Source organism: Homarus americanus, unplaced genomic scaffold (genome assembly GCF_018991925.1).
Source record: "Homarus americanus isolate GMGI-L3 unplaced genomic scaffold, GMGI_Hamer_2.0 scaffold4060, whole genome shotgun sequence".
In the NCBI taxonomy this organism is placed as follows: Eukaryota; Metazoa; Arthropoda; class Malacostraca; order Decapoda; family Nephropidae; genus Homarus; species Homarus americanus.
The window spans coordinates 8399104-8543282 of NW_024746161.1; the positions used below are offsets into that span (position 1 = coordinate 8399104).

Consider the following 144179-nt stretch of genomic DNA (forward strand, 5'->3'; position numbering starts at 1 on the left):
ATTTTAGAACAATTAGCTTAATAAGTCCTGCCTGCAAAGTTTTATTTAACAAGTTTTAAGTTAAATGGGATTTAATATATACAGTGAGTTATCTGCAGATCACAGTGGATTCAGAAAGAGAAAATGATCTAGACAAGCTATATTGGTTTGAGGATTTTGAATGAAAAGACTTTAGAGGTCCAGAGAAATTTGTATATTTGCTTTGTTGATTTTGAAAAAAGCTTTTGATGAGGTAAAACACAATAAACTTATAGAGGTTGTATGGGTCAGATGCGTTAAGGCACTTCAGCGGACACCAAAAGGAAGTTGGAGGCCTTTTTAAATATGGTGGTAAAAACAAATGTTAAGAATAAGTTACAGTGAAACTTATTCTTAACATTTTGTACCTCTCTGGGGACTCAGTTTCTAATTTCATTCATCCATCCCGGTCTCTGCCTTCCCTTGGCCCTCCTACTCCAATTATATATATATATATATATATATATATATATATATATATATATATATATATATATATATATATATATATATATATATATATATATATATATAATAATAATAATAATAATATTGACGGTTTATTGACAAGTTCTGCAGCCGAAGGCGGAAAATACATTGGACATAAAACTTATTACATACATTGGTGGTTTAACAAAAGCCTTCATTAGAAAGGTAAGGAACATACAGTGAACATATAGATTATTGTAGGTGTTGAACAGCAAAAACGTAGTTAGGTAGCTCTCCCCAGATGGTGTTAGGACCTCACGTGGTGTAGTAGTTCCCTCACAGATGGTGTTATGAGGCCTCACGTGTGTAGTAATTCCTCACAGATGGTGTTATGAGGGCCTCACGTGTGTAGTAATTCCCTCACAGATGGTGTTATGAGGGGCCTCACGTGGTGTAGTAATTCCTCACAGATGGTGTTATGAGGGGCCTTCAGTGGTGTAGTAATTCCCTCACAGATGGTGTTATGAGGGCCTCGTGTGTAGTAATTTCCCTCACAGATGGTGTTGAGAGGCCTCACGTGGTGTAGTAATTCTCACAGATGGTGTTATGAGGGGTCTCACGTGGTGTGTTTCCTAGAGATGGTGTTATGAGGCCTCACGTGGTGTAGTACTCCTTCACATATGGTGTTATGAGGGGCCTCACGTGGTGTAGTAATTCCCTCACAGATGGTGTTATATGAGTGAGGTGTGGTTCCAGGCCTTCTATCGTAGACGGATTAACACATTGCTGGTTGTTGGGTCTCACGGGCCGTTATCACTGGTACCTGGGACCTCACTGTGTGAAGGTCAACTTGGTACCACTGTTACTGTGAGTTGTTCTCACTGACTTAAGCACTGTTCTACTGTTCACTTTAACACTGGTTCCATTCCTTTCTAAATGAAATAGTAACTTCTGACGAGAACTTGTTGATATTCCGGTGGGGAGGAGGGTTCAGGGGAGGGAGTTGGTATGGGCCAACTTAACAGTTGACCTGGCTGCTCCGAGAGGAGCGCCAGGTACGTCTTGACCCTTCGGTGGTCAAGGATGTGTGTTTTGTGTGTGTGTGTGTGAAATTAGAAACTGGGTCCCCAGAGAGATACAAAATGTTAGAGTTGGTTAAAAACATCCTGAGAACGTTTAAAGTAAAGGACTGTGGTCGCCAACCCTCCAAATCTCTGATTGATTAATAGGTCATACTTAGTTACATTGTGTTGATTGTAAGGATTTACTGTGTGTTTATTTGAATAAATTGTTTATATCAATCACACAGCAATTAATTTTATAAATAAATATAACCACAGTTCGTTTTTGTCTATCAATGACCATTTGTAAGTTCATATCAGGAACATGCTAGCTGATGCTTGGGTAGCAGTGGCCAGCAGTGACTGTTTTACCAATACCAAGATGGCGGCGAGTGGGTTGCCTGGAGTCATTCTGGCATGCTTGGTCCACACTGGGGACACTGATGTCGTGGTCATTGTGATAGCCAAATTCCGTCAGCTGCAGAACTTTACAGCAATCATCTGGGTGCCATTTGGCATGGGGAAGAGCTTCTCCTTCATACACATCAATGCCATCGGCCAGGCTATTGGAAAAGTCTACAGCCTTGCCAATCATCCACAGTTTCACCAGCTGTGATACTTTACTTTTTACTTTTGTACTTTTATCCTCTTCATCACTGATTGGCTCGTTAGCACCCGGGCGGTTAGTCATGTCTGTGTTACACACTGTTGTCAAGTACTGGGCATGCAGTGGCTCTTGAATGTTTCTGAAACCGTTCACGTGTTAGTGTAGTTTGGTCTTAAAACAGCTCACAATCGGTGCCATTGTAGTGGATTTCTCCCCTAAACCTGTTTGTCGCTGAGTAGCCGACCCCGCGAATTCCACAGTGTATGCCTCGTGGTCTGGGTCAACCAGCGCCGCCTATCACGGAGGTCAACTACTAAGCCACGCCTACCCCCGCTATTTAAGACCTGACCTCGTGGTGATCTCTCTCTTGAACTACCCTCCCAGTTACACAAGGACCTGAGCGGGCTCACTAACTCCAACAATAACAAATAATAATAATAAGCAGCATTATATAAATAAACCAATATTAATACAAAGGTCTGACGACCCAGGGGAGCAGAACAAAGAAAAAACACCAATAAGAAAGATGAAGCGATCTGGTTGAGCCCAGATTCTTCTACTCCTACTGTATTTCAGTTTCACCACTTTCCTTCAACTCCTAATAATCTTCTTTCACCTCTTAACTAAAGACTTCGTATCGTATCGATCTCTCTCTTTCTACCTACACCAACCAGCCAGCAGCACCTCCTCCTCCTCCGCCTGCCTGGCGGTCCTCGCTCCCGCCGGCGAGCATGGCGACCAGGCTGTTCCTCCTCTGAGCACCCTCACCAACCAGCTCTCTCTCTACATCACGCTTGTAACCATGCTGCCTTCCCAGCACCAAGCTGCATTGTACATCCAATACAACATGTATACAGAGAGCACATTGTGAGTTTCCTTCCTCCATCCCATCCTGTCGAGAACCAAACAACCTGTTCCCCCACACCCATCGGCAAGGTTGTTCCAAGAGTTCATAATTCTCACTCCGAAAGAGTTCACCTTCACAGCCAGAGCAGGGACTCTTATGACCCTTTAGCTTTGACATTTTATTTCTTATTGTACTGACCATGGTCGTACATGTTGTAATGACCACGGTCGTACACGTCAGTTAACGTAAAATTAGACGATTCATATTACGCCCAATAGCCCACAAAACATGTAGCTATGCTTTCTTTATTTGAATCCCCTGTCTGAGGATTCCGTTTTCTCATCGCTTCAGGACGCCTGAGTCATAAGAACATAAGAACATAAGAATGGAGGAAACTGCAGCGGGCCTATTGGCCCATACTGGGCAGTCCCGTTTACACCCAACCCCTATTGCTCATATGAGCATCCAACCTATGTTTGAAGCAATTCAGCGTATTCGAGTTAATGATGATATTTGGTAACTTGTTCCATTCACCCACTACTCTGTTTCCAAACCAGTGTTTACCTATTTTACGCCTAAATCTAAATTTGTCTAATTTAAAACCATTGTTACGAGTTCGCTCCTGGTTGGATAATTTGAGTACCTTTGTAATGTCCCCTTTGTTTAGCCCTGTCTTCCACTTATACACCTCTATCAGGTCGCCCCTCGCTCTACGTCTCTCGAGGGAGTGCAAATTAAGATGCTTTAACCTGTCTCTATACTCAAGGTTCCTAATGCCCGGGATTAGTCTTGTCATTCTCCTCTGAATTCTTTCCAAGGATTCTATATCCATTCTGTCATACGGTGACCAGAACTGAACTGGCGTAATCCAAGGTGTGGTCTCACAAGGAGCAAGATACAGTTTTAGGATGACCTCGCTAGTCTTGTAACTAACACTCCTTTGTATGAACCCAAGTACTTTATTAGCCTTGTTACGAGCAAAACACATTGTTTACTTGGCTTAAGGTTCCTACTTATCATTACTCCTAAATCTCTCTCGCAGTCGGATTTTTCTATGGCATCGTTGTTCATCTGGTATCTGGTTTCCCTGTTTACATCTCCTATACTGAGTACTTTACATTTGTCCACGTTGAATTTCATCTGCCATTTTTCAGACCATTCGAAAATTTTTTTAGATCTTCCTGTAGTTTTTGCCGGAGTCCTCGTCAGATTTGATAACACGTCCTATTTTTGAGTGTCATCAGCAAATTACTTATGTTGCTGTCTATGCCGATATCTATGTCGTTTATGTATATAAATAACCAATAATGGTCCAAGTACTGAGCCTTGAGGGAACTCCTTGTGACGTTGCTCCAATGGGACTTAGTGCCGTTAATGCTCACTCGCTGTTTCCTGTCCTGTAACCACGCCCTAATCCATTTAAGGATGTCACCTTTGATGCCATGTGCTTCTACCTTTCTAATTATTCTTTCGTGGGGACTCTGTCGAAGGCTTTGCTAAAGTCGAGATATACCACATCATAATTGTGCCCCTCGTCCACCGATTCGAAAACTGATGAAAAGAATGTTAATAGATTAGTTAGGCAAGAGCGTCCGCTTGTGAAGCCATGCTGGGAATCATTGATCAATCTGTGCTTCTCCAGGTGATTTCGAATAGAGTTTGAGATGATTGCTTCCAGTAATTTGCCTACTATTGATGTTAGACTGATTGGGCGGTAGTTAGAGGATAGTGATCTATCCCCTTTCTTGAAAATCGGTATTACATTCGCTATCCTCCAGGATTCTGGTACTACACCTGTTTTTAAGGACATATTAAAACAACTTTGCTAGAGGGCATACTAAAACCTTCGCACATTCCTTTAATACTCTGGCAAATATCTCATCGGGACCAGGTGACTTATTAGGCTTTAGTTTGTCTATTTGCTTACTAACATCGTTACTAGTCACTACTATCTCACTTAATTTGTTTTCTTCACTATCTCTGAATAGAGTCGGTGCCTCGGGTATCATGTTTAGATTTTCGGTGGTGAAAACTGTTGAAAAATATTTATTCAAATTATTGCTCATTTCTCCGTCGTTATCAGTGAGCTCGCCGGAAGTCTGACCGTATTGGTCCAATCTTTTCTCGTGTTTTAGTTTGATACATTTGGTAGAATCCTTTGGGGTTTGTCTTCGCCTCCCTTGCTATCCTTACCTCATTATTCCTCTTTGCTTTCCTTATCTCGGTTTTAACTCTACTCGCCAATACCCTATAATAGTCCCGGAGGTGAATTTCGCCACGATTTATCCTTCTACCTATAGCCTTCCTTTGGCCAATGATGTTCTTTAAATAATTATTTATCCATTTAGGGTCATTGTTGTCTGATCTGAGTTTTTTGTATGGTATGTTCTGCCTTTGTGCATTAAGTAACTCACTATTTAAATTATCGTGGAACTCGGCAATCTCAGATCTCGTTATCAGGTCGGTGTCATCTGTCAGGTTCACGGCCAAGCGCGACACCCCCTCTCTCAGCTGCCTCTTTAAACTGTCAAAGTTTGCCCTTCTGAAATCTGGTACTTTAGTGGAATTTTCCTTACGTCTGCCCTGAAAATCTAACTGGAATCGAATTTCTTTGTGATCGCTGTTTGCAAGTTCGTTCCCTACCTCGACATTGCTAATGAGGTTTTCTCTGTTCGTCAGAACTAAATCCAGTATATTATTACCCCGTGTGGGTTCGGTTATATGTTGACTTAGGAAACAGTCCTGGATCGTCTCGAGAAAATCCTCTGATTCTGAGTTACCCGTAAGGACAGTCCAATCTATTTGGCCAAGGTTAAAGTCGCCTACTATACAGACTTTGTTGTGTATGGAAGCCCTGCGCATTTCATCCCAGATAAGTCGCTCATTGACGCTATCAAGATTGGGGGGTCTATATATTACCCCTGTGATTAATTTTTCCCGACCGTCGCTTAATTCTATCCAAATTGTTTCTGTATTCCTCTCAGTTTTTATTTCCTTATTTATTTCACACTTCAGATTATCCCTAACATAGATTGCTACTCCGCCTCCTTTCCTGGTCTGCCTATCGGTATGGAACAGTTTGTAACCCGCAATTTGGTATTCGACTGGTAATTCACGTGTGTCTAGGTTGATCCATGTTTCAGTGAATGCAATTATATCGATTTCTTCGGTACATACCAAGGCCTTAATATCATCCATTTTGTTTCTCATACTTCTACTGTTCGCGTAGTATACATTTAAGTTAGTCGTGTTCTGAGTCCTTCCCTTACCGCGTTTAGTTTTAAACTCCCTGTCTAATTTAGTTTTGTCATCATTCCTAACACTATTTCCCTGTAATCTTTCGCCTTGTTTACCCGCTCCCACTGCAGTCTCCTCCACCCCCGTGCTCCATGTTCTCTTAGCAGTTTAAAGACTTCGATATCTTTTGAACTGCCCCCTCTAGAGCCCCAGCCAGGGTTGCTACTCCATCCCTAGACAGGTGCACCCCATCCCTAGCATAAAGGTCCCTTCTGCCATAGAAGTTGTCCCAGTTGTCAATGAATGGGACTGATATTGACTTGCAATATCTGTCAAGACGGTCGTTAACACCAACTGCCCTTGACAACCATTCACTGCCAACTCTCCTTCTAGGCAGGACACCGCATATGATAGGGATCCCTCCCTTAGTCCTAATACGATCTATGGCTGCCTTGAACTTATCAAGAAGTTCCTCGCTCCTACACCGGCCAATATCATTGCCTCCTGCACTGAGGCAGATAATGGGTTTGTTCCCATTACCAGACAAGATATTGTCCATCCTGTCAACTATATCCCCCACCCCAGCTCCTGGCAAACACACCCTCATCCTATTTTTGTTTTTACCACAAAAGGCCCTGTCCATGTACCTTACCTGTGAGTCACCAACAATTAAAGTTTTTATACCTTCCTTGTCATCCCTGCCCCTGACTGTACTAACGTCCAATTCGTCTATCAAGGGACTGAACGGGTTGGTACACTTAGCTGTTGTTGTCGTTGTTGTCGTATCCTTTGAGTGCTTCTTGACCACCAGCTTGGTCCTCCCACTACTCACGACTTTCCACTCGTTTGATTTTTCGTCAGACACTGGCTTTACTCGTCCAGCCTCTCCTTTTAACTTCGCCAGTTCTTTCCTTAATTTCAGGTTCTCCAACGTGGCCCTCTCAATTTCTAACTTGGCCCTCGCCAATTCTTCAGTGGACCACTCCAGTTTGGTCAACAAACTCTCATACCCAAGACCGCACATATCACTCATATCTCTCAATCTTAGAGTGCACCCGAGACTTCGTTATTCCTTGGTAATGACACAGAATTTGAAATTACAACTGTGGTATACTGCCAGACTGGGGGTCACTAATTATAAGGGTAAATACTTAACTCTAATCTTAATTTCTAAGGGTCGCTGCCACCAGACCCCCTCTGGACAGCATGTAGCTCGTTAGGTAGCGGGCAGAGTGGACTAGGCATTGGGTTAGGTTTTTCATTGACCAGATCGATAAGGGGAAAGAAGAGTGAAACCACAACATGTCTTAGTTCTTTAAAATATTCCTTCTACTTACTTCAGTTCATTTTTGGTACTACCTAACCTCAGTTCTTGTTGGTAGCATGTCGATGGTCTAGGCACATGGGTAGTGTAATTCTGATATCAGGGTCACTTGGACGGAAATAAAGGTAACTATTGTGGGAGAAATGAATACTCCTAAAATACTCAAAGAACAAGTTTATTAATATAAAATCAAATGGGAAAAGAGATATTATTACATATAACTCCCAGGCTCAACTCCTGGGCTTATTGCAGACTCCGTATTTCCTATTTACTTATTTTTCTTATTTACTCAACAACAAGTATTCAGATATTACACTCTTACCGTGCACAATCTTACTGGTGTCACATTACATTACATAGCAGGACCAGTTCCTTGTCCTTACTCACAATACACAGTTACATGGCAGCTCCTTGCAGTTTACTTTACTTCTCCCACATTACTAGGTATTTTTCATTACATCCAGTTATAAGACCAACTGGCATATGATGCTTCATAGACTGTTGGTAGTGTATAGGAGATGCCTCACAACAACACGTTAATACTGATACTGTCATGGTCACGTTGACTGCTAGTCTATTTAACTAATGATTCTTATTAAACTCCACGACCGCAAAACATGAGTGGGTTAGCAACCCCTGAGAAGAAGACGTGTTTTTCCCCATAGATGTTACACTTGTTCCCTCCCAGAGTCCTGCCTTTGTGAAGACAGTTATCGATCAGTTGTTATTCCACTTTCTCCTGGGAAGCTCAATCTTGAATTAGTCTGTGTATATCAACTCAAGTTATTCGCCAGACCTTTGTCAACTGAGGGTCATCTTTGAATGAGTAACAGTCAGAGTTGTTTGTAATCTCTGTCATTGCGTGAGTAGCGATCACTGGCAACTCAGGGATATATATACCCCCGCATCAGGTGAGACGAGCGTCCCCTGACCCCGCTCCAACGTTTGTTCCAGGTATGTTTATGTGTAGCCATTCAGTTAATTCAGTCAATTGTAGTGAATATCAGTGTTCATCAGTGTTCATGCTTTAACAGTTGAATTGTCATTCACCCAGTGTGAGAGAAGTAATATAACGTAAATATGTCTGTCGTCTAGACAAGAGAGTTGTTTGTGTTGTCATGCTTCCCAGTCCGTCCCCTGACGCCGCCTCAAAGTTTGTTCCAGATCCCATTGTGACTCTTGCATCGCTCAACAACTGCCCCAGATGTAGTAGATACCCAGCAAGGATCATATATGAAACGATGGCACCGATGCGGCCTGATTAATGTGCTCCACTGCCTCGTTGGGCCAGACCCCAGACTCGCTATGTGTCCGGCTACAACCGACCATAACAACGGTCGTGAACCCCAGTGTTCCACCTTGGGACCCTCCCTGGAAGTAAATGTCCACAGAGAGTGTTGTAACATGTATGTTAGGGATAATTAGATGGAAATAATTATCCCATGTTGGGTAGTGGACCCAGGTATCTGCTGATGTCATTATTAACGTGTATGTTGAGTAAGGTCCTGAAACTGTACTGAGAAGTACTACTTGGATGTTGAGTAAAGTAATCTACAATGAGTGCCATGTACTATGTATTGTGAGTAGGGCCAAGGAACTGGTCCTGCTATGCCATGTAATGTAACACCAGTAAGGTTGTGTGCAGTAAGAATGTAAGATCTGAGTAATTACTGCTGAGTAAAGTAACTTAGAAAATAAGTAAAGAAGAAAGTACTGAGCCTGCAATAAGCCCAGGAATTGAGCCTGGTAGTTATATGATTAATAATATATCTTTTTCCCTTTGATTTCATATTAATAAATTTGTTTTTAGAGTACTTTAGGTGTATTCATTTCTTCCACAGTATTCTACCTTTATTTCCGTCCAAGTGACTTGATACCAGAATTACAATACCCATGTGCCTAGACCCTCGACCATGCTACCAAAAGAATGTCCATGCTACCAAAAGAATAGGTGACAGAACCGAGTAAGAGTAAGAACTAAGATAAGAGAAGTAAGTAAGATGAGGGTGGTGTAGAAGAGGTGGTGGAACACACGTGCCCTCACAATACAAACACCGACATGGGTCCACTACGCAACATGGGGCAATTATTAACAAACACATACAACCACACTGTGGACCATAACTCCAAGGCATAGCACTGGCGCCTCTAACAACTGATGACTGCTGCTGTGGTCGGTTACACTCCAACACGAGGCGGGTCTGGGGCCCTCGGCCCACGAGGTAGAGTGGAGCCGATTAATCATGTCGAATCAGCCTCACTCCTATATTGACCACTGCTGGGTATCCACAGGCTCTGAGCGACCGGTGGGTTTCAATTAAGCCCACCCTCGATCTGAGAACGAAGGTGAAAGGTGATACGGGAGGTTTTTTTAAAGGAAACATGGTGGGTCACAAACAAATCTTTAGTCTCGCCACGTCAGATATGTACATTATATTACTTCTTACACTGGGTGAATGACAATTCCACTGTTAAAGCATGAACACTGATGAACACTGATATTCACTACAATAGACTGAATCAAACTAAATGGTTATAAACACAGAACATACCTGAGAACGAAGGTGAAAGGTGATACTGGAGGTTTATTCCTCCCGCCTCTCACTGGTTTATATACCTCTGAGTTGCCAGCGATCGCTACTCACGCAATGACAGAAATTACAAACAATCGAACTGTTCCTCATTCAAGTATGACCCTCAGTTGACAAAGGTCTGGCGAATTACTAAAGTTGATTTACACAGACTAATTCAAGATTGCGTTTGCCAGTAGAGAGTGGAATAAACATAGTGACAACTGTGGTCGAAGGCGGGACTTACTGGGAGTGATCCTGAGTGTAAAACGAATGGGAAAAACATGTCTCTCCTGAGATTCTTCAAGCTCGGTGGATTTGAATGTTATGTAGCGTAATATGAATTAAATTGGGTTTTTAGGAATGACAATGATGTGCGCAGTACAGTGGTTACATATGTTGAGGCAACTTAGATATGTCTGATTACAGTTGGAACATTCAAGATCCATTGTGAGTGATGTTGAAATCTTCAACTGTCTTTATTGTTAGTAAAACGTGTCAAGTAAGTGAGTGTTGAGTCTGTCAGTATGAGTGGCATATCCTTATATCGTCCTTGGGGATAGCCATGAGTTTCCAAGTGCGACTGGAGTTAGATTATTTTGATGCCCAAACATCATAGAATTGGATGTTTGTAGTTAAGTTAGTGTCAGTTGTCTATTTAAGAAAATCATTAATCTCCTGAAAAGATTCTGTCAAACTCAAAATCTCCAAGACCTAACCGCTCTTCTCAGGAAAAATTCCTTGACTGTGGTTTGTGGTTTCCTGTAAGTAGAGTTGTTGTGCGTGTTTAACGTCCATTTCACTTTTTTCTGACAAACTCAATCTCTGATTAGATTATAAAAATAGAAATAAGAAATTAGCCTGACCCCTGACACTGACGCTCATAGCTGAGTGTACAGCAACCGAGTTGAATAGAATTTCTGTTCTTGGTGAAATTAGCCTTTCTGGTATGTATGCATGGGCCAGGGCAGCCCCAGGCTCACATATATACGGATGCACAAAGAAGAATCACACGTTCGTGACTCTTCCTCAACACATCTCCAGGTAAGTGAACGATTGCTTCCCACCGCCGTGTTAAGTCAGTTTAACTTAGTCGATTTTGAGAATATCAGTGTTCATATCTTAACATAGTGAAATAATCATGTGTCAAGTAATTCGAGTAAAGTAAGTGTCGTCTGTATCGTTGCCAGTATAAGGGCCTGCGCTGCCTCCATTTTATAAGGGCCTGTGTGTTAGTAACAATTCCTTTTACTCTCATACTTATTACCATTGGTAGTGTGTCGAGAGGAGGCTCGTGGGTATATGTAATGATAGTATCAAGTAATAGGGACGAAATAACGGTAGATACTGTAGGTAAATAAATTACATATACCCACGAGCCTCCTCTCGTCACGCTACCAATGGTAATAAGTATGAGAGTAAAAGGAATTGTTACTGACACACAGGCCCTTATAAAATGGAGGCAGCGCAGGCCCTTATAAAATGGTGGCAGCGGTGGGATGTAATTTATATGGTATCAAGTCACTTCGATGGAAATAAAGGTAAAATACTGTGGGAGAAATGAATACACCTAAAGTACTCTAAAAACAAGTTTATTAATATGCAATCAATGGGGAAAGATATTGTATTAATCATTCAACTACCAGGCTCAACTCCTGGGCTTATTGCAAACTCAGTACTTACTCAACATACTCGTAAATAATTAAACTAGCATATTCAGGGGTCCACTACCCAACATGGGATAATTATTTCCATCTAATTATCCCTAACGTACATGTTACAACACTCTCTGTGGACATACACTTCCAAGGAGCAACCCAGGGTAGGGCACTGGGGCTCACGACCTTTGTTATTGTGGGGTAGCCAGACACATGGCGGGTCTGGGGTCTGACCCAACGAAGCCGTGGGGCACATTAATCAGGCCGCATCGGTGCCATCGTTTCATATATGATCCCTGCTGGTTATTTACTACATCCGAGGCCGTTGTTGAATGGTTGCAAGAATCACAATGGGATCTGGAGAAACATGGAAGCAGCGTCAGGGAGCATGACAACACAAACAACTCTCTTGTCTAGACGACAGACGTATTTACGTTATATTACTTCTACACTGGGTGAATGACAATTCAACTGTTAAATCATGAACACTGGTGAACACTGATATTCACTACAATTGACTGAATTAACTGAATGGCTACGCAAAACATACCTGGAGAAACATGGAAGCAGCGTCAGGGAAGGCTCCCTGGCTCGTCTTAGGGTATATATACCCCTTAGTTGCCAGTGATCTCTACTCACACAATGACAATAATTACAAACAAACTAACTGTTACTCATTCAAAGATGACCCTCAGTTGACAAAGGTCTGGCGAATTACTTGAGTTGATTTATACAGACTAATTCAAGATTGAGCTTCCCAGGAGAAAGTGGAATAACAACGCATTGATAACTGTCTTCACAAAGGCGGGACTCTGGGAGGGAACACAAGTGTAACATCTATGGGGAAAAAACACGTCTTCTCAGGGGTTGCTAACTCACTCATGTTTTGCGGGCGTGGAGTTTAATAAGAATTATTAGTTAAATAGATCCGCAGTCAACGTGACCATGACACCAGACGTATGTTATGTATAGTTGAAGCTAGACCATTTTAACACGTTCGTGACTCTTCCTCAACGCATCTCCAGGCACGGTTTGTGTTGTCACCACTACCGAGGTGCGGTAGCTGCCTATGGGCAAGATGGTCCTTGAAAGTTGAAGGATGTCTTTTATATGGCGAGATAAGAATCCGAGGACAAGAATGCCATGAGGAGACAGTCTACCCCCCTGGGTTCTCCTTGCGAGCGAGCTTCAGCTGTCTGTGGTGTAAACAACTCCCGCGAACAGTGGACTCAGTCTTGTGACTGTTGTCCTGTCCATTGATCTTGGTTATATGTATTGAACAGTATTGGTATCTATGATTGGGGATTAACTAGCAGAAATATAGTTATCCTAGGTTAAGTATTGAACCCATGAATGTTGGTGTTACTAGTGGTACTGTTGTTTTAGGAGTTGAGTCCACCAACCAGGTGTACTACCACTGAATGCTAGTTAAAGTGCCATGTTGTTAATTTTGAACTAACAGGATGTTTCTGATAATATCTTAATTTTGGATCTTGCCGAGTGTGTTATATAATCACCTGTATTGACAATGAAGTAATATAATGAGTGTGTAATGTTATAATCAAGAAATTAATATATATTTTGTTACTTGTAAAGAAAGACATGAGAGTCCTCTGTTAATAAATATTAAATTAGTAAACTGCGAGCATCACCACTCTATTCCTTCCACACATCGGTTCTCAGAAAATAACTATTGTAACTCACGTGCCTAGAAGCTCGCAAGGAGGCTACCTATCGTGTTCTAATAAAAGACTGGGTGGTGGCAGGCTACCGTTGTAAGTATAATAAGTGCTGTAATAAGAATGATATGGTTTCCCAGACTAAGCCATGGTTTAGAATAATGTATAATTTAAACAGGATATACTTGAGTTAAGGTAAGGACATAGAAATTCAGAAAATACAATAATATATATGAAAAGAAATGAAATAAAGAAAAGAATATTGACTTGGAAAATATACGCAAAGAAATATAAGATAGACACTTATATAAGAATTTCAGCAAGAATATAAGTATATAAATATATTGAAGAATAAAAAGAATAAGTAGTCTCCGCAAGGTGGATAGCCCACCTGCTGTTAACCTCCTCCTCTATTTCCCACTTCTGAACTTTACCTTGTACTGTACCCTTCTTGCACTCTGAGAGCTAGTGCTCTCTTCTCTCTGTATAACCAACCAACCAACCAAAAATAAGTATGTGAAATAGTATGAAGTGAGGAAAAGTCCGCACCTTACAATGTTAGTTAACGTAAAATCAGACGATCAGACGCTCAATGGGCCTTAAAACGTGCAGCTATAACTTCTTTATTGAGTCCCCCAGTTGAAACGTCTGTTTTCTCGCCGCTTCAGTACGCCTGAATCCACCGTTTTCTCTCATGTACCTTGGAGAGACTGATATTTCTAAATACGTCATAATTATCGTGTTCAGAGATTTGAAATTGAGAGAGAACACACCTATGTTCCATTGAATTGATAAGTCTGATTATAGATTAAACATTTAAGATCCTTCTGAGTGATGCTGAAAGCTTCAACTGTATTGACTGTTAGTAAAATGTTCAAATAAGTCAGTGTAGAGTCTGCTGTAAGAAGTGGCGTATCATGACATCGTCCTTGGGGACACCCTGGGCTTCCAAATTGTAACTGAAATTAGATCATTTTGATTACCAATCATCAAATAATCTGATGTTTGTATTGAAATTGTGGTTAGTTTTATATTCCATAAAGTAATTAATATCCTGAAGTTATATGTCAGTCTTCTTATCTCCAAGATCTAACGGCGAGATCTCAGTACCTCTCTGTTATAAGCTCCGCCCACAATGTAATGCCAATCTAATTACTTGACATCAGTTTAATTCTTGCCTTTTAGAGCTCGGGCATTGATTAGCTTAAAAAGTTAATCTTAGAAAATTTATATGAATTCATAACTTGATTTTCATAAGCCAATGTGTACAGCAACTGATTTAAATGGCGTGAAGGTGCCACCTTTTACGTGCCTCAGTGCCAGTTAGCCTAGTATGTATCTGCATGCGCTAAGGAGAGCGACACTTTTTGAACCACTCCCTCATCGTATCTCAGGTATGTAGCGAGTGCCTCACGCCCGCCATATTAAGTGAATTTGACTCAGACGAACTTGTTAAATATCAGTGTTCATGTTTTAACATAGTGAAATTCTCATGCGCCAAGTAAGAATTAACGTAACTTAAATATCATCTGTGTCGATGACCATTACCAGACATATGATCATTTGTAAATAAGTTTAGACTTTTAAACAAACTTTTTGACGCTCCCTCATCGTATCTCAGGCACAGTGTGTTGTAGCTGAATCCCCGCAGCTACCGAAGATCGGTAGCTGCCTACCAGCGAGATGTCCAAAGTAGGATGTTTCTAATTCAGCGAGACTAATTTCAAAGAGAGTAACTCGCCCTGGGAACTACACCCGGGAGGATGGGCTCTCTAGCTGGGTGCGGAGACCAGGTGTCCAACCGATGCTAATAGCGCGCTTCATTTGTTGTGGTAAACACCAGCGATGTAAGCCTGGTGTACTAATCTCGGTGATATGAGCAAAGTAGTGTTGTTGTACATGATGGGGATAATTAGCAGAAATAAAATTGTCCCAAGTTGAGTATTGAAACCATAAATATTTATTTTACCAGTATTGAAGTTTGTTATAGGCGTGGTGAGTAAACCATCAATGTGTACTCCCAACTGAGATCTGGTACATGTTCCATGTTTTCCATTCATAAATAACATGATGTTATGATTAATGTATTAATATCTGTGCTATTGACAAATGTGTAAAATAACCATCTTTATTGTTGGTTTTGTCTTTATTTACCAAAATATATAAGTACACTATAATGTTATTAATGACGAATTAACCGATATTAGGCAATTGTCCCTTTATGAGAGAGTGTAACAGGTAGTTTACAGAGCTCCTTTAACACGGCTGTCGCGTAGAATTTCTAGACACAATACAGAATAACTTTACCCTACAATATAGACATCGCATACCAATCATAAGAAGTTTGAGGAGTTAGGGAGAAAGTGTATATGTTTCGTGGTGCCTGAAAGTGAAGCCCTCGGTTGCCAAGCTTTGCTTGAAGGTGGCGTTGTACCAGTTGGTGTTTAGGTAGAGGAGCTCCCCGGCCGTCACGTGCTTGATTCCACCCTCATCGTACAGGGGAAACCGTGACAGGTCGTTGTCCCAATACAACACCCGACGGAAACCCCGAGCCTGCAACAAACACTTTGTATGTCATATGAAGAGATACACACACACACGCCCATTATACGTTTAAATAGCTACATACACACACACACACATTATACACCTTCGCATACACCAGTCATTTTAAAAAGCTTCTGTACTCACGCATACCATTATAATAATAATTTTGCCATCGTTCTCAGATATCCCAGAGGGAGGGTATGGGGGGAAGAGGGGAGGGACTGACCTCTATCATCCTGAGAACGTCGTACCGCTCCTGCAGGACCTCGAGTTTTTTCTTAAGGGACATCTTCTGGTCACTCAAGTCGAATGTGTGTACCTCCATCGTCACCTGTAGCACCAACCAAATTTATTAACTCGCCGCGCGTGTGTGTGTGTGTGTGTGTGTGTGTGTGTGTGTGTGTGTGTGTGTGTGTGTGTGTTAGGTAACTACGAATACAGTTGAACATTAATATATTTTTCAGAACTTTCTGACAACTCAAGATAAAAAATACATTATAAGATCATCAAAGACAGAGAAACTCGTCAGTGTTTCATCATAAGAACATAAGAATGGAGGAAAATGCAGCGGGCCTATTGGTCCATATTAGGCAGCCCCATTTATACCCAACCCATATCGCTCATATATCAGTCCAGATACGTAAACACTGTCCAGGGTTTGCCGAAATCCAAATTTGTCTAATTTAAAACCATTGCTACATATTCGCTCCTGGGTGGATAGTTTAAGTACATATGTTTTATCACTTTTGTTGAACCCTGACTTCCATTCATACACCTCGTTCATATCGCCCCTCACTCTACGTCTCTAGGGGAGTACAAATTCAGATGCTTTAACCTGTCTCTGTACTCAAGGTTCCTAATGCACGGGATTATTCTTGTCATTCTCCTCTGAATGCTTTCTAGGGATTCGATATCCATTCTGTATTACGGTGACTAAAACTGAACCGCATAATCCAAGTGAGGTCTCACAAACGCGAACTATAGTTTTTAGGATAAGCTCACTAGTCTTGTAACTAACACTCCTTTGAATGAACCCAAATACTTTGTTAGCCTTGCTTCGAAGAAATAGTCACTGTTGTCTTGGTTTAAGATTCCTACTTATCATTACCCCTAAATCTTTCTCAGTCGGATTTCCCTATATTAACGTTGTCCATCTGATATCTATTTCATTATTTACTTCTCCTAGACTAAAAACTTTACATTTTTCCACATTAAATTTCATCTGCTATTTTTCAGACCACGAGAAAAGATTGTTTCGATCTTCCTGTAATTTTTTGCAGTCCTCGTCAGAGTTAATTACACGCCCTATTTTTTGTGTCGTCAGCAAATTTACTTTTGTTGTTGTCTACGCCTATATCTATGTCGTTTATGTATATAATAAGTAGTAATGATCCAAGTACTGAGCCTTGGGATACTGCACTAGTGACGTTACTCCAATCGGATTCAGTGCCGTTAATACTTATTCTCTGTTTCCTGCCCTGTAGCAACGCCCTAATCCATTTTAGAATATCCCATCCATTTCCACGAGCCTCCCCCTCCCCCCCTACGTATTAGTCTTTCATGGAGGACCCTGTCGAAGACTTTAGTCAAGTCGAGGTAAACTACATAATAATCGTGTCCGTCTTCAACTGATTCGAAAACAGTTTAAAAGAATGATGATAAATTTGCCAGGCATGAAGGCCCCCTTATGAAGCTATGCTGGGAATCATTGATTAATTGAGCCATTTTCCTACAGTATATATAAGGTGCCTTCAAGAACTCAGGCTCTCAATTGGCTCAGTCATATTAATATTGTTATTATTATCGACTCTGTGTCTGTGTTTTTCTAGCTAAATAAACTGTTTCAATAACAATAAAATTGATGTTAAGCTGATTGGACGGTAGTTAGATAATTGTGATCTATCTCCCTTCTTGAAAATCGGTATCACAATCGTATCCTTCAGGATTTTGGTACTACACCCGTTTTAAATGACATGTTAAACAAGTTTGCTAAGGGCATACTAAGTTCTTCCTTACATTCCTTTAATACTGGCAAATATCTCATCGGGACCTGGCGACTTATTAGGTTTCAGTTTATTTGTGTTTAGTAACATCGTTACTAGTCACTACTTACGCGTTTAATCTATTTTCTTCACTATCTTTGTAGATAATAGCAGGTAGAGATGATCAATCAACGGTCCTCTGAATGACGGCAAGAAATATCACTTATTAAGAGCTGAAAGGAGATTACACCCTTCGTGCAACAAAGACAAGAAGAGAGATAAAAAACACACCGGAGAGACAACAGGAGAGATAGTGGGTGTAGCACCATCGACAGGAGGAGGGGTAATGAGGATGACTCACCTGACCGACGGCGTCAAAAAGTGGGTCTTGGACGATGTCTCGGAACGCATCCCACTCGCCCAGCTCTATGTCAACCTATGGGAAGGAAACTTTACCCTCGCCTGTAAGTATGTTTTCAGTGTGTAGAGGTTACTAAGGCAAAACAAACAAGAACATTGGTTCACCTGAGATGTAGTTCTGTTTCTCTTAATAACAAGTGTGTGTGTGTTTCAGGATATATGACACTGGAAGAAGAGGATAGTTATATACTGTAAATAATTATCATGCCACTATCTCCTCATTGTAGTTATCACCAAGATGTAAATACCTTTCATCGCTTCAAACATCAAGTGAAATAACACGCCAGTAAGACAACCTACATAGTGTTCAAATATAATTATCAGGTCTCCTTATCTCAGGTAACGACAGGTGAGATACGTAAGGCAGAAGACGTTTATATATTTCTCATCCCTCCTAAGATCATGTTAGGTGGGTGTGACATGATACTGTATGATAAGGGGGACTGTTATGTGTATATTCTTCAGTCAGTGAGACACAATGGTAAGGAGCGTGGCCACCACTCCCTATGTGTGTGGTCCTGTCAGGGGGATGAAGCGCACTCATTGTCCATCTCAGTGATGTGTTATAGGTCATGGGTCTCCTTGAGGACCAGTATGGGTTACCTTGAGGACGAGTATGGATTACCTTAGGGGCGGGTATGGATTACCTTGAGGACGAGTATGGATTACCTTGAGGACGAGTATGGATTACCTTGAGGACGAGTATGGATTACCTTGAGGACGAGTATGGATTACCTTGAGGACGAGTATGGATTACCTTCAGGACGTGGATGAATTACCTTCAGCACGTGGATGGGTCGAGGGAAAAGGTTGTTCCTCATAACGTGGCCTCTGAGGGTGTCCATCTCAACGGTAGTGTTAATGTTGATATAGTTCTTCACTATCCTCTTGTTCGAGAGACCCACCTGCCGGGGTGATGAAGATACCAAGTCAGGAATATGACTAATAGAGAAAAGGGGAGAAAGAAGACGAACGAGGACCAAAAGAAAAGAACGAGAGAGTTAGAAAGTCGTAAATGGCAGTTATTCCTTCTTTCCTCGTAGTTAAAAGTTTCTTGCTGTAAAAATTATGACCCGCTAAGTGAGAATTAAAACTGTAAAGATAATGCTAAAAAGAAAATGTGATAAATAAGAGAGAGGCATTCTTAAAGTTATTCACAAATTCTTAAGAACAGAAGATTCACAAGAATAAAGAACGCTGCGGTAAGCTTATTGGTCCAGGCAAGGTTGTTTGTATTTACACTTTACCATTATGACTCATACACCTGTTTAGCCTGTGTCTAAAACCTTACAGTGTATTTGTGTTAAAGTTATTATTATTTGGTAACTTTTTCAACTCATTTCCAACTCTATTCCAAACCAGAATTTACCTATTTCCTTTCTAAGCCAAAAATTCTCGACTTTAAACCCATTGTTGAGAATTCTGTCTTGATTTGAGTTTTAGTTAACTGTAGTTGACATGAATGTCACCTTTATTTGATCCCATCTTCCATTTCAGTGTTTTGTTTCATTTGTTCCTATATGGCAAGCACTTAATGTCCGAGGTTAACTAAGTTACCCTTCTGTGAATGCTCTTCAAGAGAATCTTTATTCAAAAGTGAACAGCATAATCCAAGTGAGGTTTCACTAAAAGTAGATAAGTAGAAAAAATATATGTACTCCTGTTACTAACGTTTCTAGGTTTAAGACGCAGTACTCTCTCAACCATATCATACACTACACATAAATACATTATTGACTTGGTTTTAGCTCCCTACATTATTCTTACCCTAAAATCTTTCTCATATTCAGATTTCTTTGTATAGTACAGTACCTTCGTTCTTGAGCTGAAAATTAGTTCCCCAATTTTCTCTTTTATCTAACCCTAGAAATTTACATTTCCTTACACTAAATTACATAAGCCAAATGTGGGGTCCTTACCAACAACTTGTTGAGGTCTTCCTGTCATATTCTCGTATCTTCATCTAGATAATTATATACAGTACGTTCTATTCTGTGTCGTCAACAAATCTGCGTACGTCACTGTCTACGCCTATATCTATGTTATTTGTGTAAACAATGAGGAGTAACGGTCTTGCTGTAGAAGAGCCTACAACGTTTTCGCATTCATATTTTGTACCTTTAACGCTGGCCATCTACTTCCTGTCCTTTCCCCTTCAATGCCGTGTGCCTCTGCTTCTCTTATTAATCATTCGTGTGCAGCCATATTAAAGGCTTTGCTAAGACCGAGATAAATCACACCAAAGTCGTGTTTATCGTCCATAGTTTCGAAAACACTTGAAAATAATTATATTAATTTTAAAAATACGAACACCGTCATCTAATGCTACTTTGAGAATAAAAAATTCACTTTTCGAGATATGAACTGAATTTGATAACTACTGCTTCCAGTAATTTTCCTGTAAAGGATGTTGAACTGACTGGACGACAGTTTGAGGTTTTTGATATTTATGCAATGAATTGTATATAGAAAGTAAAGTGAAAACTCGAAATTAGAAAAATCTAAAACACACACACACACACACACACACACACACACACACACACGCACACACATATAATATACAGACTAATACATACAGGATAAATGCAACAAAAATACACAAATACAGTACCAGCAAATAAAAATAAACAGATCACACACACACACACACACCTGAGTAGGTCAGGTTATCCCCAGGGGTCGTCCCGGCAGAAAATATTGCCTCAAGAAAACTTCCCCGGACATATGTAGGTCAACAGCTGACCTCCGCGCTGCCCCGCCCACACGCCAGCATTGGTTTGTTTAAACTGGGAACAATGCTGTATAATTGACTTACGTGTCAGCACACCGGAGGTCAGAAAAGACTGTGCAACCTCACGTCATCCAAAACTAGGTAGTTTCTTCAAGAGTAATTTTGAAATGCATAACCAAGTTAAGTCGTAAACCTAACGTATATTCCCTTCCATAAATTACCTGTTATGTGCATAAAGTCTTTATTTTCTGAATCACTGATGTGACAGATGTCCTTCCTTCGAATGAAACACAATGCCAGATTTAATCATAAATTCTGACCACACAGTCAACCAGTGCTTGAGTCAAAGATGTAATGTATAATGCAGGAAAGTGTTCAGGGAGCTAAAACTTCTTTACCCCTGAGTGTAGTTTACTGAACCTGACAATTACAGTATCTTGAGGCTTGATGCTGGCAGTCTTAAGGTTCCATTTAATGTAGTATTTTATGTGTTTTTTTAATCTAACACTTGTTTCTTCATCCTTTGAGAAAGATGAAAACATTTGATTATTATTTTTTTTGATATTGATTACTCTTGATATCTTTTGTAACTGATAGAAATTGTGGAATACTAACAACAAAGAAGTTTTAAATATTTCAACTTTTGCATTTAGTTTTCCTTAAATTTTACACTATAATTCTACATAAAAAATACCTACATACTTATATATATATATATATATATATATATATATATATATATATATATATATATATATATATATATATATATATATATATATATATATATATATATATATATATATATATATATATATATATATATATATATATACACCAGCATGCACCTCCACACTCAGGCACACACAAATTACCTCTTCTGTTTTTGTACGTTTCTGTCACACGTACAGAAAAACACTATTCCACACCACCATTCCAGTTCCTCCCGGTATCAGTAAAGTTATCACCGGGTGTATAGGCGGGTCCCGGAATCTCTTAATTTCGTGTTTGGGTCTCGCTCTTGTAACTGGATATCTAAGAACACATATAACTGGATGACTTAATATCAATAATGGTGGTGGCCGAAATTTCAGATATATTGTATAAAGACTAGTGACGTTCTGAAATCCCCAGGCTCGAGGACAAAAATTAACATACTATCTTTACTAACTGAACCCTATAGTCTACCCAACAAGATGCCAAAGACTCACAACATGAAAGTAAGTATGGTTATTCTCCCTCGTCAGCTGCGGGTTGTAGTTGAATATGTCGAACATGTGCACCTCACAGGGGAGATCGGAGGCAGCATCATCGAAAGTGGTGTCTCTCTGAGTGCCGAAGGAGAGCGTGAGGCACTGATGGGTGTCCCTGGCTCCCACCATCTCCAGCTCCGGATCCATACACACACACTGTGACGGCCAGAGCCCAGATGATAAAAAAAAATACGACGGTTTAATTTAAAACTAATTGTACCTATGATTATAAACTTTGTCAAAGTGTGATCTCCAGCAGATGTCGTCTGTCAGAAAACTTATTATATAATTAGGCATTTACTGCGAGGATATACCGGTACACGATGAGAAATATATTATAAACAGCTCCTGGTACGACCCTCACAACCCCCTGTGTCTTCCTGGTGTCTGGGATTTCTGCGTTCTGGCCGTAAATATAACTTAATTACTGATGATGACTACAGGTTCATATGTCTGATTCGTATTACTGGGGTTCCTAGTCAACCAGATTATAGGAAACACTGTCATTATCCTACTATGATTATATACTCCAATGACCAAACTGCGACGCCTAACCACATAGACTTGTGCATAATTAAGAAGAAAGATAAACGTTTAATTTGGGGAGGTCCACCCCAGAATCTAAGTTAAATATGAGCGTGTGGTTATTGTGTAGGTGAAGCCGAAGTAAATAGGAATTATAACAATTTAGACTGAAAATAACTTGAGTTTCCCGATACCATGATTCCTTAGTCCATGTGAGACCTGCTAGGACGATACACTGTATCATCCATACGTGAGGGAGTGGTGCAGTTTATAACACCTGGAGGAGGGAGGCACACAGGGTAGAACCAAGTGAGATTCATCCTTTGTCACTGATCATAGTTGTCCGTCGACTTGAGAGAGACAGCACCTTGAACGAATGCTGGTCATCACACTAGAAGTAGTTTCATAACCGTTGTTTCATACAAGGTCGTCTCGCGCACGGGAATGGCACCATTTTCAAGCACAACATGTTGATCGTTTCAGGTATTATTGCTTTTATAATTAAGGTGGTTAGGTGAGGTTAGATTACTTATGTTAGGTTGGCTTGATCGATATGCTAACTTACGGAAGTTTTGTTAGGTTAGGATAGGATAGATAATTTTGATTAGGTCAGCCTATTTGTGCATAAAATTCTATTTTGTTCTTTATTTTACTTCAAGTTCTAAGGCCAGTTTATTTTGTATTCTACTTTATTTTGCACATTATTATCATGTAAATTTTAATTACACTGGATGTGTGTACAGTCCGATACGGCCATGTGTTTATGATACGTCGGTATACGAAACGACTTGTGTAAGTGGAAATAATAGAACTACGAAATTCATATTTAACATAAACCAACATTTGTAACGTAAGACATGCCTGTGAACAAAACCAAGTGTAAAACTGTAAAATACACGAAACAATAACATCAATATTCAATGTACAGTACAAGAAGAATGCCTTAAACTTCTTGGTGGAGGCTAACACAGGACACGGTGAAGGAAAGACTCACCTTGTGGCCGTCAAAGTGGTATTTGTCATCCACTTTGTTCATGCAGTAAGCCCCGCCCAGTTTCACCAGCTTGTGGCAGGAGACCTGAGGTGTCTGCAGGTACCTATAGTAGTCGTTGATGGTCTCTAGTCTGTCCTTGCTCTGTGTCATGTTAGCTCCCTCTTGCAACAGCTGTATCTCCATTGGTGGCAGTGACCTGTGGCCCCATCACCATTGTATATGGAATTTATATAGAAATATTACATCAACTGGGCTAGGCGATGAGAATCACTACGGTCTAAGGTTACTCTAAAGGTTAGGGTGACTGATTACTTCGTCTACTAACACGCAGCTCGGCTCAGGTGATTTTTCTCTCTAAATTTTATTAGATTACCGAAAGCACTGAAAATATAATCGAAACTTACATAAAAACACTAATACATCTGGGTTCGGCGATGAGGGGCCTGTGTTTGTTTGCGCTACATGGTTGATCGTGAACCAGCTACAGAGCATAAATAGTACAGTAGTTTTTTTCACCTCCCAGCCATGTTTTTAATGTCGAGGAAATGTCGAGGAAATAAATTTTCGTAAACGGAACATAAAAGCAATATCTATTAGCAAGAATTTTTTTCTTCAAATTATTTTATTAATCAGACCTCACTATATACCGCACAGCATTATTTATCAGTGAAGGGTGATGCAGTTTGGACAAACCTTTGAAGATAGTTGAGGAGGTCGTGGAGAGGGCGAGTTGGACGGGGCACCACTGGCACCAACAAGATTTTCCCTGGTAAAGCTTCCTCCAGGATGTTGCCGCCCATCATTTTCTCCTCCAGTACAGGAAATACCAAGAAAGGGAGATATTCATCCACGTACTTTCCTTCTACCAAGTGTGCGGACGAGGTCCAGAAGCGTCGGTATTGGCCGGAAGAGTGTGTGAGGTGGAGAGTATCCAGTAGTCTCACCACCACCAACACACATGCCATCGCCATGCATACCACAGCTCTTCTGATAAATAATTTCGGCATAATGATCTTTATCAGATTCATGTCCTGGGGGAGATGAATGAAGTGATAAACGTTAAAACATGGCCAACGGACAAAGTACCAGACGTAATTAGAATAAATTTCTAATATTTTTAGTTTACTAAGGACAGCTGCTAATTTAGTGTGTACCCTATGCTGACTCTCTTCTCTAGTTTTCTACCATTAGGATTAGGTCGAGTTAGTGACAGCATATCCAGCCTTTCCAAAGACAGTAAAAGTAGTCTATGTGATGGTGTTTACAGTCTGGAGTGTGTGTGTGTGTGTGTGTGTGTGTGTGTGTGTGTGTGTTTGTTTGTGTGTGGTCAAGAGCACTTGTTTTGGTATTGCTTTGAGGGTAAATACAGTCAGTGGGTGCAGAATGTTGAAGACACTCTGTCAGGATGATAGAGAGCTGTTGTGGTCCAAACACCTTCATATGAGTAGGTGTACAGCGCAGTGTCCGCTTCATTCACTTGTTATGACTGAATAAAATTGTAGAATTTTTTTATATTCACTTGTTAATAATTGTAAGACATCAATAATTATAATCATACAAATATGTGTTTGCCCTGTCGTCCTCTTTCCCATCCATGTCACATTTTGTATCTAACATTTATGTGTAGTGATAATAATAAACTTAGTTCAAGCATAAGTCTTACTTTAAGGGTCACTACTGCTTACTGACTTCTTAACTGTACTAAGTCTTTTCTGTTTTCCCCAATTATTAAATCATGACGTAATTTCATTGTTTCCTTCTTTTCTTCTATGGTTTTTGATACAACTATCCAAATTTTTGGGCTTCAGTTCTAGCTTTAAAGTACCGTACACTTCCCATAATTTTTCACGTCATTGATATTAATACCGTACTTATTGCATGTCTTCTCTACAGTACTTCTTCGATCCAACACTCATATGGATTTATCCTTTGGTCTTCCATTATATATCTGATTAATCTCTTGTTCGATGAAGTCATTATATTATGTAACAGCATGATTATCTTTTATTCAATTATATTTCTTACTAGCCATACCCCTAATGTTTGTCCTGTTCCAGTGATGCTGCTCTGCTGGTGCCACGTCGTCCGAATCTATTTTAGTAACATAAGCGACTGACGAACTGCGCTATGTACAGTATACACTATATATATATATACAGAATCACTTCAAAGACACTATACAGTAATTTTATCACCACGAATAATTAACAGATATGCGTCGTTCAATTGCATAACTTTACACGTCAAACGCAAATGAGAACTTCAGCGACGTACTGTGCACGTTGGTACAAAATCACAGAGAGGACAGAGATGTGAACGGCGGACAAGGGTGACCGGTCCCCCAGGTCCCCAAGACTGGCTGACGCATGCTGAGAAACGTTGAGATCCCCACCCAAGTCCAAATTCTGCTTTTCGACTGCACTGTATATAAACACAGTATACAAATATTTTTATATTTATAGAAATAAATACAGATAATTTCCTCGTACATCATCAACACACACACACACACACACATGCACCCACAAACGCATGTTGTCGTTGTACCCAGTATTCTCTTGGTTACATATTATGATATTCAGGTGAATTATGATACACAACGGTGCTGCTGGTGTATGATGCACGCCAATAGTTCAGTAAGTGAGCTGCTGATGAACCGACACGTCTACAAGGAAATTCTACCGATTATTTGACGAAGCCAAGAGGTAAGCGAAGGCACATCTAAAAATAGAAATACTTCAAACTCTTCCTAAGAACATAAATGAACACAAATAATAATATCAAGCAGAAGAGAAGTACAAAGGGTGTTTTCCGTCAATTTGACCAAGAACAGCGGACAAAGCCACGAGAGGCTTATTTCCATATTTCCATTAGTGTCCTTATGCCAGCAACTTATGGGGGCCAGGTGCGACACCTGGATAAGGACTCAGCACTCTACAGACTCAGAAATAAGCTCTCTGTAATCAACAGTGTGAAACCAAATTATCTAAAATCCACACTTTGTTATGTGATGGTGGATCATATGTGAAAAATTGCAAGCTCTTAGTGTAGATCTGTTTACTAGTTTAAGTCCAAATAACAGAAAACAAATTGTTAATGCTGATAAATGCTGAATGAGCATCCTTGTGAATGACTTGCGGAGTCCCACAAAGTAATTTCTTGGGGGTCATTGTTTTTATTATGTTATGTAAATAGCATTCCCATTATCATTAAAAGTAAACTGTTGTATAATGATGACAATGCCCTCTCAGTGGTAGATATCCAAAGGATATAGCTAACGTGTTATTATCTGGAGTCATGTAAGCAACGACTGATAAACAACAAGTTGCTCCTACATCTTGGGAAGACTGAAGGAATATTTTTTAGATTAAGAAAACAAAAGAATAAATGATTTTAATGTAAGGTGTGATAACAAACTTATGTCGACTGTAAACTCGGTGAACTAGCTAGGGTTGCCTCTTGCCACTTGTTTATCAGAAGAATCTATGGTAAGTAATATTTTCAAAAGACAATACCAATAAAAATATAGGAAGACACAATTAGTGTGTGTGTATGTGTAAAGTTGGATGATCGTCATACTCGATTCCGAGTGACAGTAAAGAACATAAGAACATAAGAAAGTGGGATACTGCAGGAGGCCGACTGGCCCATACAGGGCAGATCCCTTTCACACCCATCCCAGCACTTCCATGTGCCTATCCAACTTCGTCTTGAAGCTCCCTAGCGTCCCCGATCCTACTATAGCACTCGGTAGCCTATTCCACATATCCACAACTCTATTACCAAACCAGTGCTTGCCTATATCCTTTCTGAATCGGAATTTATCTAATTTAAAGCCATTTGTTCTAGTTATTTCGTTATTACTGAGCTTCAGAACATCTTCCATTTTACCCTTGTTAATCCCACTTACCCACTTGAACACCTCTATCATATCTCCCCTAACTCTACGCCTCTCTAATGAATGCAAGCCTAAGCTTTTCAGTCTTTCTTCATATGGAAGTTTTCTAATATTATGGATCATTTTTGTCATTCTTCTTTGTACTCTCTCCAAAGAATCTATGTCCATTCTATAATAAGGACACCAGAATTGAACCGCATAATCCATGTGTGGCCTCACTAATGCTAGGTAAAGTTTCAAGATAACGTCAGCAGTTATGTGTTTAAATAAACAAATAGCTCGGTATGGTAACTATACAGTATAGCATTATCGGATTAATATACTTCGCAAAAGTTGTTCGCGTGAAGTATAATACGTTTCATTTAAAAAATATACTTATTCATACATGCCCATTCTTATATTTGTCTAATAAGTGCAACATTTAAGCATACGACGATATGTGGCGCCACAAAATATTATAAATAGCTAGACATCGGTCACCAACTAAATTTTGCAGTTGCGGGATGGCGTGAAAATGTTTAAACCGACCGCGAATCAGCTGGGTTTAAGGAAAGCTTCTGTGGAGGCAGCTGTAAAGGTTATTGGTTTCATATACATTTCTTTGTTTTTTTGTATGTTGTATTATACATTTTTTCATTAATTACAAGGACATTGTAGTAAATTCTATTATTGGTATATCTGACTACGCAACTATAGAATAATGTACTCGGTGTGCAAGCTTTAGGGGTGTGTCTTAAAGGTGTGTAACTCATAGGCGGAGTCAACGTTGCGCTCCACCAATGGCAGAGCTCCACGCTAGCACACTGCTACTCTCGCACACGGTCTCCTTGTGTATACATTATTTGATATCAATAATACTTTGTAAAATGCCTTCTTTCAATTTATTAATTAGCAGTTTTATTAACATTAAACCAACTTATGGCCCATGCAGGTTCCGTAAGTATAGGTGTCCTTATAGGAGAAAGCATCGACAGATTATCCCAAATATTTTCAGGGAACTATCTGGTGACGTCATTTTGACGTAGTTATGTACGTTACCATAGCAACTCAATGTTGAATGTAGAAATTTGGTATGACTCATCCATTAACGTTCTAAAGGATGTAATGCATATAAAAATGGTATTGCTGATCAGTATGTGGTTGGTTTAATAAATACGCTGTATTCAAATTTAATATAAAACATTTTACGCCTGAAACAAATATATTAAGTGTAGGAGTGTGATATGGCGAAGTGGATCCCGAGTATTACATCATCCAAGGGGAATTCCCCGTGTAAGGCGGGAGAGAAGGGACAAGCTGAGTTTGTTGACGTTTACAGTGTCAACAAACTTGTCATAAATGCTTGAAACACCGAAAACCATGTGTGCTGTGCTATGGTTGCTGAAACAAATTGGTGGTGATGGGGACGAACTAACAATAGCCACACCTTTTTTACTAAACATTTAACTATTTACTGAAGCAAGAATAGTAGGAGAGATTTGAATTGCCCTAGGCGTCCGCTGTCACTGATTAAGACTTACTTTTAAACATACAAAAATAATAATACATACATACTGTATAATAATAATCTACACACCAGCTTATTTCACCTAAAGATTAATCACCCTAATATTATTTGAGTGGAAGTTAGGTCAGGTTAGGTCAATAATAGGGGCTTTGAGAATTGTATAGAAGAAAAAACTGCTCCTGAATCCAGACATAGTGTAGCATAGAGGGAAAGGGCAGCCATTATTATTATTATTATTATTATTATTATTATTATTATTATTATTATTATTATTATTATTATTATTACTGGATCAACTAAAGAATCTCCACTTTCAGTTGCCTTATTATTTATTGGGCACAAATTATTCCATTCACTGATACTTCTGCCTCCAGATATAAACACAACTCGCATTCTCCTTGTCACTCTATTGATCTATCCAAACGAATATTAATTTTCCTGTCTCCTTTTTCTCTCTTATTTTAATTATCTAATTTCTTTCCATTCACTGTTTACTTTTTCTAACTTCACACTCTTCCGAATGGTAAAGTAACTGTTGGCAATTGAGTTTTAATTACTGGTTAAGACGATGTACTGTACCATCTATTATTGAAAATAAGTCTTTGGTGTGACGTGTAAGTGACGTCATATATACCTACGCTTCCTGAAGTATACAATAATGAAGTAAAGCGATTTTTCACATATTCTTCATTTTTTTACATGTTGGATATACAGGGGTATTTGAATAAAATAGCCTGTAAACATACAAAATATAGTATTGTATACTTCAACGTGATGAATCAAAACGAATCCAAAATTTATGCCCCCTAAATTTTCTTTTTAGATAAGTTATTAATTTTTATTTTTATTTATTTATTTATTTTTTAATTTGCCGGTTCTCTTTTAGCGTTAATGATAACCTAATTCTTGGTGTTGTAAGTCACCCTCTGCTCTAGCTCCCACTAACACTGATTACCACGTAAGCGTTATCACCATCACCACTCATCCTCACTATAGGCTTCTCCCATATTACATCTCAAATTTAATATCCAGGGTGAATCACCACAGTTATGATGCTGCCACTGTGTGGAACTTAATGGCGGACTGGGCACACTGTCTGGGGATCGTGCCATTTCATTATGAGTTGGGGCCCATTCCATCCCACTAGCACTGACAGTATGTATGTATGTATTATATGTATGTATGTATGTATGTATGTATGTATGTATGTATGTATGTATGTATGCTGGTTAGACATGCAAATCGCAAAAATATTTTTTTAAATAGCTAACTCACCCCGCCCGGCGATCTAGCCCGGGCCCATTCGCTTAATACGTCATAGGAAAGAAGTCACGCTGGGCTTGTTACAATAATTTCAACATGTTAACATTTTGTGATTATTGCGTCATCCTGCTCTCTACGTAATCTTATGAGTCATTCCAATGATCTTGCGTATGTTAAAAATCCTAAAATATAATTTGATTTAGTGAACTGCGAATATGGAGCGTTATACCAGTTTCCTATGTTTGACGTATTTTCTGGGATAAGAGTATACAGTACAGTATTAAGGTGAAGGTGCCTGCCCAGACTGGAAATATACTATATAGATGTTAATGTCATCATTATTATCATCATCGGCATATTATTAAAGTTGTAGTATTAGTTGTTGTTTTTGATGAAGTATAATTTCATTGGTGTTAATGATTGTTATAATTATTTTGTTAATATTATTATTAGAAACAGCGATTGATCGTGGCAGGTTTTTACCCTTTAAGTGGTAAGGATTTTTCTTAGCTCATTAAAATCGCCTGGCGTTAGCTGGAATAAGATACCCAAGTGCGACACTACCCCTTAAATTCTTAAAGGATTATTAGGTAATGAAATAACTAACAATAACTGTCACAGGCAGTTCCTTCAGCCCTTATACAAACATCTTTATACACCATATACGCAATATCTGCTGATATTTCACCAGTACGTCCATACACACTGTGTATCTGAGTCACAGTGGTGCAACACGTCTACGTGGAGGCAAATGTGGGCAAGGGTTTCTGAACGCAGGCGCTGGAGAACTCACCAAATAATCCCACGGATTTTTCGACACTTAAATATGCCATCCGACTTTAATACTGAAATGTCTTCGTAACTATCTACAAATAAATGATATAAACCTGAAAATATGTAACGATATAGATCAAATTTATAACAAATTATTGTCTGTATACATTATATGAGGTTATTGTTTACAACCATATTCTCGTGGGATAACAAAAAGGCAAACCTCCGCGTTGGCAATTTTCTGACGCAAGGCAGCAGGTTAGTATTATTACAGTGGGAGGTGGGTTGATCAGTGTCCAGCCTCAGTCTTCGTGTCGTTGTGCTCTTGCAGGTGTGTTTCTGCTCTACGTTCTGTGTTATTAAGTTTCTATTAAATATAAAAATGTAACAATGGAAACCACTGTAATTAAGGATCATGAATAAACGACGAAATTATTTGCTGTGCTGGGTTTTGAAACAAGGCCCAATAAAAAGGATCTCACTGAAAATCTTGTGCAAATTGAAATTAATCATAACCAATCAATGAATTAAAATTGCATATCAAGAAAATTAAATATCTTGATCTGTTTTGTGTAACGTACATTCATTTGTTTTGTGGGTAAATAAACAGAACATAAGAAATTACAGTATTTTCAAAGAAGAGAAATATAAATATGAAAGAGTGCGACATTTAATTAATCTGTACAAAGAAACTTATAAGTGCTCATGGTTATTATATGTGTTGTTATCTTTAGAAATACTTAGATATACATATATTAACTTTCCTAATTTAATCTTCAAACTCAGATGCATAATACCAGTGAAGTGAAAATTGATACAATTGATAAGACTTTATTTATATTTATGATTAAATTCTTGTTCGGAAATATCACAAGTGCAAAGACATAATTTCCATATATTGACATCTAATCCTAGTTACGAATAGAAAATGTGCTAAAATATGAAAATTGCCCGTGAAGACATCATTCTTATTAAAGTGCATAGCAGATTCCAGTTCCACTCCAATTGATCATAAGCTGAGATGGGAGGAACGCGTGACAGTGAGATGTATAGACAGGAAAGGAAATTTTTTTTCTTTGTCAGAATGTTAGGATTTGACCTGACAATCGGACTAAAAAGATTTTCTATTGCCTAGGGTAGAATTTTGACTATACAGAAGCTTTGATTGCATATTGATTATCCTGGTTATTAGGGCGTTGATTATCCATGATCTGAGGTCGAACTTTTATTATCCAGGATATAAAAGAACGCCAATTATGCAAGAATTGACTGCTGGTTATTCAGGATCTTCAATTGAACGTTATCCTCGACATTAGAACGCTGATTATCTATGATATTTAATAAAACGTTGATTATCCAGAATTGGTAGGAGAACGATGATTACCCTCGATCTTGGGTTGAACGTTATCTTGGATAGAAGAACGCTGATTATAGGTCGTTGATTATACAAAATAATAAGTTAAACGATAATCACCCAGGATATAGGCACGTTGATTATATATCGAAGATCTTGGGTAGAACTTTTTTATCAAAGACTTTGGGTTAAAGGTGGATTCTCATGGCTAAAATGTTTGTTATACCAGAAAATTTGATAGTGGGTCTTTGGAGGTTGTTTATCAGAACCATAGAAGTTAATTATCCAGGATCATAGAACGTTAATAATCCAGGATCGTAGAACGTTAATTATCCTGGATCATGGAGCCTTGATTATCAAGGTTCATATAACGTTAATTATTCAGAATGATAGAACGTTGATTATACATCCATGATCTTTGATAGAACCTTAATTATCCTGGATCTAATCACTTAAATGCTAATTATTTAGGATCTGAAAATATTGATTATGCAAGATGTTATAGAATGAACTTTGATTATTCAATATTATATAATGAACAGTGATTATCCAGGATGCTATAGAATGACTGATTATCCTGTACGTTATAGAATTACCGTAACTTTGATTAATCTTTATTATAGCTATAATGAAAGTATACTGTGTTGTCCAGTGTGTTATAGAATGAACTTTGATTATCCAGGACTTTATAATTAACATTGATTATCCAGTATTAATTAAATTGGAAGTTGATTACGATCTTTGATAAAACGTTTAATATCCAGGAAATTGAGATAAAACGTCGATTACTCATGATACGCTTCTCCATCCCTCATGTCTGGCTGTGCCTTGAGCCCCAGCATGCCTTCCATCCTTTCCCCACCTCAACCTAAAAAAAGAAAAAAAAATGCGCTTAGAGGTTGAATCAGAATCACAGAACGCTGCGTATCTATATAATCTAACATGTATTACTATTTTAGGTTTGATAGTCTATATTGGCGGCCTTTGAATGTTGCCAAAACATCTGTAAATTGTATATGCCCGCCTAAAGATAGGGAAAGACAAGTCCAACCATATTCCTACCCGTTTTTCGATAAGATTACAACTAGTTTTTAAGTCGTTAATAGAAAGATGGCCAAATATCTCAAGTCGCAATCTCACTCTTAACTATAATTCAAATTTGAGTATTATTTTATTTTCGGTCATCCTGTTTACGTTAGGTTGGTTATGTTACGTTAGATAATCCAAACTATATTTTTTTCGATGGTTTTCGATGTGTTTTGAACGATTTGGACCTTCATATGTGTCGGAAATCACTAGTTTTTGTGATTTTCCCCCACCCAAAACCCCGGGTTCTCACTGATGACCGAAATTAAATAATTTACCCGAACTAGTAGGGGAAATATATTGTTATGATAATTTTAACTATTAGTTAATATTAGATGCTCACTATAATAATTCCTTGACATTTTTTACTTCATAATTTCCAATTTTCCTCAATGCCTTATAATTCTGAGTAAACAGCCGATCGTGGTTTATTTTATATCAGGTAACGGTACAGTATCGGAGCACTAATGACTTGTATTGGAGCAAGGGTAAAAATTCCCTTTTAATTTCAGCCCTATCGCCATAACTATCTGATAGCATAACATTTAACTAATGTATGACAGATAAGAGTGTTACGATAGCATAATTTTACAACTTGGATACCTAACTTTAACATTAAGATCAATAACATGATATCGGAGTGTCACTCACTTTCTTTATTTTTATATACTGTCCCCACCTATTCTAATATATTTACGTTTTTGTATATCACTACGGTTCTTTTCTGTCCGTAGATAAAGGACTAATAAAACAGAAACAAATTTCATACTGACTGGCAATGTTCATAACGTCGATTATATTTATAACTATTTGATTAAAGTAAATTCTGTAATCAGCCTTATATCTCTCGTATAATATATCGACAACCTTGCAGTTCAATTACCAAAGCTGACATTCAACACTGGTTTTCTCGATGTTAAGCAAAACTGTCTGAAGCATACAATTCGTCACTGTTAATCATCCAGCTCCAGCTGGACGCTGGTGCTGGCTTTTTAACCTGCCACGCCCCATTCACGAACGTCAAACTTGAAGTTCGCGCCATAGGTTTTGTCTATTATCATATTAAGATGTAAGGTGTACTGTAATGTGTGTGTGTTCTTAACAATTTCAGAAAACATTCTTTTATCTGTCAAGCTTTATTCCAATTGCCCGTTTATTTTAAATTCGAAAATATTATCAAATATTAAATTGAAATGCACTGCCTGACAACTTGCCACTTCACAGATTTTTGTTATCCGTATTTTTACGATGTCTTGGTGTTCATGAGGTCAAAAGGGTGATTAAATACATTATCAAAATTATTTCATGTTGTGAGAGTCACTGAATTACTCACTGCACCGATAGGTTGAGGTATATGTATTTAAAATAAATAATAAATTAGAAACTACTCCACGAGCCATGCGCGAGGGACCCGGCGTGAGGCTAGCAGTAGGCGGAGCTTAAAAACAGATCATTCTAGCAGAGCTTCTCTTTTTCACATTTACTCGGTGTGTTTCTGTATATTTTGTTCTCAGATTCCACGCAATATTGCATAGTTGTTGGACGTCTGTAGCTTCTATTATTAGTTATAAAGCATTTCACATGATAGTTTGGATGTCTTTATCCCCATATTGCAGGTTAATTCATGTCATACGAAAGAAACTATAATAAGAGATAAAAATGATGAACTCGCCTCCAATGAACGATAACCTTATTTTGTCTGAACAGTATATTTGGTGTTAGTGTAAACCAGTTTCTCGAGAAGGGTGGACGTACGCGATAGTTCCTCCGCCTGTGAAGCGTCCTGGAACGTTACCATGATGAAGGCAAGATCCAGGTACCGGTGAACAGGTGAACTGGCCTAATGACGATCAGTTGCCGGTTGACGCTCACCCTGATCGGATGTGTGAAGACGCTAATGGACAGTGACTTGAGAGAAACACGAGGTGTAGCCTGAGACATTTTGAGTAAACAAAGTTGTGATGTGGCAGTGAAAGTAAGATATTTAAAGAACTTATGCATATTTACTACGAATAGAAGGCCTTTCAACTGCAAAAAAATGTGTTCAACGGACTTCGGAATGCTGGACCTCCTGTTTGATAAGGAGGATCCTACATGCAAGGGCCTTGACGGGTTTAGGAATACCCTGTTCAGCACTTCAGGAAGATTTGACTCTGAGGAAGTGAAGGAGGAGGACCTGGACGGGTTTAGAAATACCCTGTTCAGCACTTCAGAGAGACTTTACTCCCAAGATGTGAAGGAGGAAGTCCTTGATTCTGGTACTATTGACTGGAAGATGGTGAGTGTGAAAGACTTTATCTTAATTTGTCTTTCAGTGAATGTTAATTGTTGTTATTAATGTGAATTCATTGTACGTGCTTCTTTAAAACAGCTGGATGGGATTAACGAGTGAGCATCTGTTGTGCGTGTCAAAATCAGCTGAGATGAGAGCCGGCAGGTTACCTCCCACTTCCCATATTTTGCTCTTTTTTATCCAATTCGTAGTCGATACTTTTATTTTTTTTAAGTGTAAATGTTATATTGATATGCATACTTGGTGTTTACTATATTGACATTAACATTGTGTTTATTATATGGAGTCTGTGGGGGACCATATGTGTTGTGGCTGGCTGGGCCGCGTGCCTCATATGGGTGGCAGCGTGCTCCTGTCATGACGCTGCCACGTCGCCTCTGCTACAGGTGTTCACAGCGGACACAAAAACCTATTGTTTTCATCTCAGTTGCTATTATGAGGTTCAAAGTTCTGATTCTTTTTTGTTTGTTGGTTTATATATACATACACAGTATACCTGTTTTCATCTTCCTGTGTATTATGTTTTATCTACAGTAGTGTAGGATTTACAAGAATTTTACAACTGGAAATCCTGTTGAATTCGTCTATGAGGTTGATTGTAATTATTGCCACCTGCCTTGTGAAATGTACTTGGCAAATTGTATACCTATTCTAATTTGAAAGTTTTCAGTTTATCAATTATATGAGAAAAAATATGCAGCACTGGAAATATTTTTAGTGTTGTATTCGTAGTGTCGTAATAGCTTATTGTAATTTTCTATAAAACCACATTTCGCAGAAACTTTTTATGTGGACTATCAAGAACTATCCCCTATTTTTGTTAGGAATAGAGGGTATTTAACGAAGTAAATGTTTACTTATAAACAAATGAAATTCGCTTTCATTAAAGGTCCTCGCCCCATACTAACTCGCTTGGTGTCAGTCCCCACCTTCCCACCAATACAACCACGGTTTACATTTTCCAGTTCCATGTTGAGTGATGGGGTGAAAGGGATGGAGGGGGCGGGGATTTTCCTGTTAGACCAAGCATTTGGTGTACTTTGTTGAGAAACTAAAATTTCAGCTGAAATCCTGCCTTATAAACCAATATCTGTAATCGGTGAACCAGTATTATCTCTTCATATCAATTTCATGAGTCATTTTCATCATTACGTCATCAGTCATCCTTATTGTTACTCCTGTTGTGGGTGGTGTACAGTAGAACATTTCTTCAGGTATTTGAGTATTTCACAGTAAAATATTAATACTGTACAATAGTTGCACTACACTTAACATCAAAAATCTTATTCAGTGTTTGGAAACATTAACTAATTTATTCACTTATCAAAGCTGACGTGTTGCTTGCACATTACACAGTGGCCTTATTTGGCCACCTTGGACTAAATTAACAAAACGTATATAAGTAAATATCACGCACTAACAGTATCTCTCATTGTCACTGACCAAATTAATTTTTTACTTTAGAATGAATGACCCAGAAGGTATGACATATGACTCTTACCTTGCCTAAACATAGTGGTTTTAAACATTATGACGCACGTGGCACGGGTCCGACTAATTACCCAAATGTAGCCGCAATGAAGTCAAATAATGGTCCTACATGAATAAATCGGACTGCCAATCACTTCTCGACTGGTATTTGGTGTCACGAAGTCACAAAAAATTGGTAAACTTAATTTAATCTAGAGTTAATAGATCGAGTGCATGTACTTAACCTAACACAACACAACTCAGATTAAATTAAGTTTACCAATTTTTTGTGACTTTATGACACCAAATAATAATCGAGAAGTGATTCACAGCCCGATTTACGCTTGTACGACCATCATTTGACTTCATTGCGGCTACATTTGGGTAATTACTCGCTCCCTCGGTACATGCACGCGATCTTTTAACTCAGATTAAAGTAAGTTTTCCAATTTTTTGTGACTGTCACACCAAATACTTTTCGAGAAGTGATTAGCAGTCCGATTTATTCACGTAGGACCATTATTTGACTTCATTGCGGCTACATTTTGCTACATTTGGGTACATTTTGGTAATTAGTCGGACCGCGTGGCACTGTTATGACTACTTTGTACGTCAGATCAGTGTTATCTACGTTGGTTTTTACTGGTACAATTCTCTCCTTTGCGTTTGACTTAGTTACTAGTGATTTTTAATTCGGAACGTTATATCAATCGTCGATATTTGTGTTTTGTGAAGCCAACGATACTTTACTCAGTTCTTACGAAAGATTCAGCTGGAAGTATATTACGAGGTGTGACCTGTCACTGGTGAGTATGAACATGTCCTAGTGAATTAATGTTTTTAATATTTGTTGTACTAGCCAGAATTTACGAGTTGGAAAACGTGTGTATGTTAGCTTCGCAGGGGTGGTTTGATAGAGCGGTTTTCATTTTTCCTTAGAAGGAAAAAATGCCTCGTCATATATTAATGGTCTAGTTTCGCATATTCTAACTTTTGAGTTGATTAATTACTCGATGAAAGGTAACTGGTAGTACTGGGTATCTTCCTATAATTTTTCTGTCTAGTACTAATTATGTTTGATGTTTTCGAAGTCACACACACACACACACACACACACACACACACACACATATATATATATATATATATATATATATATATATATATATATATATATATATATATATATATATATATATATATATATATATATATAAATTTAGATATGATAGTGTGCTGTAGGTAAGCAAAATTTCTTTCAAAATCACAACCACAGGCCATTCAAGCACATATCAGAATTAGTGTAGTGTATACTGTACATTATACTCATATCTTGTGTATAAATTGAAGGTATCATCTTATGTACTCACATTGAAATTGCATCATAACTCCATCACCCAGTTATTGTTTTTGGTTTTTACTAATACTTAATTTTGTCTTAATTTTAGGATTGGGTTAAAGTTGTTGAATACTGTGGGGCGGAAGGCTAGTATTCCTCGTGTTAAGCTGGTGCAGACGCCGGCACAGGTCGACTGATAACGTGGGAAAGAACCGGCTTGGACCCCACAGTCTGGCCTCGTTCTAGAGAGGGTGTGGGTGAAAGTGTTGCGGGGGGGTGTCTCACGCAGCGCCGGCTGTAAAGGGGGGTGGGGTTGCTGTTGCAGGACGTAGGTGTGTAATCACAGGTGGATGCATCATATTTTGATCCTGGTACTTATAGGAATTAATATATCTGTACTGATTTACTTCAATTATGTATGCAGGTATGTTTATAGTATAAATTGTATTGGTGAATTGAGGTGTGAAGTCTAGGAGAAAGCAGTAGGAAGGGAAAAACTTGAGGGGCAACGTAAGATTTGGAAAGAGCAAACGTGAGGATGTATCTGGTGCCGGTAGATATTGAAATTTTAATAAATTACGTCAATTAACTTACCGAGAAGTGAATTTTTCGAAGTTAATAAGGCTTGACATGTGTGTTACCTGGCAGGTATTTAGGTCGGAAGCTGTAGGGTTGGAGGACGAGGCTCCAGGAAATGTTTTATTGTCAAACTTTGTACCTAGTCATCAACCTGGCGACTTTTAGAAAGGGATAAAATATAAATAGTGGTGGTGTTGGTCACCCAGTCAGTCGTAAGTTTTCCTAGTTGTCTGGCTGTTCGTATCAGGAAAAATGCCTCGCCTGAAGATTCTCCCCACCAGCTTATTCCACCTGGAGATTAATCACCCTGTCGCTAATCTAATTTAACCCCCAAGTAGTGTCACACACACTTGTCGGTAAAAAGGAGTGATAGGCATGTATTTGTGATGGTTTGCATATACAGTATATATATATATATATATATATATATATATATATATATATATATATATATGTATATATATATATATATATATATATATATATATATATATATATATATATATATATATATATATATATATATATATATATATAATAAATCACTGTAGGTGCGCGTGATACAAGTATATGCTGATAACAACAAGAAGACACGAAGTTCCCAGGCGCTTTCGTGTAATTCACAGCTTCAGGGGTGAGTACAAAGAATATACAATGCAAACAATAGGCTTTTTAAACGAAAGCATCTTACACCATTGAACAAAGGTCAGGCGATATCCAGTAGCCCCATAGCCTAACTTTGATTGCTTTCCCTCAAAGAAAACGTCATAATTTTGTTTGTAACGGAGCTTTTATTTGTTGGTGTAAATAAAAGAAAAAACACCACAAAGGACTGTACAAGGAGACAACTTGTACAGTAGGTTATGATGATTTAGGTGGTGGCGGAAGTTGAGGAGCCGGGAGCCTCTTCCTAGGCTCCAGTCCCTTTAGGGGGTGACTATTTTTGAGCTTTCACGCCACCATCACATCCTATTGTTCGGTGCAAAATCCGGACAGTTTTTCTTTTTTGTCCAACAGTCGATGAAGAATGTTTGGGGTCGTGTGGCTTGGTTATTTTATATCTTTACTCAGATCCGTGCAATGGATGTGGGGACACCATTTTCGCATAATGGCGTTGAGAATTGATATTTTGTTTGGTTATTATTTGTTGTACAGTCGGTTGTTTTATAGTAGATTCCACAGTTGAACATACTGAAAACCTGAGTTTGATTCTATATTTGAACTGAACCTAAATATATAGTTTTCTTTTTCTTATTCAGACCTTGGGATTGCAATGTTTCACCAGCTTCATTTCTCATCTTCAGACCTGGGTTTGTAAAGTCACATCCAAGTGGGTTTATTCTTGAACTTGGGTTTACTGTGGCTGGCTTATCTAAATTATCTCTGAGGTTCTTCTGTTGAATTCTCCCAAGCAGTACATTCAGGTGAACTGGTAACATAAAAGAGTCCTTTAAAGGGAGGTAATGAATAATGGTTTTAGGTTGATATAAGTACAATAAGTTACAAGGTAATGGGGAAGCAACAATGGGTGATGTTGGTGCAGCAGCGTGAGGTGGTCAGATTTTGTAAAACAGGAGAGAGCTGGTTTAGTGAGCGACCAGTGTTGGCGCTGAGTCAGGCCTGGAGCCATGGTGGAGGTCCTTCCTGGAGCACCATCACCATCCACCCCCACACCAACCCCCTCTCCGCCGGCAAGGCTTCCTGCTGCTCCTATGATTCACCTTGCTTGTATCTGGATGTCTTTGAAAGTTATCACCCAGCTCACACACACACAAAAAAAGCTGGTCTTATTACAGTACTCGTGAAGGTGGAGAATGTTGCATGGCTCCCAAAACATGAACTAGCCGGGGTGATGGGTTTCTCCATTAGTGGCAAGTCACGGCAAATGTCTGGTTGGTGCATTTGAGAATTTCTTCCTGGAGTTTAGCCTGTTATGTTATTACTGCGCTTCAATAACGGTGGTTTTGAAGCGCGTAACAATATTAGTACAGTAATTACCCTATTCTAACAACATTTAAAAATTGAGATAAAACTCCCCGAGTTTAGCATTCTGGCGTTACGTTTAGTGTTCCGTGAGTGGACGAGCTTGGGCGACCTAGTTTTTCGTTATTTTATAACAAACCTTTCGGAACTTGAACTCGCCGACCTCGTTCATCTGCCAGACTACTAACAGTTTTCCACGGGCTTTAGTTTTTGTTCAGCAGACATCTCCGCAACTCGTTCTTGGTGTAGATAGTAATTGTTGGGTAAGGACTTGAGATATAGGCAGGCGAAACTCTTCTCTAAATGAAGTAAGCATTCGGATTTTAATTGCGGAACGCGTTTAGGTGAGTGTTGTATGTGTGGTGTGATCATACGAACGGTATACTCTGTGGCTATTAGTGAAGGCAGCATGATCGTTTCAGAGGTGCAGGTCATGCGTGGTGTGAGGGCCTGTAAAGTTGTAAACCGTGCGCAGGTAAGATCAGGACCACCTGTAACTGTTCTTGCTAAAACAAGTAGTAATTTCGACATTAATCGAAAGATCTTAGTTATTTTATATACTGTCTTAGAATTTACGAATGGTTCCTGTTCCATCTTTAGGTGAAAGAGTTGACTACCCCACCACAGCCTAATCTAGGTGAGCGATGGGAGAGGAAGCTCAGATTGAAGGATCGGGCTCACCATGCCGGGCCGCTTCAAATTTTGATCGTGCTGGACCAGGCAGGGGTAGCAAATTGTTTGACATAATTTTAACTTGATGTACGATTAATCTAGCCTTATGCTCTTTTTTAAGTTCCCGGTATAGGAAATTATATTGACCTCGGCCCGCCAGGGACAAATATTGGGTTTCTTTAGTTCCTTTAACATTTTGGGCTGTTCTTGTGTCGGTGTCTTACGAATCATTAAATATACTGTGCAAATAATAAGTGTAGGTATATGTAAATATTTTCATGACTTGTATTCTTATAGGTCATGTCGCCACTGCAGACAACAACACTTGGTCAAATGGTAGTGGATGACCGCATGGTAAGAAACTCTTACCCCCCCCCCCCCCACACACACACACACACACCATAGCCCATATTTTTAACGAAAAGCTAAAAACAGACATCGATTTCCAGGTTCACAAATGTTCAGTTCCTGTATATTTTTTTCAGGTCTTCGTCTCTCTTGTCAAGAGTGTGAGAACCTCACAGGAACGTGCTGCTCTTATGGGATTAAAAGTGGCTTAAATGAATGCAGGCGTGTGTGTATCCCTTGACAGTTTGGAGTGTGGCCATACCTTATTAGATTGAGGCTGATTAAGCAGGCTTTTACTGCCAGGGCTGTTGCTGGTTCGACTCACAAAGAAGGGTATATACCGATAGCTGTTTATGTTGGCTTTCAATATTTGAAAAGGTTTTCTCGATACTATAGGCTTCGCTGCAGTCATTTTTATCACGTGAGTATTGTTCAGGTCCTTCGACATCTTTGCCTTTCAGTGGAACACATGTAGAATTAATTATTAATGAAACTTGCCCTTTATTTGTGTACGGGGTCCCCTCTCGCTGGATAAAGTCGTCTGTCGTTAGCCAAATAAAATAGTAAAAGTGGCGTCTCCGTAATAATGGAGTTAGGAAGCTGATCCTCGGCAAGTGCCGAGTAAATTTTCGTCTCCATCATGAATGACAAAGTGGGGGCAGTACTATGAATGTTTATACTGATCGGAAACTCCCCTTTCCAGGCATTGTTGTACCATAGTGAATCACATCTCCATTTGATAAAACGTTTTTTATTACACTCGACAGAGTCCAAATCCCGTCTAACATATATTTATAGTAAATAGGTTGTATAACATTATTCAAATCACGGCAGTGTTGGTGTTTGATAAGTTAGGTTATGGGAGTGTGGTCGACCAGATAGGTCTAGGGGAGATAATGGTTAGGTCTTGAGAGTTCGTAGATAAATTGTGAGCTAAACTAAGAGAGATACCATACGACAGTCACAAGATCAGATAAAGTAAAATTCGGGCGAAATTCAGGTACCATACAACAGTCACATGATCAAAGGTAAAGATTGGGAGCTACGAGTTCAGATCTTTGCAAGTATTTGGTGTTTATAGTGAACACGAGAATAGTTTCTGCATGACAACAAGAGCAGCAAGAATGGACTGAACTAGTGGTTGTCTGTTCCGTTGAAGAAATCTCGAATAGAAAGTGTGGAGATGCTAGGTCATGGTAGCGAAATTGCTACCACCTCACACCCATTGTTGGCGAGTAGAAGAGAAGCCAACCTAGGACTGACGAATTAGAATAACTTAATTCCTTGAAGTCTTCATCATTTTCATCACCTTTGTATTTCGATCCGTATGTAATATGAATGTACGATGATAAATGTGTTGAAGAATGTGTTTTGTTTACACTACATTCCCCAGTGGTTGCGTGTGTCGCTGATATCACTGGAAGTTTTTATTGCAAGGGCATTTGTTTTTCCATTTGTAACATGGTTTTATTGCATCAAGGCTGCTGTAGAGGGGTTACACTAACGTTACTTACGATGCAACGGATGGTCCTCCCCAAAGGTGCTTGTGTACCGGTACATTACATAAGAACATAAAAAAATGAGTCTGCAATAGGCCGGTTGACCTGTGCATGGCAGCTCCTGTCGAGAGTTACTACCACTCTCTATCATCCATGACTCTATCTAGCCTCCTTTTGAAACTTTCCAGAGTTCCAGCACTTACTACAAAGTTGCTAAGCTTGTTCCACTCGTCCACCACCCTATTTGTGAACCAGTTTCTTCCTATCTCCCTCCTAAACCTAAACTTATCCAACTTAAATCCGTTGCTCCGAGTCCTATCCTGCTCGGATATTATAAGAACTTTATCTATATCCCCTTTATTGATTCCTTTTACCCACTTAAATACTTCTATCATATCTCCCCGCACTCTTCGTCTTTCTAGGGAATGCAAGTTAAGTTTCTTTAACCTATCCTGATATGGAAGGTTTCGAAGTCCCAGAATCATTTTTGTCATTCTTCGCTGCACCGACTCTAGTGAATTGATATCCATTCTATAATAAGGGCACCAGAACTGAACCGCATAATCGAGGTGCGGCCTGACTAGCGCAAGATAAAGTTGCAATAAGACCTCTGCACTCTTGTTACTTACACTTCTAGATATAAAACCCAATACTCTGTTTGCCTTATTTCGAACATTAACGCGCTGTTTTCTAGGCCGTAGATCCGGGCTTACAAGTACCCCTAGGTCTCTTTCACAAGTCGACTTCTCTAGGTTGATGTTGTTAAGGCTGTATACATTATCAGTATTTGTTCTTCCAATATTAAGTACGCTGCACTTGCTGGTGTTGAATTTCATTTGTCATTTTTCAGACCACCCCTGCAGTTTATTTAGATCCTCCTGTAATGCATTTGCATCCTGCCCTGAATTAATCTGCCGCCCTATTTTGGTGTCATCCGCAAACTTGCTTATGTCACTGCTGATCCCAGTATCTAGATCGTTTATGTAGATTATGAACAAGAGTGGGCCTAGGACTGACCCCTGGGGAACCCCACTGGTTACACAGCCCCACTCAGATTTAACACCATCTACGCTGACCCTCTGCGTTCTATCGGTGAGCCATGATTTTATCCAATTTAAAACTTTTCCCTCGATACCATGAACCTTCATTTTTCTCAGAAGCCTCTGATGCGGTACTCTGTCAAATGCTTTGCTAAAGTCTAAGTAAATAACATCGTAATTTTCGTCATTATCTACTACCTCGAAGACTTTCCTAAAAAACGTCAGCAGATTTGTTAGACAAGATTTTCCCTTTGTAAACCCATGTTGAGAGTCGTAGATTAATTTGCTTTTCTCTAGATGCGATCGGATGCTATCTGCTATAATTGATTCAAGAAATTATTTAGTTTTACTTTTAAGCTACAGTAGTTCTAACCAAGTACAACATTAATACAGTTGTTCTGTGTTCAGCACTACGCTGTAGTTTACTTGTGTACGGGGTCCCCTCTATGCTAAATAGGCAAATAAAATATTAAAGTGGCGTCCCCTTAGTGAGCGAGTGATTAGTACCGTTAACCTTTTCGTTTAAAATACTGTGAACGTATACAGATGGGATGTGTAGCTCTTAGGCTTACCCCGGTATATAATATTTTTAACAGCACTTAACCGCCCACAGGTGTACCAGGTAGTCTCTAAAGAGAGTTAGGCTTATGGTATGTTCTTTAAATTTTGTCTACTAATTTAATAACTGGACTCTTTTAAGGGATGTGTGAGGATTTTAAATGTGTTTTGTCTGCTACGTGGATTTCTCATAAAAGTTAAATTTTCTCTTTAAGTACCCGGCATAGTGACTCTCCGTTTTCAAACAATTAAACCACAATTTGGTGATCGTGTTAGTCCTGTACTATTGAGAAGATGGCAGTACTATCAGGGTCGCAAGTGTGAAAATAGCAGGTGGCAGAGGGGCGCACCTGTGTCTAGGTCGGCGGTGGGCCAAGAATATCGTGCCGCCACTTGCTCTACGCACATGGTCAGCCAGCTCCCGAAGCACCACTGTATCGTCGACCTTACTGCCAAACTGGTACTGTTTGTAGTAGTGCTGCGCTGGTCGTGACTCGACAACCCCCCGGTGAAGCTAGGTCAGCTGCGTGATAGCCACCTTAATGATGTAATTGTGATGGCGAACTTTCTTTTCATTCAGTATTGTACATTATTATATATTTAAATGATGACGAACAGTATATACAAACGGGCGTGCGTGCTTGTTATTTGTAAGGACATAACAGGCCACACTGTACTAGTACGGATAGAAATACGGCATGTACTATATTTGTTAGCTCCTGCCGAGTCGTTTTTCTGAATGTTGGTTCTTTCCTAAGTTATTCGAGCAATTTCGCGAAAATTTAAGAATACAGTACGTCAGTCCAGCGCCGGGGTTCCCCCATTTCTTCCAGGTGTGAATAAACACTTAATTTTACAGTTTCCGAGGTGGAGACGGCCACACTGGCTCTTTCTGTACTAGAGGCTTAACATTTAGTCGTTTAGTATGCTGCATCCACTTTGTCCCATCAGTCCTTTGGGAACCCCGTTCAATGGTCACACTGTAGAGCAGTACTATTTAAAGTGGTATAGTCAGGGGAAGGTGTTTCTATATCCCCTGTGATGTCCCCAATCAAGGTACAGTCGCCCACAAAAGTCCTGCTGCTCCACGAACCCAGAGATTCAGACTCTCGAACGTGAAGCAATAGACGCATATATTATTCTATAATGTCCATAAGTGTCTCGAATTTACTCGAAGTGCGATCCATGAGGCGTTAGTCGAATCCCCACTGATCTCTACTACTGTGACACTGCCACATCTTGGATAACACGGGATGGGTATAGAGACACCTTTCCCTGACTGTACCACAAACCCTCAGTGTGGTACTACCAACACAACTGATTCCTTTATACTACTGGTAGTCCTATTTGATTATACGTATACTGTTTATGCCACAAGTATTGACCTGCCTCACAATTCATTTAACATTCATGTGCTAAAAAATGAGAATTTCTCATTTTTCGATATGTATCATGATTAATGTACCACTTTTTAAATATAGTAAATTGTTCAGTGTGTATGTGTGTGCATTTTTTTTACAAAGCAAATCAGTACAGTATTAAGACAAAAACTTGGTGCCAGGTAGCTAGTTAATACAATAAATTGTCTGCTACCAAGTCTCACTCATGGAAGAGGTTGGGGATTTATCACTACTATAGTTACCCAGAGGGGGGGGGGGTCACAAGAATAAGGAGAGGGAGATATATATAACTTGTTGTGACAGCACCTACAGTATATTTAGCCTAGCGTAGAAAACGTCGAAACGATTAACGCCATACTGTATATTATGTTTGTACATCGTATCCCACATGGTGACATAACTTTGATAAGAATGAAGTGTTGTGCTGTTGAGACTAACCATTAATCTGAAGCTAGTAGATGTTTTTATCAGCCTCCGGGTCAAGGTGGAGGTTCTTGATTTTTACGCTCCAACTGCCCCCAGCACCGTTGCCCGCCCACACTACAACTGAGTCCTGTCATCTGTCTGCACACACAACTACTCAAACGTTTCACTTTTCCCTAAACTAAACTCGCCTTGGATCCACTCTTCTCAAGGTGTTCCGTTGGGGAGGTGTAAGGATGGGCCAGGGTTGATCAGATTTAGTTGGATTGACCTTGGATAAAGAAAATCTCTTGTGGATTGTGGGTTACCTTTTAATCTTATCCGCCTCTGCATTCCTACCTTACCCGCCTCCATGCCTGGTGCACGTAACACTGCACTTGAAGCTACTGTTGGCTCGAGAATATAAAGGTTAGGAGACGAGGGTTTTGCCAACTCAGTCAGAATGCTATTTTGTTGACTCGAGGATTGTTTTCTCATGTATGTTTGTTTGTGGTCATGTAAACAGTTATTTGAGAGTTCTATGAAAAAAAATAGTACCGGGTATTGATTTCGGGGGGTTCTTAAAACTAGGTGAAGATGCTGTGTAGTAGAGGTGAGAGGTGCAATGCTCTTAAGGAAACAGGTTCTATGAGGTTTGTATGTTTAAAGTTAAAGTAATTTAAGACATCTAATTCGTTTACGTGGTCCAAGAAGCTATGATGGCGGCCGTAACGAAATTGCAATGTGTGTGACCCAATGTAGTGTTTTCTTTTTCTTTTCTATTTTTCCTGGTTACGTGGGAGATTTAAATAGTGAATCTTTTGAATCCAGACACAAATTTAGGAATGTGCGTAAGTGCTCATGGGCCAAGTTAGGAGCCCAGATGGCGCCAAGGAACGTCAGTAATATGCAGCATTTGCTCTACTCTCACACACACACACACACAGAAGCAGCGTTATACCAGTGTGTTACTTTATTTTACACTTCAGATGTTTTAGTGCATATTTGTGAGTGGTGGGGCCCATGTAACGGCTGTAATACTGTCTTGTTTTTACATTTGAAAATTTTCCTGAAATGCAGGTGTCAGAGTTAATTTACTTCTGATTCGTATCATTTGTAACGAACAGCCCCTAACCCGAGACGGTCAAGAACTGCGTTGCGGAACCTGGTATGTGCAGTTCGTCACATTCCTCGCATTTCATTATCAATAAAATACGTCATCTTAAAGCTCTATATTTTTTCATGTGTAAGCCAGTTGTACTTCCTGATGATCTTACCTGTTAAAGCAATCCAGCAATCAGGTAGCTATCGTATAACATATTAGTAGATAACAATAAGAACATCATTGTGCCCCAGTAATACTTTCTTGTGTGCATGACTGTGGTTGTATGGGTATGTACTGTATAATGATTGCAACAAGTAAACCATAACGTAATGTGGATCAAGGAGCGGGTGTAGTGTCTGGAATCTGCTCTTATAGAACAAGCGGTCTCCCACCTACAGCAGATGGGGCGTCCACTTGGTAGCCGGCGCCCTAGTTCTGGTGGCGGCAATGAGCGACCGATAGTGTGTCTTGCTGGCTGAATCGCCCTCCACTGAGAGAGAGAGAGAGACGCTGTTCTTCACTCAGGACGTGTTCATTCTTATATAAATGAACAACCAATAAGGTACTCTGCAAAACTACTCGTGTTATTGTGAAAAAATACATTGCCCCTGTACGATTTCGCTTCAGCAGTTAAAGTGCATTTAAAAGAAGATGCTATAATTGCATGCCACCCGGATATGGGAAATCTTTTCAGGAATTATTTTGTAAGCACCTGAGGCGCGGCTTATGTGTGACGTGTTGTGGGCTGTCCCTCCTCCCCCTGATCACCCTGTAAGATTTTAAGTTCAAGGCTGTATGTAGTTTATAAGTTTCGCTGTTATTTACAAATCAAACAAGAATTTCATCTGACGTCATAGCTCTTCCTCCCTGACGTCACGCTTGTTGCTGTTACACTCCTTACTCGACTAAACTGGGGAGCAAAGGAATTAGTTCAAAAGCGACCAATTGCTACACATATTATTGTGAGTCATGTATGGATAACCAGAGAAGGGGATTGATCTGCGTTGTAGAGGCCCCAAGGCCACCCGTGAGACTATGTCAATAAAGTAAGGCATTAAGAATTTGTAGTGGTTATGATGGGAGAGAAGCAGGGACAGTGTTATGAGGCTTGGTCAGCTGGAAATGCAGGGGGCATGAAACTGCTAAACTATAGGAAAACCCCGTGTTCTGGTTGGACGAGTCTCTGAAGGTGAAGGTCATACTCTGTGACGTGTTGTGGGCTGTCCCTCCTTCCCCTGATCACCCTGTAAGATTTTAAGTTCAAGGCTGTATGTAGTTTATAAGTTTCGCTGTTATTTACAAATCAAACAAGAATTTCATCTGACGTCATAGCTCTTCCTCCCTGACGTCACGCTTGTTGCTGTTACACTCCTTACTCGACTAAACTGGGGAGCAAAGGAATTAGTTCAAAAGCGACCAATTGCTACACATATTATTGTGAGTCATGTATGGATAACCAGAGAAGGGGATTGATCTGCGTTGTAGAGGCCCCAAGGCCACCCGTGAGACTATGTCAATAAAGTAAGGCATTAAGAATTTGTAGTGGTTATGATGGGAGAGAAGCAGGGACAGTGTTGAGCCACTGAGGCTTGGTCAGCTGGAAATGCAGGGGGCATGAAACTGCTAAACTATAGGAAAACCCCGTGTTCTGGTTGGACGAGTCTCTGAAGGTGAAGGTCATACTCTAGGCTAGAGCCTGGTTGGGAGATGGTCAGGCACGGGCTAAGGGAGGCAAGTCTAGCACTGCAGCCCTACCCTTGTCAACCACCCGCACAGCAGTAGCTAAAGTCTGATGTGCTTAAGACAGGAAAAGTATATGGATAATGATTTGATATTTACAAGAAAGTATGTAAACAATTATAGATATACCAATACGTACTAATGTAAATGTTACGATATATATATATATATATATATATATATATATATATATATATATATATATATATATATATATATATATATATATATATATATATATATATATATATATATATATATATATATATATATATATATATATATATATATATATATATATATATATAGTGCACGCCTGAAATATTTAGGAAAAAATACTATTTTCATGACATACAAAAGCATAGCCTGCTGGATGAGTAGTTAGGATACTGTCTCTGTAGTAAAAGTTTGAAATTAGTATAACATGTATGAGCAGGGGAGTGGGAGCAGCGCAGGGCGTGGCAAGCCGAGTGTGTTCAGTGTACAACTTGGGGCCAGACAGCCAAATGTCTAGGAAACTGTCACTACGCCTACAAGTACTGTTTAGCTTTATGTTATAGGTAGTTGTGGTTACGACTTGCGAGTAGTCTATACTCTTGTAAATTAAATTCTAGAGTGCATGTTATGAGGTATTAGGTTTTGATTGTACAGTATAGCAAGGGGACGGGTCTAGCCTGCAGTGCGACGCGCCATCGTCTCACGCTATCCCTTATGCTGGTGCACTGGCGGGCTGAGGAAAACACCGGCACCACCATGCACCAGTTGGTACAGCATCACTACATCCTGTGAATGCGAAAGATGTTATCGGTAAAATGAAAATTACAAGTTATAATGGAGATAAGTGAGAAAAAGTGGCGCCACCAGATACAGTGAAATTTAAAGGTTAACACGGAGAGAGAACCATTTAAACCAATGCATGTTCACATTAATTATTATTTTATAATTAATTGAGGGACATAAGTTGCATCTGACGAGAATTTTGATTACTCTGCCTTTATTTAACGAAGACCTCCATCAATCTCGGCTTCTCTTTAATGATTCAATAGGAATTCGTAATGCTTCAAGTGGCCATAATTTTGTTCGTCAGTGGAGGGGATTGATGGCGTGGGGTTAGGGTCAATGTCCACAATGTAAACAGGTTCTACTCGGCGTAATTCGAGAAGACAAAAGAATTTCCAGACGTAGTATGTAAGTGTTGTTCAATAGCCTAAAGGTACATACATACATACAATGCGACTTTCCTTTCCAGTAGGAGTAATTTGCTGTTACTTGAGCTTGTGATGAGAGTCCTTGCAAAATGAGGTGTCACAACTTAACTATGGTACACAGTATTAAGCGTCGTAACCAGGCTTCATATAGGCGCTATACAGTCCAAGGTATAAAATCGGTTACCAGGTGAAATCCAGTATTTCCAGTCTTCGCTACTATTTACACATCTCTGGAGCGAATGCATTTTTTTTCTGTAAAATCGTCGATACATTTCCGTAGTTTGTCGGGTTACCGGTACTAAAATGTAGAGAAGGTCGTGTGTGGAATGTTCTTGGTAGATAAATTGTGTAGGATGTTAGGAAGGGAGATGAGTAACTGCAATGTAGTAGCCTCACTGTATGGCGTCTTGGAGTTGTGATTTTTTTTTTGTACAGTATGTTTTGGACAGTACGGGTTCTGTAGGTTGGTTATTAGGTTGACTGAATGATCGTATATCCAACTTTAATTGAGTTTGGTTGAGATGTGAAGGTAATACTCGTAGATAGAGACTGAACAAGTTCCCAGGGTGTAGTGTACGTCACTCTTATCATTCGTGACCTTATCAGTTTTTTTTTTGAGGGGGTAAACAGCTGATATTGTTTAGATGATGACTTTAGCTTCTACCTTTACTAATATTTTCCACCTTCTTTATTGCTGTACTCTACCTCTGACTGCAATGGTGACCTCTAGCTTTGACTACACTGGTGACCTCTACCTCTGACTACACTGGTGACCTCTACCTCTGACTACACTGGTGACCTCTACCTCTGACTACACTGGTGACCTCTACCTCTTACATATAAAAAAAAAAATCTTCTGTTTAGTGTTGGATATTTATGTACTTGGCTCATAACAAAGATGGTCACTATCGACTTAAACACATTCCCATTCTTCAGGTACTGTTGGTATTGTCTTACTGTCGTTTGACCTGATCTTTGCTGGACTCCCAATGTTACACACCCAACCAATATTAATTATATTTTGTTTTATTTTGTTAGTTAAAGGATATGTTGTCTGTGGGCGTAGAGTAATACTGTACTGAGAATGTTGAAAAAGATGTGAGATGTGGTCCATGAATGGTGGTTTATGGCGTTATTTACAGTTATGTTCCTGTGGCTTGGTTTTGTGTGTCCTATAGTGGCTTTTGGCGTCTACTTCACTGTGGGCGTATAGATCTAGACTGTGGTGCAAGAGTCTCGAAATATATGTTTAAAATCTGACGTGCTTATCGTATATATATGTCTTTAAATACCTCGCGTAGCTATCACTGATCAGGCTTGGGTGATTAGTGAGCCCAGCCACTTTACTTGGAGAAAGTGTGGTGTTGGGCGGGCGTCTCCTTGTCGATTGTCACGGTGGACCTTGGCCCAGGGGTGAAATTTATAGCCGGCTTCACACATTTCTTACGCTAGTTGAAGTTAGTAATGTGTGAAAATGAAAAAGAATGCGATGGAGTTTATAACGTGCTTGTGAGGTTCATAGCTCACACACTTTTCAGTCAAGCTTGCGTTTAATGTAACGTTATGAATGCTTTCCTGGAATACCACTTACAGAAATTCGTAACAAGAAGAACAGTGAAGGGATCAGCAACATTGTGTGTGTGTGTGTGTGGAAACAGCAGGTTGTTTGTGTGGTGGGCGTTAGTGTCACGGGACTTTCTGCAGCTGTGTGTGTGGAAACAGCAGGTTGTTTGTGTGGTGGGCGTTAGTGTCACGGGACTTTCTGCAGCTGTGCTTACTCTAGTCCATTCCCCCTACCCCACCCCCCTCCGTCATCCTCCACCTCCATGATAATACCCAAGGTCACTTCAATACCCCCCTCCCCCTCCCCACCATACACACGTACTCATTTACGCAGACGGGGCATATTGCAGGAAGAGTAGGAGAAAGGGGGCACAATTTTTATGTTGGGTTGGAGAGATAGGATGAGAAATAGCTGTGGAGGGAAGAGAGTTGGAGCTTGGTGTAGAGGGAGCAGTCACGGTGGGGGTCAGGGATGAGAGCGCTATGATACAATTGTAAGAGTCTCAACACAAATCTAGATAATGACGGGGGGGGGAGGGTTATCAGTCTGGCTGACGAAAGCTGATGAAGGCGAGGCAGGAGCTGAGTGAAGGTTGTGGCAGGTACTCTACCAGTATCGTTGGGGGAAATGTTATTGTGTATAACATCAAGAAGCAGATATGTCTGCTGTAAAAGAGGCTACAAAGAATTACATTTTCATATCAGATTTTAAAAACCTGTTTAGTAATATATTCAGAGTCCAGTTAGATAATTTTTTTGGAGCTGCTAGCGTACGGTACGTGGCCGAGCTCTCAATCCATTTTTTTTATCAAACAGTTGGTGATCTTCCTAGAGATTGATTTTTTGAGGGAAAATGGTGTTATAAATGTTATATTGAATACAAGTGAAGTCATGAAGCCTTACGCCACGAAGCCTTACGCCACGAAGCACCGGTGTTTGAACAATGTAGTGAAGACCTTTGTGGACGTAGCATTGCATGTTGACAACTTTCGCAAGTTACGCCAGCGTTATGATACAACCGTCCTCCCCGAGGTTGTTGATCCACGTCATTACAACTTTACTGTACTTAGTTTTACTCTTGTCAAAAGCGTTTACAGGCTATTTAAGGAGCTGTCTGCTGGTGAGCTGCTATCACAGACGGGATAGTGAGGCCAATCTTAAGTCTTCTGATAAGTCTTATCTACAAACTGTATTTAAAGCATTACCGGGTAATTTGCGTTTTCTCGAAGTATTTTTAATAAGATAGTACAGTATCTGGAAAAATTGTATCATAAACCAATATGTGTAAGATATGATTGTGTATCCATGTGACCGAAGAACACTGTTGTAAGTATGCATATGACCAAACACTAATTAGTATACATGTGACCGAACACCGATTCAAAATATAGAGGGTTATATATTCGACTTGAGACCCCGTAAAACCCTAAAATTAGAGGTCGTGAGAAACGTGTTTAGGCGCAACTATTAGATCTAGATACAAACTTACCAGTGAATAATAATTGATCCAAAAGAAATGACGATGGTGATGAAGAGTTTGTGAGCAACATGTGTACAAGAATCTGACACTGGTAAAAGCTATGTCTTGCCATAATGAGGAAAGAAAATTAGAGTTCTTGCCTTCGTTTGTCAGTTTTTTAATCTTTTTTATTTTTTTGGTGGTTGGAAATACTTGATAAACTCTAACCTGAGCGGTGGGATTAATATGTGATATAATATGCCGTGTGTGTGACCTAGTAACCTTAACGTCCCATCAATATTTGAGTGGTATATCGACTAACCTTGTCCGCTTACTCTGTGTTCCCGACTTGGTTGTGCTGTACGGTCTCCTTCTGCTGCCTCCACGTCCTGTTTTATTGGTGAATTAAGCTGGGGGGGGGGGGGACTAATCCTCAAAGTGATCCATATTAATCTAGCGTGCTTAATCTGTATTAGTGTAGTGATTGAGGTAAAAAAAAGTGGCGTGACTCAACGTTGGGTGGTTTCACAGTAAATATATTTTTTTGTGGGTGTTTTTAAGTCTGTGAGTTATTGTACCTGAGGGTGTGGTGTAGTGTGCGGTTTGTTTATCACGCTGGTCACCCTACTCGCTCCCTCCTCCCTCCCTCAGGCTTCCCATGTTCCCCCGAAGTTGCGTTGTCGAGTATCAAGAAGAGTCCTGTGTCATTCCTCTTCACTGTGGTGCTTCTCCCAGTCTCCTACACACTGCCGTTCAAACAAGACAGACAGGTTCCATTTGTTAGTGGCGAGGTATTTCCGTGGTACCTGAGAGACCGCGTTGAGGGACATAGTTGTAAAAAAAAAAGCACGTTGGGTAGAGTAAGACCAAGGTTATAAAGGGTGAGGAGGAGGGCCAGGCAACAGTAGACCCCGACGCTGCTGTTTAGTTCTGTTAGCTACAATTATCTATCCTGTTCATCCTTCTTGGTCACCTGTCGGAGTAATAAACGTAAAGGGGAACTCATTAATGTTATTTCAAGCTCCTGACTAACACACAACGTAATCCAACGACAAAAGAGAGCTAAAATTTGAAGTGAAATTATCCAAATATATTTAGGGATAAAATCTTATATACAGCATTTTTTAACCTTTGACATGGGAATTCTTTATAAAAGTTATGAGATTTTGGTTAAAAAAATGTCACTGTTCATGCATCGGGTAGTCAACCATGGTGTTACTGCCTGTGTGTGTGTTCTCCCCCAGCTAGTGTCTGTAACAGCGGATGCGTTGTAGTAACAATCTGGTGAAGATGACCGACGTGAAGGGAGGAACTGGTGTAAAGCTTTGGCCTGTGGGGCTTCCTCTCTACGGAGCTGGGTTATGGCTACTGAGTTGTTCCAATTATGAAGGCCACGGTGACGACTGCTGCTCCCTCACCCCCGCAGGCAGTATATTATCCATGACAGTTCTTTGACTCACGTATTACAGGTGGACGTTTTACATTGTCTGGTTTACAAGGGGCCGATTTGTTGTTATTTTTCTAGTCGTTGTAAGAAACTCGTAGCGATATAGGTTATATGCTTTTAAAGGGACGAAGGGCATGTGATAGGTCAGGCGGAGGGTGTTGGGATGATGTATAATGAGACGAGTAAGGGATAAGATGACTAACACTGGTGGCGAATTGGCGAGGGGATGTGGGTGACCGGCGTGTACGTGTGTGTGTTGGGTGAGGAGAAGTGGGTAGGGTGTTACCGTGACAAGATGTATTGATCATCACTGCCCCACATCTTTTCACAAGTCAATATTTGTTGTTAGAGTCACGCTTCTACGCAGCGACTCGCCGGCGCCCCGTCCCTCACTGAACCCCGCATGGTACACCAATAAATAATTTAGTGTGTGTGCGTGCGCGCACAAGAGAGAAAAGGCGTTGATAAACTGTGTATCAAAGGTGAAGTAGGTATGACATTGAAAGGACAGGTCGCAGTCATTACACTTATACGTTAACTGAAAAAAAAGACACTGTTGATGTATGACAAAGGGCAGGGATGTAGGCAGACAAAATACTATTGACTCTTCAGCTTGGTGTAGAGAAAACGCCACAAAGTGTAACCACTCTTAGGGTCCAATCCCGTCCCTGTTACTTCACCATCCTCCCTCTCCCCCACCTCCCATCTTGGTTACCCATTACTGTACAGGAGATGACCCAAACCTGTAAGTCACACACAAATTTCCCTGTTATCAGTGTACCGATACCGTAAAAATTGTGTAACAAAATATAATATTTTGATAAGTAGCGATGAGGTTGCGAAATGTTTTATTGCCTGGAAGGTGATTTTGTAAACTGACAGTCTCTCGAGAACTAGACAGAGGCAAATCTTTATTTTGTGTCTTGAAATTTCGATTAAGGGGAGTTGTTTATACCTGGTGCCCCTGCTGCAGCTTTCACGCTGGAGTAAATCCCTCTAGTACTGTGCCGGTACTTAGGACATATTAGTCGTTTTAGTCTACTACTGCTTTCATGTATCGTAACATCTGTCACTATTTTTATGTCTGCCGCTATTTAATGGAGAAGTACTGTTAGTATAAACATAAGTGAGTGTCGAGGAAGCCCACACAAGACACTCTGACCCACCTTCCTCCAACCACTGGTCACCTGTTGGCTTCTCTTGACTGGTAATTACTCTTGGCCTCTTTGCTGAATTTAGATAATATGTATATTTTTGTATAATATAAAACCTTATCCACGCGTGTCTGAATCGCTGGAATAAGAGTTGGGGGAGATAGTGAGGCAGCGTGGTGGGAATCTATTGGAGAGTGTGCGTATAGTTAGGTCTGGAGATAAGGGTGGGCTCAGGTGTGCCATCAGTCTTGTGGTTGTGTCACTCAGCGTCCAGCTGTCACCGTCGCCTCACACGTCTGCTGTTCTGTTCTGCTCGCGTACTTCACATCTGTTTCCATTGCCTCATCATAGAGTACTTTATCACCTGTCTCACCGCTACCGCCACACATCTGGCGTTGCTACACGCCCATGTTGGCCGCTTGTAATAACAGTGTTCTGCCGATTTTGGTAAAGGTTAAATGAACTTCAACTTGGCCTAATTTCATCTTGCTTGTGTTAGATAACTTGAGCCTAGTGACTTTTCGAGTGTAAAATTTCTTGCAATAGTTGTTGGCCACTTGTATGTATGGTAGTAGACACGGAGGCATTTACATTTTGAAAACTGTTCATCATCCATATGGTCACTTGTGTTTACCCTTGTTGGAACCAAGGCGTATCTTAATTACATGAAAAACCTGTCAAGAGTTGATGCTAGAAGGTTCAGAAAACCGAGAGGACCAGGTGAAGTACAGTGCTTGTAATAAAATATATTTTAGTGTGATAACTTGGTGGTGGGGCGGGCATCTTGATAGCCATGTGGGCCCGCGACTACTACGACCTGCTCATCCAAGCTACGGTACGTCCTAAATGTTAGACGCAAGTATTTAGAACTTGGTAATAGGAGTACTGTACCGTATTTTTTTTTTTACAGTTGAATACTATATACAACACAACTAGCATTATTAGTAATTGCGTTTATTGTCTCTTAAAACAGTCGAGTGACTGGGACGCGGATGAGCTGCTTCGCTCCGTCCTCAATGGCAATGACATGTCAACGCCGAACCTCAACAACCCAACCCTGGGGTCTCTTGGTTCTTTGGACTCCACGGCCTCCACCCTGAGCACATCTCCGCTCACCACGCCCACGCTGGAGGCTCCCGACGACATGGACTCCTTGGAGAACCTGGTGGGTCTACCCTTCCACGCCGTCCTCGACTCAGGGGCGTCAGACTCCGGCATGTCCAGCGACTCTTCCCTCGACCAACAGGTAGGACCTCGTTGCGTCACCCCTCAACCCACCCAGTGGCATGGTTTTGAGTTTCCAGTTGTTGTGTGTAGTGACACATGTCATATTAATATGTTTAAGTGGCTGCATTGTGATGTAAATGATTGTTTTATACAAATTTTACCCGTGTGCATCTTTACGATAGATATGTTGTTTAGTAAACAACAGTGTCATTTACAGGTACTTACATTTCACATACACCAAATATAATAAACTTAACATTTTGCTTAATATAGAAGAAAAAAAGTGAATATAGTATGTTAAGCGTTAAGCCATTTACATAATTGAGTGGTGTTCTCCCCATGGTCAGTTGTCGCCGCTGTCCGGGTACTCTGTGTCTTCACCAAGTTCTCTTGGCGAGATGCGTTTGGGTGTAAGGTTGTCCTCACCTGACCCTGCACAGGATGCCACTTCTGATGTTTCATCCACCAGTGACCTGGGATCACTGGGCTCCCTGGGCTCCACTTCCCCCCACGGCAGCACAGTCGTGGCATCCCCATACAGCCCGGAGACCATCTTAGGCATCGACGACTTTATCCACACCGATTCAGGTTAGCTGTTACTCTCACACTGTTTGTGATCTTCCTTCATTACGTAGGAGAAATATTATTTTCCCAAGTCGGTCCCAAGTTCAGTTTCAGGCATTTTTACCCGAACTTTTGTTGGTATATAAAATACTTGGTGTCTGCTCGGAGATAATTTTTGTGTCTGGTTTAATATATACCGATTAAGTTCCTTTTCCCAGAATTTATTTATTTGTTCTCCCCTAATTCGATATCCAAATCACCTCAGTACATTACAATAAGATAATTTCGTTTTAAGGGAGTGATAGTGAACCCATTCTTTGGGCTTTATTCTTCCTTTATTATGAAGATATTTTCTGTACAATTAATAACTAAAATTTCTGGGTACACAAGACCATGATTGAACGCGATAAGTGGGAGAAGGAATGATGTAGGTAGAGAGCTTGTTTTAATGAGATTTAGGGCCCCCATCCTGATCCTGGGCCACCTCTTGGTATGACTGGGAACATCCTGACGCCTGCCCCTCCCACCGTATTCCACACCCCTCCCCTACTCTCCTCCTCTGTCCCTGTGATGTGGTCTACCATCTTACTCTTGCGTGTATATAAGTCGCCCAAGAATTAATATTTATTGACGTGTACAGTATATATATTTTATAAGACAATGGAAGTGTTTTTATACCCGTGGCATAATTGTAAGTTGGTGGTGTGTGGCAGTCGTGGAGGTGCGGGGAGTATGATGACGCCACCAGATCCCAGGGAAACCCACACGCCCCCTCTAACATGCCTCAAGTACACAACAAAGACGCCACGCTCCTGCATCAACTCGTGGTTAATCTGGCAGTTGTGTCTATTATTAGTCTTTGAAGATCACTTGGTATTCTTGTCTTTCCTTCCATGACGAAAGATACACGAAAGAACAGGGGACAGGGGTGTTGTCGTATGCATCCCAGGCTAAGAGGAATAATTTTCCCTGGCGTGGGAGGTTGAGTCCGCGGCCCCCATTCCTCACACAGTACACCATGAACCTAGATCTCTCCATACTGGTCCTGGGAGATGAATTTAGGTTGATAAATAATGGCTATTGGGTATATAGTATGTTCTTAGTTGGCATTAGTTAACATAGGCTACATATTATTGCCTGTTTTAAGGGATGCTGACGTGTGTGTGTGTGATATAAGAGCTTTCTTTGGTTTGTTTGAGAGTGATGCAGGATGTTGGTGATTTGTGTATTTGTGGCGAGTTATACTTGTAGGTAGGTGTGTGTGTGGTTGCTTTGGGGGATGCTGGTGATATTGTATCCGTGTTGAGGAATGGATTATTATTAGGCATTTCGAAACATTATTGTGACGTGTGTGTAAAAGGAAATGGTAATTTGAGGGATACTAATGAAGTGTTAAGTTAGCGTGTGTTTGGTGGAGGATGTTCCTACTATGGTACAGTAGTTTGTTGTGGCTATGGGAGTGTTGCCAACTGTTCAATGTTAAAAGATAAGCAGGCGGCGCCGAATTGTGTGTAAGTGTGCGGTATACAAGAGGTGGCGGCGTGTGGATCCCCTCTTACCAGCTGACAATGGGATGGTCTTGATTATCCCCATCAGTGACTGTTCGATGGGGGGGGGGTCGCCAGTGGTTTTCTGAATAATATTGATATTCTCTAATTTGGTGGCAGGTCTTCGATAACTTTGTACTAAAAGTTTCAAGTTTTCAGAAATATATATTGTTCTACTCTTAAGATTTCATTTTAAATTTGGCTTTTAATTTCGTAATAAAAAAAAATCAATTTCAGAGCAAGTTCACTGAAACAGCATAATATGTAGTTGTAGAAGTTGTCACAGGCATCTAGGTCTTAGTTATTGAAAAAGCTGTTGGGGGTACCAGTGTTTCCGGGAAAATGTCAGAACAGGTTTATGGGCAATGTGCTCCACGTGTTCAATGAATCTCCGTTTTGTGTCAAGATTAGTTTTAAATACTCGTTTGCTTAAGTGATATTTAATCTAAACCTCATTTATTTTAACTTTTTTAAAATGTATGAATGTCAATAGTATAAGCTACATGTTTATTAGGTTAACTTTCAACGATAACATTTTTTTCTTCATCAAACTGGAAAATACATAAAGTAAGATGCGAGAGTATAAAAACTTACGAGTGTAAATAACGCACACAAAACACATCCACCCTTGAACACACTAGTTATATATATACTGTACACAATAACTGAAAATGATGTACTGATAACTAATATTCTTTACGGTGAACCTATGGGGTGACAAAATTCATAATCTAATACTAATACTGCGGTTGAGACCAAATACGTTATATTGCAATAAAACAGTAAAGCCGTAGAAGTTGTGGGTGCTGACTCCACTGACTGGCTAGACTTGTAAGAGTTGCCTCACACTCAAGGACTCCGGCCAACACAGTTACCACCATGTGCAAAATAGGAATTTAAAATCGAGGTACTTGCCTAATTACTAGCGTTTCCATTTTATTAAGAAATTTCAAGAAGAAAGGATGGGAAAAAATTTAAGTATTATAATAACAACGATAATATTGCTGGTAATTGGAGATAACCATGATTTTTATCGATTTACACTGTTTAACGCTGACGAAAAAGTTCACAAGCGTTTGAAGGTCCAACATTGAAACTTTTCGACCAGATGTCATCCTCGCTCCTTCATTCTCTGGATAGATCACTTTTAGTAACTAATTTCTCATAGAAGAATCAAAACAATTCGACTATATACTTCGTGATTATATGAGGGTTTATATAACTTAAAATACTGCATCGCTTTGTTTCGTTGGGCGGGAATGTCCGGGGCTTTGTAAGATTAATGTTAAAACAAACCGAGAACAGTATTTTTATTAATGGGTACTCGAGCTTATAAAGGTATTGTGTGATGTAAGAAGTTTTAAATCACCTTAAACAAGAGCGTTGGTCATCTTGGCACTGGCATCAGACAAACATTCCAAGTGGCTTTTACCTAATTTCATGTCTAAGGTTCATGGTCTCACAGAAACAGCGCTCACACACTCATGCAGGCTATTTTAGGTATTATTATCGTTTTGGTCATCCGGGAATCATAGGAAATTAGGTTAGGTTAGATATAGTTCCTGGGTTCTGCGGTTATGTTAGGTCAGATCCAAATAATTCAAAACACAAAAAACCGTCGGAAAAACAATTTGGATATCTAAATACAGGGCTGACCGAAACTAAAATTTTACTCTTTTATTGTTATGATATATAATATGACTTGTGAGTAAATAGTAACTGACGGTTACATTATGTCTTTACAGGGTTCTCGTCGCCGGTGCCACAAACTGTGCCTGACTCGAAGTCTCCGGCGACGGTCACTGTGACGGCACCTGCGGTCACCACCACACCCACTTTTATTACCAGACCCACCCTCAATGCTAAGGTGACCTCGGTGTCCGTGCCCGTCACCGTACCTGTGTCCGTGACTGCCGCCTTGCCTTTGTCAACTCCTGTGACACAGGTGGGAAGCGTGAGTCCCCCGGTGCTGAAGACGGTGACGGTGGCTGCACCGGCCAGCACGGTGAGCACAGTAGGAGGCCAAACCATTGTGGTGACCCAGGCTAGCAAGGGTACTCACAATGCCCACCTGGTGCGAGGTGGCACACTACTTAAGTCAAATCAGGCGTCCCGCTCCATCCTTCTTCCCGTCACAGTCAAGGACCTCAACCAGGTAGGTTGAGGTGCTAACGTATTTGTTTTGTAGTTATCAGATAAGGGACAGAGTGTACTGGAGCTCCTATAACAGTCGTAGAAGTAAGTTTAGTTCTATATTATTCAGGTGCGGACCATCAAAATCATCAGCACGGGCGGTAACGGAAGCATGGGCAGTCGTGGCGTGCGAACAGTTGTATCCACAGTGCGGACTCCCAGCACCACCACCACCCTAAGCAACCAGTCCATCCGCACTGCTCTCCTGGGCGCCGTTAGGGGACAGGAGTCCAAGTCTCTGCTCAAGGGTGGAGCTACCACTGTCTTGAGCACTGCACGCCCCACTACCACTATCTCCTCCACTCATACCTCCCCCACAAGGGTCAAGGTGGAACCGCATGATGACGACGACGATGACGACGATGACGACGATGATCAACCACACACGGCATTTCAACAGCTGACACTCTCTGGTAAGTACCCACCTACTCGCCTAGTACCTTAACATGCTAACAGGTATTTACAACGAAACTTGTGTTATCCAACACGATGGTAAAAGTCTCTGGTGTGAGAGGATGTAGGGGAGGGATTGGGCTAGGCCAGGTGAGTGGTGGGACTGGTCGAGTGAGGTCCAGGCGACACCCTCAAGCGGGTTGGCTTGATCGAGGTCACTCCCATCCATACAACCTACTCCCCATCACTATACTTCTGTATCCGTTTAATTAGCCACTTCATTTACATAAACAGGGAAGTTCAGTGTTTACTTTCATTATTAAAGCTAATATGAGGGAATCTTTTTAAACAACTTAACGTTATGATTCAAACTTTGCATGGATTAATAGTCATACATTTAAATGTTTAGTTTCAGAACTTTGACGTAAAGAACCTGTTTTCTGTAGGTAACCAAATATGATCCTGTTGAAAAGGTTGAAAGAAAAACAAAGAGGGGGAAGGGGAAATTGTTTGTCACCTGTGGGTTGCATATCACTGACCACAGGTTTGTTGTATTCATGTCTAGTCATAAAAAAGTATTGCAGGAGTTTTCTTAATCAAATGGCTTCCTGATCTGGGTTTATTTTGCCCTCACGGTGTTTTGGCACCTTTGTTCTGATAATTATCTTCTTCAAAATACCTGGTGTGTCGGCTCATGTTTTGTGGTTGTATTTCCTTGGTAAGTTTTTGCAAGGTTTTGGCAGTTCTTTAATGTGTAAAAATGATAATGTTGGAGGTTTGTTTATTATCTAGAATGAAGCACTGCCTGTATTGTTGCCACGTCGAAATTAATAAATCTGTGAAATACTGAATAAAATTTCCTTGGGGAGGTAACTGCGTGGGGGTGTCAGTGGTGGTGGAAGGCAGAGTGGCGGGAAGGCAAACACGAGTCGACCAGTGCTGAAGGTCTTTGTACTTTGGAGAAGCTGCTGCCTTCTCTTCCGGGGTAGGACAGACACACAAACATCATCCTCCTCCTCCTACTGCTGTGTGTGTGTGTGTGTGTGTGTGTGTGTGTATATATGTATGTATGTGTGTGTGTGTATATGTATGTATGTGTGTGTGTGTGTGTTATCTGTTTCCTCTTCTTGTAATAGCTCCAGTTTTCTGTGGTTCTAACTTATTTCCACCATCTCTCTCTCTCTCTCTGTGTTTTACGAGATTTTTTTGTTTTCGAACGTATATTTCCCTCATTTTTTAATCTGAAATGACATCCAGTGTCTTGCCTACATTCTCCTTGTATTACTTACCTGTGTATTGGCGCATGTTCCTCTCTTCCTTTGATTTTACCCTCCCTCGTATCCCGGTTCGTCCTCAGAAAGGTAAAGTAACTTGAGAGCATTTCATAACAGGCAAATATTCTCGTATGTCTACCGAGTGAGTGAGTGAGCGAGTAACAAGAGAAAGTAAGTGAATGTGTAAATTAGAAAGTGAGTGTGAGTAAGGGAGATCGAGAGTGACCTATTAGTACTATATAATGTGAGTATTGCTCTCCCCCCCTTACCCGTTATCATATTATCTTATCTACCCCCAGTGGCTCAATCTTCCCCCTCCCTCCCTCCTCCCTCCCTCAGCCTGGGCGAGATACTCCTGCCCATTAAATACAAAATGATGTGTAATTATCGTTGAAGGTAATTAATAGCTGACGGGATCCCGAATTTCCTGTTATTAATTGCAATGGTTCATGTGAATATTAGGCACTCCAGCTTATTTCATCTGATGTTTGTTGTAGTTGGGCGTGGTTGCTTGGTTGACTATTTAGGTGTGGTGTATCAGGAAGAAGTAGGTTAAGTGTTGACGGTGGTACGTGGTAAGTGTGAATTATATTTTCGTGGCCATACACTCGATAGCTGTGGTGTTAGTTCTGAAGAAGCTTTGGTAAACTCGCCCTATATGTGACTAATTATATATCAACAAGTAAGCCAGATGTTGCTGCTTCGGATCCGTAGACTAGTGATTGGTGGGGGTAGAACCACCCGGAAATAAGTAGTTTTCCTCATTTTCAAAAGTTGTGTTGAACAGAAACTTTCAACTTATTAAACGGTGCCTAAAGACCTTGGCTATTGAACTATCTTAGTACAACACATACGTTTAACAGTACTAACACATACAACGTCTGATATAGAAATTCACGGGAGAGATTAATTAATAACATTGCATAGAAATAGTGTTCCAATAATAGGCTAAGGTTCTCCGTATTTATTTCTAATGCAGGACGACAATGTAATTTAGAAAGTACTTTTACATAAGTTGAAAATGGTGTTAGAATTCGGGGGGAGAGTTAGAAGCTGTTGAAACTGGAGGAGGTAGGTAAGGCTTTAGATATTCCATTGCGTCATGGAGGATGTGTCGAAGGAGACAGCAGGAGTAGGTATGTCGGTGAGGGTTTCAACTGGTTGGTTAACGTGGTGGTGGTGAGGCCCCGTCTGGGCGGACAACGGTACCTAGTAGTGGGCCTCGCTGCTACACCAGGCATCCATCCTCACACCGCTTTACCGTTATTGGTGATCAGTAAAGGATGTTAAGTCTCGTGTGAGCGAATATTGAGTCTCGCGGAACAAGTGGTGAGGCTTTTGGACGTCAAGGAGTTGCAGGATGATGGCTGGTATAAGTGAGAGGGTGGGCTGGGAACGAAGGTAATGCCTGTAGCTAGACGCCGGAAGGGCTAGACTTACCTGCGCCAGTAGGAGGTCAGTGTCCGCTGAGAGAGAACAAACGGTCGTATTGCAATGACATGCCACTTCATTTTTTTGTATTCATGAACTTACTATTTTTCTAATTTATTTCATATATCCGCATATGTATGCTGAGTGTGTCATGACCTCTGTAAAGCTTGGTGGCAGGGGTGGTTGTAGGACTGTAGTGTAGGTATTAGTGAATGACCTATGCACCTTTTATTTTTTATCATACTTGACGTGATATTATTATCAGGGTGCAGGAAGTGGCCCAGGGTCGTGGGTGTTTTGCGTGGTTTATCTGTTTGTACTGCACGCTTCTCCTCAATGACCACTTATTTTTTGTCATATACTGCATGAGCTAGCAAGTCGATCTTGTTCGTATGATTATGCTGTAGTTGACCACTCAGCAGAAGAATCATCCGTCGATATTGTCGAGCTGACTACAACCATTTTAGTTCATTAGATTGTAGCTGTACAGTATAACTCAGCTCAGCCATGGCAGTGTGTGTGTTGTTAACTGTAGTGCAGTGTTCCAGCTAGCGTAGTAGTCATGTGGCGCTTCGGCCTCAACAGGTGTTTCGTCAACACCGTTAGGACACTCCCCTCTCCCCCGTGTTTGGGATTCATATCCATAATTATCGTACATATATATAAAGAACAACGACGTTCCTCGCCACCAATTTAAAGGGAGTTGTGAGTCTACTGAATATATTTCTCCGTCACGAGTAGCCAACGCTATGAATATTCTATAAACAAATTAATTCCTGGTATCGTTTGGCCGCTGAGTGTAGGTGATGGCCGGCAAACGTACGCAGTGGCCAGTGGGCATAGAAGATGCCACTTGATCGTGCTTAGGTTACATTGGACACGTGTGTGCCTTTTGGCTCTGATTGTGCGTTAGTGTGTGTAGTAATCAATCAGTGTGAGAAATGCCCAATGACATCGAGGACTGGAGAAAGTGAATATGGTCGCTCGCAGCACCTTGCTCACCTGGTCATTTGTTGTGTCATTCCTGTGGTAGGAGAGTAATAGGATGGGGTGGTGGACGCGCGGGGTTAACGGCCTCATGTGACGCTAACCAAAGGGTGGGCGGGAGGGTCCCTGAACGTGGAGATGAGTGAATGTCTTGCCGTACGCGACCTAGAGTGGGTTGGTACTTTTAAATATCGGTAGGTTTTGAATTCCTTATTATTTCGGACCCTTGTGTCTCAGATTGCATTGTAATATAACTTAACCCCGTACAGTGCTAATGGACTTTGCAGAGAAAACAATGAGGGGAAGGAACATGTGTTTATGGAATTAGTTTGAATGTAATCGCTAGATTAGTGTTATGCGAGTCATGTGGGGTATAGCAGCAGCACGTTCTTCCCGTTATACCAAACGTGTCGGACTTGCTATTGTTACACCGGTGTTTACTCGGCATACTAATGAACATAGACTCTAACTAGCTAATAATAATAAAATTTCACATGGCATGTCGGTTTGATCGGTCATGCAGTATTAAGATAGGTGGAGAGGGAGCGGCATGGTGAACAAGGGTGAGTGTCTGTTGGATAAGGGAATTGATGTATCAAGGGTAGTGCTTCTGTACTGGCCCTGTGCCGGTGATGCTAGGCTTTGGATACCCTCCCCTGAGCTCGCCACGCCTGACTCACAACGTACGTAACAAAAGGTTACCTTTGTTGGCCGACTTTCTCTGGGAGGTGACATTTACAAGGTCGCCGCTCCTCATCTGGAGTATATCTCACTTTGTTTTACCTGAACACTTCTTGTCCATTTTAAATGTTAGTATATAATAATTGACAGTACTACATCATGGAGAAGATGTGCAGATTAATTTGAGTAACTAGTCTCAAAGAAGCTTTCTATCTTTTTCTTTTCTTTTTGCGTAATTATTGTTAGACGCTCATTGACAACTGTCGTATTGTGGTCTGGGCTTGTCGACAATGTTTATGCGGGTAAATCCAATTTAAAGTTTTCCTTGTTCAGAGTACAACATTTGGTGGCAAGTTACTTGTTTAGAGGAAATCAATAAGTTTGTTTTTATTGTCGCAAAAGTCAACGAGTGATGTCCATATAACTAAGCTCAACCAATTGTGTAATATATCTATGCGATGAATGTTTCTTAGGCAGCGTCAGGGTGGTATGGGATGTGGCTTGCGTAGTGGGGCCCTGGGAGGGTGAGGAGGGCAGGTGTGGGGCGACCGACCTTGACCGGGGACCCACAGGCAGTCAGCCAGGGGACGTGCGTCACCGAGAAACCCTGCGTGTCACCACTATCCGTCCTTCCTGGGATTTACCACGATAACACGAGTTAGTAGTTAGTACACAGGGGGCACTCGCTTGTTTATAGAGGTATTGCCCTGCTGCCTCCATATTACACTCTTTTGGGATGGAGGAGAATGGAAAGTAATGTTGTCAGCCCCTTCGTCATCCTTAGGTTTAGGGTCTTCTTTGGGCTTAACTTTATTTTATGGATAGGAAACTGTCTGGTTCTTCTTACTGTCTAAAGTTTCTCTCTGGTAATGTGTGATGAATCAAATTATTTTTTACGCGTCCTCACTGACGCTTGTCTCCGTCAGCTTCTCGTGACGCAGGTCCTGTACCAGTCTCACCAACACTGTGTGTGGTTGGAAGATAAGTTAGTTTAAGACGGTAGTGGTGTGGTAACTCCTGGAACGGACGTCCGGTGGCTTGCCGACCCATTACTTGACACTCCACTCAGTTCTTTTTAGCGATAGTAGTATATTTCCAATTAACTCGCCATAAAAGTAAAATGTAAGATTAGACTAAAATCGCTGCCAACCGGGAGGTGGGGTACACGAAACAACAACAAAAAAACGTAGAGTTTGTAAAGGATGATTTCGGGGAAGAGAACTTGAACATTTCCCCAGATGACAACTCTTTACCCGCTTACCGACAAGTCATCACCGACTGTTTCTCAAAGTATGGTGGCGGTAATAATTACTACAGTGTTATTCATCCTTAAGGTTAGTAAGGGTAGGCGTGGTTTTGTTACATCACTGAGTTACACAGGTATGAAGATGAACCACCACTGTAGTAGGTTGCCCGTTAAATATCGGTTATATTATGTAGCTGCTGTGGTGTAAGTCTTTACAGTGAGTTGTTGAAATAATCTATCATTTTGTTATGAATCACCACCTAGTTATATTAAATGTTGTTGACAAGACAATACGTTCATTAGTGGATTGCATGTTCTGGTGAGGCCATACTGACCTGGAAAAAACATTGCGTTTTGGTGAGTACTCAAGGGACAGGTGGCAATAAGGGCGTCGTAAATACTTTCTTTAATTCTCATTATAATTTATACTATTTCCGATGTTTGTTTTCATACCATATATGGTAATACTGTAATCATAATAATAATAATTATTATTATTATTATTATTATTAGATAATACTGTATATGGATTTCATGATTTTGTACCAAAATATAATAAATAACGGCACTTTCTAATATTTCCTCGCAGTTTTTATTTTTAGGTCATGAAGTAGTTTTATTCAACTAACCTCACCAAGCTGAAGAAACTAAATTACGACCTTAAACAAATGTTGCGGTGGTATATCGCAAAAGTACCAGACAGGTAAATAAAATAGATCTAATAAAAGAAAAAAAACATGTAATGACTTGTGGATGTTGGCGTACCCTGAGGGAGGTGATGGTCTGGGGGGTTGGGGGGGTGACGCAAGTGAAAGTCCTCATTGTTTCCATTAAGCAACGCGTCGTACTTTCTAAGGATACATTAGGTGTATACTCACTCCATTTGCAAAGATTCGCCCGGAACAGTGTACAGTATATGCACACACACACACACACACACAACACGGGCACAAAGGATCACTGGTTTGTGTACACATGATCACAAAAGTATATAAATGACAAGTACACCATAACGTAACCAGCATCATGAACCACTCTACATATTATTCACAAGATAGATAATTTTTTCTTTTAAATGTGCATATAACAACAATACTGTGGATAAAACAGAAAATGTGGCTAGTAAGCGATATGGCATTTTGCAATATCCATCGTCTGTGGCGTCAGATTGTTGCACAGATAGTCTTTGATCGTGTGTACACGTAGCAGAGCAAGTCGGGTATTATAAAAGTCTTTACTTGCCTCTCACCCGACAACTTTACGGGTTTAATAATACTTTCTGGATTTTTATTTTCGAGAAAAGGGTAAAGTTACAGAAGTAATTAATGATACTGAATTTTAAGGTCAAATAATATTGTCACATTAGTTTGTACACGGAGAATGTAAAAAAAAAAAAGTACATCGTTTCAGTCACACTGGTCAGACTCCTTCGTTTACTGGGGCGATGCGGGAAGTGATAGTCAATGGTGTCTAGTCTAGAGGGAGGTAAATGTAGTTATTGTGTTTATGGATATTCAAAGTCACTTCAACAGCACTAAACCCAACCGACAATTTAACAAAGAAATTGCTCCCTCCTTCATTAATTCCAGTGATCATTACGAAAGACCTGGACGCAAGCAGTTTATATCCTCAGAAGAGGGAAGTCCTCAGTCCCTGGAGAGGATGGCCTCTTCTACAGTATCTTCTATATGTCTGGTGAAATCCATGGCTACCATCTTTGTCATTTCTATAGGATAATGAGCTTAATACAAGGCGTCTTTCATAAGGAATACTTAGTCTTAGTCATTCCCTTACCGAAGTCCAACTCCAAAAAGTCCGAATCCATTTCTTATCATGTATCGTCCAGTGTATTACACGAGAAAGTTGTTCTCGGCAGATTCATCCCCAATTTCGGAACACAGCATTGTTGTACAGAATATTGTATACACACAGTCCCCACACTGAGTGAATATAGGCTGCCTTTTTAGACTGCTAGTCTGCTTTTGCTGTAGCAAATGAGGGGTGATACTTGAACAGCTGCCAGAACTTGGGACAAGAGAACTTCTTAGGAGAAATAGAAATATTTTTATACTGACTGCAACCATTGTCCTCTTAAATGGTGTAAGTAGAGAAAGGAAGACCTTGAGCTCGGAACTCAACAGGATGTTTTGAGCTTTGTATTTTTAAATGGTATCACGTACAGTATACACACTTGCCAGCACACGTCGTGCTGTACAGTTCTTCTGTATTATCAAAACTACTTCCAAGCTTAAATTGCAAAGATTGTTCACAATATACGCTGACAAATTGGTTGGGTGATCTGATCAGTGATATTGAAAAAATAAAATAAATAAACTGCCAAATCCTCATTTTAATCAACTCACTGATTTTTAAAACCAACAGCCTGTACTCCGGCAAAGCGATTCTTGTCTAATGGTGGTTTTGAAACAAATAATCTCGGCTACATCTCTTCACCCAGGAAGATACTCGGAGAAACAAACATAACCAGTTCAGCAATTACAGTACTCTGAATGGGACTATAAGAATTTTAGACAAACTGGAATGTTGTGTCGTGATTTATGTGGTACACCTTACAGAATCTGAATTGTTGATTATATACAGTATTTGAATTGTATCCCAAATATAGGTTCGATTTCCGGGCGCTCCTAGTTCACCCACCTGTAAATGGGTACCTAATGTTTACAACTTGGGGAAGTGAAGGCGGTCGAGTACAGTACCGGCCATGCTGTCTCCTTGTGTACAAAAGGCTGAGTATACTGTGTGTTGTATCCACACTGTCCCCTCAGGCCACAAAACGGGTTCACCAGGCATAACTTTTAGCATCTCGACTTTACCTTGATCCATCTTGGTATCTTAATTACATTAAATCTATCATAAACTTCTTCATACAGGTTGTCAGACTCCACTTATTTCACCTCCTCTGGCGTTTTCTTTGGGGGGGTGGGGTGGGTATGAGCTGATGTAAGTAATTAAGAAATTGCACTGTACTGGTAACAAGAAAAATCTGCCTGAGGGTGGGAGATCCTTACGTACATTTGTTCGTTTGTATCGCGGGAATTGTATCATAGTCTAAGTATATTACATTGTCCAGTGTCAGAGGTAGCAATGAAAATTTATTTCTGTAAGTAAAATTTAAGATGGCAACGAACATTGTGCCTAGCCATGGTAGTGGTCGTACGATATGTGGGCATGGTAGGCTGATGGTGTATTTAACTATAACTTATCGATGATATAATGAAGTAACGCTAGTGTTCAGAGCATGAACACTGTATGCTATTATATACAAAAGTTTGTAAGATAATATTTACATAATCATACCTTGAGTAAAAAATATATTACTAATTAAGTCCAAGCACTTGAGAACATGTTAAGGTGTTTTCTCTGGCATCATTACTGGGCGTGGCAGTGAAAGGCCTGATGACACGTATCATGTATACGTACATGTGCGTAGTGGTAGTACGGGCTGGGCGCGCTTACAACCACACCCTCCCATGACACAGTTACCGGTGTTGGGCGCGGTTGTTTTGTTACCTTCGGGATGTCTCTGTATCAGGAGTAGCCGACTGATACTTTCTTGCTTTTATCGGGAGATGGCGAGGGGAGACTTGGAAGATATCATGACACAAAGTTTTGGAGTCATTGGTGAGGGGCGAAGGTCCTGTAGTGTGGCGTTAGTGCTAAGTAACGGGATTGGGTACACTAGTTATCCTCCGTTAGAACCAGTAGTCGCTCTTGTCCCTTGCCAGAGCGCTGTTGCCTCTTCCCCGGCCATATTTGACTTCCTCGATCAAGCTGGCTTCCCTTTCACTTGAGCAGCCGCCAGTCGTCTTACACATACTGGTTCAGTTTCCTTCATCTTGGCATCTTTGTAAAGATTGGACTTTAACATTGTACTTGCGGTACAGAATGATGCTCACAGGAGGCAGATGTTAGATAATGACCTGACCTCACAAGCTCCACCTAGTCTGCCGCTACACTTAGATTTTATCTGTGGCGAGCAGCGAGGGACATGGAAGTCCGTCCCTGGCATATTGTAAAATTAAGAACTAGATCAAAGACCTACTGAAAAAGATCTTTAGTGAATTCGGCAAATAACTATATTCAGTGTTAATCCTCTTTGTGTATAGGAGTTTATGACCCATTTTATTGTTGTAATAAGTGGCAACACGGAAATGTGCAAGTTTGCGGTCAAATTGTTTCTATATATATGCTTCTTGTCCACATTTTGATGACTGAAGCTGGCCGCATATCGAGTCCCTTGAGGTGAAAGCTGACCTCATCTCCCACGCTTGTGGTATTGCCCGCCTGAGGCGCCGGTGCTCGTCTATGGGCGGGTAGGTCGGTTCCTCCTACCCCACCATCCTCGATTTGTTTAAAAAAATTCCCCTGGTTTTGAAATTTGGGTAGTATATTGCCCATCGACTTACATTCAAGGTATAAGTAACTTAATAATTGTACTTCAATCATCGTCATACTATTTGGTGGTAATGCTAATTTGTTATGCTATGTACAGCAAAAAATAAATAAAAAATAAAAATCTGTACCTTTACGGTGTTATACAGTACAAAATGACAGGTCGGATCAAGAATTCTGACAAAGGTGCGGGTTTTATAATTATGCATTCCTGTTCATTCCTCTGTATTAACTATAGTACGTGATATGCAGAACACATCACACAATCAGGAGTACCAACCTTACCATGTCAGAGATAGTTGCGAAGGTTGTCACTCGGGCGCAGAAATTTTTGTTGTTGACCGTACAGATTTCTAGATATTTAGAGATCATCTCGGTTCATTTAATTATTTAACTATGGGAATCAACAACGGAGTGCTAGACGGCGAAGAGAAGCTGCATTTCACCTCTTGGAAAGCTGTGGGTGTTGTAGGATGTAGAGGGATGATCGATTGTGCCTAGCTAGTTCTCTCAAAGGATGTTGTCAAAACGCTTTCCGCAACAGGTAGTTTTAGCTTGCTACAATGATTAACATAATAAATGAATCATTCTTGTCATGGTCTATTTTCGAGAATGTCATAAATTTAATAGCAGTGTTGTGAGTCGTATGTGCTTGGTGTAGTTCTTAATTAGTGACCTGAGTTGTGTCGGCGGCCGCTGGTCATGCACAAAGCGAAAGTGTAGTGGTCAGTGTAGCCAATGAAACGCTGAGGTAGGAAGGGGAGGAAAAGTGTACAAGTGTTGGGGGAGGAAGAGGCTACGGCGGAACTAGGTGAGAAACGTTTAGGTTCATCAGTACTGAAGGGCTTTATGTTAGGAGGGGAGTACGCCTGTAGTATGGTGAATAGAAGGTAAGATTCCTCTTATTTTGTTTCTTAAAGTCACTGTGAACATAACGGGTTCATACCGTGTGTCAGTAGTGTTCCTTTCACTCTACCTCCTAAATGTTGCCTTTATATGTATGTAAAATAGCATTTTTCATACCTCATTTTCACGTTGTGTTGAACAAGACTTATTCTTTCCGTGAATTTCCACACACAGCCTTCAGTTAAAACTAGAGCAACTTTTTTAATTCTGAATAATATTTATCTTATGCATTGATCATATTACAAATATAGATCTGATGGTTGGCTCAGAATGACCATCATAATTATGTAGTTAATTTTAAAATGTCGGTAGAAGTTAGACACGAACTTGGTCACTGAAACCACGTGCCTGTATGGTTGTGGATTAATAGAAGTTTATGTAAGTTTATGGCTGGCGATCAACATTGAGAACGTGGAGAGACAAGTTGTTGCAACCCTGGCCTGGTGCTTAAACTTTACGAGTAGCGCATCACTTGTGTTGTAATGGTGTGGCTGACGGCCCCATGCCGCTATCTTTTGCTGCCTCGCTTGTTAGGTGAGTTAGTGTTTGAATTATAAATGTTATTCCCCTTTACTTTATCACGTATATATGGCGTAGGATAAGAAAGAGCGAAGTGAGTACAATTATATAGGCCAGCCCTGATACGCCTTGTGCTGATAGCGTGGGGGTTGGTCACCAAGGAGGTATCCTAGAGTAGTGTCAGGTGCGGCAGGCATAAGAAAATATTACATTGAAAATTTATTCTCCACGTTTCTCTTTAATATCAATCAGTGTTGGCGGGAGGCCTCGCATCTGATCAGTAATCACTCGCAATCCGACAGTTCCTTATTATATAAGGTTGAAGTCGTAGCGGCTGGCTATGTTGGTACAGTACAGTATTTCTTGTGCCGCTGCAACATCTAACTACACACCGGACGTTTCCCTAATGTCTGTAGTTGCAATATATAATTCAACTTGTTTAAGGAAATTTAGCATTAGTCACAATGCCACTTCAATGAAGTTCACCGCTTGTGGTACATCTAGCTGAAAGTGGCGGCTTTACGAAATTATATGTAAACTTCGTTAACATGACAATAATTTTTATGACCCTTATTTGTGTCGATATTATAATCTTGTAATGAATTTAGTTGGAGTGTTTGGATTGGCAGTTTAATTAATATTTCTTTAAAATAATCCGCTTATATGAAGAAAAAATGAAGTATTTTCGGAAATGTTGACACTTGGTAATAGATGTGTTGAAGGTAGCCACACCCACCCTAGTAGCCACACCCTTAGCTTCTCGGGCACAACCGCACCCAGCGGCGCGTGTGGGTGACCAAATAATCAGTGTTGTTAGTTAAGAAGTTTGTCAGCTACTTTTAGAAGTTATGAAACGTCTGTGATATTTATGTGAATGTAGTCTTTATTACAAAGAAATAAATATTTTTAATTACTTCTGACAATATAGATTCTGTTACTTCAAAAAAGAGCTGGACCACCACTCCACGACCCCCTGACGGAGACATGATGATCCTCCCCATACTGGCCAGATATTATGTAAATAACATTGATTATGTGTTTAAGGAATATCCTTCCTTCCTTAGGCTTTAGTAAGCTCGCTTAGAATATTTATACTGTATATACTTGTCACACTTGCCAGATGCTTCTGGTGTTATTGTACAGGGGTACCTAGTGACAGCACTAGGATCCCGCTTCCTCTATCAAGGAATAAACAATTGAAATTGAATTGACAAAGACCCGTACGTGAAAGTCCCTTACCGCTTCTCACGCAGCTGGAGAGTAAATTAGCGTACATAAAGTAATAATAATAATAATGAACTTGGCATCGAATCGTCCCGTTAAATTTTATTTTTTCTCAATCTTTTTGTTGCCAGTAGTAATTAATTTTGGACAGTCCTGACTAATTTCCTACCTTAAAATCGTAATTTGTAACTGTTCTTATCGCTGGACCCAGAAGTAAGTAATTTAGAAAATGGAGTTTTTGCTTACAACAAATGTTTTAGCTCCGGGCGCCATGTTGAACATATAATGAACGTGAACGCAAAGAAAATGTTACCACCAACAGTTATTGTTAGTTCTTTAGTGGGCAAGTGAAGTTACAGGGTACTGTATTAATTTCTGTATTTTTATTTTTTTAAACGAAGAATGAGCAGTGGTCGTTTGGAAAACAAATTACTACCTGAATAAAACTTGTATTTTGTGAAAAAAAAACGGTTCGTGGCAGTATTTACAACATAGGAACAAAATTCAAATACATATACAAAAACAATTATGAATACTGTATTGAGTTTTATCACATTGAAAGCACAAGACGTTAGTGAGTTTGACTAAGGCATACTTTAATTTTGAAATCCACCGTTGATGCAAAAGACGGTCCAGAGACGTAACCTGTTAAGAAAGTTGTTTGGGCTGGCGCCTAAACCCGACCGTGGCAAGCCTTGCCACTCAAGAATTTTCCACTTTATAATGTATACTGGTTTTAGAAACTTGTAACTGCAACATTTGTTTCTAACTACATAATTCCTATTAAAATGAGGAGAGGGACAAAGTTCGATCCCCGTGATGAAACTGAGTCACGAGAATGAGTCTCAGAACTTATTCAGCCTTTTTCATCTCATTTGGGGACAATGCTGTTTCATTTTGGGCAGGAGCGAACTGTACACAGGCCATATAACCCGATACAGTGGTTGCAAGAATGTGGCATGCACCAATTATCTGGCTGTATAACACACACACACACACACATATATATATATATATATATATATATATATATATATATATATATATATATATATATATATATATATATATATATATAAACACACCATTGTTAAAGCAGAATGTTTTCAGTACACATGGTTGGCACTGCAGTCAACCAACTTCACTTTCATCTACAGTAATTGTATTAATGTACTGTATGCAGTGAAGTATAGTCCTAGTTTGTATGATTAAATTTTTATGCCAAAAATAAGGGGATTAAAATTCATGGATTTCCGTTAGTCATTTATGGTGACCGATAGCTACCCGACATACATATTCATGGTAGGCTAGCCTTACCAATAAGCTCCTTTAACCTGGGTTTGCATACCATACCCCTAGATACTTTCTTTGTTACTACATGAAGAGCAGATCCTCATTTACTATACTCTATACAGTATGCTGCTTTAAATCTACAAATGCCTGATGTAAATGAAAATTTACAGTTAATTTTGCATCTATTAACGTCATTGGTGGCATTTTTACCAACTTTGACTCATCACTATAACCAATTGAGACTCGTTACTGTAGCCACAACCCCTAGGGTTATTTTTCAACCTATAATTATGGGTAGTTATAGCTACATAATTTTCTTTAACTTTGTTTATTTTTACTCGATCTTGCATACAAAACGTGCAAAAGTAAGAAATAATTATCATAAGGTCAAAAGCATAATGGGAATAAACATTTCTTAGTGTGTTAAGAGTTAGCACACTGAGCAGAGGAGGGTTCTGACTCCTGAGTTGTAGTGAAACAATTGACAAATGTTTCATTGTTCAGCATAAGATAAAATAATATATATTATTTTATCTTATGCCTCATAGGAGTTGGTAACTCCGGCAGAAATTCAGTTTCAGAGTTTCATAGCATCAGCTGTTGTAGTGGTGGTCACGATGTGAATCTAATGTCTTCATACAAAATATGTCTAGGATTATACCTGGTATTTCTCAAAAGCTAGGGTCTAATTATCCATGAGGTACAGGTATATGAAAAATTTGGGCTGTTTTTACTAAAGAATCAGGTATCAGACTAGACAGTACATAAGATAGGCATATACTATGCAGTACTACGTGTGTAGAGTAATTTATTTTTTTCCCCTCAGATGAGGAGAAGCGGCTTCTGAAGAAAGAAGGAATCTTGCTGCCCTCCCACTACCCACTGACAAAACAAGAGGAAAGGGAACTCAAGCGTATCAGACGCAAGATTCGCAACAAGATCTCTGCACAGGACTCTCGTAAGCGCAAGAAAGAATACATTGATGGCCTGGAAGACAGGTAGGGATGTGCCTAAACAGTCACAAAACATGTTGTTTCTTTAGTGTAAGTCAGATTTTTTAATTACTGTACATGACTGTTACTATCAATACAGTACTCCTAACACCAAGCTCCTAATAGGGTTTTCTATCTTACAGTGAATTGCACGTCTACCTCACCATTCTCATTTCAGCTCACTCAAGCCTTTTTGTCATCCTCTTTAACTGACCATGTTTCATTGCTATACTACATCTCACTTCTGAAGCCAGTTGTATCTTTCTTACATTTCCTCCAGCCACTACTTCACATTACTAATTATTGTGATTCCTACAGGGTAAAAGCTTGTACAGAAGAGAATCAACAACTTCAGAAAAGGATCCGTACCTTAGAAGCACAGAATGAATCATTACTGGTACAGATGAAAAGATTCCAGAATGCTGTTACTGGGGGAAGTAGTGGACGCCCACAGGCACATGCATCTACTGCCCTCATGATGTTGATACTTTCAGCAGCCTTGTTCATTGTGCCATCACTACGCCAAGATGGAACTGGATCAGACAGTGAACTGTCCTTGCCTGCATCCAAAATGCCCTCTGCAGGTAAGAAACATTCTCAGCATAAACATCTAATGCCCTTTTACAGTCCTCACAATTTGTGTGTTGAGACTTTCCTGGAGAGAAGGATTAGTTTAGTGTAAAGCATTGGAATGGCTAGCTCAGCAGACATCACAGAAATGCCCTACCCTTGCATGGTATAGGATTAAATGTTTTAGTCGATTGGATATGAGTGGAGCTTGCTGAGCTATGGAGCTTAGACCATGAACATTTATAGTAATGTTCTATATCTTGAGCTTTATATCCTGTGTTAATAATATTTCTGTATTTAGTACAGTAAAGCCTCGAATAATGACGGTAATGTGTCCTCCAATATTGCAGTGTAAGGTGAATCATCGTATCGTGAATCGTTAATTACCATTAAAATAAAGCAATAATAATGTGATGCGTTTCAAAGTCTGACCTTTTTATGTGTTTTGTGTGGCTTTCTACCCTCTTTTCCCAAAAAACAATAACAGTAATGAAAAATGCATACCGGTACTATATTCTTTAAATAGTGTTTGTGAATGCACCTTATACAATATAAATCAATAATAATAATATGGTCACACAAGAGGAGATTGGACACCATTGTTGTTAGTGTTTACACCCGTAATGTCAGTTATCCATCAGAAAAGAAGAAAATAAGACCCTGGTTGTTGCTGTAGTAAAATTAATGTAAAAAAAAAATATGTATGTTTTAATTAATGTTATTTAATATACAGTAGAAATAACCACTGATGGTAAAGAAAAAAGAGAGACTGATAGTGGAATGCCAATGTATACGTGTGTACCCAAGGAAACGGCTCCATTTATCTTATTTAGAATATGTACAAAAGATTCATTTTTGTTTATTACTGATAATGTATTTGATTGAATTAATGTTTATACAGGGGAGTATATGCAAAATGAACAATAAAATTCATTAATAATGCATAGAATATTAAAAGACACAATAGGAGACGAGACGGCATTGTTTTTGGTAGTGTTTACACCCATGACGATGGTTTTACATATGAAACTGAAGGAAATAAGACCCTGGTTGTAACTGTAGTAAAATTAATGTAAAAAAATGGATATGTTTGTTTTAAGTAATGTTAATAAATGGAACAATGTAAGTACGTAGCTGACCACTAATGGTAAAGAAAAAAAGCGAGACGGATTGCGCAATGCCAGCGTATGAACCGTAAGTGCGTATATGTGAAAACATGTTGTCATTTTACTTCAAAAGAATATGAAAGCAACACTTCTTACTGTTCATAAATGTTTTAAAAATTCTACTCACCAATGGTGGTAATGTCGAAAACTCTGGCTGAAGCTGTAGCTTTTCATAAAGTTGTCATAGCTGTTGCAAAAACTGTTTCTGAACCTGTAGTTGCTGAAGCTGCTGCTGATGCTAAATTTGATGGTGTAGCTGAACTGGAAGTTGATGGTGTAGCTGTACCTGAAATTGATGGTGTAGCTGTACCTGAAATTGATGGTGTAGCCGTATCTGAAGTTGATGGTTTAGGCCTTCGAATAATAAAGCTGTCGAAAGAACCTTGCACAGCTGCTTTCTTTTCTCGTTATACCTCTTTATGTAGAGGTCATATGTGTTTTTCTCCTCCATTAATTATAATGCTTCGTTCTGTTAATGGATCCACTTCAAAAAATATGTTCATTGCTTGCTCCATATAATATCCACAGACCTCTCACCTTTTTCATGTCGTTTCAACACATCTAGTTTCTCGGCTAAGCTTCTATAGACACTTTCTTTTAGCTTTTGAACCAGCACTACCATCACTTGCTCTCTTGCTCATGTTGAATAGGGATGCAAAAATGCCTTAAGAAACCTGAGAAAGTTTTTCTCCTTTTCCTGTTCAGATGCATGTAAACAAAAGGCCCGCCAAGCTGCGACTGTTATATTAGTGATGCTGGCGTCGCCACTCACAAGCCCGGCAGCATCCGCGCGCAAGGCGTTTTTTTTCTTTTATACATATCAAGATTTAGTTATTTATATGAATATTAATTTTATATTATATTTTATTCTATTTTCATCGTAAATATGAAGAAAATAACGGTATAAATTGAATTGAGACCTAAATTAACCAGGGACTTAAATATGATTCATCGTTAGTAGAACCATCATTATCGGAGGCTTTCCTGTACGATATTTAATGTCTTTATTATTTGTATATTATACTCAATATATTAGCCCGGCGACCTGTGGTTTAATGGTCAGCATGCTCGCTTCGCAAGCAAGCGGAACCGTGTTTGATCCCCGGGCAGGGTGAAACTATGGAAGGTTTCTTTACGCCCTTTACCTCTGGCTATCCAGCAGTAATTGGGAACCTGGATGTTAATCAATTTGGGGATCATGTTCTGGGGTAATGGTTAGCCAGTGCAGTTGTCCAGTCTTCTCGGATTATTCCTTGATACTGGGTCATGCAACTCGTTAACGTAGAGTGTGGTTGTTGTTGGCGACAGCTTATACACCTTAAACAAATTTACGCCTAGGTGGCCCTAAGGCCGGCCATCCTCGTTACACAAAGGGCAACCATTATATTATTTATTATATATTGGCATCCATCTCGGTTGCTTGGTGTCAAAGTTGTCCACGATTTTTCTTATGTCTAATTCCTTTGTGTGGTGAATCTGCATCACAGCCAGCATCTGTAATCACCTAACCCTAACTTCATCATCCCCTTGTCATGTGATGTTTTTAATTTCTTAAATATCTTTCGGGGGTTAGGGAGTTGATGTTTGAGATTAATATTTAATATAATGTAATTTATATAATTTATATCACTAGTTTGAAGAATTAGGTTTTTCATACAGTAAATTTTAATAAAGACATTTTTTGCAGGTCATTCACGTAGTCTGCTAGAGGCTGGAAATGGTGCTATTGTACCAAGTACCTTGGAGGTATTGGAGGGTGTTGATGATGAACTGGCCTCTGACCTGGAGAAGCCATTAGTGCAAGCACTGACTGACCATGACTACACTCCTACAGCAAAGCGGCAGCGCACACTCTCCAAAACCCCTGCCTACTATGTACCACCATTGGATGATTTCCCACCACAGCATGGAAAACCAGATTCTGGCGGAGGGTTTCCTCCGGACGACGGCTCTGGAACAAAATTATCGGCCAGAATAATGGATACTATGGTAGACCATATATCCAATAATTACTCTGACCCAGGGGGGAAACACAACGGTAACTCCCAAGCTGTTGTAGTGAACCTCGGCCAAAGTAGGAAGAGACTGAGGGATGATCTTGAATTAGAGTGATAACTTAAAAAGCTGGGGTGCATTCTTAATTATTTAATTTGAGGTGCATGTAACCTCAGGTGGATGTAGCTTATTTGGGTGATTCATCCATTTAAGTTGACCTGTGTGCTGGGTGGGGGGACCTGCCACAGCCGTAGATGCCGCCACTACCCTAGAACCCCGTCCTTTATCTTGGACTGGACAAAGTCATCTTCCCAATCTGTACTGGAGACCTTACCAGCAGTGCAATACATTTCTTTGCTAAAATGATGTAAGTTTGATAAGTTTAGGCAGGAGGGAGAGGGCAGGCTTCTGCAGACTCGTGGTATAGTGTATAAGGTGCACTGTGTGAGAGTGATGCATCCCTGTAGTATAGTGAGGGAACAGCAGGAACCAGTCACTGCAGGGCCTCGAGCTGATGCCCTGCCAAGTTAGAATGGGATCATGGGATTTGATCATTATGCCTGATGGGTTTGCTTTGCTGTTAAGTTATTAAACTTTTATAACTTAAAATAGTTTCTCTATGTATGAGGATTATTTCTTGTTATTTAAAAGGTAATTAAGATGTTCAATTATTTGGACTATTTGGATCATTGGAAGTTTTTCTTTAGTTTGATTTTCCTCTTTGGTAGATGTTGAACCATTTACCAAGCATCTTAATTTCCTTATAAATCTATTTTATTTTTATTTTCAGTCCTTAAAAATATTAGGACAAATATTTTCCTTTAATAATTAATGAAAATTACATTTTTGTCTGTTAAAACTTAAAGGAAAATTTGAAACTTCATATTTATTGATATATGATGTGTAATAGAACTTAATATATTGTTAAACTTTAGCATATACATTAATTGATTTTATTTTTCATGTGATTTTCATGTTTTCAGTTCGTATTCAGGTGTAAGATGACACAGAATACAGTTCATCAATTTGTTATGGACCAATGCAAGTTATTTCATCAACCATTTCATTTCATGCAAGTTTGTTATTAAAGTAAAAGAAATAAAAGACTTCATATCACTGTCATGTGCTATGTGATCATGTTTTGTAGATAAAATTATAACTGAATAAATATATTTTAAGGCACAATGCATTTTGTTCATACTGTTAATTCACGTGGCATTATCCCTCCCACTTATATCACATTTTTGGGGCTATTAAGTTATACAGAAATACCTCGCTATTCACAACCCCACTTATCTGCAATTGATATTTTAACACCCTCGTTAATTTGACAAAAAGGGGCTCTGGGTCACTCAAATAACCGAAAATCCAAATTAACCAAGTTTGGAATACAGTATTTTGACATGACAACATGCCCTTACAATTTGTAGGTTTTTAATTTGTGGCCTTCAGATTATTTGCGGATGACACCCTGGATGTACCCAAGAATGTCTGCGGGTAGTTTTAAAGTTGGCGTCATTTTTGCGGCCGGGACAGGGAGCGAGCGAGTTTTGTGGTGTCCCGCAAGGTGTCACTGTTGTCCCGGGAGGCTGGCCCATGTGTTTACTCTGCCTCGGTCCAGGATAAACACTTGTCCATCTCATGTATGCTACTCTGCTCTCTTTAACAACTGTGCTTCCCCTGCTTGTGATGGCTCCCAAACACCCTCAACCACCTCCGTCCATCTGCAGGAAGGTGTCCAAACAAGTGAAGAGAGAAAATACAATTGCTGGACAAACTGAGTGGCCAAAGCGTGAGGCATCAAGAAAGAGAGGGAGATTCGTAATGCCGTTGCCCTAAGTGTCCCCTCTTCTGCCAAGGTAGCCACTAATGTAAGGGATACAGCTATGGTGAAGATGGAGAAAGCCCTTAACGTCTGGATTGAGGACTTTAATCGCTGCCAAATCCCTCTCGGCCAGAAGTTTATTCATGATAAAGCCAAGGTCCTGTATGACCGATTCCTTGCTGAGGAAGGTGGTGAAGGTGGAAGTGAATGGTGGAGGTGGTGCTAGTGCTGGTGGTTCTGGTGACACCTCAAAGAAAGGTTTTCATGCCAGTAAGGGCTGGTTTGAGAACTTCAAGAAGCACTACAACCAGCACAACTTGAGGATTACTGGTGAGTCAGCCTCGGCGGATGATGCAGCAGCAATGGAGAATCCTGCAATCTTTGCCGAGATTATCTGGGAGAAGGGCTACAAGCTGTAGCAGGTTTTCAATGCTGATAAAACTGGCTTGTGGTGGAAGAAGATGCCAACCTGGACATTCATTTCCAAGGAGGAAAGGAGTGCACTGGGCTTCAAGGTGGCCAAAGATCGTGTGTGTGTCCCTTGCTATGTGGCAATGCTGCAGGACACATGATCAAGCCCATGCTGCTGTACTGTGCCAAGCAACCGCGTGCACTCAAGAATAAAGATGTGCACCTCCTCCCAATCTGCTACCGCCACAACAAGAAAGCCTGGATGACAGCAGAGTTGTTCACCAACTGGTTTCACAATTATTTTGTGAGGAAGGTCAAGGATTACCTGCAGGAGAAAGACCTGGAGTCTAAGGTCCTTCTCGTGATTGACAACTGTCTTGGCCACCCTGAGGCCCTCAAGGTTGCAAACAAAAATGTTAAGGTGATCCTTCTGCCCAAGACCACAACATCATTGCTCCAACCACTCGACCAGGGAATCATCGCTGTCTTCAAGGCCAAGTACTTAACCCACACCTTCAGCGGGATACGGCAGGCCTTGGACGATGGCACGTGGGATAATGCCGAGTCAGTGTGGGAAATGTGGAAGACGTTCTCCATTGCAGACTACATCCCCTTCATCAAGCAGTGCCATGATGACCTGTTAACCCTCTTGTGTTAACTCCTGCTGGAGGGCCTTGTGGCCAGAGGTGGTGAACAACTTTGCTGCCTTCCCCACAGTCGACCAGGATGTGCAGCACATCGTCTAGCTTGCCCAATCAACACCACTAACCTGTCAACAACCTATCCTCTTTCAACATCATTTCTCTGTTACATGTTGTTGACAAGTACTGGGCATGCACTTGATCCAGATTGTACATGAACCTGCGCAAGCATGTCAGTGACCAATCACCACCACTTTGCTCACATGCAAAGAATGCTTGCATGGAAACCCATCGCCAGCGTGTAGTATCATTACCAATTTCAGGAAAAGCAAATGGTCTTGATATTTTGGATTACTACACGACAGGTTACAAGATACTTCTACCTTTGGACTCTCAATCTATCGGGGTCTCACAGCAGTAATGAATAGATGACTAAAATACAGTACATTACAATGAACTTGGGAAGCAACCTCAACAGTTGACTTGCCAGTCTGTCCACTTAATGCAAGACAATAGTAAGGTCTACTATGGAGGACTAATACAAAAGCCCTTCAAATGGATCCCTTATTTATTCCTTTTATGAATCACTGGTGATTCGAATACCTAATTATACTCTATCCTCTTCTGCTCATTTTTAAAGCCTGGGAGGTAGTCCATGTTAAGTAAGTAAAAATTCACAGGGTATTATTTTTTTTCCCCAGTGAGCGCCCACAGTGAATTTGTCTTTGTTTTCTAACGAGCTGAAACGTCACGTGACCCCACGAAATTTATAGCCTTGTCTAGCGAGGTCTTGCTTGAAGGTGGTGTTGTACCAGTTTGTATTGATGTACAGAACCTCGCCTGCTGTCTCGTGCCGGGTACCATTCTCGTCGTAGAGGGAGAATTTTTCCTGAGTGTTGTCCCAGTACAACACCCGCTGGAACCCCCGTGCCTGTAAAGTAAAAACATGCTTGAAATATCAAAAGGTACTTTATGTACTGTACACTAGATGCCGAAACGAAGAATATTTTTTCTCCAAAATTCTTTTGTAAAATTTATTGTAGAATCTGAAAGTGCATTCCATGCTTTATGTCTGTAGCCATTGAAGCACATTAAGTACATTATAAAAGCTATATGATATACAGTCCAGAACACTATCATCACCAAGCATTGCTCTCCAAAACACGATCACCACCAAGCATCACTTTCTAACCCAACACCGAGCCACAGGTCAGCCCCACCTACAGCATAAACTACCTGCTCAATACTCATGACTGCTCCTGTTATTCTACAGAATTTCGGTGTTATCCAAAATGTAAATAAAATAGATTTGCAGTAGCAGGTTTAGCATGTTGTCCTGTTCCCTGGGTCCTTATTTCTATTAGCTGACTGAGATATTCATGAAATTTTCAGTTGTAGATCCAGACAGTATAGGTATATTGAAGACTAAAGCCTTTGTAAAGATGAATGTTGGATCACGGATGAGAGTGCATCATACCATAGTACGAAGAGATTCTTACTAACCTCAATCATCCTAAGAATGTCGTATCGCTTCTGCAGTGCCTCCAGCCACTTCTCTCTGGGTATGTCAGGAGGAGAGTTCTTGTTGGGTCCGTGCACCAAGTCTACTACGTGCACCTCCAGTGCCACCTGCGTAAGGGAGAGACCTGGGGTTAGTTAGGCATGTGCTCTAGGAGTCAGAATGATGATGGCATTACTCCCACAAGAATAATATGAAAAAGAAACTTCCTTTAGTATCTCATGAGTATCAAATGACAAAGAAGCTCCCACTTGTAACTCATGAGTACCAAGGAACAGAGAGGATGCTACTATTAACAACTGGTATTAGATTCGATGGAGACAGCAGGTGATATATGTGCCGAGTCCATAAAAGTGAGAGGAGATGAAATATTGATGTACTAAACACCAATGGAGAGATTCCTCAGCTATATATTAAAAACAGACAGGAGAGATGATGGTCCCAGAGAAGGGTGAGGAGAAAGAGAGACCAGAAGAGATGAGAGGAAGAGAGAGAATGGTTCCAGGAGGAAAGATAATGAATAAAGTAGCAGAGCTGGTATAGGAATAACCCACCTGACCGACAGCATCAAACAGTGGGTCTTTGGCGATGTTGATGAAGCTCTCCCACTCGTCCTGCTCTATATCCACCTGCAGGAAGGTAGCCTTATTGAGTGTTCCTGCCACTAAATCAAGAGCCTTATATATGCATCTTTCAACCTTTTTATTTATCAATTTTGAATCTTATACCCTACCAAGAGTATAGAAGGAGTTTACTGTACAATGTTACCCTTGGTAGTAAGCCTATCTGTTCTTTCAGGTGTCGGTACACAACAAGTTGACCATACTGTCATAAAACCTCACAGACATAAGCGTCTTGATGAGAAGAAAAAGTAGATCACTAACTATATGTTTAACTTTATACTACTTTTTAAATTGGCATTCATTATTTAATCTAATATGTTTTTATTGTAGTCTGAACTTTAAATTTCTGCATGAAAACTTATACATATCCTTTTAATTTTTATATTCCTAGTTTCTTTACCTTTTGTTCCATGAAATAAATGTCGACTATATATATACATCCGACTAAGGCAGGTCGTAAGTACGGGTAGTTGTAAGTCGAGTAGGTCGTAAGTCGGGGAGGAGCTGTATATATATATTTGTGTGTGTGTGTGTGTGTGTATAGTGGTAGATGATTACCTTGAGGACATGTATGGGTCGCGGGAAGAAACCGTTCTTATCGTAGTGGCCTCTGAGGGTGTCCATTTTCACCGACTGGTTGATATTGCTGTAGAAGACGCTGATCTTCTGACCCGAGAGCCCTTCCTGCCAAGGGATCACACTTGGTTATTACTGCATACAGTACTGTATATAAATGTCTCTTGTCTTCCATGTTTTTTCTTCTTTCTTTCTATTTGGAATTCTCAACGTCAATTCCTGGCAGTAGCTGCTCTGATCAGTTGATGGGATAACATATCATTCTGCCTAACTTTTTAAACACACACATACACACACACTATCAAGCATATACAGTACACGCACAGTCCCCCAGAAAAGTCTGGTAATCTGCTTCAATATTCCGGATACGAAGCTGAGCATTCGAACTACTACCGATTGTCCGCCCTCTGACAGTATAATAATGACAGGGACCCTAAATTTTACTTCAAAATAGTAATAGGCCTTGTAAATCAATAGTAATGCAATGTTTATAATTTTCGAGTTAGCAAGTGTCTAAACTACTGAGATTCGGATTTGTTGTCATACCTGAGATTCTAAGCAACAATATTTGATAAGTAAAACAAATGTAAGTAAAATAAAAGCTATACAGTCGACAACTTATTTCAATATATTTTTATATGGTTTAGAATAAAAAAAACATTACAAATTAAAATTTCAAACAATCTTGACAAGTGCCTGTAAATATATCTAATCATTAGTGCAAATACTGGGTAACAACTAAGTAACAATGATGACTTACAACGTGGAAGAACACATGGTCGCTCTCCTTCGGCAACAAAGGATCGAAGTTGAGTACGTCGAACATGTGCACCTCACAGGGGAGTTCGGAGGCGGCGTCGTCAAAGGATGTGTCTCGTTGAGTGCCGAACGAGAGTGTGAGGCACTGGCGCGCATCCCTGGCTCCAACAACCTCCAGTGACGGGTCCATACACACGTACTGTGGCAGTCAGCACAGACACAAATGGCAGAGCAAGTGAGAGATTCATCGAATAAGTGTTAAAAATATGAAATTATCTGTTATTTTACAGCCTTACAAATTACATGATACACATTTTTTTTACTCTGACAACTAATAACACACAAACTCCCTGAACTTATAAACTTAACACAGTAAGGAAAGTACAGGGAACTTTTTGTACTACTGCCTAAGATCATTTACCTTGTGGCCATCCATGTTGTTCTCGTCTCCAGTCCCTTTCTTACACGATATTGTCCCGCCCAGTCTCACCAGCTTGCGACATAAGTTCTGAGGTGTCTTCAGGTACCTGAAGTAGTCGCTGACAGTTTCCAGCTTTGGTCCCCACAGTTTCTTGTTATCAACCTTCTGTTTTAATTGTAGCTTCGACTGTGGCGGGGATCTGTGGGATGTTATGCATTTAAATGTTAAAATTCACGAATTATATGGGCTGACTGTTACATGGTAATGCAAATTTAGCTGTGTTTGATAAAATTCACAAAGTGAAAAGGGTCAAAGATTTACTGCTATGGAAGGGTTTAAATATAATGTCTAAAAAGAGGATAAAAAATATAAGTAATTTTTTTGGCTAGGACGAGTTAGACGTCATATAATCTTTACTGCAATGAAAGTAAAAAAAAATTAACAGCTATTAAACGTTCCTTTAAGGAGCAAGTAATATACAGTATTATGAACCACGAATTTGTTTATCCGCCCACGTCAGTGACAAATTCGATAATACGAGCGGCGGGGATTTAGAAGAGTTAACAGGCGTTGGGCTGTACCACAGTTCCTAGGATACGTCGGTCATTTCTTTTTATGCAGCTTAAGCTCTAAATAGGGATCAGTAGATCTTTCCTCATAATTGAAAACAAACGCTGCGAAATTTCTTTTGAGTTAATGCTTACCTATTTATTCTTACTCAAAAGGGAAATCTGCCCATAAATGCAGGTGAAACGAATCGAGTAAGAATTTTCCATTGTCAAATGTCATTCACATCAGTTAATTGTACAGTAACAGCCATCTGGACCCAGTCTTATATACCTTCAGACTCGTCTTTCTTTATTATTGATGCCAGGATCGTAAAGGTTGTGATTGTACAGTGTACACGTCATCCTGTGTCGGAATGCATATCCATGTCGAGATTGTTAATTTTCCCAGCACATTGTTTTGTGAATAATGAAGAATTATAGGACACACCTGTGAAGGTAAGTGATGAGTTCTTGGGAAGTGTTGAACGAGTGATGAGGCGTCACCGACATCAACAGTACCTTCACAGACAGGGCCTCGGCTAGGATGTTGCCACCCATCAACTTCTCCTCCAACGCCGGGAACACCAGAAAGGGAAGGTACCTGCCAGGGTACCTGCCGTTCACCAGATGTATGGACGAGGTCCAGAAACTGCTGTACTGAGTGGCTGGGTAAGGGGGACGATGAGTACCTAAGAAACTCACCAACACCAGTGTTAAACATGCCCCCGTCACCCACAACTTCGCCGTTCGCTTTGTGCTCCGCCCCAGTATGTACTCCGCCATGGTATCGAACTTCCTGGAAGGAAAGTGGGAGTCTTCATTGTCTAAAACTTAGCAACAAGAAACAGAGAATTTTTTTTAGAAAGATATCAATATGCATTAAGTTATGGCGATGAACTGGATAGTCACAACATGACGTGACCGACCACCCAAGTAAAAAAGTTAAATAAAAATTTTTATTTTATCAATTTATAAAGATATTTATAATTTCAGACAATTAAAGGTTTATAGGTATAAGAAATTCTAACAATAAATACAGTATCGCACATCACCTTGTACACAGGGAAAGTATACTGTAAGCTCACCAACACATGAAGACCCGAGTTGCCGATAACCTCAGGGTCTTGTTGTTTATCGGTCCGTTGCGGAATAATTAAAGTGGCGTCATCATCCTCATTATCTTTACCAGCTTTAACATAATTTTACTGAGAGGTAAACCCCATTGCTGTTGATATATTGTAAAAAATTAATAATTACTTGTCTATAATATGTCAACACTAATTATTAGTAATTCGGTCAAATAAATTCCTTAACCTGCCATTTAACAGATTTCAGTTTCATGAAGCAATAAAAAAAAACACCAAGATAAAGGGTAAATTCCAATAGTCTATAAGAAAAAATTATTAAAGTCAAAATATAAATTACCTGTACATTTATATTTAATGGGAAATATGGCAGCATGGATCCAGTGCAGTGTGCTAAGCTGAATGAATTGATATCCGTGCACAAGTTAGCAACCCTTTGGGCAGAAGAGCACTGTATGTATAGTATTCGGCAATCATACTTTTTTTAATTGGTATAATATCACACAAGTTTAGCTTTTGTCATAATACTGAATCTGGAATTTGATTCAAAATTAAAAATCTTTGTACAAATCAACGTTCATACAAATGGTATCGGCTATATAAGTGGATATATCAACAAGACTATACCAAGAACCATTTCGCTCTCTTCCCGCATCTTGGCCTCCTAGCCTCCTAGAGGTGGGGCATAATAGTTTCGAGACAGCCTTATACAGGTTTGAGAACAAAATGTTCATCATTCATTCCTCTAAATTCCAAACGAAATCTAGTACGGACTCTTACTGACAGAGCCTTTAATACCTGTATATATGTTCAAGCTATTTCCACCTGGACATTGAACTGAAATACATAAGGAACTACTCTTTAACAGTGGTTTCCCTAAGAGATTTACAGATACTTATATAGGCAGAACCCTTAATAGGATTTTTGGTCCCACACAGCCTCACATCCACACCATTCCTAAATATTTTATTTCACCATCCCGTACACAGGCCCACTCAGTTTCACTCTTAGAAACAAACTTATGGAGCTTGCCAATGAATTTTATCCACAAATTTCTCTTAGACTAGTTTTCAAAGCCCCGAGTTCAATTAAAAAATTCTTTAAAACTGAAGACGCCATAACCACACACTTGCAATCCTCAGTTGTTTATCAATTTACGTGTGCTAGCTGTAGGGCAGCATATATAGGTAAAACAAAAAGACACTTGATAACTCACATCCATGAGCACTTGGGTCCATTCCGTCCGAAAAGGCCAGTTAATCACACAACCACCACATTCAACTGTCCGTAACCACGCCCACCAACATGACCACCTTTTTTCGCGGTGTGATTTCTCAGTTTTTGGCTGGAGCAACTGTGAGACGGACTTCTTTATGGAAGCCTTGTATCAATATAAAGTAAAGCCATCCAATTGTGATATGGTTTCCTGTGAATTTGATGAGTTTTTCACACTTAGGCTCATCTAAATTAAGATAATACCCCCTGTATGTTTTTTTTTCTGATTTTAGTTTTGTACGTAGGTCTCCTGTCATTTTTTTTTGGGGTAAAATTAAAATGCTCTTTAAAAAAAATTGCGAGAAGTAAATTTTAAAATATTCCGTTTTTATTGTATATTAACTGCAATTTGTTTAAACTTTTTGTCTGTTTTCTAGGCTCTGATGATGGAAAATGATTTTCCGAAACGTTAGTAATTAAAGAAACCCAACTTAGTCAAGCTGTTGGTGTTTTCCCTGGTTTTCACTTTTACTTTTATCCTCTTCACTGATCGGCTCGTTAGCGGCTTTGGCGATCGGTCACGTCTCTGTTACTTTTCCTTTTCTTTTATCCTCTTCACCAAATTATCAGCTCGTTAGCCGTTAGTGGTTCACATACATTGGACGTCACATGAATCTGACCTCTATATATATAGCTGTCAATTAATATGTTGTATTTCTTTGTGTATGAACCTCTGTCCTGCGTGGCAGTGAGAAGTGATACCACCCTCAGTGTCAAGACCTGACTGAATTACTCAGAATAGGCAAACTGTACTACAAGCTTTGTCAATAAATTTGTTAAACTAACTAAACTAACTCGTTAGCCGTTTGGGCGATCGGTCACGTCTCTGTTACCATCTACAGCAGGGGTGTCAAACTCATGGCTCACGGGTCAAATTTGGCCCTTGGGAGGGTCATGTGTGGCTCGCTGGCCAAATGTGGCCCTTGGGATGGTCAAGTGTGGCCCGCAGGATGACGGTAAAATTTATCATCCCTAGAAATTATGAAATAGATATAATCATGTTTATTTAGTAAAATGAATTTGACATACTTAAGATCAGATGAACCCAAATGAGGTATTCCTGGTAAGCCAGGTAAGGCAATGTGTGAAGCTGTAAACTTCAATCCAGTAAATAAGTGATATAGCACTTGTGTTGGTCCTGAAGAGGGTAACTAAAATAACAATTGGCCCTCGAAAGGTTTTGTGTTTGATACCACTAATCTACAGTATCATGCAGTCAATGTTCATCTCACGTAAACACCATCACTGGTAATAAGACAAATAAATCACAAAAATAAACAATAATGTAAGCACAGAAGATAAAACCTACCTGAAGGCGTAAATGCGTGGCTATGAGGTGATATGTGGAACGTTAGCGGGTTGACTGGTGCAGTCTGTAGCTCGCTCTGCTACCTCCCACTCTACACGCACACCAACACCACATCGCCTGAGGACGTCATAGACGTGGCATTTTCCGATTATCCTGGTGGCCGGTGGGCCGTTGTTGTAGTGCTAGGAGAGCCCTCTCAGTGTAACTTTTCGAGACGCAGTACCCTACTACTTACTTGTGTCTATTATTAAGGTTCCAGTCCCACGTTTAAGTAAACTACGGAATATATATATTTTTTCACAGTACCATTTTAGTATTGACATTTCCTTACACAGTATGCTTGCATTCACACTTAAGTGTATTGTGGCGTTTCCAGTTCCAATGATGAGATAATCTGACGTAGATTAATTCTTAATTTATTAATAATTTTCCTCCAGGCTAACGAGCAGATCAGAGGCGAAGAGGATAAAGTAAATATAATATAGTGTGGGGGGTATGAGATATTGGTTCACACTCAGGATGGGATGGAGAAAGGAAACTCACAATGTGCTCACTGTATACATATTGTATTGGATGTACAATGCAGCTTGTTGCTGGGTAGGTAGCATGGTAATAAGCGTTGATTAGAGAGAGTGGGTGGTGAGGGTGCCCAGAGTGAGGGCACGCGGCTTGAGGGACACTTAGGTCGCCGGCGGGAGCGGGAGCCGCCAGGCTGGTGCAGAGGTGTTGCTTACTGATGGCACTGGGTAGAAAAAGGGCGGTCACAGCGGTGTCAGGCCTTAAAAGGCAGGGGTAGGCGTGGGTAGATAGCTGACCCCCGCTCCGTGGGCGGCGCTGAAGGCGTAGGCTGGGGAATTCGAGAAGGTTCGGTGCTTGTAGGGAAGGAATCCACTACAATAGGCCTTCATCGTTCAGGAAAACTTGACATAGCCATACGATATCATTGCAATACTGCAAGTAAATCACTGTAGGTGCGCGTGATCCAGGTATATGCTGATTATCAGCATATATATATATATATATGTATATATATATATATATATATATATATATATATATATATATATATATATATATATATATATATATATATATATATATATATATATATATATATATATATATATATATATATATATATCGATAAAATATATATATATATATATATATATATATATATATATATATATATATATATATATATATATATATATATATATATATATATATATATATATATATATCATGTAGATCCACAATGGAAACGTGGAAAAGATAAATCTTGATAAAATCACACAAGAAAAGGGGAAACAATGGAGCACCTTACCTTTCGTCTTTATTCAAGACATATTCAGTTGTCTCCTGGACCTCCTGGGTTCGAGCCCGATGTCGAGGATAAATAAAGGAAGATGTTCCCGAATGCATAAAGTTTTTAACACAGCAGTATATATATATATTTGAATATGACAGTATGACTAGGTTAAATAAATTCTAGATTATTATAAATAGTCTAGCATAATATATAGTCCATTAAATCACGTTTTTAACCTTATTAATAGAGGGTAAAATGCGACAAAGGTAAGGGAACTGCGCACGCTCAAAAACCAGAATATTAGTAAACAAACAAATTTAATGGTAGCGAAACTGTCACCTTTGCCAGCTATAAGTTATACACAACTACAGTACCACGTTACCTGTGTATGGGAAACACCAGATGCAGGTATGTGCTTATTTTAATTCTAGTAACTAATTTTCTGAAGTTAATAAAGCAGCAAAGGCAAATATACGGCTGGTCACCGTATTTGGTTAAGTAATTAAGAGTTTTTTCTAAAGAGAGTTTTGGTAAAACTTCAGTTTTGGACAATACTCACACATACTCACAGAAGAGGCTCACGCCTGTGACTCCAGCTCAATAGCATCTTCTCTACTCAGACGGTGGCTGTGTGTGGCGGATATTTGTGCCCTATAATTATATACTTGTTGATTTTTCCAGTATTTATCTAATTTTGCTTCAAACTTTTCCACCGTCTCCACATTCACTACCCACTCAGGTAACCCATTCCAGTTGTTGACAACCCTACTCGTGAACGAGTGTCTTCTAAGATTTAGCCTCGCTCTTGTTTTGTAGATCTTCTTTGAGTTCCCCCGGGTAGTGTCAGCCTCCCTCATCTGGAATATTCCTGCTGTACATGCCTGGTCATATACGCCAGTGTCGGTAACTGTAATTTCCTTAGTCTTTCCTCATAAGATAAATCCTTGATCTGTGGTACTAATTTGGTAGCCCTCCTCAATACCCCTAGTAGTTAAGCCATCTGTTTTTCCGATTTTTTACACAATTTATTGTATGGTGATTCCGGTATATTTAAGTAATTTGCGAGGGATACGTTATAAAAGAAGTGTCTCAAAATTGTCTAAAGCCTCTAAACAATCGGAAAAACACATTGCTCAACTCTAGATCCATATTGTCCGAAACTGCAGTTATACCACAGTTTTGTACGCTGATTATACTTTTCCTTCTATTCATTTTCTTGTGCAAATGCTTAGTTTTCTAGATATATTGTAGGGGAGTTAAGATTTAGGTTAGGTCAGGTCAGGTCAGGTTAGGTTATCTTAGGTTGGGTTTAGTTAGCACATGATTTCACCCATTTCAATATTTTCCCCAACATAATACATCATTCACTAATATAATCAGTGAAAATTGGGGGTGAAATTTCAGTTATGCACCGGTCTCTCTGACACTGCTCTTAATATGTTTTTCATAATGTTTAGACAATTCTAAGATCTTTTTCTTCAATGATATTTCCGTCGGAAATTTAGGATAACAGAGATATTATTTTTCAATATTATTAGATTTGGTCAGTCACAATTGTTGCCATTTGTTGTTTATGTCTCAGAGAGAAGGTCTGACTAACCATCACGCAGTGCTCCTTACCTCCGTGTTGGTTTCTTAAGCGTCTACAGTACATGTGCGGGAGGTGGTGTCGGATTTTCTTATTGGCTATGGTAATAGGAGACTTATAATTGGGCAAGAGTTTCTTGTCTTTGCTAATGAACAGTATGTGGGTGCGTCGGGAGCGGAGATTTGATTTTTCAGTACCAGAATAACCAGATATGGCTGAAAAGGTGGAAAGAGCTGTGATTGGCCAAGTACTTTCTGTTTAATATTACGGGGGTCAGCCCCCGGCTTGGAAGTTAGGTAGGTTTCTTTGGTTGGTTAGGTCAAATATAGTTCTCGCATTGTTAACCAGTAATGGACAATTAGCCATAAAGAGCGCACTCTTGGTAAAATAGCATTAGGAACTTACTGGTTACGGCAAAATATATACTGCCATTTAGACATCCAAACTAATTTAACCTAACGTAACCTAACCAACCTAACTTATTGGAACTTAATGTAACCTATATCTAACCAAACTTATCCAGACCTCCTAAAATTCGCTGGATGACGAAAACAATAATAATACCGTATTGAAAGACTGTGTTGTTAATAATTAGGTTATAGAGAAAGGTTACCTTTGATTTGGGTTAGGTTAGATTAGTTAGAAAGAAGGCCATCTTAGTAAAGTTCAAAGTGAAGCAGACAACTAATACCAGAAGGAGTTGTTCAGTTTAATTAAATTTTCCTCAGATTATCTTTGGATAATAGTAAGTATTAAGAAAGATATGACACTGCACAGAACATAATAGAACGTAACCTAAATTCAGAACCGGGGGCTTCTGCACCCCGGACCCCCTGGCTTATTCAGCAGAAGGAATATACCTTAATATTGAGGTGGATATAGGGCAGTAATGGCGGCCAGGAAGTGGGGGAGCCAAAAAAAGCATTTGATTAATTGGAAAAAATCAAGAAGGCCATGGCCTTTATGCCTTTGGCATTTCATTGAATGAGATCAAATCATTATTGAACTGTGTATTATTTTAGCAGCAATGAACCAGTGAGTGACACAGTATACTGAATATTCACTACTCAGTGGTTTGTTCCTGCTCATATCAGACATACCCGGTAGTTTGGTCGTGGTGTTTGTTACTTCACCTTATCACTGAAGACCACAGCCTGCTTGCCATTTGTCTTGCTTTGCTACCACATTTACTCATTATACAGTACAGTATTCAATTTAGTACTTTATGCACTTGTTTGTCAATGTGTTTATGCTCTTCTCTTAATTCAGTTTCTATATTGTGTGATATTTTTTTCTAGATGTATCCTGCAATACAAACCACAAGACAAACTGTGTTAGTTGGCTCTTCATTACGCCAGGCTTATCACAGATTGTATCTCCAGCTGTGTAGAACTTACACATCTCGCAACGTTTTAAAGCTTAATGAAAGAGGACTTTGGGCTGACCGCTTTCCTGACTCAAAGTATGTAATACCATACTGTACTGTACAGTGTAATGCTTTCCATTAGAGCATAAAATTGAAGATGATATATTTAATTTCCTTTTCACAAAACATGAAGAGCAATAATTTTCTCTGAACACAATGCTCACAGAATACCATATTTTCCAAAATTTTCTCTCTTAAGTCAATTTCTTTCCCTCAGTTTGTTCATCATTCTAACTTTTACCTCCATATATCACTTGCTGCTGTTTTGTATTCTCTTCAAGACCTATTTGCCATGGGTGATACTTGAGTTAAGTATTGTAATGGTGGAGTGGATACCCTAGGATCACTGGACCAGTTTAGAATAGGTACAGTGAGAGAATGAAGTATCTTCCTGGGGTTTTGACGAATACATCACAGAATGGATGAACCATTTGACATACACATGTGTGTAGCTCATAAACAGTTGGCAGGCCTGTGGAACTTTGGAAAGGGGTCACCAGTGACACCATTCACTGTGTTGGGTAATCAGGTTTCATTATACAATACTTTGGCCATAGCTGGGAAGATACTTCATTCTCACTGTACATAACTGTACAGTTCAGGAAGTGATGGTGATCAAGTGTAGTACAGTACTGGCCAGACTGTCTACTTGTATACTGCAATGAAGGTTTAGGATTTACTTTGCTGTATCCCTGGTGTGCCATCAGACTTATGGGACCCATTTCTCCTCTTAAGTTAAAACTTTTTATCGTATATAGTATCAGATTTTAAAATCCATTACAAAAATAAATTCAGGCCATAAGAAATTCAGTATGTGCAAATGTACCATGTACAATGCCATTACTTTAAAACCACTTTTTTCTGTGTTCTGTTTCCCAATATTCCTGACTCACAAGTTTTCAGATACCAGGCCACAAAATTTTTAGTATGTCCATCCACCTAGACTCAATGTACAGGGTGTCTCATAAGTCGCACACCATAAGAATCATAACATATCAACAAAGATGGCAGATGAATTAACGCTAGAAGAAAGAATCAATTTAATATTCATATACAGAGCGACCAGATGCGACACACTGATCGGTTGCAAAAAAATTTAATTGCCAACACTTAAAATTTATGACTACTGTTTTGTGTATTTACACTTAAACAATGCCCTTAGTGTTTGTTGGGTAGGTGCATGGAACTGATCCTGTGGGTGAGTGCTTTGTAGTTGAATTGTTTACCTTTATTGTACTCCATTATCATCCACCATGAACTATCCACATGGAGTTTGGAAAAGGGATGTTTGGATAGTCTTTGTTTGACTGTACTGTACACGTACATTAAATTATTATCTTGGTTATCATTCGTGTAGATTTAATCCATGAATTCTTAAGTTAATTTGACAAGCATCATTTTCAGGATCTAATACTATATTTATAAATCTTTGCAGTACAAACAAGTTGATTGAGGAACTGACCAGACAACCACAAACTGTATACAGTGGCTTTGATCCTACTGCAGATTCTTTGCATGTTGGCAATTTGCTGGTGTTAATAGCCCTTCTTCATTGTCAGAGGGCTGGGCACAACATTATTGCTCTTGTAAGTGAACTGAATGTTACCAAATTTGATTTTATTTATTTTTTAATTTAGAGCTAACATGAGTGAAGCAAATTAAGAGATAGTAAGTAGACACAACACAAAGAACAAGCTGGTAACAAAGAAGACAAATGGTAAATATAGACTACTCAAAACAACTTTTTTAGCATTTCAAGCCTCTTACCACTTAATGTAGGTACTGTGTGAGGGTGACCAGAATCAAGACTAAATCCTAACACACATTCTTCCCTTATCCTTTGCCATTAAGTTATTTTACTGAAATAATAGATGTGTTCTTCAGTGGTACTCTTAATCCACAATAAAGCCCCTAATGTGGTTTACTCTTCACCTCTTACATTGAGCTGGATTAAGTATTCATGAGTACAGTTATCAAATTTCAAGGGAAAAATTATTTGAAAATGGATGTTTTTACTATGATTATAGATATAGGACATCCTACTTACCTTAATCGTGTCTAACAGCATTGTATTAGTTGCTGTTTAGCTGCAAATGGTACCGGTTACTCTAGGGCTGATACTAAGCTTTTAGTTAGGGCTGCCCAATTTCCTCTTAAGAAAATTTTTAAATTACAGTATAGGTTGGAAAATTGCCATTTTTTACCAGGTAATTTATATTTGGGCTTTTCAAAAAAGAAAATACCTATTAATGACAAATACTAATGAACATAAATTACAATAACTTATTTTATTTGATCACTGGAAAGTGGTGCTGGGGGCTCCTCTGAGCCATGGAGCCTATTGGCTCCAGCCCAGTTTGTCCATGCATTAATCCAGCACTGTTCACACAATCCATCAGAGGTAATGTACTCTATTCCCCAAAATCTACTTGAAGCCATGATCTCCACTTAATTGTTCACACTGCTGCTTTCTGGATATCCATCCCCCTCACATGTAGAGCATCCTTCACTCCTACTTGGTGTTTCCCTATTCTTCCTACCATCCACCTCTTAATTTTATACAATCTTTATCAATTATTCACTTCCCATCCTGTCTGTGTCCATAACATCTCAGCAGATCCTGAAACACTCTCTATCCAACACTTCTTTCACATAGTATTTCTGTATTTCTTATCTTCTGGATTCTATGTACCCCATAGATTGCTCACAAGCATGTCATATCTGTCACTTCGATGGTTAGGAATTTTCGCTAATCCGGAACCAGTCTGGTCCCAAGCTTCCTGGATTAGCGAGGTGCAACCTGTACCAGGTATTTGTAGCATGGAAACTGGATAGGGATTCATTCACGTCCTTTGTCCAATTAAGCAATTCACGGTTACATGTAAAGTAGACCAGTTAAATTAGCATTCCTTGAATTTTTACTACTATATGTCTTTATATGGATCTTCTAGAATTTATCTTCAGTATGTACCATGAAAAATGCTTTTAGACTCAGCTAGGTTACATTCTTTGCATGCAAGGCCATGAGGGATTTAGTTATCCTTAGCCTCCCTAATGGGCATGTCTTGAAGTCAGTTCTCCAGGGAGGAATATGGATATTACAGAGGGTGTTCATCTCAGTGTACCTGGATGATACTAATGCTGTTGGGGCAGGGGGGATACTTGGGACCCTGTGGTGTTCTGTATCCTTGGGCCTGGGCTAAAGGTTGTGAGTTGCACTGATACTTGGGGTTTGTGCCTCCATTCTCCAATATTGACTAGCTGGCTTGAGTGGAAATCAGCTAGGAACTGGGGTCTGTTTTGTAACCTGCATGAGTGGAGGAGCACATGCACAAAAGCATCTTGGCAAAGACACAAAGCTCTTGGCCTCTGGTAACTGGTTCACCTGTGTTATCCCTTGTTATAGGGGCTGCAAGTGAGGTGGGAGAGATCCTATCTATAATTTTCAAGTTTTACTGAATTTCTTGAATAAAGCTCAATCACAGAAGTAGATGAGTCCTGAAAACCATGGAATAAGTGCCAGAAGGTTGACAGTGTAGTACTGTACATTATTGTAGTTACCTGGTCTATCTGTATTGGTTATAAATTGGTATTTCAAGATCACTTCTGTATTTTTTATGTTCTGCAAAAGTTTGAAAGGGTTATTTGTTATCTCTTTTATAAATTATATATTACAGGTTGGAGGAGCCACAGCACAGGTAGGTGATCCAAGTGGGCGTAGCAGTGAACGTCCTCAGCTCAAAATAGATGAAATAAAAGCTAATTCTATTAAAATTTCGGAGAATATTCGTCAAATTTTTGAAAATCACAAGCAGATATTCTGGGATCAAGGAAATGATGAGCCATTACCAACTTTAAGGTATAGTATTTATGGTTCTCTATGAGCTTTGAGACAATTGTTATCATATGATAATATTTACAAATTTAGCTCTTAATGGCTTGTCGCATGAGAAGTTCTTGAGGATAAACGCATGGGCATTTGCTGGGGGGGGGGGGTCAACTGGCTCAATCTATGTCGAAGGAAAATGGTGTCTGGTTAAGTCAGGGGATTAACACAGTCATTTTCTGAGGTCAGACAAGCAGGTGCAGTATGTGAGGTCTGAGTAGAGGCCTGACACAAATTTTTGGAAGGCAGATGGCATGTGATGTCACGGTGGGTAATATGATTTTCTCATCTTAGCTAATACCTGTTAAATGACTCGCTGTTTTTCTACGGAGAGAGAAACTGTCTTCTCTCTAGGATAAAATATTGTGGATTCATTCTTTTGAAAACGTCTAGTGACGAAACATCAGGAATAAAGCTCCATCTCTTTGTCGAGTTTCCTTCACTACCACACTACCAAAACATGTCTTACTTCCAGATGAATTTAAGAACCAATCAGTCTCTCTGGCCTTAAATTACAACATCCATATCTTTTGGGGATCATTTTCCTTCTTTAAGAATTGATACACTGGGGTATATTGAAAAGATATTGGAGCATTGTCACTGCATTCAGGGGTGTGATAAGGTGGCACAATCATAATGAGTTAGTGTGGCTATTGTGGGCTGTTTTTATGGTTTATAGCAACAGATACATTGTAATTAATGCTACTTCCTTTGAATTTTATGTGTATTAAATAGATAATTGCCTTCAGTGTATGAAGAATTCCAGATATTAGTGACAACCTCGACATTTATGCAAAATTCCAAGAGTCTGTAGAAGAGAATGAAGAAAAGAATTATAATGGTCAAAATCTTCATAAATACTGTAATAGAGCACAGTCTTAAAAATAATGTGTGGTGTTTATTATGGCAGTTGTGGCAACGAAGGAAGGGGGGTGTGGCTGTGATGTAGGGCTCACATGGCACTGATTGGCCCAGCTACCTGATGACATCCACTCAGCCAACACCAAGACTAGTAAGACCACCCTTTCAAATTCTATATAATACATCTAATTTTCTCGATGTTTAAGATAACCTGGCATCTTGGGATATTATTCATTCTCTTCTGCAGGCTCTAGAGATATTACCGCAGCAATTGGACTTTTGCATACATGTCAAGATCATCACTAACATCCACTTCTCATATAATACTTACCGGTATGTTTCACAGTAAAGATTACCGGTGTAATGTATTCAAAACTCATTGTTGATTTTATTGTAATGATATTGTAATATCTTACCAGAATTGAGAATAATCTTCACTGGTACAAACGATTAAACGTAGTGGATTTCCTGCGTGATGCTGGTCGCAACTTAAGAATGGGTGATATGCTGTCCCGCACCAGTGTACAGTCTCGTCTTAGTGCACCTGAAGGCCTTAGCTTCACTGAATTTTCATATCAGGTAAACTTATACAGTACAAGTATTGCAATAAATGTTTTAAAAATTTTATACTCCTTGGTGATTAATCACTTACTGTAGTTGGCATCAAAATGTTGTATAAGCCAACACCAGTGGTGATGATTCATTTGTTAGTAGACAAGTTTATAGGTTGAAATACCAGGGATCCCTAAACCCTGAGTTGTGACTCAAACTGATCAGAAGAATAGTGTATACCTCCCTGTCATACCTGGGTTTCTTCAAGAGACTTGATGAGAAAATAATTACCACAGAAGGCTGAGGGTTATGAATATTTACAGGGGGGTCTCCGACTTACGAACTCCCGCCGATACGAATTTACAGTATTTTATTTACCTGATGACTTATTTTTTACTTTCATTTACTGTATTTTGTCATTCTCTTCTTTTGTCGTAAATTAAATGATTTTAGGTGTATATAAGGACTTAGGCTGTGATATAGTGGGATTTTAAACATTGTTCTGTAAGTACTGTATGCACATAGCATGTGTTCCGACTTGCGTACAAATCCAACTTAAGAACGTCCTCAGGAACAGAACCCATTCATAACCTGGGGACTCCCTATACTGCCAACAAGGAGTGGATGGTCTTTGGTTACTTCCTTTCTCTGATTGTCACCATCTACAATATTACCTCTCTATACTGAAATTTGCTATACGTACAGGTATCCTTCGTTTAGCATTAATTCACTTAACGTTAATTTGGTTTAGTGATAAAAAATGTTGACACCCTTTTTCACTTAACTTTCGGTCAAAATTCGGTTTGGTGGCAGGTTGACTCACTGGGAGGGAGAAAAATCTGGGGATGAGGTGGCTTGTGAGATGGCCTGTTGCCATTGTTACATGTAATGAAACTATATACTGTAAGTTATGGAGAAACCATTACAATACTCTACTGTGGCTTAAAAATAAAGAAAATACTGTATTCACCATTGAGATGCAAGAGAGATCAAGCAATTGACATGTAGGCAGAGAACCTCTTGTCATTCTCACATTTAAATAACTAATTCTGCTAACCCTGACATATTAATTCTTCTATAGGGAGCATTTCATTTAACCATGTTTTGTTTTCTGGGGCACATAATTTGCTAAATGCTAATAAACTTAAGAGTCAACCACTAGGTGGTAGATGATTTGCTCCATTTGAAACAAGTGTACCTTTAATTTTTTAGGGGCAATGTATTATCAGTTTTTCTACTGTACTAAAATAAAATGTGTTTTTATAATGCTTTGTTATTTTGTTGCAGTAAAGAGTCTTTCTTTCTGTGTCTCTGTGTTCTGTATGTTCTCAAATCTTTCAGGCTCTCCAGGCATATGATTGGCTGTACCTATATGACATGTACAACTGCAAATTTCAGGTACAGTAAGCTTTTTTTTTTCCTTAAGCACATTTTTATTTGAAATGTGAACTATTGTAATAAATATTTTATATTTGAATGATTCAGCATGCTGCAGAGGTTAAGCTATAACTTAGACAAATCTGTTTTCCATTTGCAGTAAAAAAAAAATAACTTGGAGTGTATACAGTACTGTACTGTACAGTACTCATATTTTGCAGTGGGAGGGAGGCTATTATTAGTAAAAGGCAACTGTAAAGAGAGAAATGTTTGCTTTAGTACAAGCAAAGGTGTGAATAATTGATTTGGTGTTAAAGGTGGGTTAAGACTGGATGTGCAATGTCTCCATAGATGGAGGAGTATAAGAAGTCTCAGATGGTAATATAAACAGTGGAGATGACAGTAGAGAGAGGATTCAGGAGTCTGCTTTTAAATCTCTTTTGATAGCAGAAGAACTACAGAATAGTAGATTTATAGAATATGTAAGGGGAAATGGGTGAAAATAAACTCTACAGAACTTTCAGTATAAGAAGAAATGGGATTTGCCTGTAGTCCAGTCTCCCCTACCAGGGCAGTGTGTCATATGCCCCTCTTTCTCTTATTAACCATTCATATGCTCCTTCACTTCGCCCATTGCTTACTTTGTTCCTAACCCACATAATCTCTATTTTAAACCTTATGATATATTTTTTCTTCTATTGAAAGCTTAACAGTAATATTTTTTAAAGATATTGAAGATTTTTGAAAATGCTGAAACATCTTAATGATTTTTAATATGTATCTGAAGTGTTACAGTACTGAATAAATTACAGTACAGTATATCCATATTATTCTGTGTGTATGCATGGCAATAGGATACAGTTGTGCCATATTACTGTACTTGGAAGGCAGTGATGGATAGAAGGGAGAGAGGAGGAGGATGGGAGGCAGGAAGAGAGAAGGATGATGGGAGGCAGGAAGAGAGAAAGTAAATTGGGAGAACAAAAAGAGACAGGGAGAGAAGGGAAGCAGTTGCCTTTCTTTTGAGATGCAGGTGCTCAGTAACACTGGAGTTTATTTTGTTGTTTTTATTTTGCTGTTTCCTCTAGTCTTCTTAAACCAGTGTCAGATTGTTAATCATGGATTGATCCTGGGAATTTAATTTTGTAACCAGTTTGGCTCTATAATAGAATGTAGCCTGATTGACGAAGGAATGTTACTAGGAATCCCAGGTTGCCAGTGATGACAAGAAAAAGTAATGATATAGTTTGCTTTTGTACGAAGACTCACTTGTCTCTTACCCTTCAATGTAAACAGTTATATAAAATTTCCCTTTTTGAGAGTGGTAGGTCTACTGGGAGAGATGTAATTGGTGTGTTTATTAGTGCTAGCCATCAGTGTTGAGGGTTGATCTTACGTTGAAGCCCATAGATTTGATGGCATACTGTACTGTATGTACATGCACAAGAAGTGAGGGCATGGATATCTAGGAAGTAGCAATGTGCATGTGCATAAATGAGTGTAAGCCATGGCATCAAATAATTTTTGGGGAAAGATGGGCTGCTAATGGGTGACACTAGGATGGATATTTGGGGCCTTGTTGTGGGGGGAAGGGGCACTATAGAGGGACACATCTCTTAAAGAAATGATTAAATGACAATAAAATAAAGAAAAATGTGTTTGTGTTTCACATGATTTTAATAACCCTTTAATAATGCAGTAAAATGTTTCAAAAGAGAAAATGTACCTGTCAAAGGGAAAATTGATAAAACAAATGAGGTTGAAAAGCATTTTTATTGTGATTGGTTCAAGTCTTGTATGAAACAAATAAAGGGTTGAAGTGCACACTTTACTTCATTCACAGCTCTTGACCAACATAATTCCTACTGTTCTCTGCTGTGTTTAACTCAGGTTTGTTCTATTAGTATATGACGAGTTGGTGGTTATGTAGAAGGAATAAGTAATAGAAGATTAAAAAAAAATCTGAAGGAGTACACTAAGTGTGAAAATAAAGAAAATAAGTGATAGATGCTGCAACAGGCATGAAGGAAACTTTACACAATATATTTTATTTTATTTCAGAAAGCAGTACAGTACTTCACTTATTTATTAAGTATAAGCCATTTTATGAGAATACAGTATTATGAACTCAATTTCATCTTTTATATCTTGTAGATTGGAGGCAATGATCAGATGGGAAATATTTATACAGGTCATCAACTGATTCATCGAGTACGAAAAACATCTGTTACAGGCAAGTGGATTTGTTTATTCAGAATCATAGTTATATTATTCAGTATGTACAAATATTTAAATATACCTGTGTAAATTATCCATTTTTAGAATGTGCTGAAACACTGTATAGGTACATTGTAAGGAATACAGTGTGTTGAAGATTATTGATGGTCTTGTTGAAGTACTCTATCTGTCTGAGTATACTGTGTGTTGTAGTTATTTCTCCGCAACTTTTATAGTTTCATTACATGTAACAAGGCCACCTCATTCCGGTTTTCCTCCATCATAGTGAGTTAGCTATCGCTGAACTGAGTTTTAACCTAACTGTAAATGAGAAAGGGTCTTAAAATTTTTGTCGGTAAACCAAATTAACGTTAAATGAATTAACACTAAACGAGGGATACTACCTGTAAAAAATTTTGTTTTATTATTTGATTATTTAATATATAAGTGTTAGTGTCATGAGTACAGTACAATTCTCAATATTATTGTTTGAGAAATAAAAATTTTCACCTGACTGGCCAGCTGAAAACATAAGGGAATTTTTTCCATAACATAAAATACATTGATCAATTCAACTCAGATTCAGTCATGTACAGGGTATTGTTTGCCCAAGAACTAACCCCTCATAAATTAAAAGGTCTAGTTCTATGTGTTTAAGGAATCAACCAATTGTTTCTTTTATAACATGTTTTAATACTATTAGAGATTCTCCCTCTTGATTTTAGTTATCATATTTATCTTACAGGTCTCACAATACCCATTATAACCAATGAAAGTGGTGACAAGTTTGGGAAATCTGCTGGCAATCCTATCTGGCTTGACAGCAGTAAGACTTCTCCATTTGACCTCTACCAGTTTTTTGTCCGAATAAAAGACTCGGAGGTTAGTGATTGTTTCAATTTTTAGTTTCTTAACTTACAGTACAGTCAGTCCCCGACTTACGACGGGGTTAGGGACAGACGACCAGGTCGTAAGTCGAAAATGCAAAAATGATACATAGAAAATCTAAAATGGGTGTCTCTTTTTCTTCTCAGCACCACGAGAACTCTCACTTTTACGCTTGCCAGCCATTTCAAAGGGAATTACAAATGAAAATTTTGTCAGTACACAGCGCGATCACTAACGTCGGGACTCGACAATACGTATTTGAAATTTTTTTCATAAGACTGCTGCGGTCGTATGTCCGGGTGGTTCTAAGTCGAGTAGGTCGTAAGTCAAGGAGTACCTGTATTTAGTTGTCACAATCCAATTTGTAACAGCCGCCCACTACAGTAACCCTTAATTAATACAGTATGTGATTTTCTTTATTTAATTCACATCATCCCACTGAATGAATTGTGTTGTCCTCAAAATTGACTTAAAAAAAATTACTTATGAATTGAGTAGAGGTAGATTAAGTACTAAATTCTAAATCAAAGCATAGTGGCATAGTGAGGGGGGGTTGAGTGGGGTGACCACCCCGAGCGGCACTCAGGGGGGGATGGCAAAATTGCTTCCAAGATACAGTATACAGTAAGTTCTCGATACCGTATATGCAAGGGATGTGTTCCTGAAAACCCTCGCATAAATCAAAATTGCATATGTCGAGCACAGTACTTAGTTAAATGGGAAAAAATAGGAAGCATTCCGTAACCCAAAATTAAAATGTTCCAGACCCATTTTAAAGACAAATAAACCATAAAACAAATCGATACAATAAGAGCAGATATAGGTACATCAACTTGGGTAGACGAGGTGATGGAAGTGGTGGTAGAGGTTTTACATAGTGGGTGATGGTGTTAGAGTGACATCTGCAGAGTCATCAGGGTTGGAATCCATATCAGGGAGTATGACATCTCACATAAGGCTGAATTTTGCTCACATTAATTGAATTCCTGATAGGAATAGGGTCTTCGCATATGAGTGAACTCGCATATATCGAGGACTTACTGCATATAATTAACCAACCCATTTTTACTTTCTGACGTGAAGTTGTGGGCGACTACTGCAAAAATAATATTAATAATTAAGCAGTAATTCTATGCCCAGATATCCCCTGCCCTCATGAGTAAAAGGGGGCACCAGGCTATTTGTTGCCAGGCGGCGACACAAGGTGAGTAGTGCAGTACACGTTCGCGTCTTTGTTTGTTGTCTCCACCCCCCCTAAGAGTCCTCATAGCCTTGAAGAGGACTTGTGATGACAACTAGACTTCTTTATGATGTGGTGAGTGGTGTTTAATTTCACTGTAGTGCTAGTAGTATTCTAGGATTTTTTTTCAGTGATACATATGGGTGTCCGACTGGCCAGGAACCTATTCTATTGAACCCCATGTTATAATGAACCTGAATTACGATATTTTGACATTGCAAATAGAGGTTTATATATATATATATATATATAAACCTCTATTTGGTTATCCTTTAGATATACTGTATTGGGGTGATGTATATTTTTTATTTATTATATACGTCTATATCTTACTCAGGTTGAAAAATATCTTCATCTTCTAACCTTTCTTCCTGTGAAGGACATCAAACAAGTAATGGAGAAACATTGGGTAAGTGTGCTAGTTATTTAATTCTTTTTAGGTTAATCCATATAAATACAGTACAGGCTATACAGTAACCATTACCATCTAAATGAGCAGTTTATATTCTACTGGGTTATTTATTATGAATAATGTTCTACTCAAGCACATGATACAGTATGTTTTGCATCCTGTGCAGTTTTTTAAGAGTTATGTATGTCAAATCTATTCTGGAATGAGAAGTGTATGATTCATAACATAAGCATCTGACATTAGCCCTCCCGCGCACCATGACACGAATCACATCATATTATTGGGCAGTAGTAACTGCATCAGTGACGCAAATTGTGTCATAAAATTTTTAAAATTCGCGCCAAAAAAGGTTTTCAAGATGATCGCGTTAAATTTTTGTGTGTCATAGATGACTGTATGCTCATACAAGGCAAGCTTCCAGAAAGTACCATTGCATTGGTGGAGATAAGCATGGGCCAATTGTTTATCAGTCTTCTTCTGTCGGCCAAGCTGGTAGGTTACGTCTCTGTCCATTTAATTCCCCTCAAAACCTCCCCATTACACCCACTGTATGCGTTTGGAATAGTGATGTCTTATAATGAAAGAGGTTTTCAGATGACCAAGTGTCTTTAATGTGTTTTTTTTTGTTATGTTCACAGAGAAAATAGTTAAAATTTTCAAATTCATTCAAACAATAACGGAATATGTCTCACACGGTTCATTATCATGGGAAATATCAGGGAGATGAAACTGCTTCCTACCTTGAAGGATTATCAAACAGTTATAGTACTGTAGTAGTGAAAGTGTTGGTGGCAAGGAAACAAAATTAGGAAAACAGCAAGAATGGCATGCATCTTGTCCTTACCATTTCCTCCACCATATACTCTACTACACAATAGATCGTATATATTGTCTATACAGAATATTTGTATATAAGGTAATGTACAGTACAGTACTTATAAATTTATTTAACTGAATATATGCATAATTCTTACAATATGATTATATACACAAAAAACAAAAAATGAAGAGAGAGAGAGTGGCTGGGGCATGACTTTTAGAAAAATCCCAGCTATCAACTTAAAAAAAATTATTATATGTTAACCATAAATGCTACAGGATATTTAAGACCACCTTTTTCTTCCTAACATTACAGAATATACAATGCATTAAAATTTATTGCAATAAACCTTATTAGTATGAAAAAATAAAAAAAGATAAAGATTTTGGCAATTTTTTGTATGATTTTAGTTTTTTGCAGTTTTCTCCAAACCTAATAGATGTATAAAAATTTGAAAGCCACCATTGGATGTTGGGAACCCCCCAATTTTTTTCTTTATTTGGAGCAAAAAAGTTGTCTTTTTTGGTCTTACTGTATTTATTTCTTTTGTGACTTATGTTAAAGCTAAAACAATTACAATGCCAGTGATATATAAATTATGCAAAAAAAAAAATCTTGTGTGATAAATTGGTCAAAGAACGAAGATGCCCAAACAGCACATGAGTGACGACAGGTCCCATTATGACTTTTGTCGTGGTCACAGAAACATTAAAACTTACTGTGTGCACTAGAGGGTTAAGTGGTAACATTTGCTTCCAAATCTCCTGTTTCAAAGGTGATAGTTATAATGGGGTGATATTACCATTTATTTGAATAGTACAACGAGTTTTCGTCCCACAGAATTACTGTGCAATGCTTGAGTCATCTGATACAGGTTTGATCATTAAAAGGAATTTCAGGATCAATCTTCCACTCTTTATGTAAAATCTACAGTATAGTACAGAAAAGGAAAATTAATCACATAAGATATTTTACTTTCAGGGCAAACCAGAAAGTAGGTACGCACAAAAGAAATTAGCTGAAAAAGTTACTCTTCTAGTACATGGACGTAAGTATTTTTTCATTCAGAGTTAGTACTGTATTCATAATTAGATTTACTGTTAATCGTGAAACTGCTTGTCTCTGTAAGAAATTTAATTTGGCTTTGTTCCCCTAAATACTATACAGTGCTTGCCTTTAAACCTGTAGCAACAGGCAAGCTGTATTGGAGGTTGTTTAATATTTCAGATCTCACTTCTTTCTCTTTGTCATACAATAAAATGTAAGTCAATCCTACACTTTTCAACATTTTCTGTCTCCTATTTTTGTTTGTGTTTGTGTGTATATGCAATTATGTAAAGAGGTGTGTATATTTGCATGTTGATCTCTATTGATATGTGTTCATTATTTTTTAAGTACAGTACATGTACTTTACCTTATGTTGTTTGATTAATTAAGATGCAAGAAGGTAAAATGATACCTCTTGTTTTCTTAGGTCGTGGTTTAGAATCTGCGAGACGTACATCTGAAGTTTTGTATGGTAACCAATCTGAAGCACTGGCTGAAATGACAAGAGATGAAATACAAGTGGTGTTCAATTCTTACCCCTCTGTTGAACTCATCCTGACACCAGGAACTTCGGTCTTGGATTTGGCATTGAAGGCTCAATGCTTCAAAGATGAAAGTATGTTATGTCTTTATTATACAGTACAGTACAGTACTGTAAAATATATACCTCAACATGTGGTTTAAACAGTAATATTGCGAACTTGAAGAATATTATTAGAATGAACCAGCTGTGCCATTTTTTTAAATTAACCCTCTCACGCATCATGATGCAATCGCATCAAACTATTGGGTAGCACTATTGCATCGGTGATGCAAATTGCATCATTAAACTTTTTTTTAAATTGTGAAAAAATAAATTCAAGATCATTGCCTCAAATTTTCATGCATCGTAGATGACAGCATGATCTTGTGAAGGAAACTTCCAGAAAAAATCAAAGTGTGGGTAGAATTCCGCTGTTCATCAGTTTCCTCCCGTCAGCCGTGCTGGTAGGTCACATTTGTCTCTCACCTTCCCCACAATTAGTCCTATCAAAATTCCAAAGCCATCATTGAAAAGATAATGAAATCTGCTTCTATAACTATATATACTGTATAATACCTTGGTAGGTTTGTGAGAAAATATCGGAGATATGATACTTGGAACACAAATAATTTTGTCTATTTGTAGTGAAAATTTTTTTGGTGGTTTTGGGCCAAAAATTAGATTTGCTGAAAATCACAGTATAGGTACTCCTGAGCTTGTTGATTATGAATATGAGGTCCAGGAATCGATTGCAGAGTAATTAATGGCCAAATTGACCCTTGAAAGATTTTACTGACAATTTTCAATGCTAATTACTCATCAACTATGGGTTTCCAAGGTGTGATTTAGGGTTTGTGTGTTATTCTGCAAGTGCTTAATTAGTTAAACCCCTTAAATTTCAATTGTGAGGAAAAAGTATATTTTGATCAAAAATTTTGTTAGGTGTAAGACTTACATTTTTGTGGTTTTGGGCCAAAAATTAGATTTTGCTGAAAATCACAGTATGGGTACTCCTGAGCTTGCTGATTATGAATATGTGGTCCACGGTTCGATTGTAGAGTAATTAGTGGCAAATTGACCCTTGAATGATTTACTGACATTTTTCAATGCTAATTACTCATCAACTATGGGTTTCCAAGGCGTGATTTAGGGTTTGTGTGTTATTCTGAAAGTACTTAATTAGTTATACCCATTAAATTTCAATTCTAAGAAAAAAGTATCTTTTGGTCAAAAAATTTGTAAGGTGTAAGTCTAGAGAGTATAAATATACTGTACAGTAGTTAATCTTTCCAGCACACAGCTGGACTCATTACAGTATTTCTAAAAGCATAACAAGTCAGTTTTAGATGTATAGTTAAATGGATCTGGATGAGTTGACCACAATGTGTTCAGGAGTTTCCAATTCTAATCAAGTTTTTCTTTTTTATAAGGTTTTACCTGCCTTGCTGCAGGGTGACTCAGATAAATAAGCTTAAACTTTTTTGCAACAATAACAGCTTACAGGTATTTCATTGTTTCCAACAGGAGATGCCAGACGCATCATTGAAGCAGGAGGATTTTATATAAATCTTTCACGTGTCAGCAATCCAGATCTTATACTTGTTCCAGGAGCACATATACTCCCTAATGGACTTTCTTTATTAAGAGTTGGTAAGTATTATTCATTGATAAGTTATTTGTGATTAGTAATTAGTTGTACTGTATATAACTAGAATTAATTACAATATGATGAAATTGCTCGAGACTTATTCTTCAAGGTGTCATTTACTTAAGAAAGTCGATATACTGTACATGTACTTGGAGAAATGAGATGTAAGAGATTATTAAAAATATTAGTAAGAATATTGAGGCACTGAGGAAGACTTATATGTTGAGGGAAAGTGAGTGGAGGTGAGCAGTATTTAAGAGGTTTAATTTTTTTTTTTTTTTTTTTGAACAGGAGAAAGTTTATATCAGTGAGGCAGTACAATAGGAACAAGCATATTAAGATCTTAGTTGAGTAAATATTTTTGAATGATTCATCATAGGACTACTCGTGAAAATTGCAAGATAATTAATTGGTTGTGTATTAATAAGATTATTGTACCGTACAGTGATCAGTATACAGTTTTGGTGGTAAAAGACACCTTGATGCATGTTACTTATTTAGAATTTTTTTAAAGTCACAGTGAATTTCAATTACCTTTCTATCTGTAAATTATAAACTGATAATGCTTGTCTTTTACAGGTAAGAAAAACTACTACCTAATCAAATGGCAAAAATAAATTATGCTGGAACTACTTTTTAAATGTATAAAAATATTTAGAATTTTGCATGAATAAATATACAAAAACCTGCACTGGATTTCACTTCATAATCCCTATGAATATGACCCAATCCATAATTCCATTTATTAGTTCATTACTATATATTGAAGAAGTAAATCATTGTTGAAAACTTACATTGCAATATATACAGTACTGCATAACCAGAGCAGAAAATGTGGATATTTCTGCCTGTCTTCTACCTTTCCTGTAATTTTTGTCACTTATCTTACACTGGTCTGCCATATTTAGTAAGGTGTCTAAGAGCCATTTTGAGGTGAATTGCTCAAAATATGCAAGCATGAAAGTTGACAAAAACAATCTTCAGAGTTTCCTTTGAAATGTGATGTTACTGTATTGAAGAATGTTGAAAATAAGTTACTGACAGAAATACTTGAAATTTATTGAAGGAAATGAGATACAGTAGCACACTTTGGTAATTTAATTAGGGAATAGGGATAACATAAGAACATAAGAATGGAGGAAACTGCAGCGGGCCAATTGGCCCATACTGGGCAGTCCCGTTGACACCCAACCCCTATTGTTCATATAAGCATCCAACCTATGTTTGAAGCTATTCAGCGCATTCGAGTTAATGATGATATTTGGTAACTTGTTCCATTCATCCACTACTCTGTTTCCAAACCAGTGTTGAGAGGTGGAAAGCCATGGGAAGGCAGAGACCATTCGGATGCATGAATTAAAAACTGGGTTACCAAAGAGATGCCAAATCTTGGAGGTCTAGTAAAAACAGCTTGAAAACATATAGAGCAGAGGACTGTGGTCACCAACCCCCAGGTATAAAGATGTTACTTTTCATTAATGGATAATCAGAAATAAAATTAGCACCAATTGAAATTTCAACTTTAAAGCCATTTTTAAAATCTTCCAAATGGTCAGTAACCACCAACTAAATCGTAATGTAACTTTATTCCATTTGCATTAAACCCTCAATTTTGCTTGAAATGTTCCTTACACTGTACATTCACCATTTTGGCAAAAATCTTATCTTAATTTGTTTATTTGAATTAGTAACTTTTCAAGATAGCTTACAAATTTAACCCCTTCAGCTTGGAGGGGATCCCGGTCACAAGGGGTTAGTAAACTATCTCCACCAACCCCCTCACTATGGGGGATGCCACTTTAAATATTCTTTTAATATTTTATTTGGTTAACACCTGGCTATTTTTTTCAGCTCAAAGAAGACCCTGTACACAAGGGGTTAAGGGCTAACAGCAAGACCTGCGTTGTCACATTGTTGTTCATCGTATATTAGGATTTAGAAATACTGTACAGGCATCCCCTGGGTTACAGAATTTCGGAAAAAAATCGCCCCTGCAGAATTGCAATTTTTAATCAAAACTTTTAAAAAAATAGTAAAAATATTTAGTGTGGATGCATCTGTGGTGGCCACAAGGTGGTTGGAAGGCCGGTCATCTCCCCAGTTGCCAGCATTCACCACAACGATGGAGCTGCTCAGTGAAAGAGACTTAGGGGTACTTGTAAGCCCAGACCTATGGCCTAGAAAACAGTGCGTTAATGTTCGAAATAAGGCAAACAAAGTATTAGGTTTTATATCTAGAAGTGTAAGTAATAAGAGTGCAGAGGTCTTATTGCAACTACTGTATATCCTGTGCTAGTCAAGCCGCACCTCGATTATGCGGTTCAGTTCTGGTGCCCTTTTTATAGAATGGATATCAATTCACTGGAGTCGGTGCAGCGAAAAATGAAAAAAATTATTCTGGGACTTAAAAGCCTTCCATATCAAGATAGGTTAAAGAAACTAAACTTGCATTCCCTAGAAAGATGAAGAGTGCGGGGAGATATGATAGAAATATTTAAGTGGGTGAAAGGAATCAATAAATGGGATATAGATAAAGTTCTTATAATATCCGAGCAGGATAGGACTCGGAGCAACGGATTTAAGTTGGATAAGTTTAGGTTTAGGAGGGAGATAGGAAGGAACTGGTTCACAAATAGGATGGTGGACGAGTGGAACAAGCTTGTAGTGGATTTCTCCCCTACAAACGCTGTTTGTCGCTGCGTAGCCGACCCCACGAATTCCCCAGTGTATGCCTCGTGGTCTAGGTCAACCAGCGCCGCCCACGGAGCGGGGGTCAACTACTAAGCCACACCAACCCCCGCTATTTAAGACCTGACCTCGTGGTGATCGCTCTCTTTCTACCTACACCAACCAGCCAGCAACACCACCTCCTCCTCCGCCTGCCCGGCGGTCCTCGCTCCCGCCGGCGAGCATGGCGACCCACAAGCTGGCCCTCCTCTGAGCATCCTCACCAACCAGCTCTCTCTACATCACGCTTGTAACCATGCTGCCTTCCCAGCACCAAGCTGCATTGTACATCCAATACAACATGTATATAGAGAGCACATTGTGAGTTTCCTTTCTCCAACCCATCCTGAGTGCGAACCAAACATCCCAAAAACCCCACAAATGGTGACTCCCGAAGATTCGCACTCACACAGGATGGAGGAGAAACTGATCACGCTCCCAGTCTTCAAGCAACATGGAAGACTGGCTTATCCACACAGAAGCAGCTTTCATCGGCTCTACAACTACTGTCTCTACACCGCAGGTTAGACACCCTAGAGCAGCACTGCTTCTCTAAGCAGACACCAGCTCCTCTTCCTGCCCGAGCACACCTGTCCTGCCTCAGACGCCGCCCCCGGCCCAGCAGTAACCCCTGCCGCCCCTGATGCGGCCCCTGCTCCTGACACGGACCAAAACACCTGTCCTGCCTCAGACGCCGCCCCCGGCCCAGCAGTACCCCCTGCCGCTTCTCCTGACGCAGCCCCTGTTCCTGAGTGCGGACCCACACACCCCTTTTTTCTCCCTCAGGTACTCCCTGCTAATGTCCTGCACCCTGCTGCTGTTGTGGACCCAGCTGCTGTCACGAGCCCTCATCCGCTTCTGCTGACGCAGCCCCTGCTCCTGACCCAGGCCCACACACCCCAGCAGGCGCATCTGACGACTCTGTACTTGCCATGAGGGAAGCACAACATTCATCGCCTCCACACACCCTTTTTCTCCCTCTCTACTCCCACAGATATTGTGTATCTTGACAGTTGTCTCCAGCGACCGGCTCATCCACGCTCGCCGTTGTCTCACATGAGGCATGCACCGCCCGTTCTGCCTCACATGTGCTATGCAACCCTGCAGACAACAAGTCTCCTACACCGCCTGGAGGAAAGGGGGAGTATTGTAGTGGATTTCTCCCCTACAAACGCTGTTTGTCACTGCGTAGCCGACCCCACGAATTCCCCAGTGTATGCCTCGTGGTCTAGGTCAACCAGCGCCGCCCACGGAGCGGGGGTCAACTACTAAGCCACGCCAACCCCCGCTATTTAAGACCTGACCTCGTGGTGATCGCTCTCTTTCTACCTACACCAACCAGCCAGCAACACCTCCTCCTCCTCCGCCTGCCCGGCGGTCCTCGCTCCCGCCGGCGAGCATGGCGACCCACAAGCTGGTCCTCCTCTGAGCATCCTCACCAACCAGCTCTCTCTACATCACGCTTGTAACCATGCTGCCTTCCCAGCACCAAGCTGCATTGTACATCCAATACAACATGTATATAGAGAGCACATTGTGAGTTTCCTTTCTCCATCCCATCCTGAGTGTGAACCAAACATCTCAAAAACCCCACAAGCTCAGCAACTTTGTAGTAAGTGCACGCTGGAAAGTTTCAAAAGGAGGCTAGGTAGATTCATGGATGATAGAGATTGGTAGTAATTCTCGACAGGAGCTGCCATGCACAGGCCAACCGGCCTATTGCAGACTCCTTATTTTCTTATGGTCTTATGTTCAGTATTTTGGCCAGTGGTCAGGTCACTTGCAAGACTTTGCACATGTACAGTATAGTCTGCATTTATGCGGTCAATTGAACCCGTGGAGGTCCGCGCAAAACGAGAAACGCATAAACGATATAACAGAACATATGGGATTAATTGAAATAGAGACTGGGCTGACTCCCAAACTCCACTTTTTCTGACACAATACGTACCTTGTAGTAAAAATACCATCATAATTTTATGATGGTATTGACACACACACATAATATCTAAATAAAAAACTACAAATATAAAGGTGTTTAACACTTACGTTAGTAGAAGAGATGGGTCGGCACACGTGGATGGCGGCTGGTTCCGAGGCAGAGGGCAGATTAGTGGCCTTCTGGCGAATCACTATCACTATTCACAGAGGTTTACAGGGCCTCCCTGACAAACCCCTCAAAGTCCATATCCTCACTGTCACTATCACTGACTTGGGCTGGCTGTGGTTGTGGTGGGTTGCGGGCGAGACTAGCATTGATGTTGTCGTGATACATCTGGACATACGGCTCCACAATTTTCGACAGAAGGTTATTAGACACTTCATACCGATGCTTGACTGTGTCTTTGTCAAGGATGAGCTTGATTTTCTCTCCCAACTCGATGACTTCCTTCACATAACCATGGCTTGGTCCAGGTGGTTCAAGATTTCTCGGGGGTGGTGGGGGTCCAGCGGAAGCCATTGTGAGGGGAGGGGAATAGCGGGCACAAGAGAGAATAGTATAGCTAGCGGCGGAGGGAGATAAGGATGCTTGGCCCAATCACAGTCCGATACGTCATATGACGTCAGCGATAACGTAAGAGTGACCTAATGAGCACCCACCCCGCGCCGCTTCCCGTGTAAATGATGGAATGAACCCCGTAACTTAAAATCGTCATTCTGGCAAGGAGCCGCGTAAACCAAATCCGCATAAATCGAGACTATATTGTACAGTGGGCCTCATTAAAGCAAATACCAAAATGGCAAGACGTTGAGAAAACAATGAATTTTGCTGCAGAATATAAATTCTATGATTCAAGGTTTGATACCGAGTTATTTGACGAGTTTTGCTGTGATACAAGTTATATTTCTGAGGTAAAAGTGTCAGCGTGGACTGCAGCTAAGTTACCTACAGACCAGCGCTGGGGAGAAATGTTCATTCATTTTAATGACAGATATATTTACGCACCAGCACATATTAAAATTGGTTCAGTTCATTATGCCTCTTCCTGGAACAAATTCAATTAACAAACATGTTTTCTTTCAAATGAACAAACTGTGGACATTTGAAAAATCACAACTAAAAGTCCCAACCCTCAAAGCCTTACTAGTCACAAAAATTAACTTCAAGCAAACCTGTCTGGCATTCTACTCTTTTTTGTTTTGTTTTTTACGGGGAATACCCCACCCGGGCACAGGTCATCGACCCACAACGTGGCGAAAAATAAGAGTAAAAGGAAATTAAAAATATAAAAGAAACAGATTATATTAATCTACACCACGAAGATGATAAGTAAAAGATAAAAGTAAAAAGATCAACTCCAGGGATGTTAAAACAAATCTTATTCAGTGAAAAGTAAGAACATTAGAACGTAAGTAAGCAAATACCATTGTTATGTACAGTTGCTTTGGTTTTGGGTCAAGTATAATTGTATAATTGGTGTTGGTGTATGGGTTGTAGAATTTTCTTTCGTAATTTTTGGTATGTCCCGTTTTTACCCCAAGAAATATGGTCACTTTATATTTGGAGCAAATGTTCCAAGTTCCCCACCTCTTGCTCACTGCAGGCTTCAACCCGTCGCACACGGTCGAACTTCGAAGACGAATGTTGGAATGTTTCTCACTGTCCTCCACACGGCGGTTTGGAACCTCTGTAACATTCACCTTGCCTTTTATGTGATCCACAGGTAGAAATCAAGGGGATTTATTAACACTTCATATAGGTTTCATCCCATTCCTACCAAACCTGTCATGTGCTGTTGCAAGAGTCCGTTTTTCTTACTTCATATTCATTCTATTTTCCTCTACTTATATACTTATAGTCTTCTATTCTTATATAAGTATCTATCTTATATTTCTTTGCTTATATTTTTTAAGTCAATATACTTTTTTATTTCATTTCTGCTTTCATATATATTATTGTATTTTCTGAATTTCCATGTCCTTACCTTTTCTCTCAAGAATAACTTTGGTAACGGGGTGTGAATACCCTATTTTTAATTAAAGAGATGTTGGTTGTAAGGGTTGATATTGTGGGGTACGTGATATTTCTCCTCCATCCTGTGTGAGTGGTCACTCCGGGGTCACCATTTGTGGGTTACGAGATATTGGTTTACACTCAGGATGGGATGGAGAAAGGAAACTCACAATGTGCTCTCTGTATACATATTGTATTGGAAGTACAATGCAGCTTGGTGCTGGGAAGGCAGCATGGTTACAAGCGTTGAGTAGGGAGAACTGGTTGGTGAGGGTGCTCAGAGGAGGACCAGCAGGACCAGCAGGAGCGGAGGAGGAGGTGTTGCTTGCTGGTGGCTGTGGGTAGTAAAGAGGTAGGTTACCACGAGGTGAAGTCTTATATAGCAGGGGTAGGCGTGGCTTAATAGTTGACCTCAGTCGCGTAAGGCGGTGCTGGTTGCTGACCTAGACCACGAGGGCAGGCTGGTGAAATCGTGGGGTCGACTAGGCAGCGACAAACAGCGTTTGTAGGGGAGGAATCCACTACAATATAAAGGCAAGAGCGGGTAATCTCCCCAAACAAGTACGTATACAGTATAATAACGGAGGTACCAATATTTAGGTAATACTGTAGTGGATTTCTCCCCTACAAACGCTGTTTGTCGCTGAGTAGCCGACCTCGCGAATTCCACAGTGTGTGCCTCGTGGTCTAGGTCAACCAGCGCCGGCCACGGAGCGGGGGTCAACTATCTACCCACGCCTACCTCCGCTATAAAAGACCCGACCTCGTGGTGACCTGTCTCTTTTTACCTACACCAACCAGCCAGCAACACCTCCTCCTCCTCCTCCGCCTGCCTGGCGGTCCTCGCTGCAGTTTCCTCCATTCTTATGTTCTTATGTTCTTATGAGCATGGCGACCCACAAGCTGTCCTTCTCTGAGCATCCTCACCAACCAGCTCTCTCTACATCATGCTTGTAACCATGCTGCCTTCCCAGCACCAAGCTGCATTGTACATCCAATACAACATGTATACAGAGAGCACATTGTGAGTTTCCTTTCTCCATCTCATCCTGAGTGTGAACCCAGACATCCCATACCCCACAATACAATGTGGTAAATTACCACTGGTAATAATGGTATAGGTCACTTTTATGAGAACGAAAACACACTTATTGACATTTGAAGAAATCCCTCGTTAACTAAGAACTTGTAATATTATCGTTCTTTTTGTTTATGCGCAAATTTGCCGATATGATTTTCAAACCTTCAACAAGCTATTGGTAGAAAGCTATTGCTCTGATATATTTTATTTTTGTACAGGTGTGTCGCAAAAATTCTTTGTCATAGTTAGTTCATGACTTGACTTTGAAATTCAGCGTTGTTTATCAGATAGGATTATAGAAGCAAATGATTTGATTTGAAGGTGATACAGTTACGGCAGCTAATTCCCAAGACTCTCGTGTATCATGTAACCTAACCTTACAGATCCTTACGGCAAGTTTGAATTATAAATTTTATTATTTACTGTCTTGGTTAATCCTCTATGGTTTTACTTTTGGATAACACCAAGATAACCATATACTGATTACGTTTAATATATTTCATTCCCCTTTCTTCTTACCAGCTTAGTTTACAGTCGTCTTAAATGTAATGGGGCGATCGGGTCTTTTTAATATAAATATATATATATTCGGCAAGTAAGGGATGTCTTTGTCCCATTTTAAACTGTTATAAATGGTGCAGCTTAAAATGAGAAATGAGCAGAAGAGCGAGACCCCCTAGTCCTTAATGTGTGGTGGCCGCGGCAACCAACAGATGGCAGCAGAGGCGCCTTCCATCCTCACCCCAGAGCGTGGCAAACATTCAGAGGAAGCGGTCAGTATTTTTACCTTTTCCAACCAATATTATCAATTCAAGTCAAGTTTCAAGCCTCTTTTTGTGAATCTGTAACGTGATTGATTGGTCTCAAACCTTGGAGTAGTGAATATATAGTCAGAATACGGAGTTAATGCTGGTGTAAATATGCTTATGTCAGGTGATGACCTGAGACTGAACGTCCATGGCCTTGGCTTGAAGCCCTAGTAATGCTTGCTATAGTACTTTGTTGACTACTCCTGTGAACTGTGAACTTTGTGCGATAACTGAAGGATTCTACAGTATTTTATATCAACAAACAACCAAAGAAAATTGCTGTGATGACAATAGGCCCAGTGATAAAGTGACGAGTCGAGGCCAGGAATAACCAACCTGTCCTAACTAATATGGACAGAACAATATCATCAAACGGGTATAAGATTCTCTGATAGTTCAGTGTAAATTGTTTTAAACCCCATAATGTAAAAGAAGAGCCTAATATATCCTACACATATTAATATTCAATTAGAATTTGATAATACATAGGTCAATGTGGCCATGGAATTACTAGACAGATATATACCTATACAGTATTACCAAATTTATTGCTTTACCAATGGGGAATATATTTTGCTCTAGTATGTGTAGGAAACAGATAAGTATTATAATGATATATTAAATGGATGAGTTATGTCACTGTTTTAAGTCTTGCAGTTGCATCAAAAACTTATAAGCTAGAAGTTACATTCCGATATTGCAGTTAATATCATGATTTATTAGCAAAAGAATTGACTGAATTAGCAAAATTGGAACAGCCCTTTATCTAGTAGTGATATACCCAGCTGAACTCTTATTAATGCTGATTGGAAGGAAAGTTTGTTTATGAAGAGGGTCAAGCATTGGTATGTGTACATGTGCTTTAAAGTAGATAAACTTGTTATTTGATAACTATTGAGGCTTTAAAAGCCATGTAGTGAAGAATATAGATGCAAGAATTATTTGAGGCAACCATGTATTTCTCCAGATATTGGAAGGAAAATGAATGTAAAGTTGCCCACAGGTATAGTGTTCTACCCCTCAGTGGCCTTTCTGAACATGTGATGATGTTGGAATCACTGTAGGCAGTGGATATTTTGCCGTGACCAGTAAGTTCCTACTTACGCTGTTTTTCCATGAGTGTGCTCTGATTGGCTAATCGTCCATTACCGGCGAACAACGCGAGAACTATATTTGACCATGACTGGCAGCATTTGGCATTTGTTTCTCCCTGAGTCGATTGTTGTGTTGCTGTAAACGTACCTAACCATATTTCTGTTGTGCATGAAAACTTATTATAAAAGAGATGACATTTACTAGAAACTAATAGAACCTGATCTAACCAACTAAATAACATGCCTAACTTCCAAGCTGGGGGGCAGACCCCCGGTCATATTAAAGAGACCGTATTTAGCCAATCAAAGCACCATCATGGCAAAATAGCATTAGCAGGAATATAGCCAGTCATGGCAAAATATTCACTACGATCACTTTATGAATGAATCGGTAATGAATCAGTAACTTGAGCAACTGCTCTCCTCACGTTATCGATTCATTCATAGAGCGATTCCGACGTCGCCACATGCTCAGGAAGGCCACTGAGGGGGTGGAACACTATACATTTGGGCAACTGTACATGTATACTGTATTGGACTAATACTGTAGTGACAACTACACCACCAATGTGTTATTTGTTTTGATGTTTGTATTCTTACTATATTTTTATCAGCGAGTTCTGATACCCCTGTATGAATTATTATTATTGATATTATTATTTTTGTTAGGTTAGGTTAAGTTAAGTTGAACTTTTAAATAAGCACCTTTTAACACATGCCATAACTATGACAGTGTCCACTATAAAACACAGTTAAATCGCAGCATTTTTAATTTCGTTTTCTATAAAAAATCAGCGGCGTTGTAGTCGTCAATAGTTATCATAATTACTTCAGTGTCCATAGAGGTCCATACACAGGCCCAGTGCTAGCACTTGTACTGGAGGTTATTTGAGTATTTGAAGAAAACCTGCAATGTTAATGAAGGTCATGCTGGACAAAACTTGGTAAAACTTTAAAGGCAGGGGTTATTGACTGGTATCCGGCCGAATAACCACTGGTTATTTGGTCGAGATCTAAAATAGAACTTTAGAACTTTTGGCCACAGAACATTCTACATATTATTTTATTGTTAATTTCAGTCTACAATATTAGTACTGTAGTAATCATTGACGATATACCCGTCCGATTTTTCATAGAAATTTAATTTAAAAACACAATTTCTTCTTTTATTTTATATTTTCTTTATTTCTAAGCCACATCATTTATATAGAGTAGAATAAGTGTTAATGGAGTCCCCTTTTCTGGGACGAATTTGCTTGGTCAGCCTGTAGCACTGCATTGTAGGATTTATTGGGGGATCCTAAGAGTGAGGTTCAACTAAACAGAAAATCTGATAGAGAGGTGCCGGATAACTGGAATTCTACTTTGTTAATAATATTATTGTTATATCAGTATAAACTGCTGCTGGTTTTTCATGTTTATATATACACAGATATAAACTGTTTGTCTCTTGGCATGTGGCTTCACACATTGCTCACAACATTGATGGAGAACCGTATTCAGGACGAAAACATTGGAGAAACAAAAGTAGAAAAATTGTGATTCTTCCATCTATTTTTTTTTTATTCAAAGGGTAAGAACCAAATTTTCATTAATAGAAAAATTCCCTAAAGTGGATCCTTCTTTTGAGTTGGACATCTAAATTATTACCCAACACCCATTCCACATCCAACCCACACTTGTAGTGAACCCAAGCCACAATGGTGTGAGGCGTGCAGTACATCTACCCCTATTCTAAATGTACTATTTACTGGTATGTTCAGTAATTTGCAGGTAGCCAGTTTGTGTTTAATGGCTGGCTATTTGGTGCCCTAGTTAACCCAGCTACAGAATGGTTACCATATTTATCTTTGCATTTGTGTGAGCAAAATGCCGTGGGGAATAGTACTTTGAGTGTGCTATATCCATATTGTTATTAATAGGTCAGTGGGACCATGTCTGACCCACTTTGGCCTAGTAAGAATGGATTTCAGTTATACTTTACGACTGATGTATGCCGGAACTAACAACTTTGGGCAATTCTCCATAGAAAATATTTATTTTCTTACTCATGAGAATGATAAAGGTAGATGAAGAATGTTTTTTTGTAATATTGTACAAGTACGGTATACTGTATATATCCATTATCTGAAACAGTTAGGTTCCTTGCAAACCCTTCAGATATAAAATTTTTGGATATCAAATAACAAAATGGAAAAAATGGAGATCGGTTCCCAAACAACAAGAAAGCCTCTGTATACAGTGATATCTCCGTTTGCCGGAACAATTGGTGCAGAGCACTTCCGGGAATGAAAGATTTCTTGATAACGAGACGACTCTCTCAAAGCCTGAAAAAAATCCCTTATCCCCGGATTTTTCTGGGTTACGGAAAAATGTTATCGAAAGTTCCAGAAATTGTCCATTACAGATCTCTTGAACCTGGAAAAATCCCTCGTCCCGGAAATTTTCCGGGTAACAGAATTTTATTTTTTTTGGAAGTTCCAGAAATTGCTCATTCCATCATCTCTCGAACTCGGAAAAATATCCCTCATCCAAGGAATTTTTCCGGGTAACGTAAAATTTTTCTCTGATTTCCAGAAAATGCGTCTGATTTTTATCTCTCAGTCCCAGAAAAAACTCCCCATCCCCGGAATTTTCCTGGTGTCCATAAAAATTCTCGGAATTTTCCTGAAAATGTGCTCCTCGGATAGTCGTTCCCGAGAAAATTAAAATTCCGGCCATCGGAGGGTTCCGAGTTTGAGGGATTCCGGCTAGGTAATGGAGAGATTACTGAACGGTATTATAGTACCCTAAAACATGAAAACGGTTCATGAACAACAATTAACCTACCGAACAAATTTAAATTAGTACTGTACCTAACTTCAGAAATTTACTTCTTAACACATTAAAAAATAAATAGAATAGTATAAATACCTATATGTATCATTACCTTACGAAATGCTGTACAGTAAAACTGCCTGCTGAGTGTTTCATTTTATGAATAACAACTCTGGCAATTTTTAGGGAAATTTATTGAAAAAAAAAAGGGAGTTAATAACACAAACTATAGACCATTGTGTAACAAAAACAGATGGAAGGGTGCTGGCCTGACCTTCACTGGAAGTTGGAACAATTATACAGTATTAACTTCATATCAGAGGATTCCTTGGTAGCACAGTAGTAAGACTTCTTAAATTTGAAGATCACTTGTAGGATAGCCTGTACTGAATAGCTATTCCACATATGTACTATACTGTACTATACATAACAATGGTTGACCATTATTACTTACAAAAATTCTTTCAAAATCAGTACAAGTAGTCAGGGTAAAGGTTGCTATAATAATACAGTACTGAACTGATATGATACTCTGAATGCACCTTTACCAGTGTGATGGATTTTGTATTAAGAATTAACTTAATATTACTGTAGGAATAGGCTTGACTGATAATTGTCTTATTTATAATATGGCATAATGTTTGTACACTGGATATGTAACTGAAAGACTTTTGATTCAAATGCTGGGGAAATTTTCAGCTGCACCACCCTGGAAATCAATAATTATGTAATCATCTATAATGAAGTCCTCACAGAACATACAGTAGAGGGTTATTAAAAGTGTACATGTATTAGTGAGTGTCAGTTTTAGAGAAATACTGTACAGTATTTTGATTTCATGGATGGTGTAGGAATACTTGACTTACCTACATCTTACCCACATATATATTGAACATAACTACCCAAACCTTACTCAACCTATGCTATGCAATTTGATCATTGGTTTATGTTCTTTAATATTTAAAATGTTTAACCCTTAATATCCCTCATTTTAAAGGCTTGCCCACCATATCTGGTCATTTGGCATTGTTTGATACTATAAACTGTAAGAATTTCCTCTCTCAAATCAAGTAAAGTTTTTTTAAGTAATGTTTTTAAAATTAGCTTACTTTTGATATAGTAGAAGGGATACTATTGATTCCAAAACAGCTTGTTGGGGCTACAGTGCAACTAAAGCATATAGGTGCTGTGTGACAAGACCAAAGTTCAGTACAGCATACTGAGTACATTGGGGGTTGGGAGAGTGACATGTCCTATTCTTCTTGCAGATGGACTTCTAGTGTTATACTCTGAACCTATATATTTTTTATGATCATCGGGTTTCACAGATAGCTCATGATTTTCACACCTTGCTAATCCCCATAACAGTCACTTTTATAAAGTTTTAGAAATAGTGACAGTGTCACTGAAGCAGCAACTCCTTCAATTTGTTTCCATCATTTCTAAAATAAAAGAGACTCCAGTTGATACAAGTCAAGTAGTTATTAACCAGGATAGCTTAACTCTTAGACTGCTCTTGGCTGCCTGGGCAGCACTAAGGTATAGTTTGAATGGGACCACCATGTTTGAGCAGTGGGGAGCCAGTCCTTAGACACATCAGTGGAGTGGTTGCCAACCAATAGGAAATTTCGATTACCCACTGGATGCCATGCTTCCTTCCCGCACATTTTGGCGACATATTGAACCGTCAATCAATCATACTGTAATAATGTCCCCCTATCTGAGGGTTGGTGACCACAGTCTTCCACTCTTTAATGTTCTTGGGGTGTTTTTACTAATCCTAATGAATCATAAAATGTGGTAAATATGGTTATTTCTCATTGAAGAAAAATGGTCCTTGTTTTTGTATGCAGGAGATCAGATAATGTACAGTAATGTACTGTATGAGAATGAATAAAATGGTGAAAAAGATTGAAAGGTGGGAAAAAAGTGTAACAGATGTTTCCCAGTGTTTTTTAATGTACAGTATTGCTATGTGTGTATAAGTGCTTCTATTGGACATTATTGTTGTGTGTAAAGTAATTTTTGTTACTATTTTTGTGATTGCTAAAATCACCTCAGTGGCATCCCAAATCACCATACTGTACTTGTACAGTACTGTACATCAATTTACTTAGTAGGTTACGAAAAGACTCATTTTTGGCCTGGCTACAAACCCTTATTTTTTAATTTTTCTAAGACCCAAATTGAATTCAATTGTATATGACTTCCTAGAAAAAATAAGAATCAGTCTAAGGGTTAATAATTAATCTTGGATTTTGTGGCATTATTCCATAGCATTTTGAATTATCTTCCTCCCTGTCTATGCTGTACAGGTGTACCCCGATAACTGATGCACATAGGGGCCGGGAAAAGTCATTGATTAATGAATTAACAGTTATTGAAGCAATTAATCCCATAAGAACATAAATTCAGGGGTTTAGGGACCAGCCACCCTCAAAAAATCTCTCCTCTACCCTTGATATATATTTGTACTGCATACTGTTGAGCACGAAAATAAAGCAGGCATATAAAGCAAGCATAATAAGCATTCAATAATTACTGGAAAGCATAAATTGAGACTGTTATTTACCTGTGTTAAGGATAGTAGAGACGGTCTGGGATGGCAAGTTCAAGTCTCTACCACTCTTTGCTGGTCCATCACCTCTCTTACTAAGCCTGGAAATGGAGCATTCTGCTGCAGCAGTGTTACTTGGCATTCTTATAATCAGTTTGCCCGATTTAAATACTTTGAAACCAGACATGAGACTGTTTTCTACCATACACTACTAATTCATGGACATTTTTTTTATTAATTCAGGATACGAATAGGTTCTGTATGCTATTTTTCAAGCAAATATAATGAAAAACGAGAAATAAAAATATTATAATTTGTTTAATAAGTTGTCTGGAATGTCACTACAGTATACTGCTCTTATTTTTCATGCCAAAGGTGAAGACAGAATTCTAGTTTAGAATGTGAGGAATATCTACACTCAATCAGCATGCATATGCTATCAACTACAGTATTTTATAATATAACTGAAGGTAAGGGTCTTTTTCCTCATCCTCTGTTAGATGACTTCTGTTGGATGCAACAGAAGCCCAAAAGTCTTCAAATCCGTTTCCTCGTATTTAAGCTGTTGAGAAACATCATTTATTTTCTTACAACGGTATAATGCATCATAGGTTTTGCTTTGTAGTACTGTACATTGTACTACAGTACAGTAGCTATAGCCAAACAGTTTTGAAAAATTTCAAGGAGCAAAATTGTTTGAAAATCTTTCAGGAAACTAAAAAATCCTCTTGCATTCACGGTGGCATTGGTGTCCCAATTTTCAGAATTTTCAGTCACATGCTGGAAAAATTAAATACGATACAATACAGTACAGTTGTACCCCGCTTAACGCGGTTTCACTTAACGCGATTTCTCATATACGTGGTGCCTCGCCAGAACCGAACTTTCACTTAACGCGGTTCATCTACTCATATACGCGGGAAGTGGCGCGGGCACGATGCGCACAAGGTCGCCCAGTCATCAAAACATTACCGAGTTCTTCACCCGCCTCCCACCACAGCCGGCCCAAGTCAGTGATAGTGATAATTATAGTGAGGATATGGACTTATATGGACTTTGAGGGGTTTGACAAAGAGGCCCTGCAAGCCTCTGTGGTGGATAGTGATGCAATTGATACAAGTGATACAGGTGAGGGCCAATAATCTGCCCTCTGCCTCGGAACCAACCCCCGATCCCCGTGTGCCCAGCCATCTTTTCTACTAATGTAAGTGTTAAAAAACCTAATATTGATATTTCTCTTAATTATTAATTGTGTGTGCATACCATCATAAAGTTAAGATAATATTTTTACTACAACATAGTTGTGTGTCGTCAAAAAGTGGAGTTTGGGGGTCGGGCCAGTCTCTATTGGAATTAATTCCATATGTTCTGTTGTTCACTTAACGCGGTACCCTGTGGGTTCAATTGACCGTGTTAAGCGGGGTACTACTGTACTGTATTGTAAACTAAATTCTGTATTCCTGTATTGTGTTGCTCAAGAACTTTGCTCTGCAAACCACTTACTGAGTAGGAATTGTTATTACTTCATACCCATGTCTTGGGACCTGTTCAAGGAATCTAATACCAATACAGCTCCTCCCTGACTTATGACCTACTCAACTTACGACCTACTCGACTTACGACCACCCGCACTTACGACCTGCCTCAGTCGTACCAACATTTTGTCAAATTACGTATTTTCGAGTCCCAACTTCAGTACAGAGACAAAATTTTTGGTTTGTAATTCACTTTAAAATGGCTGGCAAGCTTAAAAGTGAGAGTTTTGTGGTGCTGAGAAGAAAAAGAGACCCATTTTTAGATTTTCTAAGTATTGTATTATTTAAGCATTTTCGACTTACGACCTGGATTTGGGTCCCTAACCCCGTCGTAAGTCGGGGAGGAGCTGTATAATGCACCATTACTTCTGCCCTATATCAGGCTGGTTTCATCATTTAGGCTGTTTCAGCTAGGTATTGAGGTAAGAAATATCATAAGTAGTACGACGGGTTTACTAACAGAAGTGTGAGGAGTAAGGATGACCATTTTAAAGTACAGTATATAATTTTGTTATTGTAAATTATTGGTTTCAATGTTATCCCAACAAAATAAAATTAATATTGCTAGAATGAAATGATTACATTTTATTTTTAAATTAAACTTTTTTCATAACCCAAGCTAAGAACTTCGGTACATCCATGTTCCAGAAATGGGATTAGTGAGGCGAAAGCTTAAGAAATGAATAAGTTGCATAAAGACAAATGGCACTTATCAGAAAGATATCACAAACAGTACATAGTGACAGTCACCAATAGCTTTTCAGGAAATGCTATTAATAAGACTGGTCATATCTGTAGAAAAATTCCACAACCCTGGTTAGGAGTTTTGCTGTTGTACAGTACATGTACTTGTTCATGGAATTTACTTTGCATGTATGATTAGTTTTTCTTTCTTGCAGCAAGATGAGCAGTTCAGAAGAGGTGTCATGGATTGCTTGGTTCTGTGGCCTTAGAGGCAATGAATTCTTCTGTGAGGTAAGATAATTTTTACTTTATTTACTGTATTTTAGAAACTTAAGAATAGCAAAAGTATATAAGTTGTCAAGAAATCATTGCAATACTCTAATGTGGCTTAAAAGTTAAGAAAACATAATATAAAACTATAAAATAAGAAAAATGAAGAGCATGAGTGGGTGTGTATGTATGGGATGTGAACATATGTATCGAGGCAGTGAGCTGCAACTGTGGCCAGCCATAGTATGTGATATCACGGCATACAGCGCAGAAGCCAAACACATCACTTGAGTCAGGTGGGGTGACTGCCTGGCTGAACTGTGTGATGTGTATACTGTACCAGTAAATGTGAGGAAAAAATAAGAAAAAAAAATGCTGCATTGTAATTTGGCAACAGTTTAACTACAAACGGGACACAAGAGAGAGTGAACAGCTGAGATCCAATGCTCCAGACCTATGTGCTAAGTTCTGCTAGGATGGCGCGGGCTACAACGCGATAGTTGTGTTCTTGTAAACCTCTTTTACGTTCACCACCGGCAATTCAATCACCAGAGCGCTTCTTGGAAACATTCTTCTTACCTTGTCTTTCCATATTCATTGCTAGCACAACAAAACTGAAGAAAACAACGAAAAATCACGGAGCAATCTACAGAAACCGCGCGATTCAACTGATCACGTGATGTAAACAGTGTGTGCTGGTGTAAACCGTTATTAGTCCTCACTGCGAAACATTCTTTTTACTTATTCTTTTCATACAGTATTTATGGGTAACAGCTAAATTTGCCAAAAAAAAAAAAATGAAATTTACAGAGTACCTCTCATAAAAACACTTCACAAACAAAAGACATGAATCAATTGAATATGTGATGTCGAACGTGAACTGTAAATATTGCACAACCCCGCACCACGCTTAAAACGTTGAAGATGGAATTAAAACATTGAGGGTGGAATCTCGCTATAGCCAACATTCTTATGCAAAAGTTTGCCTTTTACAAACAGCGTTCCCCTTTTCATCAATACAACCAATTCGCATTGACAAAACACGTTTTGTAGCAGAAATGACTGTAACTGGCTGTGACGTCATTCAAGACGGTGGCCAGCATTCAGCTGGCTGGACCTCAAGAAAATCATGGTATTTTACGGCAAATATAAGGCTTGGTTACTTTAGGTAGTGCTCGCGAAATGAAATCGTGCAAAATATGAGATCTTACTGTACAGTAATGTGATTTCCTACAATGCAGCATTCTACAGGGGCAAAAACCTTGTGATAGTTGGGTTTCTACTGTATTATTTATTGCTTGACCTGAAAAGGTTACTTTTCTGCCTTCACTATAATACAGTTCCTTTCAGTATGGGGATACAGAATAGGAACACCAGAAGAAAACATATAGGCGGTTGGGTGGACAAGCAAGAATCAACCAATCGGGTGGTTGGTTGATTCGTCATTGTCCACCCAAGAGCATCATGTAGAGTTCACACTTTTGGTACTGTTGATCAATTATATGTCATCTTTATTATTTAAGAGATCTTAATACTGATGCTGAAGCTTATAAAAAAATCAGGGATTGTTGAAAGATGAGGAATAGTGATCTTATTCCTTAACTTTTTTGTTTTAGGTGGATGAAGACTACATTCAAGATAAGTTTAATCTAACGGGTCTGAATGAACAGGTGCCACACTACCGCCAAGCACTTGACATGATTCTCGACCTTGAGCCAGGTATGGACTTTTATTCATTTATTTTATTATTTTTTTTTTTAGGTAAAATCAGTTGTAAGCCTTATTTAGGCTGAATATGACTCATTTGGATAGATGCAGTGTGGTAGCAAAGGAGACCACAAGCAGAATATTCAGTGTCCATTTGTGTTTCCTTTGCTACCATACTCTTTATCTAGGCTGGAGAGTTTGGGAGATATAGTTAAAAATGGAAAATCTAGTTGACCATCCTTAGTTTGCTTATATATGAAGGAAAGGAACATGATAAATGATATACCATATGATAAACAAGACCACCATGCAGAATTCTTCAGTATAGGGAGTCCTCAGTGTTTGTCAGGATGCATTCCTGATGGCCATGATAAACAATGAAAGGACAAATAACGCGGCTGACTAAGCCATTGACTTGCATGTTATACATGGAAGACATGACCACATAATATTACCCAGTATTTTTATAATATCTTATAAAATGCATTTATGTACAGTACAGGTATTACTGTGCAGCAACAGGAAAACTGTCTAATGAAATCGCACTGATGCAGTCTATCATGATGCAAAAAATTTGGATCTTTGAGGATACGTATGTTTATGAAAATACAGAAAGATCATGAGTAGAAATAGAATACAGTTCTGTACTGTAGTAGCTTTTTTATTTTTGTGTAGAATATTTAAATGAATGTTTTAAAGTACAGAACCGAGTTCAAATTTATTTGACAAAGGTGTCTTTGAATCTGTGTTTATTAGATGCGCATGCAATTTTTAGAGAACACCCAAAAAATCTTGTGATTTAGTAAAGCTAAATAGAAGACACAAGATCAGATGCTCTGCAGGTGGTATGTTGTTCAGAGCTCTTCAGGTTTAGTGAAAGAAGCAGAAATGCGGTTTTAATTGTAGTAAAATGACACTGTACAATATATGCATCACATATGTTTCAAAGTTACTGTGTAGTATTACTTTCATGGGAATGTTTGAGCATTTCACATAAAAAAAATTCTTTGCAGATGAAGAGGAAGAAATACCCCACCAGAGTGACCTTATAGAGCAAGCAGCAGAGATGCTCTATGGTCTCATACATGCCCGTTACATTCTCACAAATCGTGGCATTGCTCAAATGATCGAGAAGTATCAGGCTGGTGATTTTGGTCATTGTCCGAGAGTTTACTGTGAAAATCAGGTAAGTTTCATGAGCCTTAGAGTTGGTCTTCTTGCCTTTATATTATTTCTGATGTCTACAACACTCAGTTATAAAAGGTTTAATGGTTCTTTTAAACTGAATTACCTAACCTCTTGGAAAAGGTCGCTTCCACACCTGTTCACTTCCCACATTATAGTACAGTGGTCCCTCGATTAACAAACACAATTGGTTCCACGGAGTTGGTTGTTAACCAAAAATTTCGTTAACTGAATCTATTTTTCATTTGAATATTGGGTAATTGGTTTCATCTCACAGAAAAAGTATACATACAAAAGTACTGTATACCAGTAATAGAATTAACAAAACATTAAATATAAAATAAATACAGTACTGTACTGTACAGTATACTGTGCAATAATAAATAAAAAACAATAGAATACTGTATTTTAACTTACTTTGAGGTGTGTATGTCGTATTCCTGGCAGCTTTGTTTACATATCAAACAGCTGATTGTAGAAGCAGTCGATGATGACACGCCATATTCTTTACAGAGTGCATTGGTTCTAATGCCTTCATGTTTCATAATGTGGTTGTTGGTAATGCAAATATTTTATTCCCGTATTTTGATTATTAACTTTTATTTGTTATAATCTTAGTGTACTCTAAAACAAATGGTTTTTCTACTCCTCAGCCTATGCTTCCCATTGGATTAAGCGATGTTCCTGGTGAAGCCATGGTGAAGCTCTACTGTCCAAAATGCTGCGACGTATACACACCTAAGTCTTCTCGCCATCATCATATTGATGGGGCCTATTTTGGTACAGGATTTCCACACATGCTATTTATGGTACATCCAGAGTATAGGCCAAAGAGGCCTGCTAACCAATTTGTACCCCGGCTATATGGTTTCAAGATTCATCCAATGGCATATCAGATTCAACAACAAGCAGCAGCAAATTTTAAAGCCCCTATGCGAGCCATCAACTATAATAACGGGAAACGTTAGAAATAGTTACTGACAATAAAATACACTTTTATTATTATAACAGATATGATTAGAACCTAAACTCTCACTCTTTATTTTATTTCTAACCAGTTTTGTGGACTTATTTTATTTTTATTTTTTCTCTCTCCAACTAAAATAGTCTCCTCAATGGATGTTGTTTAGTGTCAGGGAAATGTGACTTATTTGATTTAAGTGATTCAAGTTGTGTTTGTGCATTCCCAACAAGTTGTGCAAATAGATAAATGTGCCAACAAGAAAATTACAGTAAAGACCTTATGGGAATGATGAAACTACAATATTTAGAAATTTGAACAGTTTGTAGCACAAGTCTTATACAGTGACTGGCAGGACTGTCAAATGACTGGGAGATCTCTGCATGGCAAATCAACTGCACACATTCCGGAAGAGTCCATTACCTCACTCCTTGTTCACCTCTGCAGCCATGGAGTGATCTCTCTTTTGATAAATCTAGTGAAACCACTTTGCAAACATATAACATTTATCAAGAATTAAGTACGTTCGGTTTTCAACATACAGAAACTTCTTCTAATAAAATGTAAATATATTCTACTGTGAAGTTCTTTTAGTTATGAATTGTCCTATTTTAGATTAATAATATACAAAGGATTTGAACACACAGATGGAGGGTTTCACATTGACCACAGAAAATACTAATGGATTAAGGTATCTAAATTGATAATCATGAGTACTGTATACAGTGAACCCTCACTTTACGCGGTTAATTGAACCCACGGCGGCCCGCGTAAAGTGAGAAACTCGTAAAGTGAACAACATAACATATGGGATTAATTGAAATAGAGACCGGGCCGACCCCCCAAACTCCACTTTTTCCCGACACAATACGTACGTTTTATTAAAAATAACATCTTAACTTTATGATGGTATTCACACACACATACTATAGAAGGGAACAATCAATAAGAGAATAATATACTGAAGGTTAGGTTAGAAAAAAGGTTGGGGTTAACACTTACATTTGTAGAAGAGATGGGTCGGCGTAGGGGAATGGAGGCTGGTTCCGAGGCAGAGGGCAGGCTACTGGCTCTCAGGTGAGTCTTCATCGCTGTCATCCACACTTACTAGTGCCTCCCTGACAAATCCCTCAAAGTCATCATCACTGTCTCTGTCACTATCACTGGCTTGGGTTGGCTGTGGTGGGTTGCGGGCAAAGAACTCGGTTATGCTTTGCTGATGGCTGGTGTTTATGTTGTCGTGATAAACCTTGATGTAGGGCTCCATAGTCTGCAACAGCTGGGTAGTGAAGATTTCATACCTGTTAGCGTCAGGGAGGAGCTTGACTTTCTCAATACACTCGATGGCACCCCTTACATTACTATGGGATAACTGGCGTTCTTCTTGGGATGACGCACCACCTGCCTCTTCACTGACGTCATCATCATCTACCATCTCATCGGTAGTCACATCAGGATCCCTTATCACCTCCAGGATGTCATCGTTGGTGGTCTCGGAGAAGCCTGCAGCTGTAACACTACGCAGCTTCTCTGGCAAGGTCCACTGCTACTGCAACAGTCTGAACCTCACCAGTCACAGATTTACTCTGCCTAACACCCAGAATACCTTGCAACACATGTTTCCATGCGTGACGAACAGTTGCTACAGACAGCTGATCCCATGCCTCCACCAAGAAGTCCACAGCTTTCTTGGCGTTGAATGTTCTCCAAAATTGTCTCAAGTACTTCTTGCTCTGCCAATTGTTGATCCTCGTCGTCTTTGCTCTTGCTATCGGTGTTGGTGTCACTCAGGTTACGCAACTCTTCCTTGGTGTTGGTGTAGTCGTTCAGGAGCTTGAATTTCTTGGCAGAGAATGCAGCTTTTACATTACAGATTAATTCTTGGTCCATGGGCTGTATTATAGACGTAGTGTTGGGAGGAAGGAAGACCACTTTTACGTTGGGGTGACGATCTAACAGTAGGGGCGAGTGTCCTAGTGCGTAGTCAAGCAGCAACAAAATCTTGAATGGAACATTGTGTTGCTCACAGAATTTCTTAACGTCAGGAACGAAACAAGTCATCAAACCAGGAGAGGGACAGTGTTGAGAACATCCACGCCTTACGTGCGGTCAGCCAGTGGACATTTAGCTTGGTCATGTCCATGCTCTTGTAGGCGTGTGGCTTGTGTGCTGTGTGGATCACCGATAACTTGAGCTTACAGGTACAGGAGGCATTGGTGGTAAACAGGACGGTGATGCGCTCCTTCTGCAACTTCCGGCCCCGACACTTGCTGGCATTCTTCACAACGAAGGTCTTGGAAGGTAGCTTTTTCCAAAAAAGACCAGATTCGTCCATGTTAAACACCTGGTCGTCGGTGTACTGTCCTTCCTCCATAATCTCACGTAAAAACGGAGGAAATTCCCTAGCCGCAACACGGTCAGCACTAGCTTCTTCACCACCAATGTTGATATTGGTGATCTTGTTCCTCTTCTTAAACCTCTGTAACCACCCAGAGGAAGCATTAAAGGGTTTGGGCTCTGCAATTCCCATCTTTCGTGACACTGCAGCATACAGTTCACGTGCGTACTCCTTAACTGAGCGCGTGTCCACCGCCATGTTCCGTCGCGCCTGACGAACCAAGTAGCTCAAGTAATTTTTCCGTCTTGAGAAGCACCTAGTTGTGGCAATACTTGATCATAGAAGCACCTGTAGACTTTGTGAAGTTCATGTGCTCCTTTATCTTGGCTGCATCCTTCTTAATTGTCCTGATCGTAGACTCGTTAACACCATGCTGGCGTGCGAGATCAACCTGTTCCTTTCTCCAACTCTTGTATGATCTTATATTTAATTTCGTAGCTTCAGGAATGTCGTGTCTTCTTTGGCTTAGGGCGGCTGGGTCCAGGTAATGCAAGGCTTCTTTGTGGTGGTGGTCCGGTGGAAGCCATTCTTATGGAACAATGGATACCGATATACACTGTAGCCGGGAGGGGTGTAACTGACGCGGGTAGGTCAAGGGGGCTTGAATGCTCCCGCGGTGGGGCACGTCATAGTACATAAAACCAATCACAGCTAGCGGGGAGGGAGGTAAGGATGCTTTGCCCAATCACAGTCAGATACGTCATATGATGTCACCGATAACGCAACGAAGACATACACTGTGCAACCTACTCGCGCTGCTTACACAACATGGCGGGAGGTTTGGATCCAAAAATGGCGCGGCGCGAGAGGACTGCCAGCTGCTCTCCGCGTAAAAGGGTACACACACCACGGAAGGTGAGCATTCCGTGTACGGCAGGGTACTGCATAAAGCGTGGGTTTACTGTATATATATTTTTATATTTTTTTAATTTTTAGATGCAAAATAATCCTGAAACTGGTTACGATACCATGTAACCTTGTCGAAGCCCAGTAAGAGGATAATTGAACCAAGCAATGGTGGGAAAGCCTTTTTAAATGAGAAAAAAAGTCAAGATTGTCATACCTTTTAACCGTAAAGAAGCCTACTCATATAATAGTGTCAAGAAGATTATGATAATAATACTAAACCTTTTTGAAGAATCTGTAATTACAGGAATAAAAGGCAAAATGAATACAAGGTCAGGGAGGGAATAAAATTAATGAAGCATAAATATCAATAATTTATATTTGTAGGGCAGAAAGGCAAAATTATTATTGAAACAAGGAAAAGGAGGCAAACTCAAAAGCATGTTAATGAATATTTACAATAACAAATTTATCAAAGTCTGAGAATAAAGTCAGTAATCCCCAGATTGTAAAGATAATACAGCATAAGTACAGTAGGGGTCAGGAATTTGTGATACAGTCAGGCTGTTCCATCCTTACTTGACGGTGAGTTGCTGTGCCGAACCTCCCCACCAACACACATTACTTGAATGGTCAAACAACCATTGTGAATATATATTTACTGCTGTTTGGGTTAAAGTAAGATGTTTATACATGTCATTGTGAGCGATCATACTAGCCACCTACCTTGCCCCCCCTTGTTATCGAGTTCTTTAGCGGAGCATAATCATCATCTGGAGTGAGTGTTACCATTATTATGTTTTTAACTCCATTACAATATAAATTTATTGTTTTGTGTACAAAACTTTATTATTTAATTTTATTATTTTCATTACTGTAATATTAATTTCACAGCATTTCATTATTTGACATCAATGTGCACCAAAATCATACATCACACTTCATTTATTACAAGGATCATATTCTGCATTAAATTGCCTTTAAAATCAGACCTCTTTGAACAGAATTGATGAATTTTTGGAGGTTCTATGACATTTTGAATACAGTATGTGCAAATTTTAAACCTCATTTTTTCAAAATTTGGTTTTGGCACGTTCTCCCTAGCATTAATCAATGCTTCATTCGATGAAGATCCATTTTTACAGGGAAGTGACGTAATATCCGCTGCCAATATTCTGTTAAGAAACATAGTACTATATTGTCGCAATATTTACAGTAAATTCCTATCATGGCCTATTATAAGGAACATCTTGTATATTTGTATCACTGATGGATCCGTTTTTGTGTGTATTCAAAATAAATACTGTTTAGAGCTTTGTTGTTGTTATGTCTATGTGATGCTACACTTACTGTAGCTTAATGTTATATGACCACTGCCTGTTTTGTTGCACATCCGACTTCCCCCTTATATTCTGATATACAGTACAGGTAAATTGAGACACACACATATGGTTTGCTTCATTTAGTAAACATGAGGATTAGCATTACTCATCAATCATCAACAGTGTCGTCGGCTCATGTTAAATATACTTCCTCCATCTCGTGTGTCAAGCCTTGACCAAATCAATCTGCTTCGTTACCAGTTTCACATTGTGTGTTAGTGGGGAGGTTAGGTACAGTGACTCGCTGTCAAGTAAGGATGGAACGTGCTGCTCACCCTATGACCCTGACTGGGATAATCAAGTCTATTATTTATTGCTCCATGCCATGTGGCCCTTGAGGGGCAACACACTGAGACAGTCTGAGTTCATTGATTGGGCCCTTATGGCTGTACAGTAAATCCTAGCATAACGTCGGGGTTATGTTCCTAAAAACGTGACGTTATACAAAACAACGTTAAGCGGGTCAATTTTCCCCATAAGAAATAGGTAAGATATGGGAGTTACATTCCTGAGCCTCCCTTTGCCCCATGAAATACATTACATACAGAAAATCATTGTCATTTCTATAGAAAGTAATGCATACATATACAATTACTAAGTTTGTATTGGTACTCACCAATGGGCGGAGGTGATAGAGCAAGTGTGTGGTGAAGCAGAGGAGGAGGGTGGCGAGTCAGAGAGTGCACCAGGCCGAGAGAGCATAGCCAGACGAGAGTGGGTAATGCACCGTAAAATGTAGTCTCTGACGACGCAGTATCGGATCACTGGGATGCTAAACGAATTGTTAGTCTCTAAAGTTTAGTGACGTAGTACCAAAACGTTAAACGGGACGACGTTAAGTGCGGACTTACTGTAATTTAAAGCTCGAATATCGGTACTGTACAGTATTGGAATTCAGGCAGTTCTTATTTTAAAAATTAGGAGTAAATCCCTTACATTTTTCCTGCCATATGTGTCAGTACAGCACTGTATTGGAATCCAGCTGGAGGAGGATGAGCGCCAGTCTAGACCGGTCTTGAGTGTAAGTATTCAGCAATTTCTTACCTGTTTAAAGCTGCTTTAATTCAGTAATTGTGGCTTTTTCTGAGTATCATGTAATTAATATTTTTTTTATTGTAGATGGAAAAAAATAGATGCAGCATTGAAGTTTGGCAAATTTTATTTTATTAAGACTGGAGGTATACTCTATGAATTTTAGCCTCGATGGGTTACATGTCCAAAAGAGTGTCAGTTATGTTAGTTTGTGTCCATTTATATAGCATTGGGGTTATAATTGTATCACTAATCAATATATAGTTTCAGAGATGTTTTTATAATGTTAACAGAATTTTAACCTTTGCAACAGGAGAGTCACGGCCAAAAAATTACTAGGCGTTTTTGGCCCAAAAATAGATTTGGTTGAAAATCTTGTTAAAAGTACTCCCGAGTATGCCAAGTCCGAATGCTGTATATGGTCCATGGTTCGATTACTGGGAAATTAGTGGTCATAATGATGCTTGGAAGATTTTAACGACATCTTTCAATGATAATCACTTGCAATTTTGGTGTTTTGTTATCCAGCATATATTTAATAAGTTAAGTCTGCCAGGGGTTCTCCTTAGGGGCAGCAACACCCCCAGGGGCTCTCCTTAGGGGCAGCAATGCCCCCAGGGGCAGAGGTGCCCCCAGGAGACCTCCCAGAGGGCCTGCCAAGGTCAGTGGCACCTCCAGGGACCCTGCAAGGGGCGGTGGTGCCTCGAGGGGCACTGCCAGGGGTGGTTGCGCTCCCAAGGGCCCACTCAGGTACATCAGTGCCCTCTGGACCCCTGCCATGGTTGGTGGTGCCCCCAAGGGCTTTTCTTAGGGACAGTGATGCTCCCAGGGGCATTGTTAGAGGCTGTGATTCCCCCTGGGGCCCTGCCAGTAAAAATACTGGGAGGAAAAGAATTATAAAGTGGGTCTCATAGGTGTGACTGTCTATTAGGAACAGTGTGGATACAGTAAAAGTATACGAAGTCTTCAATACACAAGGAGGCAGCACGACTGGTACTGCACTCAAATGCATTCAATTTATTATAAACTTAGGTACCCATTTACAGCTGGGTGAACTAGGATCCCTGAGGATCAAACCACTGACTGATGGAAGGTAACCTAAGTTTTAACACTGAAGAAGAACCAATTGCATGGTTGAGAAGTCCCCCCCCTCCCAAGATGTTCCCTACTAAATTAAAGGTGCATCTAAATGAAAGAAAATACAGTATTTAACTAACCAAGCACTGTACCAGCTAATATTTTTTTAGTTTCCTGGCTACCTTTTGAGTGGTTTATCCTCTTATGATCAACAGCTGCCCACTCTCAGAGTTTATCTTATAAATAAGGCATTGATCCTGACATTTTATAATAAGGGGCAAAATTAGTTGTAACTGGCAAAATTGATGTCGAGTGATATAAATCTGTTCAAGGTATCAACAGTACAGAGTTTATTCAACAACCTGGTTCATAATGATAATGTAACAACTTTGGACACAATTTTTTATATAATATTTATTAAGCATGCATATATAAATACTCCTTGTACAACCATGGCAGCAGAAATATTGTTCTAAGTATTAGGGAAATAAATTTGCTAAAATAAACAATTACCAAATCAAAGAGTGTACAGTACAAGTATTAAGAAAAAAAAATTGCTATAATAAACAATTACCATATTAGAGTACTGTATATCAAAGATTTAATAATTAGACTAGGGAAGTATGGTCAAAAAGGAATGGTTGCAGTAACAATGAATTTCAGTTACTATACTGTATAAATGATAACCGATACATACAGAGCTTTACAGAATATACAGTAGCGCACAGTATAGATACAAAAAAGAAAGTTACAGTAATGGAGAGAAGGTACAGTAATTCCTTTGTGTTATAGGGGGGGGGGGTATGTTCATGATGAATCTACTGTATAATGTGACATGTAAAATCTAATGAATTACTGGTATGTACGTAATTATGGTAGATAAAAACACTATCCTCTCCCTTTGTAAATCCAATATGTTTAAATGAATAGGTCTGTAAAATTAAAGAATAATATAAATATTTATAATCTGTTGTACAAGATCTTATCAATCAGTATATAAACAATAATATCACATTATGCCATAAAAACAACAAAAATAACAAAGAAAACAATCATGATTCCGAAGACTTTAATCATCAGCATTCGATTAGACGAGACAGACTTAAAGTACTTGAGAAGTTCGGAGTGAGCAGCTTCAACGTTTAACCCAGTCTCATCTACATTAGCGTCAATTCTGTGAAGAGAAAATTTCCTATTAGTTATTAATCATTTTAATATTTCAGTAAGAGATACGAATGCAAATTATTTTCTGAATAAAAGATTTGAGACAATGAAATGCACTAACTGTTACTTTTGTAAATGAAAAGAAGCTTCCCAATATTATCCTAAGAAGTAATTTAAGTATGGATCCACTTGATAAACAGGCAACATGTTAAGGTGCAATACAGGTATCCCTCCTATTTACGATGGGGTTAAGTTCCTGAAAAACCCATCACAAATCAAAATATCGTAAATCAGCATCATTGTAACATGAGGTTCAATGGGATACGTTTCCAGCCAATTCAAAACTCACATGTATACAAAAAAATATTCCTACACTTATAATATATCTACAACAAATAAATAACACTCACCACATCATTAAGAACAAACCTGGTTGTAATTGCATGTCCCCTTCTAGGTTAAGGGAACTCTTGAAGGTGGAGTGGAGAGAGACTCTGACTCCCACACAGCCTCTGTGGAGTCTCATGCCACTACACCTCCAGAGACATGGTTCTCCTGGGTGCCTTGGCCTTCCCATACATTTTCAAAGTTACACTGCTCACTTCAGTCACAAAAACAGAGTGAATGATGATAATGTTATTGCAGCAAAGCACTTTACAGTCACAAAAAAATAGCAAAAGTCACTTCACAGTCACCAAAACAGAGTACAATATGAACGTCAGCGATCTTCTCACCAAGTAAAAAAAAAAAAAACACATGATAAGGAACACTGATCCTGACTGATATTCGTTGAGCTACACAATCACAGCCATGTGTGATCAATATGGAACAAAGCTTGGTACTGTAGTGCGCCGTGTGGCGGGGCGCAGGTAGACCGCAGTTGACAAGTGCAACGAGAGATGAGTTCCACATTCCGCGTAGGCCGGATGATGACCACCGTTAAAAAGGAATATCATAGATAGGGAAATCGTACATAAGAATACAGTAATCTTCCTATTAGCTGGAAAATTGGCACAGAGCAGTTCCCAGATTGAGAGATTTCCAGGTATGGAGATGGATTTTTTCATCCCAGAAAAATCACGCATTCCTTGATGTGTATACACCCACCTCTCATTTTATGCAGGGATTACGTTATTGAAAATCACAGCTTAATTAAAAAATGCATAAATTAAACAATTTTCCCATAAGAATACATGTAAATGGTACAGGTTAGGGGAACCATCATATACCATACAGGGTACGAACAGTCCTCTCACTTAAAACAATCACGCGGCCAACCTCTGACACACACACTCTCCTCTCTGAAGGCGGGTGATCACATTTAATTTCACGTCCATTGCAATTGCTTTTCGTGCCTTTTTAGCTTTAAGCGCCCCAGAGGAAGTAGGCGGACGTTTTCCAGAAATGCTCAATGGGGAAAACAGCGTTAAACACTAAAAAGGTATGTGATAAACACACAATGCAAATGAACGCACAGAGAAAAAGTAGTGCTGGTGTGAACTGAGAAAGCAATACGCAGGAAGCTTGCTGGACGTCGTCACAGTTGTTGTACAGAATACTTCATTATCATCATTAGTAGTAATAATCTTTATTATTACATAATTATAATAATTATTATTATTAATAATAATAATATTAAAATCGTTGATGTTGATTTCACTATGACTTTATAGTAATAACTTACAAGCACCTCACCAGGCATCACACCCTACTCAACTGCCAGGCGACCAGGCTCGGCAAATTTAAACCGTCTTGAGCTCATCATTTCAAAAATAGGTGCGCGTAAATTAGCTTTTGGTACTAATTGAACAATCGTGTTACTCCATAACGCTTAAATCAAATGCGAGTTACCTGTATTGTACACACATAAATGTTTCTAATAAGGAAGAATACTAATATGAGTGATAAGACTTTAAAAATAGAATGTATCTGAGGAAATTTGTGTAATTCATCATTATCATACGCCAGGAAGCTTCTTCACACATGGATACTGGCGCCTTGGAAAATCACACAAAGGATCATACAACGGTTCCAAGAAAACTCTCAGAATTTATAATATGTGGAGATTGATTCATGCATGATATGTATTATGATACAGGTAATACAAAGCAATGTAACAGTGAATATAAGGATACACAGGTCAGAGGAGGCTTAGCAGAGTTAAGAGTTCAGTTGGGTCAATCACCCCCCACCCCCCTTTCACTCCAACCTCATTAAAGGATTTACTGTACCTGTTAGGTATCTCATAGGTGATAGGTTTCATGGGAGTTAAATCATTTGCTCCTAATGAATTGAAGTATTGTATAATTATTACTATGAGTGTTTTATGATTCTGCTATGTATAAAAAACTATGTACTGGACGAAGAAAGCTGTAACGAAACAGCATTCTAAGAGGCAGCACTATTAGAGGTATGATTGTACTCCACTCAATCTATCCCTTTGTCTTTTACACTAAACAAAT

At 39.3% G+C, this 144179-nt stretch overlaps 6 protein-coding genes across 14 annotated transcripts in view; 3 read left to right on the plus strand and 3 right to left on the minus strand.

The window, feature by feature from the left end:
* Positions 1-15375: 15375 nt before the first annotated feature.
* LOC121879122 lies at positions 15376-26567 on the minus strand. Its single transcript, XM_042385695.1, has 8 exons — positions 26433-26567; positions 24579-24916; positions 23886-24081; positions 22325-22522; positions 19159-19284; positions 18321-18395; positions 16204-16308; positions 15376-15983 (listed from the first exon to the last, which is right to left on the minus strand). The coding sequence occupies exons 2-8, from the start codon at positions 24911-24913 to the stop codon at positions 15783-15785; spliced, it is 1236 nt and encodes a 411-aa protein (XP_042241629.1). The 5' UTR covers positions 24914-24916; positions 26433-26567; the 3' UTR covers positions 15376-15782.
* Positions 26568-31580: 5013 nt separating this feature from the next.
* On the plus strand, positions 31581-82829 carry LOC121879072 (uncharacterized threonine-rich GPI-anchored glycoprotein PJ4664.02-like). Of its 3 annotated transcripts, XM_042385564.1 has the most exons (10): positions 31581-31658; positions 35384-36045; positions 42401-42457; positions 58000-58272; positions 58601-58841; positions 62110-62519; positions 62628-62970; positions 77751-77922; positions 78235-78500; positions 81340-82829. In XM_042385564.1, the coding sequence occupies exons 2-10, from the start codon at positions 35806-35808 to the stop codon at positions 81762-81764; spliced, it is 2427 nt and encodes an 808-aa protein (XP_042241498.1). In that variant the 5' UTR covers positions 31581-31658; positions 35384-35805; the 3' UTR covers positions 81765-82829. The 3 variants fall into 3 exon arrangements, with proteins under 3 accessions (XP_042241498.1, XP_042241499.1, XP_042241500.1); XM_042385565.1 differs by lacking the exon at positions 42401-42457 and having other exon boundaries at positions 31582-31658; XM_042385566.1 differs by lacking the exons at positions 31581-31658; positions 35384-36045; positions 42401-42457 and adding an exon at positions 57805-57861.
* A 2249-nt stretch (positions 82830-85078) lies between these two features.
* LOC121879075 lies at positions 85079-92891 on the minus strand. Of its 2 annotated transcripts, XM_042385572.1 has the most exons (9): positions 92640-92891; positions 90056-90195; positions 89419-89766; positions 88423-88621; positions 88003-88200; positions 87225-87350; positions 86598-86672; positions 86028-86153; positions 85079-85455 (listed from the first exon to the last, which is right to left on the minus strand). In XM_042385572.1, exons 2-9 carry the CDS (start codon positions 90061-90063, stop codon positions 85273-85275), a joined length of 1263 nt encoding a protein of 420 aa, XP_042241506.1. In that variant the 5' UTR covers positions 90064-90195; positions 92640-92891; the 3' UTR covers positions 85079-85272. The 2 variants fall into 2 exon arrangements, with proteins under 2 accessions (XP_042241506.1, XP_042241507.1); XM_042385573.1 differs by lacking the exon at positions 90056-90195 and having other exon boundaries at positions 92640-92890.
* Positions 92892-94234: 1343 nt separating this feature from the next.
* On the plus strand, positions 94235-113125 carry LOC121879074 (tyrosine--tRNA ligase, mitochondrial-like). 4 transcript variants are annotated; one of them, XM_042385567.1, is made up of 13 exons: positions 94235-94359; positions 96838-97001; positions 98401-98551; positions 100643-100824; positions 102132-102291; positions 103606-103662; positions 105796-105874; positions 106604-106740; positions 108324-108395; positions 110200-110266; positions 110693-110881; positions 112313-112438; positions 113016-113125. In XM_042385567.1, exons 1-13 carry the CDS (start codon positions 94354-94356, stop codon positions 113051-113053), a joined length of 1428 nt encoding a protein of 475 aa, XP_042241501.1. In that variant the 5' UTR covers positions 94235-94353; the 3' UTR covers positions 113054-113125. The 4 variants fall into 4 exon arrangements, with proteins under 4 accessions (XP_042241501.1, XP_042241503.1, XP_042241505.1 ...); XM_042385569.1 differs by lacking the exon at positions 94235-94359 and adding an exon at positions 94494-94580; XM_042385571.1 differs by lacking the exon at positions 94235-94359 and adding an exon at positions 94495-94574.
* A 7745-nt stretch (positions 113126-120870) lies between these two features.
* LOC121878998 (casein kinase II subunit beta) lies at positions 120871-134395 on the plus strand. 2 transcript variants are annotated; one of them, XM_042385449.1, is made up of 5 exons: positions 120871-120972; positions 129911-129986; positions 131582-131684; positions 132686-132858; positions 133511-134395. In XM_042385449.1, the coding sequence occupies exons 2-5, from the start codon at positions 129915-129917 to the stop codon at positions 133823-133825; spliced, it is 663 nt and encodes a 220-aa protein (XP_042241383.1). In that variant the 5' UTR covers positions 120871-120972; positions 129911-129914; the 3' UTR covers positions 133826-134395. The 2 variants fall into 2 exon arrangements, with proteins under 2 accessions (XP_042241383.1, XP_042241382.1); XM_042385448.1 differs by having other exon boundaries at positions 120954-121384.
* A 5190-nt stretch (positions 134396-139585) lies between these two features.
* The window catches only part of LOC121878924 (syntaxin-5-like), a 17329-nt gene continuing 12735 nt past the window's right edge, over positions 139586-144179 (minus strand). For both annotated transcript variants that reach the window (XM_042385354.1, XM_042385355.1), the window contains exon 7: positions 139586-141727. In XM_042385354.1, coding sequence (XP_042241288.1) covers positions 141568-141727 — 160 coding nt within the window. In that variant the 3' untranslated portion in view covers positions 139586-141567. The remainder of the gene's footprint in view (positions 141728-144179) is intronic.

Coding starts and splice junctions, on each gene's coding strand:
- LOC121878998 (XM_042385448.1), top strand. CDS start 121,359: ATGGACAGAACAATATCATCAAACGG. Junction 121,385..129,910: donor AGAACAATATCATCAAACGG/GTATAAGATTCT, acceptor TCTTTCTTGCAG/CAAGATGAGCAGTTCAGAAG. Junction 129,987..131,581: donor GCAATGAATTCTTCTGTGAG/GTAAGATAATTT, acceptor TTTTTGTTTTAG/GTGGATGAAGACTACATTCA.
- LOC121879072 (XM_042385564.1), top strand. CDS start 35,806: ATGTGTTCAACGGACTTCGGAATGCTGGACCTCCTGTTTGATAAGGAG. Junction 58,273..58,600: donor ACTCTTCCCTCGACCAACAG/GTAGGACCTCGT, acceptor CCCCATGGTCAG/TTGTCGCCGCTGTCCGGGTA. Junction 62,520..62,627: donor CAGTCAAGGACCTCAACCAG/GTAGGTTGAGGT, acceptor TATATTATTCAG/GTGCGGACCATCAAAATCAT.
- LOC121879074 (XM_042385567.1), top strand. Junction 97,002..98,400: donor GACCGCTTTCCTGACTCAAA/GTATGTAATACC, acceptor AAATCTTTGCAG/TACAAACAAGTTGATTGAGG. Junction 102,292..103,605: donor TCACTGAATTTTCATATCAG/GTAAACTTATAC, acceptor CAAATCTTTCAG/GCTCTCCAGGCATATGATTG.
- LOC121879075 (XM_042385572.1), bottom strand. Junction 87,351..88,002: donor ACCATGTGTTCTTCCACGTT/GTAAGTCATCAT, acceptor ATCCCTTGGCAG/GAAGGGCTCTCGGGTCAGAA. Junction 86,673..87,224: donor GACCCATACATGTCCTCAAG/GTAATCATCTAC, acceptor ACCTTCCTGCAG/GTGGATATAGAGCAGGACGA.
- LOC121879122 (XM_042385695.1), bottom strand. CDS start 24,913: ATGAATCTGATAAAGATCATTATGCCGAAATTATTTATCAGAAGAGCT. Junction 19,285..22,324: donor ACCATACTTACTTTCATGTT/GTGAGTCTTTGG, acceptor TCACCCCGGCAG/GTGGGTCTCTCGAACAAGAG. Junction 18,396..19,158: donor GACCCATCCACGTGCTGAAG/GTAATTCATCCA, acceptor TCCTTCCCATAG/GTTGACATAGAGCTGGGCGA.